The 144,179-nt window shown below is 46.0% G+C and overlaps 1 long non-coding RNA gene across 2 annotated transcripts; it reads left to right on the top strand.

The window, feature by feature from the left end:
• Nucleotides 1–102,562: 102,562 nt before the first annotated feature.
• On the top strand, nucleotides 102,563–104,216 carry LOC120916557. Of its 2 annotated transcripts, XR_005744007.1 has the most exons (4): nucleotides 102,563–103,381; nucleotides 103,538–103,636; nucleotides 103,925–103,993; nucleotides 104,119–104,216. It is a non-coding gene; the product is annotated as an uncharacterized LOC120916557 (long non-coding RNA). The 2 variants fall into 2 exon arrangements; XR_005744006.1 differs by having other exon boundaries at nucleotides 103,538–103,993.
• Nucleotides 104,217–144,179: the final 39,963 nt, after the last annotated feature.

Genomic DNA, 144,179 nt, shown 5'->3' with positions numbered 1-144,179 from the left:
AAATAGCAAGGAAAGTGCCTAAATACACATTTACCAACCAGGGTGTCTGCAGCTGTCCAGGCATGCTGGGAGTTGTAGTTTTGCAAGAGCTGGAGACACACTGTTTGGGAAATACTAATATCTGATCTCATATCCTAACTTTTAAACTAGTCTAAAATGCAGTTAAAGATAATGAAAAAACAGTGGTGAAATTACTCCCCACCATCTTCGCTTCGCAGTGCAGCACAAAATCGCGATCCGAAATTCGACTGGCAAAGATCCATGAAATGATCTCCGTTTTCGCGTGTTGTTCGCGCGCCTGCGCATGCGCGGACGAGAATTTCGCAATCATTTTCGCATTCGCATTAGCGAAATTTTGCAATATTGTTTATTCGATAAAATATCACGAATATTCGATTTTAGCGAATATTTCTCGAATATTCGTCTATATATTCGTGATATATCGCGAAATCGAATATGGCGTATTCCGCTCAACACTAATCATCAGTCAGTTGAAAGGGAGTTTGGGATTAGATTTCGTAAAGGGGTCTTAATGTGGATGAGATGTTAGGGACCCAGTCTCTACAGTAATTGATAAGACCGAGAATGGCTCTGATTTGTCGTGCATTTCGGGGTTTCGGGAAGTCTTTTAGTGCCTGAATTCTCTGAATTGTCAGGTGTCGAGTACCCTGAGATATACAATGTTCTAAAAAGGTGACCTTCTCCTTGCAAAACATAAATTTCTCCTTGCTAGCTTTATTCCCCGTGGACGCCAGATGGTTTAGCAATGAGACAGTATACTGATAACAGACATCCTTTTTAGGAGCAACAAAGCAGCAAGTCATCAACATACTGTAGATACCTCTGGATTCGTTGGGGTCCATTGATCCAACACTGTTTTAAGTTTGCAACTGTACTCCGATGGACTAGTCACAGACCCCTGAACGAGACGTGTCCAAGTCAGTTGTCAGCCCTGGAATAAAAAAGCAAAAAGGTACTGGCACTGGGGGGCCAGTGGCACCGAATAAAATGTATCGTATTTGCCGGTGTATAAGGCGACCGAGCGTATAAGACGACCCCCTAATTTTAAATTTTTTTAAGATTGTTTGCCTGTACTCACCGTATAAGACGACCCCCCTTCCGACGCTTTATATTTCTTCCTTCTGGAGCCAATCACAGCGAGCAATGTATTTTATTAATGAATACAAAGCCTGCTTGGATTGGCAGAGGCTGTAACATCATCAGCCCACGCCTCTCTGACTCTCAAAGCCAATCCGAGCAGGCTACTGTATGTAGCCTGCTCGGATTGGCAGAGGTTGTTACTCCAATCCGAGCAGGCTCTGTATTCATTTGAATACATCGCTCACCGGGATTGGCTAAGCGGTATATACTGTATGTAAGCCGAAGCTACATACAGTATTACTGTACAGTAATACTGTATGTAGCTTCGGCTTCAGCTGTTCGGATGCCTGCTGGATGTGCCCTGATTTTTGGCCAGTTTTTTTAAGTGTAAAAGGTAGTCTTATACGCCAGCAAATACAGTAATAGTTAGATAAATGACACTGAAGAAAATTGCGTTAGGTGGTATAGAGGCCAACAAGGTGTGTGGGTTGGGTACCAAAGGGGCATTGCTGATAATGTTTTTTTTGATAGTCCTTAAATCATGTACTAAACAGAAAGTTGCTTCCTCACCTTTGACAGACTTCATAGCCACTGGAAACAAAGGGGTGTTACAGGGGAATTTGGTTGGAGTGAGAACCTTTATCAGCAGGTACCGGTCTATTTGGATTTTAAGACTATCCATCTGAGCTACACTCAAAGGGTATTGTGGTAATTGGGGTAAGATGCTCCCTGGTCTGATGTTTACTGTGGTTGGCGGAACAGGCAGAAGACCCACGTCATACTTGTCAATCGCCCAAAGTTTGGGATCAACCTCCACCAACACATCCAACCCCAAAATACAACCAGGCTTTGTCATGTATGGTAGAGCCACCATTTCACATAGTCGCTCATCCGACAGTGCACTACTAACCACAATACCTGTTGGAGTATACTCAATAATTGCCTGTATCTCTGACAATATATCAGCCCCTAATAGATTGATGGGAACATCATCCGATACTAGCACAGGCTTAATGGCCTCTGTGTTTTGCCCCAACCTGAAATGGAGAGGTTTTGTTGTTTTTAAAGACACTGTCTGACCTGTGAGACCTATGGTCGGGGTGATTTCTCCCAAAAAGGGAACTTTGCTTTTAATTTCTTTAGCTCTTAAAACTTTGCAGGCAGCGCCGGTATCTAGAAGACATGGTAGAAGTTATTTAAGTACAGGTTGATATGGGCAGATACCAGTTTGCCAACGTCCTATGGTGAGTCATAGTAGTTTCCTGTTATTGCCACAACCTGAGGAGTTTGATCCTCTGGGATAAACTGCCACTTACACCGAGGATTTTGCAGATTTGTCTTACAATTTCTTTTAAAATGGCCTTCCTTTCCACAGTTATAACAAATTATAGGTCTCTTCTGCTCTGTCGTATCTCTAGCCTTTTTGTTTGTTTGCTCTGTGAGTGCTTGCGAGTCAAAAACCTTAGATGTCTTGTCCTGCATTTTCCGATCCACATCCCTTTCTATAGCAGAGAGAGTGGATAGTAGGGATGAGCCGAACATACCCAGGTTCGGTTCGCACCAGAACGTTCGAACAGACCGTCCGTTCGCACGAACATTTAGAACCCCATTGAAGTCTATGGGACTCGAACGTTCGAATTCAAAAGTGCTAATTTTAAAGTCCAATATGCAAGTTATTGATGGAAAACGTCTTTGAGAACCCGGGTCTTGTCCCAGGGAACATGTATCAATGGAATAAAAAGGTTTAAAAACTGTAGTTTTTTCTTGAGCAGCGATTTTAATGATGCTTAAAGTGAAAAAAAAAATTCCTTTTAAATATGGTACCTGCTGGGTGTCTATAGTAGTGGCACGTGTTTAGAAATGTCCCTGCACAACATGAGATTACTTTCAGAAAAACGTAATTTAATACTGCTTGCGGCTTTAATGTAATGGTTGGTCCCTGCAATATGGATAAAAATCATTGAAAAAAATAGCATGAGTTTCCCCGCCACCACTCCCCCCAGGTCATTACAAGACCCAGTGCCGATCCTGACCTCCCTGGGGCCCTAAGCAAAATGACATGTCACATTAAAAATTAGAATCGGGGGGGGGGGGCGCTGACGACAGTGACATCTCACATTAAAGAAAGAAGTATGGGGGGTAATATTGCAGAGTATGGGGGGTAATATTGCAGAGTATGGGGGGTAATATTGCAGAGTATTGCGTAGGGAGGGATGGCTGGATCTGTGACTGCATTTGTCACAGATCCAGCCCACAGTGCTGCTGCCACCCGCTCCCCCCCTCTCCTCTCGCACTGTACCGATCGGTACAGAGAGGAGAGGGAGGAACCGGCGTCATTACATGATGCCGGTTTGTTTACAAGTGATCGCTCCGTCATTTGACGGAGCGATCACGTGGTAAACGGCCGCTATCAGCGGCAATTTACCGCGATCCGTGATGCGCCAGGTCTTCTAGACCCAGCGCTCACGGATGATTCCCGGGAGCGCGCCCCAGGGGGCGCGCAAGTGAAGGATTCTGGGAGGACGTCCCAGGGATGTCCACCCAGAATAACTCCACCGCGCTGTAGCAGTATTTTCTCTATGGCGCGGTGGGAAAGTGGTTAATGTAATGCTTGGTCCCTGCAACATTGAAAAAAATAGCATGAGTTTCCCCGCCACCACTCCCCCCAAGTCATTACACAAGACCCAGTGCCGATCCTGACCTCCCTGGGGCCCTAAGCAAAATGACATGGCACATTAAAAATGAGAAGCGGGGGGGGGCGCTGACGACAGTGACAGGTCACATTAAAGAAAGTTGAGAAGCGGGGGGAGGGGGTGTTCTGCTGTCGGAAATGACTCAGCCAGCGAGTTTAGAAGCGGGATGAGGGGGCGAAAATGCCCTTTGCAGCTTTGCGGGCCCCTAAGCGACTTGCATAGTGAGCCTATAGCGAGGATCGGCCCTGACAAGACCGTTTGGCCCTATATACTTTGAACAGCAGTATACAGGCATTGCAAACAAGATAAGGACTGTAGGTTTCTTAAGTAGAATCAGAACCATGTCATACTTTGCTCTTGAATATTGCACAATTTCCTAAAGAGACCCTCAACAAACTACATGACACTTGTGCCTGATGAAGCCACTGATGTTCCAGTGGTGGTGGCCCGTGAGACTGTCCATACAGGCTTGGCCCCCCAAAGTGCACGTTCTGTGTGGCAACAATATGTCAATTATTTTAGGGGTGGGGGGGGGGCATTACAATGCCAGATCTTGGCTCAATAAATTATTTTTTGGGGAAAGTAAAATTCTAGAAAAAAGAGGGGTTGCCATCCGGGGCCCCCTTCGAACAAATTCTGTGAAGAACTCCTGTTCTCTGAAGGCCTCCATTATTTCTGCAAGTCAAAATTTTGCAAAAAAAAACTAATGTCAGTCAAGCCTTAGCTTTCTCCCCATATCTAACCCACAAACTCATCCACTGATCATAAAGTCCAAAAATCAAGTTTCGTTTCGTCGTATTGAAAAATAGTTTTTCCGACGGTTTCTACTGACTGTGAATGACGTTCTCATTCACGCAATATCCCTTTATACACTGCGCATGTGAGAAGCTCCGCACGTTGCCACGCCCATGACGATCGTTCAAGTGATTGACACGCCCCTTTTCAGTCGTTCAATGCAAGAGTCAGAAGAAATGATGGAGGGAAGATAGCAAGCTGCAACCAGGCAGGAGAGAGGCCAGGCACACACCAGGAGGAGCAGGAGTTACAAAGCCACCAACATGAGCTTCGAAGAGATGGTAGAGATGGTGGCTGTTCTTAAAAAGGAGGACTACGACGGCAAAAAAGGGCCTTACAAGAACCCCAATAAAATGAAGGCCCAGATCATGGAGAAGGTGCGGAGGACTCTCCATGCAAAATTCGGGGTGCAGAGGTCCAGGGAGCAGCTGCGGAAGCGATGGTCTGATTTGAAAATCAGAGAGCAGGACCAGATGGGGAGAATTAGAAGAGTTCTCAGAAGACGTAAGTAAATTTCATGTGTACTCTGAATATTTGTTTTAATTCTTTTGCGTCATTTGGTTTTCTTTCAGGTTGTGTATATAGACAGTCCATGAATAGATGTTTCAAGGTTCCTGTTTGTGGGCATAATACTTGGTTGTTTTTTTTTCTTTTAAAGTGTATTTTGTGCGTGTACTCGAGAGAGGAGCCGGACTGCAGGAGTTGGGAGTAGGCAGGCCTCCCCCAGAGGCAATCTGCCACCTTTCTCCATGCCCCGGGTGGCAATGGTGGGTGTGTGAGGGGGTCCTCCCACACAGCCCACCCTACCTGCTCCGCTTTGAAGCCCAACGGGGCAGAGGGACTCCCTATAAGGGAGTGAGAGGATCTTGCCCGCTCAACCAGCCCCGTTAGTCCTTTGCCTCTCTTTTTAGAGACCGCGTGGTCAAAGTGCATGCATGTTAACCCAATTTTGAGTGTGTGTAAGTGTGGTGGTTTTTGTGGGAGGGGGGTGGGCGTACTAAGCGCAAGCTTACCTCGCATAGCACACCCACCGGGAGCCGGGCTGAGACCACCAAACTCAATTCACATGTAGCTGAGCACGGGATCCGAACCTCTAGCTGCAGAGGTGAATGGCTTGTCAGCGCAGTGCCAATCGCGTCGAGCCACCGCAGCTCCCCAATACTTAGTTGTTCATTGTATTTAATATCTTATTATGTGAGACCAATTTTTTATTGAATGTAGATGTGTTATTAACTAGATTTAAATAATCCGACTTAAGTCATTATACAGTAAAAGGAGAGTATGCTCAGCGCAGAAGTTGATTACACATATGGACTCAGTAGCACAATGGTTGGCATGGCCGATCCGCCCTATAGGCTCGCTATGCAAGCCGCTTAGGGCCCCGCAAAGCTTGCGAAGGGCCCCCCAAATAACTAGAGGCCCCGCCTAGTAAGAAGTCATTTTCGCCCCCTCACCCTGCTTCTCAACTCACTGACTGCATGGGAGAAGAGGCAATAAGTCAGCACCCCTTGCTTCTCAATGTAATGTAAGATGTCATTTACGACAGCACAACACCCCCTCCCCCCACTTCTCAACTTTCTTTAATGTGACATGTCACTGTTGTCGGCGCCCCCCGCTTCTCATTTTTAATGTGCCATGTCATTTAGCTTCGAGCCCCAGGGAGGTCATGATCGTCACTGAGTGTTGGTCACAAGAACAACCTAGTTAGCGTGTCACACAGAGGTGATCCAGTCAGGGCCGTTTGAAGGAATTTGGGGGCCCCAAGCAAAATGGACATAGAGGCCCCCCAACCCCCCCTGCACGCACACAAAGCCTACAGGAACCGGTGGGCGGCCTCCTACTGGCGGCTCTGGACTGTGAGGAAGGGAGGAGGAGGGGAGAGGGAGGAGGAGGGGAGAGGGAGCCAGGCAGGACACACTCGTGTATTTAGGTTTTGTGCTGCCCTAGGCCTGGTGAAACTCACGCACCCCTTACTTTTTAAGACTCGTCCTGTCATTTTCATGGGATGAGGACAGAGGGACAGGGTGGGAGGGGGACAAGGTGGGATGAGCACAGGGGGACAGGGTGGGATGAGCATAGGGGGACAGGGTGGGGTGAGCACAGGGGGACAGGGTGGGATGGGGACAGGGTGGGATGAGCACAGGGTGGGATGGGGACAGGGTGGGATGAGCACAGGGTGGGATGAGCACAGGGTGGGATGGGGACAGGGTGGGATGGGGACAGGGTGGGATGAGCACAGGGGGACAGGGAGGGGTGAGCACAGGGGGACAGGGTGGGGTGAGCACAGGGTGGGATGGGGACAGGGTGGGATGAGCACAGGGTGGGATGGGGACAGGGTGGGATGAGCATAGAGTGGGATGGGGACAGGGTGGGATGAGCACAGAGTGGGATGGGGACAGGGTGGTATGGGGACAGGGTGGGATGGGGACAGGGTGGGATGAGCACAGGGTGGGATAGGGACAGGGTGGGATAGGGACAGGGTGGGATGGGGACAGGGTGGGATGGGGACAGGGTGGGATGAGCACAGGGTGGGATGGGGACAGGGTGGTATGGGGACATGGTGGGATGAGCATAGGGTGGGATGGGGACAGGGTGGGATGAGCACAGGGTGGGATGGGGACAGGGTGGGATGAGGACAGGGTGGGATGGGGACAGGGTGGGATGGGGACAGGGTGGGATGAGGACAGGGTGGGATGGGACAGGGTGGGATGGAACAGGGTGGGATGAGGACAGGGTGGGATGGGACAGGGTGGGATGAGGACAGGGTGGGATGGGGACAGGGTGGGATGAGGACAGGGTGGGATGGGGACAGGGTGGGATGGGACAGGGTGGGATGAGGACAGGGTGGGATGGGGACAGGGTGGGATGAGGACAGGGTGGGATGGGGACAGGGTGGGATGGGGACATGGTGGGATGAGGACAGGGTGGGATGGGGACAGGGTGGGATGGGACAGGGTGGGATGAGGACAGGGTGGGATGGTGACAGGGTGGGATGGGGACATGGTGGGATGAGGACAGGGTGGGATGGGCACAGGGTGGGATGGGCACAGGGGAACAGAGCATCTTAATTTGTGAGGGGGTGTTCTGCTGTCGTAAATGTCGTAAATGACTCAGCCAGCGAGTTTAGAAGCGGGGTGAGGGGGCCAAAATGACTTCTTACCAGGCGGGGACTCTAGTACTTTGGGGGCCCTTCACGTCTTTGTGGGGCCCCCTAAGCGGCTTGCATAGTGAGCCTATAGTGAGGATTGGCCCTGAAAAGACCCTTTTTCCCTATATACTTTGAACAGCAGTATACAGGCAGTGCAAACAAGATAGGGACTGTAGGTTTCTTAAGTAGAATCAGAACCATGTCATACTTTGCTCCTGCATATTGCACAATTTCCTAAAGAGACCCTCAACAAACTACATGACACTTGTGCCTGATGAGGCCACTGATGTTCCAGTTGTGGTGGCCCATGAGACTGTCCATATGGGCTTTGCCCCCCAAAGTGCACGTGCTGTGTGGCAACAATATGTCGATTATTTTAGGGGTGTGGGGGGCCATTACAATGCCAGATCTTGCCACAATAAATTATTTTTTTGGGAAAGTAAAATTATAGAGAAAAGGGGGGTTGCCATCCGTGGCCTCCTTTTAACAAATACTGTGAAGAACTCCTGTTCTATGAAGGCCTCCATTATTTCTGCAAGTCAAAATTTTGCCAAAAAAAATAATGTCAGTCAAGCCTTAGCTTTCTACCCATATCTAACCCACAAACTCATCCACTGATCATAAAGTACAAAAATCAAGTTTCGTATCGTCGTACTGCACGATCGTTTGCCCGACATATTCTACCGACTGCGAACGACGTTCTAACACGCAATATCCCTTTATACACTGCGCATGCGGGAGGCTCCGCATGTATCCCCACCTATGACGATCGTTCTAGTAATTGGCACGCCCCTTTTCGGTCGGTCAATGCACTTCACTGAAGACATGATGGAGGAGACTCAGAGCCAGGAAGCTGCAACCTCAAGTGAGGAGAGAGGCCAGGCAGACAACAGCAGAAGGAGCAGTAAACCAGCCACCAGACTGAACTTTGAGGAGATGGTGGAGATGAATTCTTGAGGAGTATGACTATGATGGCCAACTAGGGCCTTACAGCAAACCTAAGAAGGTCAAGGGCCAGATCATGGAGAAGGTGCGGAGGACTCTCCATGAGAAATTCGGGGTGCAGAGGTCAAGGGATCAGTTAAGAAAGAAGTGGTGTGACATGAAAAGGAGAAATCCAGAGCAGCTGGAGAGAATTCAAAAAGTCCTCATAAGACAGAAGTAATTTTCATGTGTACTCTGAGTATTTATTTTTATTATTTTGCGGCATTTGTGGTTTTTATTTCAGGTTGTGTATATATACGGTTCAAAAATAGATGTTTCAAGGTTCATGTTTGTGGGCATAATATTTGGTTGGTCATTCCATTTAAGTTCTTTTTATGTGACAACAATTTTTTATTGAATGTACAGTAGATGTGTTATTAACTAGATTTAAATAATCCAACTCACGTCAATATACAGTAAAAGGAGAGTATGCTGAGCGCAGAAGTTGATTACACATATGGACTCAGTAGCACAATGGTTGGCATGGCTGATCCGCCCTATAGGCTCACTAAGCGAGCCGCTTAGGGCCCCTCAAAGCTGTGAAGGGCCCCCCAAATAACTAGAGGCCCAACCTGGTAAGAAGTCATTTTCGCCCCCTCACCCCGCTTCTCAACTCGCTGGCTGCATGGGAGAAGAGGCAATAAGTCAGCAACCCTTCCTTCTCAATTTAATGTAAGATGTCATTTCCGACAGCAGAACACCCCCTCCCCCCACATCTCAACTTTCTTTAATGTGACATGTCACTGTCGTCAGCGGCCCCCGCTTCTCTTTTTTCATGTGCTATGTCATTTTGCTTCTGGCCCCAGGGAAGTTATGATCGGCACTGAGTGTTGGCCACAAGAACAACCCAGTTAGGGTGGCACACAGAGGTGATTCAGTGTATACTTGTTTTTTCATGTAGGAAACTTGGCCAAAGATAGAGAAATGCAGCAGCTTTGGTAATGGATAAAATCCTGTGTTAAGCTTAGAAGGATTGTAAAAACAGACAATTGTACCACACTTTTTAAAAAGAATGATTGATATTCCTCTTTTAGGCCTCTAATCTTTTTGATTTATGTATCCCTTTTTTTACAATCTCATAGGTCGCAATGAAGCTCCTACAGTCGACCCGCCGAAGCCAACACACAGACAAGCCCCACCCTCGACGAATGTGCAGCAATTGTAAAATCCCACCACACAGTTCAGTGTCATACAGCACAGCTTCAGGTAATACATGTAGGCCTGCATAATTTTAATACATGTTTTTTTTTTCCAAATTTCAGTAGGTGTCGGAGCTGTTGGGGGCACAGTGGACACCAACAGTGCCAATGTCCTAATTGGGGAGATAAGCTCATGCATGTCCGAATTAGAGGAAACAAACATCATCCTCGATAATGTTCTAAAGAAAAAGCGAAATTTGGAACAACAATTGAAGAGTCTTGTAGATGAGCTGGGGAGGGATTTAAATAAAAAAAAATACATGTATAAAAATCTTTCAAATCAAAAAAATATGTCTTGACCCCCAAAAAAATAAATAAATAGATTACGATATTTTTTGAAAAAAAAAAAAAAAATAACTTTTTAAGTGTGAGACAATAAATATTTTTGGATACTGAACAATGTCTGGCTTCTTATTATATCTGTTATATCCTCTGTGTTGTGAGGGACACAAGACTCTGGTCTGGAACAATGGATGTTTATTTCAGTACAGGCTGTACACTGTAACATGCATCTCAGGACAGTACAGGTTATCTGTAGGGTTGTCCCGATACCGATACTAGTATCGGTATCGGGACCGATTCCGAGTTTTTTCGGCGGTACTCAGACGCCGATACCCCGCCCCAATACACAAATAGAATACTTGCCCCCCCCCCCCCGCTGCCGCCGCTGCCGCCCGCCGCAACCGAAGCCGCAAATCGACACCGCGATCCGCCGCCGTTACGCCGCATCCCCGCTACCGCCGACTGTGTAATACGGGCGGGAACATTACAGCTTTGAATCACTGTAATGATTTGCGCATAGACACTCCCCCTTGCTCAGGTGAACTGTCCAATCCCGAGCAAGGGGGAGTGTCTATACGCAGCGCGGGGCCAATCATTACAGCGATTCAAAGCTGTAACGTTCCCGGCGTATTACACAGTCGGCGGCAGCGGGGATGCAGGTAAGTGGAACATGGCTGGATGGGGGCAGACGATGGCTGGATGGGGGCAGACGATGGCTGGATGGGGGCAGACGATGGCTGCATGGGGGGAGACGATGGCTGCATGGGGGGAGACGATGGCTGCATGGGGGGATACGATGGCTGCATGGGGGGAGACGATGGCTGCATGGGGGGAGACGATGGCTGCATGGGGGGAGACAATGGCTGCATGGGGGGATACATGGCTGAATGGGGGGAGACGATGGCTGCATGGGGGGAGACATGGCTGGATGGGGGGAGACGATGGCTGCATGGGGGGAGACGATGGCTGGATGGGGGGAGACAATGGCTGCATGGGGGGATACATGGCTGGATGGGGGGAGACGATGGCTGCATGGGGGTAGACATGGCTGGATGGGGGGAGACGATGGCTGCATGGGGGGAGATGATGGCTGGATGGGGGGAGACGATGGCTGCATGGGGGGAGACATGGCTGCATGGGGGGAGACATGGCTGGATGGGGGGAGACATGGCTGGATGGGGGGGAGACATGGCTGGATGGGGGGATACATGGCTGCATGGGGGGAGACATGGCTGCATGGGGGAGACATGGCTGCATGGGGGGAGACATGGCTGCATGGGGGGAGACATGGCTGCATGGGGGGGAGACATGGCTGGATGGGGGGGAGACATGGCTGGATGGGGGGGATACATGGCTGCATGGGGGGATACATGACTGCATGGGGGGATACATGGCTGCATGGGGGGATACATGGCTGCATGGGGGGAGACATGGCTGCATGGGGGGAGACATGGCTGGATGGGGGGAGACATGGCTGGATGGGGGGGATACATGGCTGCATGGGGGATACATGACTGCATGGGGGGATACATGGCTGCATGGGGGGAGACATGGCTGCATGGGGGGAGACATGGCTGGATGGGGGGAGACATGGCTGGATGGGGGGGAGACATGGCTGCATCTGTGGGGGGGAGACATGGCTGCATCTGTGGGGGGGAGACATGGCTGCATCTGTGGGGGGACATGGCTGCATCTGTGGGGGGACATGGCTGCATCTGTGGGGGGACATGGCTGCAATATGTGGGGGGACATGGCTGCAATTGGGGACACATTTAAAAAAAGTATCGGTATTCGGTATCGGCGACTACTTGAAAAAAAGTATCGGTACTTGTACTCGGTCCTAAAAAAGTGGTATCTGGACAACTCTAGTTATCTGCTTCCTACATGTGCTCTCTCTAAGATGGCTACTATGCCCCTTGACCCTTGTCATCACTGCTGGGCGGAGCCAGCCTTAAAGTGCCAGTACATGTGGAACCCTTCAGGTATAACAATATCAATGCTGTCTAAAATAAGAAATCTATATTTGTGGTGTTTACATTGACAATGATGAGTATTTAGTAAAGGGAAATAAACATGACACTATGATAACGTAGGAGAAAGCTAGAATGAACTCAAATGATAAAAGAATCAAACCAAGAAAATTACTGGAACAGGGCCATACAATTTGGGCCTTAGGCACTGGTGGCGGTGTCACAACACTGCAACCCCGCACAGATACTGTAATTGGACCGCAGAAAAGAGCCACATGTAAAGTATTGCATTAAAAATTGTTATTAGATGCCCCTGTTACACAGGGGCAGAAAAATTAGGCCTTAGGCACAACACAACACTGCAACCCCTCCCAATATCTTTAATTGGAGCACAACAAGGAGCCACATGCAAAGTATTGCTTCAAAAATTGGTATCAGACGCCCCTGCTACACAGGGGCAGAAACATTAGGCCTTAGGCACAACACAACACTGCAACCCCTCTCAATATCTTTAATTGGAGCGCAACAAGGAGCCACGTGCAAAGTATTGCATCAAAAATTGTTATTAGGCACCCCTGTTAAACAGGGGCAGAAAAATTAGGCCTTAGGCACAACACAACACTGCAACCCCACCCAATATCTTTAATTGGAGCACAACAAGGAGCCACGTGCAAAGTATTGCATCAAAAATTGGTATTAGGTGCCCCTGTTAAACAGGGGCAGAAAAATTAGGCCTTAGGCACAACACAACACTGCAACCCCTCCCGATATCTTTAATTGGAGCACAACAAGGAGCCACGTGCAAAGTATTGCATCAAAAATTGGTATTAGGCGCCCCTGTTAAACAGGGGCAGAAAAATTAGGCCTTAGGCACTGGTGGCGGAGCCCAGAAATACAAAATTTCTTACTAGCTATCAGCAAGAAAAGTGAGGAGGAGAAGGATATTCCATCAGCAGCATAACAGGACAGTCACTCAGCATCAACATACGCAGTCTCCAAGGTATCTGACATTTCAACAAAAAATTATTATTCAGTAACATCAGAATCAGGTGCTTGTTAGCTGGTGTTGATCCAAGCCTGATTCATTTTGATGAAGGTCAGTCGATCAACAGAGTCGGTGGAGAGGCGCACCCTGTGATCGGTCACAAAGCCTCCAGCAGCACTGAATGTGCGTTCTGAAAGAACACTGGATGCAGGTCAAGCCAGTAGCTCAATTGCGTACTGTGCAAGCTCTGGCCAGTGATCCATCCTCAAGACCCAGTAAGCCAGAGGATTTTCGGTGGGGAAGGTGTCCAACTCGGATCTTGCCGCTAGGTATTCCCGGACCATGTAAACCAGACGCTGGCGATGGTTGCTGGAACCGGTCAGACCTTGGGGCTGCGGACTAAAAAATTGTTTGAACGCATCGGTCAGACGGCCACCTTCTCCACCGCTCCTTCTCTGACTCACCGAAGCCTCAGCAAGACGTTGTCCAGGGCCAGGTTTTGTTAATCCCCCCAGTTCTGGAAACGCATTGCACAGAGCCTTCTGCAAGGCCTCCCGCAGAAGTTTCATCTTCTGCTCCCTCTGCGATGGCAACATAAGGTCTGCTACCTTACTCTTGTAACGTGGATCAAGGAGAGTTGCCAGCCAGTAATGATCCCTCTCCTTGATAGCACGTACACAAGGATCCTTATGCAGGCTTAGCAGGATCAGGGAGGCCATGCAGCGTAGGTTTGCAGAGGCATTCGGGGCACAGTCCTCTGGGTCACTGAGGACGACAGGATCGGCAGCCACCTCATCCCAGCCACAAAAAAGTCCACGTGTTACTTGGGACTGTAAATGATCCCTTGAAGACTGCTGCTGTTGATGCTGAGTGCTAGGCTCCACCTCCACCTGCTGATACAATCCTCCTCCTCCTCCTCCTCTTCCTGTGTTCTAGGTGGGCAAGCAGGAACAGTGTCTGGATAAAGGGGGCCTTGAGAGGTAAGGAAGTCCTCCTCTTCCTCCCTCTGTTCTGCCTCAAGGGCCCTGTCCATTATTCCACGTAGGGTGTGCTCCAACATGTGAATAAGCGGGACAGTCTCACTGATGCATGCACTGTCACTGCTCACCATCCTCGTGGCCTCCTCAAATGGTGACAGGACAGTGCATGCATCCCTGATCAAGGCCCACTGGCGTGGTGAAAAAAAACCAAGCTCCCCTGAGCCAGTTCTGCTGCCATATTGGCACAGGTACTCATTGATGGCCCTCTGCTGCGTGTGCAGCCGCTGCAGCATGGCCAACGTAGAGTTCCATCTGGTGGGCATGTCACAGATTAGGCGGTTCTTGGGCAGGTTGTATTCCCTTTGGAGGTCTCTCAGTCGAGCAGTGGCATTATATGACCTCCGGAAATGCACACAGACTTCCTGTAAGCCCGGGTACCTGCCCAAGAACCGCTGCACCACCAAATTGAGAACATGCGCAAAACAGGGAACATGGGTGTGTTTTCCCTGTCGCAGGGCAGAGAGGAGGTTGGTGCCATTATCGCTGACCACCATTCCAGGCTTCAGGTGGCGTGGCGTCAACCACCTCTGAGCCTGCCCCTGCAGAGCTGAAAGAACCTCTTCCCCAGTGTGGCTCCTGTCTCCCAAGCACACCAGCTCTAGCACCGCATGGCATCTCTTGGCCTGCATTCCTGCGTAGCCCCTCGTACGCCTACGGAGAACTGCTGGTTCTGAGCAAACATCACCACAGGAAGAGGCCACAGAGGAAGAAGAAGAGGAGAGAGGTGTGTCACAAGCAGTAGTAGTGTTTTGGAGGCGTGGTGGCGGAACTACCTCCAAAACTACTGTACCTTGCCCTGCGTCCCTGTTCATGCCTGCTGGACCATGAGTCAGCGGTAATATGCACCTTACCACTGACTGCCCTGTCCAGCGAGGCATGGACATTGCCTTCCACATGCTGGTAGAGAGCCGGAATCGCCTTCCGGGAGAAAAAGTGGCGTTTGGGTACTTGCCACTGAGGTACTGCACATTCCACAAACTCACGGAAGGGGGCAGAATCTACCAACTGAAAAGGTAGCAGTTGAAGTGCTAGCAATTTTGCTAAGCTAGCATTCAACCGCTGGGCATGTGGATGGCTGGGAGCGTACTTCTTTCGGCGCTGCAGCAGCTGGGGCAGGTAAATTTGTCTGTTACTATCATTAGATTGCCCGCATGTACTACCACTACTACGTTGTGACACACCTATTTCTACACCTTCGGTGCAGGCTTCAGAGAGGACTGGGGGTCTAGTGGGGTTGGAGGTCACAGAAGGGCAAGGGGAGGTCCGCTTCGGTCTTTGGTGTGGGTCTTTCTGGTATGCTTGCCATCGAGCTGCATGGCAGCTCGACATATGTCTGGACAAACATGTGGTGCCCAAGCGGGTGATGTTTTGGCCACGCGAGATACGCTTGAGACATATGTTGCAAACAGCAAAGGTACGATCTGATGGACATGTTTTAAAAAAGGCCCACACCAAAGAACTTTTGCTGTACCGTTGAGACACAGCAGCGCCACGTAATGCAGTTGGTGTGTTGCCCTTAAGCTGACCCCTGGAAGGCATCCTGCCTCTTTGGAGATGTGACTGTGCCTCGTCGTCGTCCTCCTCCTCCTCTTCCTCCTCCTCTCTCCTATCAGGCACCCAGGTAGATTCAATTACCTCATCATCCCCTCCCTTCTCATCATCACTGTCGAAAACCTGTCAGTATGCTCCAGCTGGGGGAACATCACTCCCAGATTGTTGTCCCTCTCGGCCACCCCTCTCCCTGGGCTCACATCAATGCCTTCCGCTATCTGTGTTCCGTCATCGGAGTCTTCAAAACGCTGCGCATCTTCATGTAGCATGTACCCAACACTGTGTTGAAACAGTTGGGGGACTCCTCAGGAGGACACGGTGGGACTAGGGAAGGATTGTGTGATGCCATTGTGCAGAGGGTAGAGGACGCCTTGGCAGCTGCTTTGCCAGACAAACTATGATCAGTCTGTGTGAGAGAGGATGAGGAGGATGAGGACAGCTTGGTCATCCACTCCACTAATTTCTCTGCATGTTGAGGCTCAACACGGCCAGCTCCCGAAAAGAAGGACGACCGGGCCACTGCCACGTGCTGAAGAGGATGCACCACATCCACCACCAGCATTACCTCTAGATGCAGAGCCTGCTTGCCCTCGTGACTCTCTGCCTCTCTTTGTCCTTCCAGCCATATTTATGCGTTCAGGTGGTATTAAACAGCAACCGCACAGTAAGAGCGACTGCGTTCAGGTGCTATGTAACAAACTAGTCGTAGTCACACCACCTGCGTTCAGGTGGTATTAAACAGCAACCACACAGTAAGAACGACTGCGCTCAAGTGTTATGTAACAAAAAAGTCACAGTCACACCAACTGCGTTCAGGTGGTATTAAACAGCAACCGCACAGTAAGAGCGACTGCGCTCAAGTGCTATGTAACAAAATAGTCGCAGTCACACCAACTGCGTTCAGGTGGTATTAAACAGCAACCGCACAGTAAGAGCGACTGCGCTCAAGTGTTATGTAACAAAATAGTCGCAGTCACACCAACTGCGTTCAGGTGGTATTAAACAGCAACCGCACAGTAAGAGCGACTGCGCTCAAGTGCTATGTAACAAAATAGTCGCAGTCACACCAACTGCGTTCAGGTGGTATTAAACAGCACCCGCACAGTAAGAGCGACTGCGCTCAAGTGCTATGTAACAAAATAGTCGCAGTCACACCAACTGCGTTCAGGTGGTATTAAACAGCAACCGCACAGTAAGAGCGACTGCGCTCAAGTGCTATGTAACAAAATAGTCGCAGTCACACCAACTGCGTTCAGGTGGTATTAAACAGCACCCGCACAGTAAGAGCGACTGCGCTCAAGTGCTATGTAACAAAATAGTCGCAGTCACACCAACAGTAAGAGCGACTGCGCTCAACTGCTTTCAGGTGGTATTAAACAGCACCCGCACAGTAAGAGCGACTACGCTCAAGTGCTATGTAACAAAATAGTCGCAGTCACACCAACTGCGTTCAGGTGGTATTAAACAGCAACCGCACATTAAGAGCGACTGCGCTCAAGCGCTATGTAACAAAACAGGCGCAATCACACCGACTGTGTTCAGGTGTTAGTAAACTGCACACACGCAGGAAGAGCGACTGCGCTCAAGTGCTATGTAATAAAATAGTCGCAGTCACACCAACTGCATTCAGGTGGTATTTAACAGCACCCACACAGTAAGAGCGACTGCGCTCAAGTGCTATGTAACAAAATAGTCGCAGTCACACCAACTGCATTCAGGTGGTATTAAACAGCACCCGCACAGTAAGAGCGACTGCGCTCAAGTGCTATGTAACAAAATAGTCGCAGTCACACCAACTTTGTTCAGGTGGTATTAAACAGCAACCGCACAGTAAGAGCGACTGTGCTCAAGTGCTATGTAACAAAATAGTCGCAGTCACACCAACTGCGTTGAAGTGGTATTAAACAGCACCCGCACAGTAAGAGCGACTGCGCTCAAGTGCTATGTAACAAAATAGTCGCAGTCACACCAACTGCGTTCAGGTGGTATTAAACAGCACCCGCACAGTAAGAGCGACTGCGCTCAAGTGCTATGTAACAAATAGTCGCAGTCACACCAACTGCGTTCAGGTGGTATTAAACAGCAACCGCACAGTAAGAGCGACTGCGCTCAAGTGCTATGTAACTAAATAGTCGCAGTCACACCAACTGCGTTCAGGTGGTATTAAACAGCAACCGCACAGTAAGAACAACTGCGCTCAAGTGTTATGTAACAAAATAGTCGCAGTCACACCGACTGCTTTCAGGTGATATTAAACAGCACCCGCACAGTAAGAGCGACTACGCTCAAGTGCTATGTAACAAAATAGTCGCAGTCACACCAACTGCGTTCAGGTGGTATTAAACAGCAACCGCACAGTAAGAGCGACTGCGCTCAAGTGTTATGTAACAAAATAGTCGCAGTCACACCAACTGCGTTCAGGTGGTATTAAACAGCACCCGTGCAGTAAGAGCGACTGCGCTCAAGTGCTATGTAACAAAATAGTCGCAGTCACACCAACTGCGTTCAGGTGGTATTAAACAGCAACCGCACAGTAAGAGCGACTGCGCTCAAGTGCTATGTAACAAAATAGTCGCAGTCACACCAACTGCATTCAGGTGCTATTAAACAGCAACAGCACAGTAAGAACGACTGCGATCAAGTGTTATGTAACAAAATAGTCGCAGTCACACCAACTGCGTTCAGGTGGTATTAAACAGCAACCGCACAGTAAGAGCGACTGCGCTCAAGTGTTATGTAACAAAATAGTCGCAGTCACACCAACTGCGTTCAGGTGGTATTAAACAGCACCCGCACAGTAAGAGCGACTGCGCTCAAGTGCTATGTAACAAAATAGTCGCAGTCACACCAACTGCGTTCAGGTGGTATTAAACAGCACCCGCACAGTAAGAGCGACTGCGCTCAAGTGCTATGTAACAAAACAGGCGCAATCACACCGACTGCGTTCAGGTGTTAGTAAACTGCACACACGCAGTAAGAGCGACTCGCTTAAGTGCTATGTAACAAAATAGTCGCAGTCACACCAACTGCGTTCAGGTGGTATTAAACAGCACCCACACAGTAAGAGCGACTGCGCTCAAGTGCTATGTAACAAAATAGTCGCAGTCACACCAACTGCGTTCAGGTGGTATTAAACAGCACCCGCACAGTAAGAGCGACTGCGCTCAAGTGCTATGTAACAAAATAGTCGCAGTCACACCAACTGCGTTCAGGTGGTATTAAACAGCAACCGCACAGTAAGAGCGACTGCGCTCAAGTGATATGTAACAAAATAGTCGCAGTCACACCAACTGCGTTCAGGTGGTATTAAACAGCACCCACACAGTAAGAGCGACTGCGCTCAAGTGCTATGTAACAAAATAGTCGCAGTCACACCAACTGTTTTCAGGTGGTATTAAACAGCACCCGCACAGTAAGAGCGACTGCGCTCAAGTGCTATGTAACAAAATAGTCGCAGTCACACCAACTGCGTTCAGGTGGTATTAAACAGCAACCGCACAGTAAGAGCGACTGTGCTCAAGTGCTATGTAACAAAACAGGCGCAATCACACCGACTGCGTTCAGGTGTTAGTAAACTGCACACACGCAGTAAGAGCGACTGCGTTCAGGTGCTATGTAACAAAATAGTCGCAGTCACACCAACTGCGTTCAGGTGGTATTAAACAGCACCCGCACAGTAAGAGCGACTGCGTTCAGGTGCTATGTAACAAAATAGTCGCAGTCACACCAACTGCGTTCAGGTGGTAATAAACAGCAACCACACAGTAAGAACGACTGCGCTCAAGTGTTATGTAACAAAATAGTCGCAGTCACACCAACCGCGTTCAGGTGGTATTAAACAGCACCCACACAGTAAGAGCGACTGCGCTCAAGTGCTATGTAACAAAATAGTCGCAGTCATACCAACTGCGTTCAGGTGGTATTAAACAGCACCCGCACAGTAAGAGCGACTGCGCTCAAGTGCTATGAACCAAAACAGGCGCAATCACACCGACTGCGTTCAGGTGTTAGTAAACTGCACACACGCAGTAAGAGCGACTGCGCTCAAGTGCTATGTAACAAAATAGTCGCAGTCACACTAACTGCGTTCAGGTGGTATTAAACAGCAACCGCACAGTAAGAGCGACTGCGCTCAAGTGCTATGTAACAAAATAGTCGCAGTCACACCAACTGCATTCAGGTGGTATTAAACAGCAACCACACAGTAAGAACAACTGCGCTCAAGTGTTATGTAACAAAATAGTCGCAGTCACACCAACTGCTTTCACGTGGTATTAAACAGCAACCGCACAGTAAGAGCGACTGCGCTCAAGTGCTATGTAACAAAACAGGCGCAATCACACCGACTGCGTTCAGGTGTTAGTAAACTGCACACACACAGTAAGAGCGACTCCGTTCAGGTGCTATGTAACAAAATAGTCGCAGTCACACCAACTGCGTTCAGGTGGTATTAAACAGCAACCGCACAGTAAGAGCGACTGCGCTCAAGTGTTATGTAACAAAATAGTCGCAGTCACACCAACTGCGTTCAGGTGGTATTAAACAGCACCCGCAGAGTAGGAGCGACTGCGCTCAAGTGCTATGTAACAAAATAGTCGCAGTCACACCAACTGCGTTCAGGTGGTATTAAACAGCAACCACACAGTAAGAGCGACTGTGCTCAAGTGCTATGTAACAAAACAGGCGCAATCACACCGACTGCTTTCAGGTGTTAGTAAACTGCACACACGCAGTAAGAGCAACTGCGTTCAGGTGCTATGTAACAAAATAGTCGCAGTCACACCAACTGCGTTCAGGTGGTATTAAACAGCACCCGCACAGTAAGAGCGACTGCGTTCAGGTGTTATGTAACAAAAAAGTCGCAGTCACACCAACTGCGTTCAGGTGGTAATAAACAGCAACCACACAGTAAGAACGTCTGCGCTCAAGTGTTATGTAACAAAATAGTCGCAGTCACACCAACTGCGTTCAGGTGGTATTAAACAGCACCCACACAGTAAGAGCGACTGCGCTCAAGTGCTATGTAACAAAACAGGCGCAATCACACCGACTGCGTTCAGGTGTTAGTAAACTGCACACACGCAGTAAGAGAGATTGCGCTCAAGTGCTATGTAACAAAATAGTCGCAGTCACACCAACTGCGTTCAGGTGGTATTAAACAGCAACCGCACAGTAAGAGCGACTGCGCTCAAGTGCTATGTAACAAAATAGTCGCAGTCACACCAACTGCATTCAGGTGGTATTAAACAGCAACCGCACAGTAAGAACAACTGCGCTCAAGTGTTATGTAACAAAATAGTCGCAGTCACACCAACTGCTTTCAGGTGATATTAAACAGCACCCGCACAGTAAGAGCGACTGCGCTCAAGTGCTATGTAACAAAATAGTCGCAGTCACACCAACTGCGTTCAGGTGGTATTAAACAGCAACCGCACAGTAAGAACGACTGCGCTCAAGTGTTATGTAACAAAATACTCGCAGTCACACCAACTGCGTTCAGGTGGTATTAAACAGCACCCGCACAGTAAGAGCGTATGCGCTCAAGTGCTATGTAACAAAATAGTCGCAGTCACACCAACAGTAAGAGCGACTGCGCTCAACTGCTTTCAGGTGGTATTAAACAGCACCCGCACAGTAAGAGCGACTACGCTCAAGTGCTATGTAACAAAATAGTCGCAGTCACACCAACTGCGTTCAGGTGGTATTAAACAGCACCCGCACAGTAAAAGCGACTGCGCTCAAGTGCTATGTAACAAAATAGTCGCATTCACACCAACTGCGTTCAGGTGGTATTAAACAGCAACCGCACAGTAAGAGCGACTGCGCTCAAGTGCTATGCAACAAAACAGGCGCAATCACACCGACTGCGTTCAGGTGTTAGTAAACAGCACCCGCACACTAAGAGCGACTGCGCTCAAGTGCTATGTAACAAAATAGTCGCAGTCACACCAACTGCGTTCAGGTGGTATTAAACAGCAACCGCACAGTAAGAACGACTGCGCTCAAGTGTTATGCAACAAAATAGTCGCAGTCACACCGACTGCGTTCAGGTGGTAATAAACAGCAACCACACAGTAAGAACGACTGCGCTCAAGTGTTATGTAACAAAATAGTCGCAGTCACACCAACCGCGTTCAGGTGGTATTAAACAGCACCCGCACAGTAAGAGCGACTGCGCTCAAGTGCTATGTAACAAAATAGTCGCAGTCACACCAACTGCGTTCAGGTGGTATTAAACAGCACCCGCACAGTAAGAGCGACTGCGCTCAAGTGCTATGTAACAAAATAGTCGCAGTCACACCAACTGCGTTCAGGTGGTATTAAACAGCAACCGCACAGTAAGAGCGACTGTGCTCAAGTGCTATGTAACAAAATAGTCGCAGTCACACCAACTGCGTTCAGGTGGTATTAAACAGCACCCGCACAGTAAGAGCGACTGCGTTCAGGTGTTATGTAACAAAAAAGTCGCAGTCACACCAACTGCGTTCAGGTGGTAATAAACAGCAACCACACAGTAAGAACGACTGCGCTCAAGTGTTATGTAACAAAATAGTCGCAGTCACACCAACCGCGTTCAGGTGGTATTAAACAGCACCCGCACAGTAAGAGCGACTGCGCTCAAGTGCTATGTAACAAAATAGTCGCAGTCACACCAACTGCGTTCAGGTGGTATTAAACCGCACCCGCACAGTAAGAGCGACTGCGCTCAAGTGCTATGTAACAAAACAGGCGCAATCACACCGACTGCGTTCAGGTGTTAGTAAACTGCACACACGCAGTAAGAGAGATTGCGCTCAAGTGCTATGTAACAAAATAGTCGCAGTCACACCAACTGCGTTCAGGTGGTATTAAACAGCAACCGCACAGTAAGAGCGACTGCGCTCAAGTGCTATGTAACAAAATAGTCGCAGTCACACCAACTAGATTCAGGTGGTATTAAACAGCAACCGCACAGTAAGAACGACTGCGCTCAAGTGTTATGTAACAAAATAGTCGCAGTCACACCGACTGCGTTCAGGTGGTAATAAACAGCAACCACACAGTAAGAACGACTGCGCTCAAGTGTTATGTAACAAAATAGTCGCAGTCACACAAACCGCGTTCAGGTGGTATTAAACAGCACCCGCACAGAAAGAGCGACTGCGCTCAAGTGCTATGTAACAAAATAGTCGCAGTCACACCAACTGCGTTCAGGTGGTATTAAACAGCACCCGCACAGTAAGAGCGACTGCGCTCAAGTGCTATGTAACAAAATAGTCGCAGTCACACCAACTGCGTTCAGGTGGTATTAAACAGCACCCGCACAGTAAGAGCGACTGCGCTCAAGTGCTATGTAACAAAATAGTCGCAGTCACACCAACTGCGTTCAGGTGGTATTAAACAGCAACCGCACAGTAAGAGCGACTGCGCGCAAGTGATATGTAACAAAATAGTCGCAGTCACACCAACTGCGTTCAGGTGGTATTAAACAGCACCCACACAGTAAGAGCGACTGCGCTCAAGTGCTATGTAACAAAATAGTCGCAGTCACACCAACTGTTTTCAGGTGGTATTAAACAGCACCCGCACAGTAAGAGCGACTGCGCTCAAGTGCTATGTAACAAAATAGTCGCAGTCACACCAACTGCGTTCAGGTGGTATTAAACAGCAACCGCACAGTAAGAGCGACTGTGCTCAAGTGCTATGTAACAAAACAGGCGCAATCACACCGACTGCGTTCAGGTGTTAGTAAACGGCACACACGCAGTAAGAGCGACTGCGTTCAGGTGCTATGTAACAAAATAGTCGCAGTCACACCAACTGCGTTCAGGTGGTATTAAACAGCACCCGCACAGTAAGAGCGACTGCGTTCAGGTGCTATGTAACAAAAAAGTCGCAGTCACACCAACTGCGTTCAGGTGGTAATAAACAGCAACCACACAGTAAGAACGACTGCGCTCAAGTGTTATGTAACAAAATAGTCGCAGTCACACCAACCGCGTTCAGGTGGTATTAAACAGCACCCACACAGTAAGAGCGACTGCGCTCAAGTGCTATGTAACAAAATAGTCGCAGTCATACCAACTGCGTTCAGGTGGTATTAAACAGCACCCGCACAGTAAGAGCGACTGCGCTCAAGTGCTATGTAACAAAACAGGCGCAATCACACCGACTGCGTTCAGGTGTTAGTAAACTGCACACACGCAGTAAGAGCGACTGCGCTCAAGTGCTATGTAACAAAATAGTCGCAGTCACACCAACTGCGTTCAGGTGGTATTAAACAGCAACCGCACAGTAAGAGCGACTGCGCTCAAGTGCTATGTAACAAAATAGTCGCAGTCACACCAACTGCATTCAGGTGGTATTAAACAGCAAACACACAGTAAGAACAACTGCGCTCAAGTGTTATGTAACAAAATAGTCGCAGTCACACCAACTGCTTTCACGTGGTATTAAACAGCAACCGCACAGTAAGAGCGACTGCGCTCAAGTGCTATGTAACAAAACAGGCGCAATCACACCGACTGCATTCAGGTGTTAGTAAACTGCACACACACAGTAAGAGCGACTGCGTTCAGGTGCTATGTAACAAAATAGTCGCAGTCACACCAACTGCGTTCAGGTGGTATTAAACAGCAACCGCACAGTAAGAGCGACTGCGCTCAAGTGTTATGTAACAAAATAGTCGCAGTCACACCAACTGCGTTCAGGTGGTATTAAACAGCACCCGCACAGTAAGAGCGACTGCGCTCAAGTGATATGTAACAAAATAGTCGCAGTCACACCAACTGCTTTCAGGTGGTATTAAACAGCACCCGCACAGTAAGAGCGACTGCGCTCAAGTGCTATGTAACAAAATAGTCGCAGTCACACCAACTGCGTTCAGATGGTATTAAACAGCAACCACACAGTAAGAGCGACTGTGCTCAAGTGCTATGTAACAAAACAGGCGCAATCACACCGACTGCTTTCAGGTGTTAGTAAACTGCACACACGCAGTAAGAGCAACTGCGTTCAGGTGCTATGTAACAAAATAATCGCAGTCACACCAACTGCGTTCAGGTGGTATTAAACAGCACCCGCACAGTAAGAGCGACTGCGTTCAGGTGTTATGTAACAAAAAAGTCGCAGTCACACCAACTGCGTTCAGGTGGTAATAAACAGCAACCACACAGTAAGAACGACTGCGCTCAAGTGTTATGTAACAAAATAGTCGCAGTCACACCAACTGCGTTCAGGTGGTATTAAACAGCACCCACACAGTAAGAGCGACTGCGCTCAAGTGCTATGTAACAAAACAGGCGCAATCACACCGACTGCGTTCAGGTGTTAGTAAACTGCACACACGCAGTAAGAGAGATTGCGCTCAAGTGCTATGTAACAAAATAGTCGCAGTCACACCAACTGCGTTCAGGTGGTATTAAACAGCAACCGCACAGTAAGAGCGACTGCGCTCAAGTGCTATGTAACAAAATAGTCGCAGTCACACCAACTGCATTCAGGTGGTATTAAACAGCAACCGCACAGTAAGAACAACTGCGCTCAAGTGTTATGTAACAAAATAGTCGCAGTCACACCAACTGCTTTCAGGTGATATTAAACAGCACCCGCACAGTAAGAGCGACTGCGCTCAAGTGCTATGTAACAAAATAGTCGCAGTCACACCAACTGCGTTCAGGTGGTATTAAACAGCAACCGCACAGTAAGAACGACTGCGCTCAAGTGCTATGTAACAAAATAGTCGCAGTCACACCAACTGCATTCAGGTGGTATTAAACAGCAAACACACAGTAAGAACAACTGCGCTCAAGTGTTATGTAACAAAATAGTCGCAGTCACACCAACTGCTTTCACGTGGTATTAAACAGCAACCGCACAGTAAGAGCGACTGCGCTCAAGTGCTATGTAACAAAACAGGCGCAATCACACCGACTGCGTTCAGGTGTTAGTAAACTGCACACACACAGTAAGAGCGACTGCGTTCAGGTGCTATGTAACAAAATAGTCGCAGTCACACCAACTGCGTTCAGGTGGTATTAAACAGCAACCGCACAGTAAGAGCGACTGCGCTCAAGTGTTATGTAACAAAATAGTCGCAGTCACACCAACTGCGTTCAGGTGGTATTAAACAGCACCCGCACAGTAAGAGCGACTGCGCTCAAGTGATATGTAACAAAATAGTCGCAGTCACACCAACTGCTTTCAGGTGGTATTAAACAGCACCCGCACAGTAAGAGCGACTGCGCTCAAGTGCTATGTAACAAAATAGTCGCAGTCACACCAACTGCGTTCAGATGGTATTAAACAGCAACCACACAGTAAGAGCGACTGTGCTCAAGTGCTATGTAACAAAACAGGCGCAATCACACCGACTGCTTTCAGGTGTTAGTAAACTGCACACACGCAGTAAGAGCAACTGCGTTCAGGTGCTATGTAACAAAATAATCGCAGTCACACCAACTGCGTTCAGGTGGTATTAAACAGCACCCGCACAGTAAGAGCGACTGCGTTCAGGTGTTATGTAACAAAAAAGTCGCAGTCACACCAACTGCGTTCAGGTGGTAATAAACAGCAACCACACAGTAAGAACGACTGCGCTCAAGTGTTATGTAACAAAATAGTCGCAGTCACACCAACTGCGTTCAGGTGGTATTGAACAGCACCCACACAGTAAGAGCGACTGCGCTCAAGTGCTATGTAACAAAACAGGCGCAATCACACCGACTGCGTTCAGGTGTTAGTAAACTGCACACACGCAGTAAGAGAGATTGCGCTCAAGTGCTATGTAACAAAATAGTCGCAGTCACACCAACTGCGTTCAGGTGGTATTAAACAGCAACCGCACAGTAAGAGCGACTGCGCTCAAGTGCTATGTAACAAAATAGTCGCAGTCACACCAACTACATTCAGGTGGTATTAAACAGCAACCGCACAGTAAGAACAACTGCGCTCAAGTGTTATGTAACAAAATAGTCGCAGTCACACCAACTGCTTTCAGGTGATATTAAACAGCACCCGCACAGTAAGAGCGACTGCGCTCAAGTGCTATGTAACAAAATAGTCGCAGTCACACCAACTGCGTTCAGGTGGTATTAAACAGCAACCGCACAGTAAGAACGACTGCGCTCAAGTGCTATGTAACAAAATAGTCGCAGTCACACCAACTGCATTCAGGTGGTATTAAACAGCAAACACACAGTAAGAACAACTGCGCTTAAGTGTTATGTAACAAAATAGTCGCAGTCACACCAACTGCTTTCACGTGGTATTAAACAGCAACCGCACAGTAAGAGCGACTGCGCTCAAGTGCTATGTAACAAAACAGGCGCAATCACACCGACTGCGTTCAGGTGTTAGTAAACTGCACACACACAGTAAGAGCGACTGCGTTCAGGTGCTATGTAACAAAATAGTCGCAGTCACACCAACTGCGTTCAGGTGGTATTAAACAGCAACCGCACAGTAAGAGCGACTGCGCTCAAGTGTTATGTAACAAAATAGTCGCAGTCACACCAACTGCGTTCAGGTGGTATTAAACAGCACCCGCACAGTAAGAGCGACTGCGCTCAAGTGATATGTAACAAAATAGTCGCAGTCACACCAACTGCTTTCAGGTGGTATTAAACAGCACCCGCACAGTAAGAGCGACTGCGCTCAAGTGCTATGTAACAAAATAGTCGCAGTCACACCAACTGCGTTCAGATGGTATTAAACAGCAACCACACAGTAAGAGCGACTGTGCTCAAGTGCTATGTAACAAAACAGGCGCAATCACACCGACTGCTTTCAGGTGTTAGTAAACTGCACACACGCAGTAAGAGCAACTGCGTTCAGGTGCTATGTAACAAAATAATCGCAGTCACACCAACTGCGTTCAGGTGGTATTAAACAGCACCCGCACAGTAAGAGCGACTGCGTTCAGGTGTTATGTAACAAAAAAGTCGCAGTCACACCAACTGCGTTCAGGTGGTAATAAACAGCAACCACACAGTAAGAACGACTGCGCTCAAGTGTTATGTAACAAAATAGTCGCAGTCACACCAACTGCGTTCAGGTGGTATTGAACAGCACCCACACAGTAAGAGCGACTGCGCTCAAGTGCTATGTAACAAAACAGGCGCAATCACACCGACTGCGTTCAGGTGTTAGTAAACTGCACACACGCAGTAAGAGAGATTGCGCTCAAGTGCTATGTAACAAAATAGTCGCAGTCACACCAACTGCGTTCAGGTGGTATTAAACAGCAACCGCACAGTAAGAGCGACTGCGCTCAAGTGCTATGTAACAAAATAGTCGCAGTCACACCAACTGCATTCAGGTGGTATTAAACAGCAACCGCACAGTAAGAACAACTGCGCTCAAGTGTTATGTAACAAAATAGTCGCAGTCACACCAACTGCTTTCAGGTGATATTAAACAGCACCCGCACAGTAAGAGCGACTGCGCTCAAGTGCTATGTAACAAAATAGTCGCAGTCACACCAACTGCGTTCAGGTGGTATTAAACAGCAACCGCACAGTAAGAACGACTGCGCTCAAGTGTTATGTAACAAAATACTCGCAGTCACACCAACTGCGTTCAGGTGGTATTAAACAGCACCCGCACAGTAAGAGCGACTGCGCTCAAGTGCTATGTAACAAAATAGTCGCAGTCACACCAACTGCGTTCAGGTGGTATTAAACAACAACCGCACAGTAAGAGCGACTGCGCTCAAGTGCTATGTAACAAAACAGACGCAATCACACCGACTGCGTTCAGGTGTTAGTAAACTGCACACACGCAGTAAGAGCGACTGCGCTCAAGTGCTATATAACAAAATAGTCGCAGTCACACCAACTGCGTTCAGGTGGTATTAAACAGCACCCACACAGTAAGAGCGACTGCGCTCAAGTGCTATGTAACAAAATAGTCGCAGTCACACCAAATGCGTTCAGGTGGTATTACACAGCACCCGCACAGTAAGAGCGACTGCGCTCAAGTGCTATGTAACAAAATAGTCGCAGTCTCACCAACTGCCTTCAGGTGGTATTAAACAGCAACCGCACAGTAAGAGCGACTGCGCTCAAGTGCTATGTAACAAAATAGTCGCAGTCACACCAACTGCGTTTAGGTGGTATTAAACAGCACCCGCACAGTAAGAGCGACTGCGTTCAGGTGCTATGTAACAGCACACACGCAGTGACACCAACTGCGTTTAGTTGCTATTAAACAGCACACACACAGTAAGAATGACTGCATTTCTGTGCAATTCAATAGCCCAGTTGCATTAACAGTGACTGCCTTAAAATAAATAAATAAATTGCACACGTGCAGTAACAGGTAATGCGTGTATGTGCAATTAACTAGCACACGTTGAATAACACCGACTAATATTTTAAAGCTAATCCCTAATGCAGGCAATACCACACGTTAGAGCGCTGCATGTAGAACAATCTCCTGCCTGACAGATACTAATAGCAGATCTAGCTGAGCTATACAGTTTATAAATATATTGACAACTCCTAGGGATGTGAATATATTCTCTACAAACTGTAGATTTAACTATACTGACTAGCCTTCCTGCTCTATCTATCTATCTATCTTTCTATCTATCTATCTATCTATCTATCTATCTGGTAGAAAAGACACAGTGGGCCAGATTCATGAAGCACTTACACCGTTTTTTCGGTAGATGCACGGCGTAAGTGCAAATTTGCACCGGCGGATCCCTGCGCCTTACCCAGAGAACCAGATTACGCCTCCAAATAGACTTCATCGCCTCGGTGTAACCTTTCCACGCCGGCGCGGCGTTGGCGCAGATTTACGCTGGTCGGATCTGGCGCAGCCATGGTTTTTGTGTTTTAAATATGCAAATGAGGTTTTTGGGCCGATTCATCAACTTAAGCTTGACCGGCGCAGGCTACTCCCGGTGAGCGGAGCTGAAATTTCCGGTGCAAAGTTACACCTCATAAAAGCAGGGGTAACTTTGCACCAAACTTGCAGAGGTCAGCTGGAGAGCAGCTAAAGCAGCAGCGTTACAAACGAACTGAGCAACAACACTTGCTGGACAACACATAGAGGCGGTCCCCATGTTGGGAGAGGCCCTCAATAATTACAGCCCTCTCCTCTGGGCTGAAATTGGTCATCCGCCCACCTGAGGATTCCTCATCAGCCATAACTGCCCCACCACAATGCAAACGACCTAGCTTAGAAAAAAAAAGCTTCAGTACATTTGCACCTGCAGGGCGGAAGTCTGGGCTGATTCATGGACTGGGCTTTGGTAGTGGGTCGGCGTAGCTCAGGGATCACGCCGGGGCGCAGTTCTGAGCATGTGCAGATTGGGGCATTTACCCCTGGATGTCACTGAGCATGTGCGGTCTAAGATGCGCCCCGGCGTGACCCATGCGCCACGGTCGGCACTTCATTAGCATAGGGTGACTCCCAGTTGGCCTTACCCAGTGGGCCAGATTCATGTACAATGGTGCAGATTTGCACCGGCGTGGTGCATCATTTTTAGACTACACCGGTCCAGCGCGGAGCGGCAGTTAGGTGATTCAAGAAACTTTTTTTGTCTACGATGCCCCAGCGGGGCGGATTTTAGATGGCGTAAGGCGGGGTAAGGCCAAATGGGAGTCACCCTATGCTAATGAAGTGCCGACCGTGGCGCAGGGGTCACGCCGGGGCGCATCTTAGACCGCACATGCTCAGTGACATCCAGGGGTAAATGCCCCAATCTGCACATGCTCAGAACTGCGCCCTGGCGTGACCCCTGAGCTACGCCGGCCCACTACCAACGCCCAGTCCATAAATCAGCCCAGACTTCCGCCCTGCAGGTGCAAATGTACTGAAGCTTTTTTTTTCCAAGCTAGGTTGTTTGCATTGTGGTGGGGCAGTTATGGCTGATGAGGAATCCTCAGGTGGGCGGATGACCAATTTCAGCCCAGAGGAGAGGGCTGTAATTATTGAGGGCCTCTCCCAACATGGGGACCGCCTCTATGGGCCACAGAGTGGCTGCCCCTGGCATGTTGGCACACAGATGTGTTGTCCAGCAAGTGTTGTTGCTCAGTTTGTTTGTAACGCTGCTTTAGCTGTTCTCCAGCTGACCTCTGCAAGTTTGGTGCAAAGTTACCCCTGCTTTTATGAGGTGTAACTTGGCGCCGGAAATTTCAGCTCCGCGCACCAGGAGTAGCCTGCGCCGGTCAAGCTTAAGTTGATGAATCGGCCCAAAAACCTCGGGCCAGATTCATGAAGCACTTACACCGTTTTTTTGGTAGATGCGCGGCGTAAGTGCAGATTTGCGCCGGCGGATCGCTGCGCTGTACCCAGAGAACCAGATTACGCCTCCAAATAGAGTTCATCGCCTCGGCGTAACCTTTCCACGCCGGCGCGGCGTTGGCGCAGATTTACGCTGGTCGGATCTGGCGCGGCCATGGTTTTTGTGTTTTAAATATGCAAATGAGGTTTTTGGGCCGATTCATCAACTTAAGCTTGACCGGCGCAGGCTACTCCTGGTGCGCGGAGCTGAAATTTCCGGCGCCAAGTTACACCTCATAAAAGCAGGGGTAACTTTGCACCAAACTTGCAGAGGTCAGCTGGAGAGCAGCTAAAGCAGCAGCGTTACAAACAAACTGAGCAACAACACTTGCTGGACAACACATCTGTGTGCCAACATGCCAGGGGCAGCCACTCTGTGGCCCATGTTGGGAGAGGCCCTCAATAATTATAGCCCTCTCCTCTGGGCTGAAATTGGTCATCTGCCCACCTGAGGATTCCTCATTAGCCATAACTGCCCCACCACAATGCAAACGACCTATGGGTAAATAGTGATTCTGCGCAACATATCACGCTAATGAAATTGTGGTATCACATAAACACAATGAATGTAAGAGCTGACAATTATCAGCATATAATGTTCAAAATGCAAGAAAAAAGTGTATATATAAATAAATAGTGAGTCCAAAAATATATATATATGCTCAAATCATAAATAATGAGTCCAAAATAAATAATACTCAAAAAGTGAATGTGCCAGAATATATGAGCAGCTATATGCAGAGAAATGGAATAAAGTTCAATCCCAATAGTAAACACAAATCAGCTGTCAGGACAGATATTCTGAATGCACTGGATGGAGGTAAGCACCAGCTCTATGGTGTGAGTGCACGGCCGTGCGATGGAAGAAAAACCAGATCCCTGGCTGAGCTCCCGGGACTCTTACCTCTCAGCCCTCCTTAATGGGCAATGATGTACAGGTCACTCGCAGCCTTCTATGGGTGGTCCCTGATGTTTCCTCTCTTGATCTAATGAATCCTTCCTTTGTTGGGACAAAAGCTCCTCAAAACCGGATGGGTGATGTGGGTTAGAAGAGAGAGAGAGAGGGGACTCCCATAGTGAGGTAACGTTTGGTGCAGGTGAAAATATTTTATTAAGGAAAAAACCTGCGCTTACATTAAAAGAAAAAATAAAGTGCAACGAGGAAACAAACAAGCGGCGTTTGAATCGCCAGCTTACGTCACTCCGGGTGTACGGCCTCCAATCCCTACGCGTTACGACACCACGTGTCTTCGTCTGGGGATTCCCCAGACGAAGACACGTGGTGTCGTAACGCGTAGGGATTGGAGGACGTACACCCGGAGTGACGTAAGCTGGCGATTCAAACGCCGCTTGTTTGTTTCCTCGTTGCACTTTATTTTTTCTTTTAATGTAAGCGCAGGTTTTTCCTTAATAAAATATTTTCACCTGCACCAAACGTTACCTCACTATGGGAGACCCCTCTCTCTCTCTCTTCTAACCCACATCACCCATCCGGTTTTGAGGAGCTTTTGTCCCAACAAAGGAAGGATTCATTAGATCAAGAGAGGAAACATCAGGGACCACCCATAGAAGGCTGCGAGTGACCTGTACATCATTGCCCATTAAGGAGGGCTGAGAGGTAAGAGTCCCGGGAGCTCAGCCAGGGATCTTGTTTTTTTTCCATCGCACGGCCGTGCACTCACACCATAGAGCTGGTGCTTACCTCCATCCAGTGCATTCAGAATATCTGTCCTGACAGCTGATTTGTGTTTACTATTGGGATTGAACTTTATTCCATTTCTCTGCATATAGCTGCTCATATATTCTGGCACATTCACTTTTTGAGTATTATTTATTTTGGACTCATTATTTATGATTTGAGCATATATATATATTTTTGGACTCACTATTTATTTATATATACACTTTTTTCTTGCATTTTGAACATTATATGCTGATAATTGTCAGCTCTTACATTCATTGTGTTTATGTGATACCACAATTTCATTAGCGTGATATGTTGCGCAGAATCACTATTTACCCATATTCCTGTTTTATGTCATGTAAACATAACTAGGTTTTGCTGCACTATATAATTTTTGGTGGATTCATTCATTTAGGATCTATCTTAGCGCAAAAGCACTTGTCACTTTAATGCAAACGACCTAGCCTGGAAAAAAAAGCTTCAGTACATTTGCACCTGCAGGGCGGAAGTCTGGGCTGATTTATGGACTGGGCGTTGGTAGTGGGCCGGCGTAGCTCAGGGGTCACGCCAGGGCGCAGTTCTGAGCATGTGCAGATTGGGGCATTTACCCCTGGATGTCACTGAGCATGTGCGGTCTAAGATGCGCCCCGGCGTGACCCCTGCGCCACGGTCGGCACTTCATTAGCATAGGGTGACTCCCATTTGGCCTTACCCCGCCTTACGCCGTCTAAAATCCGCCCCGCTGGGGCATCGTAGACAAAAAAAGTTTCTTGAATCACCTAACTGCCGCTCCGCGCTGGACCTGTGTAGTCTAAAAATGATGCACCACGCCGGTGCAAATCTGCACCATTGTACATGAATCTGGCCCCTCATTTGCATATTTAAAACACAAAAACCATGGCCGCGCCAGATCCGACCAGCGTAAATCTGCGCCAACGCCGCGCCGGCGTGGAAAGGTTACACCGAGGCGATGAACTCTATTTGGAGGTGTAATCTGGTTCTCTGGGTACAGCGCAGCGATCCGCCGGCGCAAATCTGCACTTACGCCGCGCATCTACCAAAAAAATGGTGTAAGTGCTTCATGAATCTGGCCCAGTGTCTCTATCTATCTCTCTCTCTCTAACTGTCTGTCTGACTTGTCTTTAACAAAGCCGGAACACACTACACAAGGCCGCTGTGCAGGCTGCCTTTTATAGTGTGGGGCGTGTACTAATCCCCCTGAGCCATAATTGGCCAAAGCCAGCCTGGCTTTGGCCAATTATGGCTCTTCGTTTTTTGCGCGCTGTGATTGGCCAAGCATGCGGGACATACAGCATGCTTGGCCAATCATCAGCGCTCAACGCCGCAGTGAAATATGGGACGTTTTGCATCACTTGAATTTAGCGCGAACGTCCAGTTTTGTTCGAGTTTCGTCGAACGATCGAACGACCGATGTTCGAGTCGAACATACGTTCGTATCGAACGCGAAGCTCATCCCTAGTGCATAGGATGGCAGGCATAGACATTTCATTAACTTCGGGTCTGGCTAATAATAACTGGTCCCACATTTTTGTATGAATTCCCTCTCAAAATGTAGCTCTTAACATGAAGTGAATGGCGGTAAGCCTTTGTCCCTCAGGTGGTGCATCAGGACTAACCTCCAGATCTGCATCTATTGCGGCTTGTTTCAGGCGACGCCAGAAACAAACGCATTCCTCTCCAGAATTCTGGCTTAATTTCATTACATCCGCAGTAGAGGTTGCACCATACAGTCCTGGAAGCTTTCCTAGAAAGGCCTTACAAAACTCTTTATCTACTTCAGCTGTTTCATCTCCTATTTTAGCCCTTAGAATTCTGGCACAGTCCGTCCCGCTCATTCCGTATCTAAATTGGTTCTGACCAAACATTCTTGCGAACCCCCGTGGATTCGTCCTATAGTCTGGTAGGTCTGTTAGAATGCTCCTGATCTCTGAGGAGGTAAAAGGGACATGCCATACTAAAGACACACTGAACCCAGCATAAATCAACATATATATATATATATATATATATATATATATATATATATATATATATATATATATATATATATATATATATTTTTAATATCTATTTATTTATATATATTACAAGCTTACAGATTTCTAAGCCAGCCCATGTTATCCCAATAAAAGTATCTAAAAATGTATTAAAAAAGTTTGAGGTGACAGGAAGCCGATGACAAACATGGCTATTTTTTTTTCCTCTGTGAGAGTTCAATATCCATAAAGGTATAAAGTGATGTATTACGCAACAAGCAGAAAGGCAATCCTGGACTCATATATTGTCATATGCCTCAATATTTCTTGCAGAAACTTTTAAATTAACTCCTGCGTTGACACTATACACATGTACCCGGAGGTGACATATGATACAAATAGTACTTTTCAAGTGAAAGGTAGTGTCAAGGACAGCAAAGTCAAAGCGCTTTCTGTTTGAAAAGCTGATACTATTCACTTTAAAAATAAATCACAAATAGTAGACAGCATTCCATTAGTTCCCCTATATTAATTCTTTTGATACATGGTGGATCTGTTGATGAAAAAATACAGCTCCACACTATCATTCACTATCATTCACTTGCTATCCTTAACAAATAAGACACTGCTTGTATACTATCATTCCAAGTCATTTGTATGACCTGTTGCTTTAGTTAACATATTTTTTTTTGTTTAAGAACAGATCTAGGCTTATACAGTATAGTATATGTAAATGCACATAGCAATTGATTCACGGAAACATCTTAAGATAATTTTTCAATTTAGGCAGTGTAAGTATCTCAAACTAAAATCTACAAATGTATAAAAGTTCCCTTTTTTTCATTGAGTTATGTATTTAGAAACATTTAATAAACATAACTTTAGATAAAGCTAATATGTATACCCAACTCTACTTACAGTATATTAGTGGCTTCAAATTAAAAAATGCGAAAATTTAAAAATTTTACAATTTTCGAACTTCGATTTTTTCAATTTTTTTTTTAATTTTCGAAATTTCGAATCTTCGAGATTCGTAAATACGAAAATTCGAAATTTGAAAAATTCGAAATTTGAAAATTGAAAAAATCGAAGTTCGAAATTTCGAAAAATTCGAAATTTCGAAAAATTCGAAATTTCGAAAATTGAAAAATTCGAAATTTCGAAAATTGAAAAATTCGAAATTTCGAAAATTGGAAAATTAGAAATTGAAAAATTGAAAAATTAGAAAACTGAAAAATTCGAAAATTAGAAAACTGAAAAATTCGAAATATGAAATTACGAAAATATGACATTTCGAAATTTCTCCATTTTCGAATTTTAACAATCACTTTTCCAATTTCGAATTTTTCAGATCTTTCGAAATTTGGAATTTTTCAAATTTCGAAAATTCGAAATTCGAAATTTCGAAAATTCGAAATTCGAAATTTCGAAAATTGAAAAATTCGAAATGTCAAAAATCGAAATTTCGAAAATTGAAAAATTCGAAAATCGAAATTTCGAAAATTGAAAAATTCGAAATTTCGAAAATTGAAAAATTCGAAAATTGAAAAATTCGAAATGTGAAAAATTCGAAATTCAAAAATTGAAAAATTCGAAAACTGAAAAATTAGAAAATACGAAAACTGAAAAAGTCGAAATACGAAATTTCGGAAATACAAAATTTCGATATTTCGAAAATTGAAAAATTCGAAATTTGAAATTGGAAAAATTCGAAATTCGAAATTTCGAAAATTGAAAAATTCGAAATTCAAAAATTGAAAAATTCGAAAACTGAAAAATTAGAAAATTAGAAAACTGAAAAATTCGAAATATGAAATTACGAAAATACGAAATTTCGAAAATACAAAATTTCGAAATTACGAAAATTGAAAAAATTCGAAATTTTAAAATGGAAAAATTCGAAATTTTAAAATGGAAAAATTCGAAATTCGAAATTTCGAAAATTCGTAAATTTCCGAATTTCAGAAAATTCTTATTTTTTTTCGTTTCATTCGTTTTTTTCGTTTCATTCGTTTTTTTCGTTTTTTTGCTTTTTCGGAAATCCGAAAATTTCCCGAATTTACGAATTTACGAAAAAAGCAAAAAAAACTAAAAAAAAATATTTTTTTCAAAATTTACGAATTTCCGAAAAAATACAAAAAACGAATGAAACAAAAACGGAAAAAAATAATTTTTCGAATTTCCCGAATTTACGAAAAAATAAAAATAAAGAAAATAACATAAACGAAAAAAACGTTTTTTTTGGCAGTGCACATGTCTACATACTACCCTCTTCCCTGGGGTCCTTTCTCCCTGTGCATTGGGGGAACCCTCAAATTGTTGTACCCGGACTGGATAAGCCCCTGGGTGCAGAGCGGGTGTATAGAGGGGGGGCTGGTTTTAATAGAGAATTCCCCAGGGAAGGATAAAGAGTAGGAACGGCTAAATCGTACTCCTTCAGAGCTTTTATACAGTTTCCCCTTTTCCTGTCCCTAATAGGGATTCTTCTAGATTCACATAACATGTTTAAATCTGTAGTGGAAAACAGATCATAGTTAGCTTTAGGCTGGAGAGTCAAGGATTCAGTGGTTATAGAAGATAGTTGAGGGAGAGAGACAGGGAGAGAGTTTGAGCTGCAGGGTGGAGAGATTGGAGAGGAAGAGAGACAGAGAGAAGAGTCAGTGACACAACAGCAGTTACAGATCCTGCTTGTCTTAACAGGGTTAGCCCAGCATGGGCTTCCTCCGTTTCCTTTATTGGATCACTAGTTTTATCAATCTCCTCTGGCCAGGTATACATAATGCGTTTCTTCCGGACTCAAACTGCCTTCTGTATACCCTGCCGGTTCACCATTATAGACTTCTGAAGCCACAACTCAGCTATTTCTAAAGTCTTTGTAGCCTGGAGTCTGGTTCTAAACTCAGTGATGAGTTTCTCCCACCTCCAGGTTTCAAAGGCACCTTCCAAAGGAATACGCCATTTTGTACCCTCTGACCATTCTATGCCAAGCTTTAAGGGGTCTCACGGCCCGAGCCCCAAACCCAGACTTCATATACTGTGCAGCTGTCTGACTGGAGGGGAGCCTAATTTGTTTCCTCCCAAACATGGATGACCAATTACCCATGACAACTCAAATCGCTTATGATGAGTACCTGCGTCCAGGTCACCCTTGCACTAGTTTTCGGGAACAGTACTTCTTAGTGACTATTTTTACAGTACTGGCCCCCGGCGTATTCCGATTAATTTGCACGGCCTCCCGTTATGCTAGAATACTACTCCTCACAATTTACATGTTCTTCAACCGATTATCGGCAGCCCTGTAAACGTATGAATAAAGAGTGATGAGCGCAAACTGAAAATCTAACAGTGAATAACAAGACAGTCCAAAAGGACTGATAACAATCTATTTATAAACTAAATCAATGGGCTGTGCATTAAAGTAAAAAACTCCCAAAAAAAGGACTAGATTCAATACTAGAGTAGTGTTGAGCAGAATATGCCATATTCGATTTTGCGATATATCTCGAATATATTCGAATATTCGAGATATATTCGCTAAATTCGAATATTCGTGATATTTTATCGAAATTAAATGATTGCGATTTTTCGCTATTGCGAATGCGAAAATAATTGCGAATTTTTAATAACTGCGGTAGGAGCACTCTAATTGGCTCACAATATTCTTGATATTTTGTCGAAATTTCGCAAAATGCGAATGCGATATTGATGGCGAAATTTCGACAACAGCGCTAGGAGCACTCTGATTGGCTCAGAATATTCGTGATATTTTATCGAAATTTCGCAAAATGCGAATGCGATATTTATTGCGCAATTTCGACAAATGCTGGAGGAGCGCTCTGATTGGCTCAGAATATTCGTGATATTTTATCGAAATATCGCAACATGCGAATGCGATATTTATTGCGCAATTTCGAGAAATGCTGTAGGAGCACTCTGATTGGCTCAGAATATTCGTTATATTTTATCGAAATATCGCAACATGCGAATGCGATATTTATTGCGCAATTTCGAGAAATGCTGTAGGAGCGCTCTGATTGGCTCACTCTGAAATCGAATATTCGAGATATTTTAACGCAATTTCACAAAATGCGAATGCGAAATTGATTTCAGATATTTCGAAAACTGCTGTAGGAGCACTCTGAAATCGAATATTTATGATATTTTAGCCAAAAAATATTGCGAATTTTTCGATCGCGCATGCGCAATCGCGCGAACAACACGCGACCATTTCCTGGACCCTTGCCAGTTTCCAACTTTATGATCGCAACGCAATCGCAGAGCAAGATGGTTGGAAGTAATTTCACTGTATCTGAGGAAAAGATGCTGATTTGTGTAAGTATTTTGACCACTGTTATTTCATTATCTTCAACTGCATTTTAGTCTAGTTTAAAAGTTAGTATATATGATCAGATATTAGTATTTCACAAACAATGTGTCTCCTGCTTTTACAAAACTACAAGTCCCAGCATGCCTGGACAGCTGCAGACACCCTGGTTGGTAAATGTGTATTTAGGCACTTTTCCTTGTTATTTAGCATAATGAATTTAACATTTTTTTGGACATAGGACGTATGCGAACGTCCTGACTTCAGGGTCCTCAAGGCCCAAGGACGTTCGAATACATATTGCCCTTTAGATGTTGCAGAACTACAACTTCCAGCATGCCTGGGAATGCTGGCATTTCTAGTATTGTAAGTTCTGCAGGCCCACATTTTTCAGGCCTTTATGCACGGGTCTCTAAACTGTGGCACCCTAGATGCAGCAAAAGTAAAATTCTTAGCATGCACTGACAGACCGTGGCTGATGGGAGTAGTAGTTTTGCAACAGCTGGAGGTGGACTGGTCTTGAAACCCTGAGTTAGGTAACAAACCCGTAGTGTTTTGCAACCATTCTGCCTCCAGCTGTTTTTTTTCTGTTGAAAAGCCTGTGGCGTGCAAAACACAACCCAAAAACTCCACCCAGTGCAGGGAAAAATGTGCACAAACCTAAAGAGTGACATCACAAAAAACTGCGACGGTTGCATACGTCAGTGGTCCTCCGAAAAGGTCCCGTCTCAGATCCCCCCGGGCGTTAGGCTCCTGACAGGGAAAAGAGTTACTGTGGTCCATACAGCCGAAGCCATATGGACCCATCTCGGTCCAAGCAGCCGAAGCCACAAGGACCCAACATCCTCGGAGGGACTGCCGAAACAGAACCCTCCTCGGTGAGGCTCCCCCGAAGGGAGACCCCATGAGAGCCGGTGAACCTAACCAGAAGGCCGAGTCTACCAACTCCCAAGACTTTCAGAGACCGGCCCGAGGACCAGCACCCTACTCGCCACACATAAAGTGCAAGCACCAAAACAAAAAGAGTGACAAACAAAACAGAACACGGGGAAAAATAATAAAAGAAAGTGGGGAAAAGGAAGATGGGAGAGTGAGGAAAGTGACCAATGTGAAATAATTCTGCCTCCAGCTGTTGCAAAACTAAAACTCCCTGCATGCAACTGGCTGCAATTACCCCCCCCCTCTCCCCCAATGTGAATGTACAGGGTATATTCACATGGGCTGTGGCTTACAGTGTGCTTCTAGCTGAAGCAAATTCGGCGCTGCAGCTCAAACCCTCAGCGGGAAACTACTGTGAACCCCATGCCCCTCTGACTGTACCTTAAAAACACTACACCACACTAAATATAAATGAAAAAACATAACATATACACATACCCCTACATAACCACCCTCACCTCCACATTAAAAGAAAACATCTTGTACGGCACTGTTTCCTAAACGGAGCCTACAGCTGTTGCAAAACAACTCCCCGTTATTACTGGACAGCCATTAACTGTCCAGGCATGCTGGGAGTTAAAGTATAATTGTTGTACAGCTGGTGACGGTGAGCTACATGGTGTATCAGAGCATGCTGGTAGTTGTAGTTGTTAAAAAACATCAACTCCATTATTTATTCAAAATTAATTCATCAAAAAGTCAAAATAAACAAACATATTATTGTTCCTATATAAAGATAGGGATGAAAAAAATAATCTATTGTACAGGCCCATTATCAGTGTCCAAAAATAATTATAGCGGTCAGATGAATAGCAACGCATATCTCCCCTATACGTGTATCCTGTGTTGTTAATAATATATGCATAATTATGCAAATGATAATGGCTGCTATATTTATGCAAAAAAGGTGGCGACCGAAATGGCAGGATATAAAATCTGTCATGTTACCCCTGTAATTGATTAATAAGGCGAGAATGCTTCCAATTGTTGAATACCATACATTTACGTCATATATCCATAAGGCTGTCAACAAAAGTATTACAATATACTTTGTTCTTCATCTTGCAGAAGTTCCTGGAAACAGGGTACGACCAGCTCCGCAGGCAGCCAGAGAAAAAGGCTGTGGTCAGCGCCCTAATGACCGACTTCGGCCAACACAATCAGCTGGCGATTGTGAAGAAGTGGTCTGACCTGAAGAGGCGCCACATGGAACAGGTCAGACGTCTTCGGGATAGATATAATCCAGGTAAGTTATTGTTGACAGTTATGTTTTTTTTTTCCAAAGTGTATTTTGTGCGTGAACTCGAGAGAGAGAGGAGCCGGCCTGCAGGAGTTGGGAGGCCTCCCCCAGAGGCAATCTGCCACCTTTCTCCATGCCCCGGGTGGCAATGGCGGGTGTGAGGGGGTCCTCCCAACCCCACCTCGCATAGCACACCCACCGGGGGCGGGGCTGAGACCACCAAACTCAATTCACATGTAGCCGAGAGCGGGATCCGAACCCCTAGCTGCAGAGGTGAATCGCTTGTCAGCGCAGTGGCAATCGCGTTGAGCCACCGCAGCTCCTTTGGTGACAGTTATGTAAGGTCATATGTAATTCATGTAAGGTCAGATGTTGTTAACCAAGATGCCATGTTGTGCTAACATATATCACCACCAGCCAAGGTATTCATAGTACTGTCGAAAAAAGACATGGGACAGCAGACAGGAACACAGAAGTTATGTGGGAACATACTTTTCCCATTGCTTTGCATGGGACTTTAAACAAAAACCCAGACCCTCACCAATGTGGGTAGTTAAGGGATAAATTAACGATCCTATACTTTAAGTGGACGTATAGGTAACATGTGACCAAGTGTTATTGAAATATCTACAGCTGTTATGAAGTAACATGTATTTCCCATATAGTTGAATGGGACTTTAAAGAAAAACCCCGACCATGGCAAATCGGGGTGGGTAAGGGTTAAACCACCTATCCTATGTTTGTGGCTGACATATAAGTAACCTGTGTGCCAAGTTTCATGTAAATATCTTTAGCCGTTTGTACGTGATGCTGGAACATACATACATACATACATGCACACACACGTTGAGTTTTATATATATAGATTCCCACTAAATTCTTGTGTTAGGCGTGGGGTTGTTATAGTAATCCCGTGTGCTCCATCAGGCCCTTTTTTTAACATGAGATCGTCTGAACAAAACAAAGGAGACAAAAACAGCTCATTTTAACATGGTGGCATCCCAGCTCACGCTCAGTCCCCTGTAGTGCCCACAAGACCCTTTAATATAACATTGTCCCATTGGTTAACTGTCTATATAAATCAATTTGTATTCATATACAATACAGCAGAGTACACAGAATTTGCATACGTCATTAGAAAACATTTTTATAATATATGAACATTGTGTTATTATAGGAGCTCCGCTACCGGTTGTGCGCGCCAAGCGCAGAAGGCGCCAGGCCGATGAGGAGGAGGAGGATGCGGCAGAGGAGGATGCGGCAGAGGAGGAGATGGATGCGGAGGAGCAGCCAGGGCCCTCCCACTCGCAAACCCCAGCTCCTGTTGAGGAGCTTCCCCCCCCACCCCAACTTCTCAAGCAGACGAGCAGGAGGAAGACAGCGGTCCTGTGAGCCTCGCTCAGGAAGGTAAATATGTGCACAATGATTAATAACATTTCAACAATAAAATGTAGATATCAAAATGGACAACATATAAAGCGCACCTGTCAGATTGTAGAACCATAATATGGTATTTATGATAGAAGTATACAGGTAGTGCAGAATTATTAGGCAAGTTGTATTTTTGAGGATTCATTTTATTATTGAACAACAACCATGTTCTCAATGAACCCCAAAAACTCATTAATATCAAAGCTGAATATTTTTGGAAGTAGTTTTTAGTTTGTTTTTAATGTTAGCTATTTTAGGGGGATATCTGTGTGTGCAGGTGACTACTATTACTGTGCAGAATTATTAGGCAACTTAACAAAAAAAAAAATATATACCCATTTCAATGATTTATTTTTAACAGTGAAACCAATATAACATCTCAACATTCACAAATACACATTTCTGACATTCAAAAACAAAACACAAACAAATCAGTGACCAATATAGCCACCTTTCTTTGCAAGGACACTCAAAAGCCTGACATCCATGGATTCTGTCAGTGTTTTGATCTGTTCACCATCAACATTGCGTGCAGCAGCAACCACAGCCTCCCAGACACTGTTCAGAGAGGTGTACTGTTTTCCCTCCTTGTAAATCTCGCATTTGATGATGGACCACAGGTTCTCAATGGGGTTCAGATCAGGTGAACAAGGAGGCCATGTCATTAGTTTTTTTTATTTAATACCCTTTCTTGCCAGCCACGCTGTGGAGTACTTTGACACGTGTGATGGAGCATTGTCCTGCATGAAAATCATGTTTTTCTTGAAGGATGCAGACTTCTTCCTGTACCACTGCTTGAAGAAGGTCTCTTCCATAATCTGGCAGTAGGACTGGGAGTTGAGCTTGACTCCATCCTCAATCCGAAAAGGCCCCACAAGCTCATCTTTGATTATACCAGCCCAAACCAGTACTCCACCACCACCTTGCTGGCGTCTGAGTCGGACTGGAGCTCTCTGCCCTTTACCAATCCAGCCACGGGCTCTTCCATCTGGCCCATCAAGACTCACTCTCATTTCAGCAGTCCATAAAACCTTAGAAAAATCTTTCTTGAGATATTTATTGGCACAGTCTTGACGTTGCAGCTTGTGTGTCTTGTTCAGTGGTCGTCGTCTTTCAGCCTTTCTTACCTTGGCCATGTCTCTGGGTATTGCACACCTTGTGCTTTTGGGCACCCCAGTGATGTTGCAGCTCTGAAATATGGCCAATCTGGTGGCAAGTGGCATCTTGGCAGCTGCACGCTTGACTTTTCTCAGTTCATGGTCAGTTATTTTGCGCCTTGTTTTTTCCACACACTTCTTTTGACCCTGTTGACTATTTTGAATGAAACGCTTGATTTTTCGATGATCAGGCTTCAGAAGATTTGCAATTTTAAGATTGCTGCATCCCTCTGCTAGATATCTCTCTATTTTGGACTTTTCAGAGTCTCTTAAGTCCTTCTTTTGGACCATTTTGCCAAAGGAAAGGAAGTTGACTAATAATTATGCACACCTTATATAGGGTGTTGATGTCATTAGACCACACACCTTCTCATTACAGAGATGTACATTACCTAATATGCCTAATTGGTAGTAGGCTTTCGAGCCTATACAGCTTGGAGTGAGACAACATGCATAAAGAGCATGATGTGGTCCAATTACTCATTTGCCTAATAATTCTGCACTCTCTGTATGTGTTAGACACACAACAAATGTATAGACATGATAATGATTGATTGATTAATAAGCAAAAAAAATATTTTATGTATTTGTTAACAGTCTTTGTAATCAAATTGTTTTTTCTTATATCATAACAGCTGTAAAAGAGATTATGCAGAGACAAGCAGCAATAACGAAAAGGCAAGAATTAATTATTGCTAACCAGAGGAAAATGTGCTATTTAGCCAATCAAAACAAGCAACTGGAGGAGCAACAAATGAGAGAAATGCGTGAATTAGAAAAATTGCAGAAGCGCATGAGCCATTCAGTTTGATTTTTTTTTATAATAAAAAGTGTTATTTTTTGGAAATGTTTCCTTTCTTTTTGAGATATATTTTTTGGTTTTTCAAGACATCTAACTTCACATCTAACACATCAACATCAACACATCTAACTTCATAATAAGCAAAATCATTTTATACTATTATTTTATTTAACACAAACCTAGGACAAACTAAAGTACACAGACACAGTCACGACGAACACAAACTAAACTGTTGAAAAATGAACATAACAAAAGCAACAATATATATATATATATATAGATATAGAGAGAGAGAGCAAGAAAGAGAGAGAGAGTGCAGATTTGCTCTTGAAGACAGGCTAATGGTTGCAGTATAAAGGCCGCAAACCAGGGTTTAACATAAAGTTCATTGTTTTAGTTACACTTGCTGTTACGATCCGGTCTGGTAGCTTGTAGCGGAGGCTGTTGGTGGATCCGCTGTGCCAGAGAGGTCATGAAGCATTACTCAGCATGGAGGCAGCAGCAGTAGTATTAAAATGTAATGATACTAGAAAAGATACAATTTCACGGTAAATTGTGCTGCGTGGTCTTGCCTCCACCGATACTACTGACTGGAGACGGTGCCCCTGGAGATGTAAATGTGATCCAACCGTGTGTGGATCCAGTTCGGTCCATTGCCCCATCAAAAACTGCTCCATCCAAAACTAGCCCATCAAAACTGCACCATCAAAACTAGTGCTGCGCATCTTCACCCGTCTCACGATTCGATGCGATTACGATTATCAAGTCCACGATTCGATTCGATTCGATTCCGCGATGCATCACGATGCATAACGATTGCAGCGCAAGTACGCATGGCTCTCCCCCAAAATAATAAAGGAGATTATCAGAGACTGCAGACATAGTACAGGAGATGGTCAGAGACTGCAGACATAGTACAGGAGATGGTCAGAGACTGCAGACATAGTACAGGAGATGGTCAGAGACTGCAGACATAGTACAGGAGATGGTCAGAGACTGCAGACATAGTACAAGAGATGGTCAGAGACTGCAGACATAGTACAGGGGATGGTCAGAGACTGCAGACATAGTACAGGAGATGGTCAGAGACTGCGGACATAGTACAGGGGATGGTCAGAGACTGGGGACATGCTACACGAGATAAGAGACTGCGTGCATGCTACAGGAAATGGGCAGAGACTGCGGAAATTATACAGAAGATCAGTAGGTAAGTATGATTTTTTTTTTTTTTTTTTATTTTAAAGAAGAAAATAAAACCCTTTAGTATGACTTTAACAAAGCCATTGAGTCTTTTGGCAGCAACTTGCATAGTAAACAGGTCAACATCACTGCACAAATAAAAAAAGGGAGACATTCCAATCATCAAGAAATATACTGCTTGCAGATCAGTAGATGGTTCCAGAGGGGAGAGATGATAGGGAAATCACAGCAAGAAATTAGACAGTAAAAGAGTTTGCCTTACAAATTGGGGGCTGCACAAACAGTACACACACACAGAGGATAGCTGCAGCATGGAAGGGGGGGGGGTGCTGCCACCTCTCTACACTCACCCATATATCAAGCATGACAGGCTTATCTCTCACCTCCGGAACACTTCCATCCCCCCCTCCTCTCAGCTCGTTTGTAGTTTGCAGAAGCCAAATTTATGGCTCATGGCACGGATGTTACAACAGCTCCGTGCAGTCATGATCTGTATGCCTCTGTCTCTCAGCTCCTCGTGCGGCTCGGCAACGCCCATCGGGGAGATGTTGCAAAACTACAAGTCCAATGAGGCATTGCAAGAATGACAGTTACCAGCATGACTCCCACAGGCAGAGGCATGATGGTAACTGTAGTTTTACAACAGCTGGAGGGCCACCAGTTTGAGACCCTTGCTTAACAGAGGAAAGTTCCCTCAGCCTTGTGTGGGAGGAACCAACTCACCTCATAACTTTATGTGAGGTGTTATTAAACTCCTCAGCTTTTCCTAGGAAACCAATTTTTGGGTTTGCAGGCTCTCTGTAAACACAGCAGAAATTGAGGAATGTTTTTTGAATACTTGTCCTTCAAATTCTTAGATCTTAAAAACTATAAATCTCACAGTGAATATCTTTATAGTTTACGAATCACAAGACCCAGACCTACATTTTGATGTATAGTATGTCTCTGAAATAATAAAATTGAAGGCACAGTCGAAGTTTACAAATTCAACAGCAGATTTTAGTTTTATAAACTTTGACTTCCATTAAAATAATGGATGTCGTTGGTTGCAAACAAATTATCATATTGTGAAAACCGTTTGATCATTCGCTTAACCGTAAACACGTGTGATGGCAGCAGGGAGAGCTGAACTTTTTGATATAAGATTTGTGTAGGTCGGCTTGAAAATGAGGGAGGGAGTGGTCGCAGTTTACAAATCATGTGCTGATTTTTCCGGTTTTCACATTTCACACTCTAGCTCTCCTCATTCACTCCTAAGGTAAAATTTCGCCGCAAAAATGACGATATTTCATGAATGATTAAGCGAAACGTTCCACAAAGTAATAGCACACCATTCTGGAACAATCCACACGTTTCGATATATTACTTGTCTATGTAGTGTAAAAACTGTGGGAGGAGATACCGTTTAAAAGTTGGCTATAATAAGAATAATATATATGTGAGATAACAATAAGTGCTCTTGCTATGCAAGACCACTTAACTCTCACACAGGCATCATTTACAAGGAGTATTGGTAATATTACTAGATAGCATCTAAACACGTGGGCAGGACTTTACAGCATCAGTAATGACCATAGTAGTCAATAGTGTCAAATAACTTGTGACATAGGTGTCATGAGCAGCAGCAGTATTAGTAACAGTAGACAATATAGTGTCAAATCACTCGGGAAAGAGGTGCCATGAACAGCAGCAGCAGCAGTGGTAATCGTAGTATAGAGTGGCAATTAACTTGTGACATAGGTGTCTTGACTGAGCAGCAGTAGTAGTAGTAGACAGTGACAATACAGAGTCAAATCACTTGGGCAGGAGGTGCCATGATGAACAGCAGTGAAAATAGTAGTATAGAGTGGGAAATAACTTCTAACATAGGTGTCTTGACTGAGCAGCAGCAGCAGCAGTAGTAGTAGTAGATACAGAGTCATATAACTTGGGCAGGAGGTGCCATGATGAACAGCAGTGGTAATAGGAGTATATAGAGTGGGAAATTACTTTTGACATAGTTGTCTTGACTGAGCAGCAGCAGTAGTAGTATTAGCAGTAGTAGTTGATACAGAGTCATATCACTTGGGCAGGAGGTGCCATGATGAACAGCAGTGGTAATAGGAGTATATAGAGTGTGAAATAACTGCTGACATAGGTGTCTTGACTGAGCAGCAGCAGTAGTAGTATTAGCAGTAGTAGTTGATACAGAGTCATATCACTTGGGCAGGAGGTGCCATGATGAACAGCAGTGGTAATAGGAGTATATAGAGTGGGAAATTACTTTTGACATAGGTGTCTTGACTGAGCAGCAGCAGTAGTAGTATTAGCAGTAGTAGTTGATACAGAGTCATATCACTTGGGCAGGAGGTGCCATGATGAACAGCAGTGGTAATAGGAGTATATAGAGTGTGAAATAACTGCTGACATAGGTGTCTTGACTGAGCAGCAGCAGTAGTAGTATTAGCAGTAGTAGTTGATACAGAGTCATATCACTTGGGCAGGAGGTGCCATGATGAACAGCAGTGGTAATAGGAGTATATAGAGTGTGAAATAACTGCTGACATAGGTGTCTTGACTGAGCAGCAGCAGTAGTAGTATTAGCAGTAGTAGTTGATACAGAGTCATATCACTTGGGCAGGAGGTGCCATGATGAACAGCAGTGGTAATAGGAGTATATAGAGTGGGAAATTACTTTTGACATAGGTGTCTTGACTGAGCAGCAGCAGTAGTAGTATTAGCAGTAGTAGTTGATACATAGTCATATCACTTGGGCAGGAGGTGCCATGATGAACAGCAGTGGTAATAGGAGTATATAGAGTGTGAAATAACTGCTGACATAGGTGTCTTGACTGAGCAGCAGCAGTAGTAGTATTAGCAGTAGTAGTTGATACAGAGTCATATCACTTGGGCAGGAGGTGCCATGATGAACAGCAGTGGTAATAGGAGTATATAGAGTGGGAAATTACTTTTGACATAGTTGTCTTGACTGATCCAGAGGAGTCATGGGAGAAAGTCATGTGGTCAGATGAGACCATAATATAACTTTTTGGTCATAATTTCACTAACCGTGTTCGGAGGAAGAATAATGATGAGTACCATGCCAAGAACGCCATCCCTACTGTGAAGCATGGGGGTGGTAGCATCATGCTTTGGGGGTGTTTTTCTGCACATGGGACAGGGTGTCTGAACTGTATTAAGGAGAGGATGACCGGGGCCATGTATTGCGAGATTTTGGGCAACAACCTCCTTCCCTGAGTTAGAGCTTTGAAGATGGGTCGAGGCTGGGTCTTCCAACATGACAATGACCCAAAGCACACAGCCAGGATAACCAAGGGGTGGCTCTGTAAGGAGCATATCAAGGTTCTGGCGTGGCCTAGCCAGTCTCCAGACCTAAACCCAATAGAGAATCTTTGGAGGGAGCTCAAACTCCGTGTTTCTCAGCGAGAGCCCAGAAACCTGACTGATGTAGAGAAGATCTTTGTGGAGGAGTGGGCCAAAATCCCTCCTCCAGTGTGTGCAAAGCTGGTGTAAAACTACAAGAAAGGTTTGACCGCTGTAATTGCAAAGAAAGCCTACTGTACCAAATATTAACATTGATTTTCTCAGGTGTTAAAATAGTTATATTCAGCACTGTAAATACATCAGGTCCGGGGCTCCATCAGGGAATGCATGACAAGGGACCCTTCAGCACCCTGAACCGACGACGGGTGCCAGAAAGTCACCGCCGATCCAGGACTCATTCATCTTTATGAATGTGAGTCTGTCCACGGAGTCTGTGGACAGACGGGTCCTCTTGTCCGTGACCACCCCACCTGCCGCGCTGAATGTCCGCTCAGATAGTACGCTGGAGGGGGGCAAGACAATAACTCCAGCGCATACTGAGCGAGCTCGCGGCAGGTGTCCAATCTGGCAACCCAGTACTCCATGGGGTCGTCGGTGCTCATACTGTCAGAAGCACCGACGGACGCCATGTAGTCTGCCACCATGTGGGCCAGCCGCTGGTGGTGACTGCTGCTGCTGGTGCTGGTACTGGGTCGCTCCGATTGGAAGAACATCCTCATCTCATCCATTAGGTCCCCTGCTCGGCTGCTGCTGGGTGCAGCCACCTGCTGGGTGAGATGAGGGGGGACAACTGGAGGCCGGGGAGTTGCCTGCTCCAACCGGCTGACAATGCCTGCCTGCAGTTCCTCCATCCGGTGCTGTCTCCGGCTGGCTGGGATGAACTGCTCCAGTTTCCCCTTGCACCTGGGATCCAAAAGGGTGGCCATCCAGAAATCATCCCTCGCCTTGATGGTCTTAACCCGGGGGTCCCTCCTGAGGCATCTCAGCATGTGGGCAGCCATGGGGAAGAGCACAGCCCGCTGTGACTCCTCACTGCTGCCCAGGTCAATGAGGTCCGACTCTTCATTCCTGAGGCGCTGCTGGTCACGCTCAGAGATGCCCAACCCCCGGACTATCGGTGCCCCCAACACCGGCTCTCCCTCCTGACCAGGCCCTGACTCCGGGATGACACCAGCAACCACCTCCTCCTCATCATCATCATCCTCCTCCTCCTCCTCGTCCTGGCCCTGGTCTCGGTGGAGCATTGCTGACTCCTCCTGCTCCACCAAGGCACTCTCCCCAGCTTCGAGCAGGCGATCTAGTGTCCTCTCCAGCATGAACACTATTGGCAGCACGTTATTGAGGCCGACATGCTCACTGCTGACCATCTTGGTCGCCTGCTCGAAGGAGGACAACACTTGGCAGACCTGGTGTATCTGCCCCCACTCCGCACAGGCGATGAAAGGGAGTTGTGGTGAAGCCCTCTCAGTGCGTAGGTCCATCAGGTACTCCCTCATCGCCCTTCGCTGCTCCCACAACCTCTTCAGCATGTGGAGGGTGGAGTTCCACCGCGTCACACTGTCCACAATCAGCCTGTGAAGGGGCAGACTGTAGTTCCGCTGCAACTCGGACAGGGACGCGGTAGCGGTTGGGGAGCGCCTGAAGTGGCTGGCAATCCTACGCGCCTTTGCCACAATGTCACTCAACCCGGGATAAGTGCGCAGGAACTTCTGCACCACCAGGTTGAGGACATGTGCCAGACAGGGCACGTGGGTCAGACTGCCAGCACTGAGGGCGGCGAGTAGGTTGCTGCCGTTATCGCAGACAACCATACCTGCCTGGAGCCTTCGGGGTGTCAGCCACTTCTGGACCTGAGCCTGAAGTGCTTTCAGCACTTCTTCTCCAGTGTGTCTCCGGTCCCCTAAACTAACAAGCTGGAGCACGGCCTGACAGCGCACGTGCCCCACACTTGAGTAGCTACGGGGGCGCTTGCTGGGAGGCTCAGCAGCTGCGGAGACAGTGGCTTGAGGGAGACCAGCAGTTCTCCCCTGGACACCCCGGGGCGGCACCACAAGATCGGTTGCCACCGATCCCTCACCGACGCCTCGGAGGGAAACCCAATGGGCCGTGAAGCTGATGTAGGGCCCCTGCCCATGCCTGCTGGTCCAGCCATCCATTGTCAGATGAACCCTGTCGCTGACAGCGTGATCCAGCGACAGGGTTACATTCTGCACAATGTGCTGGTGTAGGGCAGGGACACCAGTCCTGGCAAAGAAATGGCGGCTGGGGACACGCCATTGGGGTTGGGCCTGCTCCAACATCTGCCTGAAGGGGTTGCTGTCAACTATGTTGAAGGGCAGCAGATGTTGGGCAATAACCCTTGCCAGGAGCCCATTGAGGGAACGCACACGTCGGTCTCCAGGGGGGAAGGGAGTGGTGCCGTCAAAGGCGTCTGAAATTGACGCCTGGCGCCGGACGCCAGTGCGGGACACAGACGCGGAGGGTGCTGTGGAAGTAGAGGTCTGGCTGCCGGTACCAGTACCTCTACTAGAGGGAGCGGGGGGGCATGACCTGCTGGAAAGAGATGAAGATGTGGCAGGGGCTGCTGTACCCTGCTCACTTGTGGTGGTGGCGCTGCTACCACCACCACGCTTCATCTCGTCAAACACCGCCCAGTGGTTTATCCTCAGGTGCTGGTTCAGGGCTGTGGTACCCACCCGAGCCAAACACTTCCCTCTCTTCACCCTCACTTTACAGATCCGGCAGATGGCCACGGTAGGGTTGTCTGCCACCAGGGTAAAGTAGTTCCAGACAGGTGACTTCAGCACCGCCCTCCTGTCAGATGGGGTGACGCTTACTTGCACCTGCTGGGACTCGGTGCGCACAGGTGGAGCTGCCTGCTGCTGCTGCTGCTGCTGCTGCTCCTCCTGACACCTCCTGCTGCCATCACCAGTGGAGACCCTGACGATGGTCTCCCTGGTGGTGACCTGGCGCACCGTTTCACCAGGGTGCCTACCTTCCCCGTCGTCACTGACGCAGTGAGCCGACGCGTCAGATGGCAACCATGATGGGTCACCCTCTTCGCCCCCAGAGATGTCAGACCAAGGGCTGAGATGTGTTGGTCTGAGGGAACCAACTGACATGGAGCCTCTAGCCTGGCTCCGCTGTCCCCTCACCCACGCCTGGGTCTGACTAGGTGCTGCTGTTTCCTGCACCAAAACAGCAGCACCAGTTTGAAGGGATGTCTCTGGGATACTGCCAGCAGGTATCCCATCCTCCTCATCCATCCCTATAAAAAGGTCCTGACCATCAGGACAGAGCTGGAGGTCTGCCTCATGCATGGCCTCCCCCAAGATATCCCTCTCACTGTCGCTGTCGAACAGTAAGATGCTGGACTCTTGGGGGCTGGGGGGGGGGTACTACAGGCACCGGTGTAATGGTGGTACTACTGTGAGTCGGGACTGACGACTCAGTGGCACTGCTGTGCCCCATGTAGTCCACCACTACTTCAGCCTGAGATGGCAATATCGGGCGGCTGCCCGATGGGAAGAACTCCCGGATCAGGCGGACTCCCCTTGCACCCGATCCTCTACCACTAGTAGGGGCACGAGAGGTACCCCGTGCTGGCAGCGACCCAGCACTGGGAGTAACTCCCCTACCCCTGCTGCCACGGCCACGGATGCCGCTCATGATTGCTGATGTGTGTGGGGGGGGGTAAACTTTATTGGGGGGGGGAAATGTGAGGAAAATGTGTTTTTATGTGTTTTTTTTTACAAGACAGGCACGCAGACAAAGACGTACAAAGACAGCTACTAAACTATAAGAAAAGTAGTACACCAAAGACAAGGACTACAAAATTAAAAAAAAAAAAAAGCACTAAACAAACACTAACTTTTTTTTTTTTTAACACAAAACACAGACACTAAACACACACTAAGCTAAGCTAGATGAAATAAATGTACACTAACAGTGTGTACACTTACTACACAAAATTTAACTAAACTGAACAACACAAAACTTAGCTTTTAGAAAAGCTCTTTAGGAAAAACTAAGCAAAATGTGCACTGAAATCACTAGCAAATATCACTGAACAGCGAAGCTGCAAGATCAAACAGTAACACAAGATGAACAAAACTTAGCTTTGAAAAAAGCTCTTTTAGAAAGCTCAGCAAAATGTGCACTGAAATCACTAGCAAATATCACTGAACAGCGAAGATGCAAGATCAAACAGTAACACAAGATGAACAAAACAGCACAAAACGTAGCTTTGAAAAAAGCTCTTGGGTCTATTGCTTTGAAAAAAGCAGTTGATATACTGGAAAAGATGCACTGGAATCACTAAATAGCAATGCAGCACTATGCTGATGATGATATAAATCAATCAGGAACAGACACAGGAACACAGAAACAGCCTCCACACTCTCTAGCCAGCTTCTGAATCTGCAATGAAATGGTGCTGGGAGTGACCTTATATAATGTCCGTGCAGGCAGGTTCCTATTGGTTGCTAACCTCTGACGAGTGTGGAAGGAGAACTCTGATTGGCTCTGATGCAAAAGGGCGGAGAAAATAATCGCGCAATATTCCTATTGCCGAATATTCGCATTGCGAATATTCGGCAATATAAAATGATCGCTTCAGCTACTCGGCCCAAGGTCTCTAATCATACCAGCAAGGCTTTTAGACGTCTATGGAGATCACTAGGATGTGATCTGTTTTAAAAATGAAACTGTAAAAATCGCTCTGATGCGGAAGATAGGGGCGAAGAAAATAATCGCGCGATATTGCGATTGCCAAATAATCGCATTGCGATTTTTCGGCAAAATTCAATGAACGCTTCAGCTACTCGGCCCAGGGTCTCTAATCATACCAGCAATGCTTTTAGACGTCGATGGAGATATCTAGGATGTGATCTGTTTTAAAAAAAAAATTGTAAAAAATCGAATATTCGGAATTGCGAATATTCACCGCGAAATTCGAAATATAGCGCGATTTCTCGAATATGCTATATTCGAGTCGAATATTCGCAATGCGAATATTCGTGAGCAACACTATACTAGAGTCCGAAATTTAGGTGAATAAAAGTGCTGTGTCAATGATGGACAAGTCTTCTGTCCTTGGAACATCAATGTGAAGAATCTGGATACACTTCGCTAAGCCTGGGCTCACAGAGCGCTTACCTCCAGTCACTGGGTAATGTGGATCAACGAAATACTCCAAGGCCTGGGGCGGGATCCAAACAGTGGGTAACTCGTATTCCACAGAATCCTCCAAGTGCTGAGGTGGAGTCGAGGGACGTTCTCTGTGTCTAATGTCAGTACAGGTCCAGGCAGAAGCGAAGTCAACTCAGCAGGATAGCCACATCATATATCAGGAGCAAATATGAAAATAAAAAGCTCTCATAGTGAAGTATGTAAGCACTTTTGGGTTTAATAAAGGTAAAAAATGTGCTTACATCAAGAAAACGGGTAAAAAACACCAAACAGCGGTACTTCCGGTGGACGGTCAGGGTATCGCGTCTCTTCCGGTCACGTCTAACCTTACGTGACGTGACGTAACGCGTGACTTCATCAGAGGTTGCTGTAAACTGTAAACGTGTTTTGTCAGACGAACTACAAAGCACAATGAAATGCTCCGCTATTCAATACAATATTATGGCTTCTATCTGTATTTAGATGTTACAACAATAATGGTTTACTCTCTAACCAAAACTGAATCACAAAACAACTAGAATTTAATTGAAAAAAAAAACAAAATGATTCTTCTGGAAATGGAATTCAGTACAAAAAAATACAGACAATGGGCCAGATCCAGAGAGAATTGGATCCGCGCAGCGTATCAGAGATACGCTACGCCGCCGTACCTTACCTGGCGGAATTTGGAATCCTCAACGATTTTGCGCCATAAGTTACGGCGGCGTAGTGTATTTCTGGCGGCGAAATTCAAATCGGCGATCAGGGGGCGGGTTTCATTTAAATAAAGCGCTGTCCCCGCGTCGAATAAACTGCGCATGGGTCATCCAGAAATTTCCCGCCGTGCTTTGCGCGAAATGACGTCGCAACAACGTCATTTTTTGAACTTAGACGTGAGTTACATCCATCCCTATTCACGTATGACTTACGCAAAAAAAAAAAATTAAAATTTTGTCACGGGAACGACGGCCATACTTAACATGGCAAGTCTATCTATACGCCGCAAAATACCAGCTTTAACTATACGCCGGAAAAAGCCGACTACAGACGACGTTAGAAAATGCGATGGCCGCGCGTGCGTTCGTGGATCGTCGTAAATCGCTAATTTGCATACCCGACGCGGAAAATGATGCAAACTCCACCCAGCGGGCGCCAAAGTATTGCATCTAAGATTCGAAGCCGTACGCCTGTCGGATCTTACCCAGATGCCGTCGTATCTTGGTTTGAGGATTCAAACTAAAGATACGACGCTCTGTGGATCTGCCCCTATATTTCACTTGAGATAACTGAGGACGCGGCGTCATCGGGTGACCCCGCCCCCCTCTGACGCCACGGGGAAAGCCATAGGGAAGTCCCTGTGTAGTACATGTGCGTCAGAGGGGGCAGGGTCACCGGATGAAGCTGTGTCCTCAGCGATAAAAGAACTGGCATAAGAACAGGAGCGTCACAGCAGGAACTTCAATTGGAAGCGAATCGTCCGGAGAACTGAGAAGAAGAACCCGGTGCAAGATGTGGACGAGAAGACCGAAGGAAGAAACAGAGGAAGAACAAGATGGAGGAAGAAACCCGAATGCACAAAAGAAGAAGCCGGTGCAAGATGCGGACGAGAAGACCGAAGAAGCAGAGGAAGAACAAGATGGAGGAAGAAACCCAAATGCACAAAAGAAGAAGATGGGAGAAGCGCGGAAAGAAGACATTAATAAAGGGGTTGTCAAAAACCGGCTATTGTGTTTTTTTACATGTGACACTTTTTTTTTGGTGAAATGGTAGAGGTACAATGTACCCCATTACCATTTCACACAGGGGGGGCGGGATCCCCTTTGTTAAAGGGGTCTTCCAGATTCCGATAAGCCCCCCGCCCACAGACCCCCAAAACCACCGGCCAGGGCTGTGAGGATGAGGCTCTTGTCCCCATCAACATGGGAACAAGGTGCTTTGGGGGGGCGCTCTCTCATCCCCCCTCTTTTCCTGCAGCCGGCAAGGTTGCGTGCTCGGATAAGGGGTTTGGTGTGGATTTTTGGGGGAACGCCACTCCATTTTTTTTTAATTTGGGGTGGAGTTCCCCTTAAAATCCATACCAGACCTGAAGGGCCTAGTAATTAAATTTGGGGGGGACCCCCACACTTTTTTTTTGTTTTGAGCAAATTCCTTATAGCCACGAGTACTTTTAAATTACTTTTTTTCCCTTCAGAAACGACATCTTGTACAGGGTCAGTTCTAACTACGGGAAACATGCACTACTTCACAGGCCTACTATACCCCCCCCCCCCCCCCCGATACGAAATTTAAAGGAATATTTCACTTTTAATGTTTCACTTTAACCACTTCCTATTCTGGCACTTCTCTCCTTCATGTAAAAATTATATTTTGTTTCTGGAAAATTACTCAGAACCCCCAAATATTATATATATTTTTTTAGCAGACAACCTAGGGAATAAAGTGGCGGTCATTAAAACTTTTTATTTCCAACGGTATTTGCGCAATCATTTTTCAAACGCCTTTTTTCTTCCAAGAAAACGGTTTTATGAATTAAAAAATAACAAAGCAGTAAAGTTAGCCCAATTTTTTGGGATAATGTGAAAGATGATGTTACACTGAGTAAATAGATACTTAAAGGAGTTGTAAATGTTTTAGGCGATAGCACTTTCACCTAGCAGCAAAAAGGGTCGCTGGTTCGAATCCCGCCCGTGACACCATCTGCCTGGAGTTTGCATGTTCTCCCTGTGCCTGCGTGGGTTTCCTCCCACAATCTAAAAACATGCTGTAAATCAGATCCTGTCTAAATAAGCCCTAATTTGCAGTAGTATATTTAGGTTTTGTGCTACCCTAGGCCTGACTAAACTTCTGACGGAGCATGCGCTGTTCGCTCGGCGCGGGAGCGCGCCTAATTTAAATGATTCCCGCCCCCGGCGGGATCATTTACATTAGGCGCCCTTACGCAGGGCTAATTAGCATAGCGCCCGCGCAATTTACGGAGCTACTGCTCCTTGAATCGCGGGCAAATCGAAATATTTGCGTGGGCGCAGAGAAAAATCTTTGCTCTTTGCCCACGCAAATATTGTGCGGATCTACCTGAATCTGGGCCACTATGTTTGTATAGAATATTTTGTATATGATGATTCATATACTACTGCGCTGATATATTAAAATTTTAAATCTTAGAATATGTGTACCCTTATATAGATATAACACACCAATATTTCAAATACAATGTGACAAATAATAAAAAATATTTAGAATTATTCCATAACACCACTGTGCTCAAAAAATCCCTTGCACCACCAAGTGCAAAAAACAGCACAAAACCTGCACAAAAAAAGAATCCAAAAATATTTTCTCAAAAGTCCCAAATAATCTCAAGACATTTGAAAGTTCCAAACTTCCAGTGTGTTTTTCAAAAATGTATATGCATGTGCAGTGCCCAAAAAACTTGACTGAAGATCAGTGACTTAATCACCCTTTAACGTGATTCCTCCACCACTATTTATACTAAACGCTCACCAGATGGCGGTATATAGATAGCCTGTAATTGATATCCCAGGTAAGTATCCTCAGTTTTGTGTCCAATGCTGCCGTCCTTCCTTTGCTAGATTCACATATGGTAAAAACTCTCTGCCTCCACACCAATCGTTTAGGTCCTTTCCTTGCTCCAAAACAAAAGACTCCACATGGTGTAGTATGTACAGACTATGCAGGTTTATTTTACAAATGTTTAGAAAAAGTTAAAAAGCTCACTCACATTCTCCAGTGTCCTAACCGGCACTAGTCTGTTCCGCGTGCTCTGCTATGTACCTCCGGCGTGCGCTCCGTGTATCAGTTGGTGTTTTACTCTGTTCGATACGCCGTCGGGATGGAACATGACGTGTTTCCGGTTTCAGCAAAAAATTCCCATAGGCCTCTACGCGTTTCACATGTGAGCATGCGTCGTCAGGAAGCTATGGGTGTTCGTATACTGTTGTTCTTTTTTAATAGGTTCCATCCAATTATGTTTTACCGGAAGTTGGTGTGCCGCCATTTACGCTGTGGTATCGAATGTGTGCTAATCGCCATATTTCTTGTGGGTAACTGATATTGGAATATACGCTGCCCGCCATGTACATGTTCCTATGTACACTGACCATATATATGGATTCTTATTAGGGTACCTGAGCATTCACCCTGAACGGACAATTACAATCTTAATCATATAAAATACATATAATCCCTATCTAAAACTAGACATTCAAAACGTATCCGCATATGCTTTGACATTAAAATCTATTTAAAATATGTCATTGGACCATTTCTTTATTTGAACCACTTTCCTCTTGGCTGAATAGTTTAACATTAAAATAAAAATAAAAATAAAAAAATATAATAAAATAAAAATAAAAATAAAAGTGAAAATAAAGGTTAAATGAAAATAAAATAAAAATGAAAATAAAATAAAAATAAAAATAAAAAAATATAAAAATAAAAATAAAATGTTAAATGTAAATATTAATATAAGTCTTTCAATAATTTTCCAGAAAACAATTTATATCCAGCTCAATGTTCATACCTCTAGGTTTAAGGGTATCTAATTTAAATATCCAATATGTCTCATTTTTCGATATTTCCCTTGTCATATTGATGTTCCTCCAATTTCTCTCTACCTTGTCTATAGCATATATTTTCATTTTAGTGGGGGTCCCGGTTATGTACTTTCCTAAAGTGCATTGACACACTATGGTATTTGAAGCCCCTTTTTATATTTCTAATATGTTCTCCCACTCTCGTGGAGAGCTTTCTGGTGATTCTGCCCACATATTGTAGCCCGCATTCACATTCTAATACATAGGTTACGTGAGTGCTGCTACAAGTTATTAGTTTACTTATCTCAAACTCCTCTTTGTTTACTTTAGACTGGAATTTCGTGATTTTCCTAGGGCCTTTGACTGTATGGCAAGTGTGACGAACGCGAGTGTCAGATCCCCGCCCTCCGCGCCAACTTGCGACGAAGGACAGGCCGACCTCACACCACGCTGTCACTTACGTAACAATGCCACTCTCAGCTGCGCCCAGCACAAAGATTTCCCTGCTTGCGGGACCACAATCTAAGCGCTAGTAGCCTGAGAGCGATTGTCACTGGGCTAATGACACAATTAACCCTTTAACTGCCACCACCAACATTGATAAGGAAGCGTTGGTACTCCCGTCAATTAGCAATACCAATTAGGATTTTAGAATAAGCGTCTGCAGCACACACTGTCACCACAGGCAGGTCTGCTCAGAGGCCTTACTCTACACCAGTAGCGCTCTTCAAAAGGCAGAGGTTCGTTCATAGCTTGCATTAAGAGTTTTAGAGACAAGGTTAACACTTTTCAACATAAAAGGTTTATTACGAAAAGGGCAAACTTGGTGCAATAAAGTGTTACAGAAAAATATGTTTTAAAGAGATAACGACAATATACAGCGACAAAGTAATAGGGTAGAATTGAAGAAGAAGGATACTTGCAATTAATGTCCAAGGTTGATCAGAGTTCGATCGATGAACTGGGTAATCGGTTCTCAAACTTGGCAGATGCTCTTGCTTGGATGGTAAAAGGAGAACTGCCCTTGACTTCGCATCTCCTCTTTTCTGTCCGATCAAAAAGGGGTGTTGACAGGACCAGTAACCAATCTGATTTAGGGGCTGGTTACTGGGAGGGTCCACATTCACGCCCATAACCCAGGTACACTTTGTGATACATATTCATATCTCTGCAGTTCTAACAGTTACAGACTACCAACATCCGTGTTATTGTACAGCGTGATATTTTCTTTAAGAAAAGTCCAAACGTGACAAGTCTACCATGGTTATTCTACCTAGGACGAATAAATGGGGCCAGGGGCCTTCCGTATGATTGATCATATTCATGTCTGGGCTCGAAACGTTACAAATTATCTGAGGAAACTAAATATGTCTGTTGTTTGGCTGTGCTATGAGTTAGCTGGAAGTTATGAAACATGTGTAATGTTCATACTTATTCCTCAGTCTTCAGCGTTTATGAGTCTAAGGCATTTACGACCGGGGTCTGCAGACTCTCCGAGGTGAGAGGACGACAGTTTTACGACAGGCCAGGAACCCTGCCAGGAGACATTAAGAAACCTAGATTGCTCTGTTCCTCGGAGGGGATAACAGATCTTTTGAAGTAGAATGCCTATGAATTCCTGAGAATAAGGGAGGGAGGGAGTGAGTTTCTTTCCACTGCTTATACTGTTTTTAAACAACATGGCTGCTGTATGGTTCTTACACAACAGCTAGTCGCGTGTCCAGCACGCAATATCGTTCCATCTCCCCCTTAGGTGGTTGCATGGGAGGGAACTACAATTTCCCTCCTGACGCAACCGACTCCGGCGGGCTCGGCTTGTCGTGACAGCCCATCAGCATTTCCATGGGCACTGCCTTTCTTATGCTGGATGGTGAAATCGTATTGCTGCAGAATTAAGCTCCACCGAAGTAGCTTGCCATTCTCCCCAGCAACACGATTTAGCCAGCTCAAGGGATTGTGATCGGTGATCACAGTGAAATGCCGTCCATAAAGATACGTTTGTAACTTCTGGAGAGACCACACGATTGCAAGACACTCCTTTTCGATCGTGGCATAAGCTACTTCCCTGGGAAGCAGCTTCCGGCTCAGGTAGCGATGCTCCTCTCCGGCATCGTCCACCTGGCTCAGGACTGCACCCAATCCATAGGCAGAGGCATCCGTCTGCACTAGAAAACGGCTGGTGAAGTCGGGAGCCTGTAGCACAGGGGCGCTGGCCAGCGCCTCCTTCAAGGTCTGAAATGCCTGCTCACATTCTGGTGTCCAAGACACCACCTTGGGCAGTTTCTTTTTGGTTAGGTCAGTCAGAGGTTTGGCCAGGCTGCTATAATTACCTACAAACTTCCTATAGTAGCCAGCGGTCCCCAAGAAAGACATAACCTGTTTTTTGGTTTGGGGGATAGGCTAGGCCAGGATGGCCTCAATCTTTCCTGTCTCGGGTTTCAGGGTGCCTCCTCCTACCTGGTGTCCCAGGTAATGCACATCATTCATGCCAATCTGACACTTACTGGGTTTGACAGTCAGGTTGGCATCGGTCAATCGGTCCAGGACCTGTGACAGGTGCATCAGGTGTTCTTCCCAGGTAGGGCTGAACACAGCGATGTCATCCAGGTAGGCTACGGAAAAGGGTTCCAGCCCCTCCAGTAAATCATTCATGACTCTCTGGAAGGTAGCTGGGGCATTCTTCATCCCAAACGGCATGACGGTAAATTCGAACAAGCCGAATGGGGTGATGAAAGCCGACTTTTCCCGAGCCTCAGGGGCCAGAGGAATTTGCCAGTACCCCCTGCTCAGATGCATGATTGTTATATAGTGGGCGGCCGCCAGCCTATCTAATAACTCAACAATCCGGGGCATGGGGTAGGCATCTGCAGTGGTGATGGCATTCAGCTTCCGGTAGTCCACACAGAATCTGGTCGTCCGATCCTTTTTGGGGACCAGGACTACTGGGGATGCCCAGGCACTGTGGGACTTCTGAATCACCCCCAGCTGCAGCATTTCCTCCACCTCCCTTTTCATGTCAGCCAGCACCTCCAAGGAGACGCGATAGGCCGACTGTTTAATGGGCGGATGTGTCCCGGTGTCCACCTGGTGGATAGCGAGGTGCGTCCTCCCAGGTTTCCCTGTAAACCTGCTACCATGTACTGCCAGCACTCTTTTCAGCCCAGGTACCTGGGTGGGGGTCAGTTTGGAGTTAATCAGGAGTTCTGAGTCTACCTCCCTGCTGTCAGCTAGCAGGTCTAAAAGTGGATCAGCTTCCTCAGGCTCCGGCCTGCTGCAGACTGGCATGACATAGGCCGTGCGCTCATGATGGGCTTTGAGCATGTTCACATGAATGGCCCTCTGCCGTCTACTCCCTTCCCCCAACCTGACCAAGTAGGTGACATCATTCAGACGCTGGGTGATGGTGTACGGGCCTTCCCATGCGGCTTGGAGTTTGTTCTTCCACAGGGGAAGCAGAGCATACACCTGCTGACCAACGTTGAAGGTCCGCTCTCTAGCATTACGGTCATACCACTGTTTCTGGTTGGTCTGGGCCTTGGTCATGTTTTCCCGTACAATTCCCACCAGCGTCTCCATTTTATCTCTGAATTTTAGAACGTAATCCACAACTGAGACCTCTGGGTCGGCAATCTTGCCCTCCCAGGTCTCACGGATTAGGTCCAGGGGCCCTCTTACCCTCCGTCCATACAGAAGTTCGAATGGCGAAAAGCCTGTGGACTCCTGAGTCACCTCTCTGTAAGCAAACAGCAGATGAGGCAGATATCATTCCCAGTCCTTGCCCTGGGAGTGCACAAAGGTGCACAACATTTGTTTCAGGGTGCCATTGAAACGCTCACACAAGCCGTTGGTTTGTGGATGATAAGCACTGGCCACGATATGCGTCATCTGTATTTTCAGACAGAGAGCTTGCATCAAGTCAGACATAAACTGAGGTCCTTGATTGCTAATGAGTTCGGCTGGGAACCCCACTCTTGTGAAGATTCCCAGCAGAGCATCAGCAACCTTGTCTGTCCGGAGGCAGGAGAGAGCCACTGCCTCTGGATACCGTGTGGCATAGTCGACAACTGTCAGGATAAAACGTTTGCCTGAACTGCTAGGGATGGCCAAAGGCCCAATGATATCCACCGCCACCCTCTTAAAAGGTTCGTCAATCACAGGCAAAGGTTTTAGCGGAGCCCGCTATACATCCCCTACCTTGCCAACTCGCTGGCAGGTAACACAGGACCGACAGTAGTCAGCTATGTCAGTGCGCATCGTAGGCCAATAAAAGTTATGCATCAACCGCCCTCGGGTCTTAGTAATTCCCAAATGCCCTGCTAGGGGAATCTCATGAGCCACTTTTAGCAGCTGTCCCCTAAATTGACTGGGTACAACTAGCTGCCTGCTACTTGTGTCAGTCTCATTCCCCTCTGCAGGCAAACCTTCTCTGTACAGTTTCCCTTTCTCCCAGAAGACCTTTTGTTTGCAATTCTCTGCAGGGGGGCGATCAGCTGAACTCCTGAGCTGTGCTAGTGTTTGGTCTGTCTGCAGTGCTGTTTCAAAAGCGGAACCACAAGTCCCAGCCAGCAGTCCTGTGGCAAACAAGGACGGCTGCTGAGGCTCAACAGAGGTGGAGTCTGCTGGGTCAGAACAGGGAGAGGGCCCAGAGACCTCCTCCTGCTGTTCTGCGATCAGGGCCTGCACCTCGGCCGCCTTGGCAGCACTGCGAGTGACCACTAAAACGGGCAATGCATTATCATCAACATCAGCATCAACATCAACATCCGCATCATCACATTTAACATTTATCATTGCAGCATCATTGGAACCTGTATCAGTTACCTTCCCAAGCAAGGGGGTCTCCTCTCCTGTTCCTGAATAAGGAGGACCTTGCACTTCAACTTCACCCTCCCCCTCCCTCTGTCCATCCACAGGTTGCCCAGATATTACCCCAACATCTGTACACAGTACCTTGGTAGGTCCAGAGAGTTCCGTGGGAGCATCCTGGGTGCTCTTAGCAGGGACGTAGTAAGAAACAAGGGTACCTAAATCAGCACCCAACAACACAGCAGTAGGGATCTCCTCTGAGACGCCCACCTCTCTCATCCCACTCCCGGCACCCCAATCGATGAAAACATAGGCACGGGGCACACAGGAAAGGGTTCCCCCCACTCCAGTGAGGGTAAGAAACTTCTCTGGGATGATGTCTGTTTCTTCTATCACCTCTGGTCTGACCAACGTAACTTCTGCTCCAGTGTCACGCAACCCTATTACAGTCCGGTGGCCTACGGTGACAGGCTGCAAGTTGGCATTGGTTCCTGGAGGTTTCCCACTGACGAACAGTACAGCAGAAGGGTTGCTGGCCGGATGGCCAGGTGATGTCAGATTCTTCTGCTCAGGGCATTGTGCCTTGAGATGTCCGGCTTTGCCGCAGGTGTAGCATGTGCGATTATTAGTCAGGAATGCCTTGGCACCAGGAACTGCAGGTTCCATCCGCTGAGGGACTTGGTTGGCAGGTGGAGGAGGGGTTGCCATGTGCGATTTCCCTCCTTTCCAGCCGTTCGGAGGAGCCTTGCGATGGTCAGATACCCGAGAGTGGATATAGGTATCTGCCAGTTCTGCTGCTACTTTAGCCGAGGTTGGCTTTCGCTCCAGCACAAACTGTCTGACGTCTGTAGGACAGATGTGCAAAAGTTGATCTTCAATCATAAGATCTTCCAGGGACTCAAAAGAATAAGCTTTCAAGTCTTTAGTCCACTGCCGGAATGTGGTGCGTAAGCGACTTTCCACATCCAGGTATGAGTCCCCAGGCCCTTTTTGCAAGGACCTAAAACGCTTCCGGTACACTTCCGGGGTTAGCTGAAACTTTTGGATGATCGCAGCCTTTAGGGCCTCATAATCATTGCCCTGCTCTTCAGACAGTTCAACATAAGCATTCAGGGCCTTGCCTCGTAGCCCTGGCGTCAGGTACCGGGCCCATTGTGCTGGGGGCAGATGGTACTGACGGCAAGTTTTTTCAAACGACAGTAGATACACGTCAATGTCACTGTCCTTTTCCATAACAGGAGTTTTGGCTGCCGGAGCTACTGGCAGAGCGGCATCCCTGTGCTCTAGGGATCCGGGGTTCTGAACCTGTCGCTGCTGCTGGAGCCTAGTCATCTCCAGTTCGTGTCGACGATCAGCTTCCCTCTGCGCAGCCTCCCTCTCAGCCTGGCGTTCCTCTCGCTCAGCCGCAGCCCTGCGCTCCTCTCTCTCAGCCTGACGCTCGAGAAACTGCAGGTACACCACAGGATCCGTTTCCCTGAGGTTTTGTAGTGTTTCCTGCATTTGAGGAGAGTCCATGCTGGTTGCAAGCAATGGGGTGTTGGCCTGCTCATGCAGTGGCTTGGGGGTAACAATCCGTGGTATTCCAGTGTCAGTCTCTGCTGGCCTATCTGGTGAGGCCGCCTCTGAACCACTGGGCTCTGGAGTAGCGGAACCCCTTTCTGGTCCGGTTCCCTCCAGGTTCTGGTTTGCCTGGATATCAAACTCCTGTAGGGCATGTATCAAGCCTTCACGATTTTTGCCATTAATGTCAATTCCTCTTCCTGCGCACTCAGCAGTTAGGTCATTTTTGTTCATCTTTTTATATGCTGATAACCCAGACATGTTGCAAGCAGAAAAGATAGAACAGAAAGCAGAGGTAGGAAAAAGGGGTAGGAAGGAGCTGTTGCTGTATGTCTCTCTTTAACATAAAAAAAAATATATGCACCAGCTTGTCTCTAAGGACTGTTTCCAAAAAGGTTACAATCCTTCAGTGCAGAGCTAATTCCTAACAATGCACTGAAAGCTCTTAATGCAAAGCTATCCCGCTACGCTGCCAGCCAATATGTGACGAACGCGAGTGTCAGATCCCCGCCCTCCGCGCCAACTTGCGACGAAGGACAGGCCGACCTCACACCACGCTGTCACTTACGTAACAATGCCACTCTCAGCTGTGCCCAGCACAAAGATTTCCCTGCTTGCGGGACCACAATCTAAGTGCTAGTAGCCTGAGAGCGATTGTCACTGGGCTAATGACACAATTAACCCTTTAACTGCCACCACCAACATTGATAAGGAAGCGTTGGAACTCCCGTCAATTAGCAATACCAATTAGGATTTTAGAATAAGCGTCTGCAGCACACACTGTCACCACAGGCAGGTCTGCTCAGAGGCCTTACTCTACACCAGTAGCGCTCTTCAAAAGGCAGAGGTTCGTTCATAGCTTGCATTTAGAGTTTTAGAGACAAGGTTAACACTTTTCAACATAAAAGGTTTATTACGAAAAGGGCAAACTTGGTGCAATAAAGTGTTACAGAAAAATATGTTTTAAAGAAATAACGACAATATACAGCGACAAAGTAATAGGGTAGAATTGAAGAAGAAGGATACTTGCAATTAATGTCCAAGGTTGATCAGAGTTCGATCGATGAACTGGGTAATCGGTTCTCAAACTTGGCAGATGCTCTTGCTTGGATGGTAAAAGGAGAACTGCCCTTGACTTCGCATCTCCTCTTTTCTGTCCGATCAAAAAGGGGTGTTGACACGACCAGTAACCAATTGTCTGGTCATCTGATTTAGGGGCTGGTTACTGGGAGGGTCCACATTCACGCCCATAACCCAGGTACACTTTGTGATACATATTCATATCTCTGCAGTTCTAATAGTTACAGACTACCAACATCCGTGTTATTGTACAGCGTGATATTTGCTTTAAGAAAAGTCCAAACGTGACAAGTCTACCATGGTTATTCTACCTAGGACGAATAAATGGGGCCAGGGGCCTTCCGTATGATTGATCATATTCATGTCTGGGCTCGAAACGTTACAAATTATCTGAGGAAACTAAATATGTCTGTTGTTTGGCTGTGCTATGAGTTAGCTGGAAGTTATGAAACATGTGTAACGTTCATACTTATTCCTCAGTCTTCAGCGTTTATGAGTCTAAGGCATTTACGACCGGGGTCTGCAGACTCTCCGAGGTGAGAGGACGACAGTTTTACGACAGGCCAGGAACCCTGCCAGGAGACATTAAGAAACCTAGATTGCTCTGTTTCTCGGAGGGGATAACAGATCTTTTGAAGTAGAATGCCTATGAATTCCTGAGAATAAGGGAGGGAGGGAGTGAGTTTCTTTCCACTGCTTATACTGTTTTTAAACAACATGGCTGCTGTATGGTTCTTACACAACAGCTAGTCGCGTGTCCAGCGCGCAATATCGTTACAGCAAGGTTTACACCTTCCACACCTGTAAAACCCCTTTTGATCCAGGAAAGACGTTATTTTCTTAGGGGGGTCCGGGACATTTTTTACAATGGTGTCCCGTATTCTTTTTGCCCTCCTGTATAAAAACGTGGGTTTTCGTGGTACAATGTCTCTCAATTGTGGGTCTTCCAAAATGATCGGCCAATATTTCTTAACAATGCTTTCGAATTTTTTATACTCCATGTTGAATCCTCTTATGAAGCTCAGATCGTTGTTTTTATTTCCTCTTCTTTCTTTTACTTCTAAAATCTTGTCCCTGTTCATTAGTCCAACTTTGTCCCTAGTACACTCCAATTTGTTTTTTTCATATCCCTTATCCTCAAATCTTTCCATAAGGATGTTGGTTTGTGTGATATAATCCTTCATGGAGTTGCAATTTCTTCTTATGCGTATGAACTGTCCCTTTGGTATTGCTTGTTTCCACTGGGGGTGGTGGCAGCTACTGTAAGGGATATACCGGTTCCTGTCGGTTTCCTTAAAGTGCGTTTTGGTGTGCAGTTTTTTTCCCACCTTGAATATCTCCAAGTCCAGGAATTGGGTGCTTTCTCTTTGTATGTTTACAGTGAACCTGATGTCATATCTGTTGTTGTTTATGTGTTTTACAAATTCACTGAGTTCCACTTCATCTCCCTTCCAAACAATAAAGATGTCATCAATAAATCTGTTATATATTAGGAGGTATGGCCAGCATTTTCCAAAAATGTCCTCCTTCTCCCATTTATTGAGAAAAATGTTGGCCACACTTGGGGCGTATTTATTCCCCATTCCCACTCCTTTAATTTGGCTGTAGTAGCCATGGTTATGCCAAAAGAAGTTGTTGCCCATGGCCATTTTTAATCCTTCTATGATGAACTTTCTCTGTTTGAGTTTTAATTCAGTTTGTTGCTTTAGCGCCCATGCAACTGCTGCAAGTGCGTCCACCTGTTTGATATTGGTATAGAGCAGGGGTCTCAAACTCAAATTACCTGAAGGACGCAAGACACATTTTCATATCCCATGGGGGGCCACATGCAAACTTTCAAACTTCAAAAACAGTACTGGTGTCAGCGAACGTATTATTAACCCCCAGCACCGGTGTCAGCAGATGCATTATTAACCCCTAGTATTGGTGTCAGCAAACGCATTATTATCCCTGACCACTGCACTGTACACGGACCAATACACTCGGACCACTGCACACTGACCACTACAATGCACACTGCCGACAGACCACTACACTGCCGACAGACCACTACACTCTGACCACTCACCATCATGGCACAGCACATCAAGGCTCAGAGCCCAGCACATCAGGGCACAGCACATCAGGGTACAGCACATCAAGGCACAGAGCCCAGCAAATCAGGGCACATGGCACAGCACATCAGGGCACAGGGCACAGCACATCAGGGCACAGGTCACAGAACATCAGGGCACAACACATCAGAGCACAACAGGGTACAGGGCACCTCAGAGCACAGCACATAGGGGTACAGCACAACAGGCCACATCAGGGTACAGGGCACGGCACATCAGGACAGGACATATCAGGACAAGGCACATGGCACATCAGGGTACAGCACAACAGGCCACATCAGGGCACATCACATCAGGACAGGGCACATGGCACATCAGGGTACAGGGCACATGAAACAGCACATCAGGGTACAAAGCCCAGCAAATCAGGGTACATGGCACACATCAGGGTACATGGGCCACAATCAGAGCACAATCAGGGCACATGGGGCATATCAGGGCACAATCAGGGCACATGAGAGCACATCAGGCACAGCACATCAGTACAGGGCACATGACACATCAGGGTACAGGGTACCCTGATGTACAGAGCCCAGCACATCAGGGTACATGAGGCACATCAGGGTACATGGGGCACATGGCACATCAGGGTACATGGGGCACATGGCACATCAGGGCACATGAGGGTACATGGGGCACAATCAGAGCACATCAGGGCACAATCAGAGCACATCAGGGCACATGAGAGCACATCAGGGCACATGAGAGCACATCAGGGCACAAGGTCAGCGTTTACTTGTTGTTTTCTTCAGATGCAGAGCAGTGCAGGAAGCGTCTGTCAGAGGTTCACTTGTCTCTCATGTCACGCTGCTACTCCCCGGCGGCCCCGCCCTCTCTTCTCGTTTATCCCAGATGATGTCACAAGCAAATAGGGATGGACGAGAAGAGAGGAGGGGCCGCCGGGGAGTAGCAGCGTGACATGAGAGACAAGTGAACCTCTGACAGATGCTTCCTGCGCTACTCTTCATGCACCTCGATCTACACTTCCGCGGCACCCGCCCTGCCTGCGGGCCATTTATTACCGGTCCGTGGGCCGTAAATGGCCCGCGGGCCGGTACTTTGAGACCCCTGGTATAGAGTGACTCCACATCTATGGTCACCAACAGTGTGGAGTCATCCACCTCTATCTTAGGGAGTAAATTGATCACGTCTTTGCTATCTAAAGGAATGCTTCTCCTTTAGTTGCTATGGGTTGGAGGAACACGTCCAAAACAGAATATGGTTTATGCAATGGAAATTAACAGGAGACAAAGGGACTGCACCCACAGACATCTATTAAGGATTGAAACATTAGCCACAACATCTTGAGAAATATTTAGCAAAATAATGCAGCATAGACAATTACATCAAAGTGAACACCTTAAAAACAACATACCGTATTTATCGGCGTATACCGCGCACTTTTTTGCCCTGAAAATCAGGGCAAAATCGTGGGTGCGCGGTATACGCCGATACCCGATTTCCCACGCCGAGTTTGAATACTGCGCCGACATATACCGAGCGCAGTACACTTGGGTATAGTCGGGCAGTCTCGGCTCCTTCTGCGCGCACGTCCTGGACGTACAGGATGTCAGCGCGAGAGTTGCCGAGCCTGCCCGACAATACACAAGTGTACTGCGCTCTGTATATGTCGGCGCAGTATTCAAACTCCGCACGGGAAACGAGCAGGGAGGACACGAGGACGCCGCAGAAGGACGCCGGACCCGACAAAGAGGACACCCGAAGCCGCAGAAGGACGCCGGACCGGACGAAGAGGACACCCGAAGCCGCAGACGGACGCCGGACCCGACAAAGCCGCCGATGGATGCCGCGCAAGACAACAAAACAAAACTTTTTTTCCACAGGATTCGGGGCAACTTTAGGGGTGCACGGTATACGCGGGAGCGTGTTATACCGCGAAAAAATACGGTACATTGACAACCTCACAAATATTTCAGGCGAAGATAGCCCCCCACCCAAAATAAATAAATAAACCAGTCAAAAAACCCTTGATCAAAAACATATCTGTTTTGCAAAGACATAAAAAAAAATAGACATTCAATAAGGACACCCAAATATACTCTGGCCGGCCCCCCTACACACACAATCTTGCCTCTTTTTAGGGCAAGGGAAAGACTGCTCTATGCAAGCTTTATATAACATAGGCTTGTGTGCTAATGAGGCAATTGAAAACACATGCACAGCCCATGAAACACACAAAACGCAAGTTCACCCAATGTAGAGACTGAACTTTAAAGTGGGGACACCTGTTAAAGGAACACTAAAGGTTGCTGTAAGCTAGAGCATTTAAATATCACTAACCTCGTTTTTCCTTTTGACCTCCAAAATACAGTAATCCAGGTTTGAAAATGCCATTTCCAGTCTCTCCTCTTCTTGCTTTCCACGAGCATTGAGCTGTTTTGCATGGTGGAAAGCAGAATGTGCTCGCCCCCTCCCTATGACTACAGCATTGTGTGAAGATGCTCTCTTATCCCTCACAGGCATGGAGGGTAAGTCTAATGGGAACTGTAGTTCCCATTAGGCCGTGATGTAGCAAGAATGAATACGCACCGCAAACCAGGAAGTCAGTGAGAATAACGATTCAGGAGTGCTGGAGGTGAATAAAACAGCTAAATTTCAACAGGTATCAAACTAGTTATAATGCAAAACATTAGTTTTTACTTTATCAGCTACTGTCAGACTTTAATTTAAGAGGAAAATATTTTTGTCTTTACAACCCCTTTAAGGGTGCCCTTCAATTAGTGAACCAAAAAACACGCTCTATGAGCATGCCCAGAAACATCCAAGTGCTGTTCACACACAAAAAGCAACATCAAAGAAATCTAAGTCCCTGGGCATGCTCAGATCAACAGAAATGCAGCTAGCAGAAAATAAGGCAAAGCCCTGTCCAAAATGAATCACATCATCCAGCATGCTACAAAATTAGAGATGGGACAAACACCCCCTGGTCCGGGTGGGTAAACAAAGATGGGCAAAAGTTATACCATAAATACCATTGCAGTCCATGGGAATTAACTTGTTAATTTTGCTAGTCCCCACTTGGCTGCCTTATCTTCTAGTTCAGGGATCTTCAAACTACGGCCCTCCAGCTGTTGTAGAACTACACATCCCATGAGGCATTGTAAAACTCTGACATTCACAGACATGACTAGGCATGATGGGAATTGTAGTTCCTGAACACCTGGAGGGCCATAGTTTGAGGACCCCTGTTCTAGTTATTGGCCTTAAAATGGGTATGGGGGCCCAGGTCCCACCCTAAGGGACATACAGTACCTGCCGCCGTTATTGTACTCTCATCACTCTGGTTCTTGGCGACAGGGTACTGTACATCTCGTGCTGGCTGCCGCAATAGGAAAAACACAGGAAAGTGAGCGGCCTCCATGATAGAGGGGGGGGGGACATGCAACGTATGGGCACAAGCAGCACTGGGCAGAAAGGCAGAGGCTCAGAGGCAGAGCTGGCTGGCTGTAGCGGAGGCGGAGCGGTACATCAGAGGCAGACTGGTGATGGACGGTAACGATGTGACCGTAGGTACACAGACAGGTCACACTCACTGCCAGTGGCACTGTGATGATCAGGGGTGAGCAGGGGATGTTTTCTTTCCTTCCTCCATTCCTCCACCGCTGCTGTGCCAGCGCCTCCAACACTGTACGGAGGGACTCTAGAGTGGAGCGACTGCCTGTTGAGTTAGTTGCTAAGAGGGAGTAGGATCACCGGTGGCCTGGCGCCCTGGGTGGTAGTGCCCCCGCCTCTCTCCAGTGCACCCTAGGCGGCTGCCTAGTGGTAGCACCGGCCCTGACTCCAAGGCAAATTTTAACCACTTCCGTACCGTAGGATGTCATATGACGTCCTGGACTTCAGTGGGGGATATCTGAATGATAGGTACAGCTACAGACATCATTCAGATATCCTTTTTTACAGGCAACGATTGTTCGCACCATAAGAACGATCATAGCGGCAGTTCCGCCACTTGATCGTCCCCACCTCCATTCCGGACCGGCTCGGATAAGGGTTTGGTATGGATTTTGGGGGAAACCCCATGCCGTTTTTTCGGCGTAGGTGTTCCCCCTTACAATCCATACCAAACCTAAGGGCCTGGTATGCTCCTGAAGAGGAACCCACGCTGTTTTTTTTTTAATTTGGCGCAGAGTTTCTCTTCATGGTCATTGTAACTTAAAAAGATTCGGACATTCAGGTGCGCCTCTTCAAGCCACACAAAGGCAGCTACGCCACTTGATATTTACCAATATTTTGTCGGCGTAGTGAAGAGACACACCTGAATGGCCGAAAATGACGCTCGCGCATGTGCAGTACACAAATAAACCTCCCACAGGTTTAAATGTACTAGCAGGCGCAGCAGCATTTTTTTTTAAAAAGTCACTTTCACTTTCTATTCAGGCCGTATAAGTTACACAACACATGTCACTACACTTCCCCACATCCCCACATCATCTACACACCCCCACCCCCCCATAATATACTCACTCCCAAACACATTTTATTTACATTTCTAGACTCCGTGCGCCAGGTCTATAGTGGGCCCCCTTCTGGGCGCATTCGGCATTATAGTAAATATGGAATCGCGCTGCATTTTCCTTTAGTAAATACTATAACGGCCGTTGCGCACGCCAATGCGCCAGAAACATTCATGGCGCAAACCTTTAGTAAATCAGCCCCACAGTGTTAGCCTGTTCAGTCATACACATACACATTCACTTTAGGTTTGCATTAAATGGGGCCTATTGAGGATTCAGATATAGGTACCGCCCCCCAATTAATAGACCTAAAATATAACCTACAATTAAAATCCGGCATTATACAGAAAGCGACAAAAAAAAACCCCATAAGGTTCTTTAGTTTCTGGCAGATCTTACCCCATCCAGCGGTTAGAAAATCAAGATCCTGATCACAGAACAGCAAAAAATTTCAAAAAACTTGAAGTATGGTTTTCTTACCATAGGCCAGCCTTTGTTGGTTCTGGTTCTGGATGTCTCTTCCCACTGGAGGCAGGGCCGTCTTTACCACAGGGCAAATGGGGCAGCTGCCCAGGGCCCTGTCACTGTTGGGGGCCCAAAGCAACCCCCTTTAAGAAAAAAAAAAAAAAACTTTATTTTTTTATTTTTTTAGGGGTCCAGATGTCCCCAGGGGCCCGGAGGCCCCCAGGGCCCCAGATGGCAACCCCCCTTTTTTTATTTATTTTTAAATAAAAAAAATATATTTTTTTTATATATTTTATTTTTTATTAAAGGGACAATTTTTTTTAGAGGTTTTTTTTCAAAGGGACAATTTTTTTTAGGGGTTCCCAGGGGCCCGGAGGTCCCCAGGGCCCCAGATGGCAACCCCCCTTTTTTTATTTATTTTTAAATAAAAAAAATATATTTTTTTAATATATTTTATTTTTTATTAAAGGGCCAATTTTTTTTAGAGGTTTTTTTTCAAAGGGACAATTTTTTTTAGGGGTTCCCAGGGGCCCAGAGGCCCCCAGGGCCCCAGATGGCAACCCCCTTTTTTTATTTATTTTTAAATAAAAAAAATATATTTTTTTAATATATTTTTATTTTATTTTTTATTAAAGAACCAATTTTTTTTAGAGGTTTGGGGGTCCCCAGAGGCCCGTAGTTCCCCAGGGCCCTGGATGACAACCCCCCTTTTTTTATAAAAAAAAATATTTTTTATATATTTCTTTATTTCTTTTATTTTTTATATATATATATATATATATATATATATATATATATATATATATATATATATATATATATATATATATATATATATATATATATAATATATTATTATTATTATTATTATTATTATTAAAGGTTTCAGAGGTCCCCAGGGCCCCGGATGGCAACCCCCCTTTTTGTATAATTTTTTTTCATATTATTTTATTTCTTTTTTATATATTTTATTAAAGGGCTCAGAGGGCCCCATGTGGCAAACACCCTTTTTTATTTTTTTTATAAATGTTTATTTTTTTATTTTTGTTTATATATATATATTTTTTTTTATTATTAAAGGGCCCAGAGGTCCCCAGGGCCCTGGATGGCAACCCCCCCTTTTTTTTTATAAATGTTTATTTTTTATATATTTTTTTTTATTTTTTATTAAAGGGCCCAGAGGTCCCGGATGGCAACCCCCTTTTTTTGTAATTTATTTTTATAAAAAAAAAATATTAAAGGGCTCAGAGGTCCCCAGGGCCCCAGATGGCAACCCCCTTTTTAAAAAAAAAAATATATATATATATTTTTTATTTCTTTTTTTCTTTTTATTAAAGGGCTACCAGGGCCCCGGATGGCTACACCCCTTTTTTTATATATATTTTACTTTATTTTTATTTTTTTTGTAAAGGGCCCCCCGCTTCGAAATTCGCAGCACCCCCCCCCCTGCTTCTCAATTTCAGGCGGCAGCACCCCCCGGTTCTCTGCTCCAGGGGGCCCATGCCTGAAGCTGTGTAAGTGACCCCATAATTCCTGATCCCTGCCGCCCGTTAAGCCCCTGTGCTGCCCACAAATCAGGTTGAAATTCATCAGCGGCACGCAGCCAGTGACAGTACTGCTTCCCTTCTCAGTGTTTTAAAATGTACAGCACCCCTGGCTTTCCTTTAGAATGTGATTTTATAACATCCCCAGTTTGCTTTTCCCGAGGCTGACTTCTTCATGTCCTGCTCCTCAAGGTATGTCACTGTTTGCTAATCTATATTGTAAATAGAAGTTTTCTGTAGAGTGTGCCCAAAGTCAAATAATATTTGATGATTCACTGCAGGTCTGGTCAGTGTTTTAAAAAGTTCCTCTATTTTACACATGGCATGGCATGGGGGTTACAGCACCGCCTGTCCATTCTGCTTTAGCACCATGGGACCCCATGCCATGCCATGTGTAAAATTGAGGAACTCTTTAAATCACAGACCAGACCTGCAGTCCAGGCTGAGTAAGGCCTCAGAGCACATGACATTACTGTCTGTATTTAACTGCTTGATGGGCTTATTTTGGGCCTGGCTGGTTCACATGTATGTGTTTTGGCGGCCCACATTTGCACAGGCACAGCAGCCCATTCATTTGAATGGGCCGCCATGCCTGCGTTTCCTGCAAAGAAAAGCGCATGCCTCATGTAATAGGCTGCGCACACGGCATGCCTATGCCCATCAAGCACTGAAACACAGCACTGTCTGTCCATTATGCTGTCTGCTGTGACTTATCTGCAGTTCCCGCACTGTCAAACTTGCTGCATTTTTACACGTTTAGGTCACGCTTTTAAAAACACAGTGCATTTGTGTGTGTGCAAGAACTGCAGGTAAGTAGCATGGTGCAAAAGCAGAATGGATTTCAAGGCAACTGTATTTTTAAAATGCTGAATGTACCTTCTGCAGGAAACAAAAGCATGGCAGCCCATTCAAATCAATGGGCTGCTGTACCTTCACAAATGAGGACCGCCAAAACATACATGTGAACCAGCCAGGCCCAAAATAAGCTGGAGGGGGGCCCCAAAAAAATGTTTGCCCAGGGCCCAAACCATATTAAAGACGGCCCTGACTGGAGGTCCACTGAATTAGGAAGATTTGTGCTACTGTCGTAGCAATATTAATCTTCTCCTCTAGTAAATAATTTCCTTGCGCTTAAAAGCACAAATATAGCTCTCTTGTATAATGCCGGGTTCAGCGCTGGAGAATCTCTTAGTAACACAGACACAAATGCTGGTATTACATTGAGCTTAGCAGAGTCCTGTCTAGGATAGCCAGCTCCCTTTATTTATAGTGCTAACATGAGTAACAAAAGAAGGTGTTGGCTTCACAAAACAGCCAATCAGACATTTTGTATACTTTCAAAAGAACCAACCACAGACATGCATATATTCGAATAGAATGCTAGCAGTGATGTGTGCCAACGGCTCGGTACAGGGGCCAGGCTCTCTGTGAGACAAAAGAACACTAGAAAGCATGGCTCTGTACAAAGCCGTGTGCAAACCAACTCACTGCTACTATTGCCGCAAACCATACTTAATCATAGATCAGATAACCATAATTTTCATATAGTTATGCCATATTTCCCATGTACGCAGATCTGTTTCCTCGGAGTCATTTAATGCAGTCCACAAGAAGTGGCCAGTCCCTTGCTGAGGCATAAATTAACATCCCTAACTCAGTCATACAACAATGTGCCCATCTGAAATTTTTGTCCTTTTTTTCCCCACAAATAGAGCTTTCTTTTGGTGGCATTTGATCACCTCTGGGTTTTTTATTTTTTGCTCAATAAAAGAAAAAACACTGAAAATTCTGTAAAAAAAAAAAAAAATATCTTGTTTCTGTCATATTAGCAGGTATTGGGGGTATTGCAGAGTATTGGGGGTATTGCAGAGTATGGGGGGTATTGCAGAGTATGGGTGGTATTGCAGAGTATGGGGGGTATTGCAGAGTATGGGGGGGTATTGCAGAGTATGGGGGGTATTGCAGAGTATGGGGGGTATTGCAGAGTATGGGGGGTATTGCAGAGTATGGGGGGGTTATTGCAGAGTATGGGGGGGTTATTGCAGAGTATGGGGGGGGTTATTGCAGAGTATGGGGGTTATTGCAGGGTATTGGTATTATTGCACAGGGGGCGCGCGAGTGAAGGATTCTGGGTGGACGTCCCTGGGACGTCCTCCCAGAATAACTCCACCGTGCTGTAGACGTCTTTTGTCTATGGCGCGGTGGGGAAGTGGTTAATACTCCTAGTAATGATAATGATAATTACTCTAACGTATGGGTTAATGAATCCAGGAATAGGAGTGAAAATATATCCAATGGCATTAGTATTTCTTCAAGTTCAGCAATTAACACTAATAGCAGTAGTATTTTTCCAGCAGAAATTAATATTACTAATTCTTCAGTCCCTGAATCATGTCTAAAAGAGATTTTACCATGTGAAATGTCACCACTCGAGTATCACCTGTCTGCTCAGGTAAAAGATAAAATATGGAAAGGGCAGTTTATCGACATTTTGTCTTTACTGCCCTCAGCTAAGGAGTTTATTAATAGGTCTGACAAAAAAATCCGAGGATAAACATGAGGAAGACAGGTGTAGACCCATGGCAAGGTCATTTCATAATTGGTTACAGGCATTTAGCATTTATGCCAGTGTCCTAGGAGAAACACACCCGGAATACTGTAGATGTCTTTTTCAACACCTTGAGCATGTGCTTGAAGCATATAAGAACTGGATGGATTAGGCTGGTACCAGTATGACGAGTCTTTTTGATAAAAATTATCCATATATACATCTTTGAAATGGGGTAATAAGGATATATGGCTAAATGTTATAGCACCTCAAAAACTAGTATACCCTAGACAACAGCCCTCTGCCTTAGTGTCCCGTGTTACTGTTTTGCATTTAACGAGAATCCGTGCAAACGGTGGGTTATTTGCAAGTACACGCATGAGTGCTCACACTTCTCAGGCCCCTACCCAGTACTCAAATGTTTTCAAAGGAATACCAACATACACGTCAGAGAACCATTCAAAAAGCTTGCACACCAGTGAACCTACAAAGCATGCAGCAATGGTTGGAAATGTATCCAGACCAGGAGACAGCCAAGTTTTTCATTGAAGGTTTCTCTAGAGGTTTTCCTTTGCCAGTTTTTAAAGGTAGAGGATGCAAATTGGTTAATAATTTAAAGTGAGTATTACAATTTCCACATATTGTCAATGAAAAGTTATATAAAGAAATTAGGGAGGGTAGAATAGCTGGACCATTTAACCACTTAAGACCCAGACCATTATGCAGGTTAAGGACCTTGCCCCTTATTGCGATTCGGCACTGCGCCGCTTTATCTGACAATTGCGCAGTCATGCGACGTGGCTCCAAACAAAATTGGCGTCTTTTTTTCCCACAAATAGAGCTTTCTTTTGGTGGCATTTGATCACCTCTGCGGTTTTTATTTTTTGCGCTGTAAACAAAAATAGAGCGACAATTTTGAAAAAAAATCAATATTTTTTACTTTTTGCTATAATAAATATCCCCAAAAAAGATATAAAAAAAAATGTTTTCCCCAGTTTAGGCCGATACGTATTCTTCTACTTATTTTTGGTAAAGAAAATCACAATAAGTGTTTATCAATTGGTTTGCGCAAAATTTATAGCGTTTACAAAATAGGGTATAGTTTTATGGCATTTTTATTAATATTTTTTTTACTACTAATGGCGGCGATCAGCATTTTTTTTTTGTGACTGCGACATTATCAGACATTTTTGGGACCATTGTCATTTTCACAGCGAAAAAGTGACAGGTTTTCAGCAGCTGTTTGAGCCAAAACGCGTTGGGTTTGCATTATAGCACTAACAAAAGAAAGTATTCAGCGCTAAAAAAATGATAATAACATTTAAATAAAAAATGCAAAATAATGCTAGCCAGCACTTAGCATAAATTCAAATAAACTTCCCAAAAGCAACATATATAGTGAAACAGTGCAGCGCAAAAATATTACATACATGTTTAATATATACAAAGTGAAAAAAGTCCATATGTGAATGTGTATAGGAGAAATCCAAATGAATTTCATTAAATGGTGCAGGTTCATAGCAGGTGACCAGAAAGAGATCCTCCACCAAGAAGTAAAGATGGCCTCTCACCTCATTCATTCGACCTTCAAAAGGTCACAAAGCATGGTATACAATCTCAGGTCCTGATAATTATCGGTCAGAAGGTCGCTTGGCAACTCCGGATGACAATGAAGGGCCCATGGATGACAGCAATGATGGACATATGAAAAAAAGAGGAGAGATCTAATGCTCTCAGTAGCAAAAAGGCATTTTTTTAAAACGAATAAAAGTACACTCACATGTATCAGCACTCTCAACCGAGTGCAGGTTCACAAGCGGAAAGTAATAACAAGTGTGTACAGCATACAGCATGAAGCGACGATCGCAGGTGATGTCACACGCAACTCCTTCCCCTCATATGCGTTACGTCCCGTGGGCAGGACTTCCTCAGCGTAGGGCAAAGAGATAACACAGACGTCCCGCTGTCAAAGTAATATATAGCGGAGGCGATGTCATGACAACCGCCATAATCAATCAGGCCATCCGACGCACGCAGCCCATATTAGCTCACGTCTTAAACCGGAGCTGCTAAAAAACACTAGCAACAAACAGGCACTGATTGATAGCCGCTCATATAAAAAATAAAAAAAAGATCAAAAAGCAATACCACCAATCTGGCCACTGACTAGATGGAAAAGATCGACCCATATTTAATTAGAACATAAAAAATATATATATAAAAAATTATATATAAAAAGGTAAAATCTATTACAATGGAAAAGATAGTAATATATGCAAAATGTGAAAACAGGGGAAAGGGAGAACCCTGTCTCCACGACATACAAAAATTTCATGTCCGATGTAAAAAATGCAATTAACCCCTTTGTAAAATTATTCGCAAAAAATTATCTCACGAACATATAATTACACGTTAACCACTTAAGGACCGCCTCATGCACATATACATCGGCAGAATGGCACGGCAGGGCACATCCACGTACAGGTACGTCCTGTACTAGTACCCAGCCGTGGGTCGCGGGGGCGGGCCCGCGGCGCGCTCCGGGACTCGCGGACCCCGATCGCCGCTGGAGTCCCACGATCGGTCCCCGGAGCTGAAGAATGCCGCCACAGTTCTTCATTGTGGCGGCAGCATCGATCGTGTCATCCCTTTTATAGGGGGACACAATCGATGATGTCACACCTACAGCCACACCCCCATACAGTTGTAAACACACTTCAGGTCACACATAACCCCATCAGCGCCCCTGTGGTTAACTCCCAAACTGCAATTGTAATTTTCACAATAAACAATGCATTTTAAATGCATGTTTAGCTGTGAAAATGACAATGGTCTCAAAAATGTGTCAAAATTGTCCGAAGTGTCCGCCATAATGTCGCAGTCACGGAAAAAATCGCTGATCGCCGCCATTAGTAGTAAAAAAAAAATTAATAAAAATGCAATAAAACTATTCCCTATTTTGTAAACGCTATACATTTTGCGCAAACCAACCGATAAACGCTTATTGCAATTTTTTTTACCAAAAATAGGTAGAAGAATACGTATCGGCCTAAACTGAGGATTTTTTTTTATATATATATATTTTTGGGGGATTTTTATTATAGCAAAAGTAAAAAATATTGCATTTTTTTCAAAATTGGCGCTCTATTTTTGTTTATAGCGCAAAAAAAAAACGCAGCGGTGATTAAATACCACCAAAAGAAAGCTCTATTTGTGGAAAAAAAGTTGCCAATTTTGTTTGGGAGCCACGTCGCACGACCGCGCAATTGTCAGTTAAAGCGACGCAGTGCCGAATCGCAAAAAGGGGCAAAGTGCTTTAGCTGCATTTTGGTCCGGGTCTTAAGTGGTTAAAAACACACATATATATAAAATATATATGAAAAATGACGTCATCCGCGATCACCTTTTACAAAACACAAAAAATGTAATATATAACTTCATTAAATAAACCTTAAAATCTAACAGGTACACAAAATTATGCTAACACTACCATAAATGTAAAAATTTGATTGCTTTGCCCTTGGATGGCAATCAACATCCTTGAAAATAATAGTGCCACATCCTAAGTAAATTGAAGTTGAAGAGAAAAGGAAAATGGACTTTGTAGGCACTTTTGTGTAAAAATACAAAAAAATTTAATAATGGAAAATCACAAAACAATATGTTGACATATCAATAAATACAAAATATTAAAACATGTATAGGATATATAGAACCAGGTGAGTGGACCATAGAGGGTGATTTGTGTTGTCATTAATCACTGGGGAACTTCAGTTCGCACATGGTCCACACTTGTTCAATCCTTAGCATGTAAAGAGTTCCACGATTGGCTCAACTAGTTTCGCGGAGCTTATCCGCTTCATCGGGAGCTTAGGAACTAAAATATAAAGAGTGTATGTATCAAAAACAGGTAATGCAAGGTAATATAGGAAGCCAGAACCTGACTTTGGATCAGTCCGGTATAGGGATTCCTGTAAAGTATACTCACCACTTGGATGGTATTTGTATGAAGTAGAATGCTATAGCAAAAGGGCGTCACCCAAAACGAGAGCCTCCTCCTGACCAACCCAGCCGGGTCAGACAAAAATACACATCACTTCACCAGCAGACACCAACAGGGCCGTGTTGGGTCGTTCCACAACCCAGGGGGTGCCACTGGTACTGGAAAAATAATAATGGTATATACCATGGTTTATCTCTCATTTTGGGTGACGCCCTTTTGCTATAGCATTCTACATCATACAAATACCATCCAAGTGGTGAGTATACTTTACAGGAATCCCTATACCGGATTGATCCAAAGTCAGGTTCTGGCTTCCTATATTACCTTACATTACCTGTTTTTGATACATACACTCTTTATATTTTAGTTCCTAAGCTCCCGATGAAGCGGATAAGCTCCGCGAAACTAGTTGAGCCAATCGTGGAACTCTTTACATGCAAAGGATTGAACAAGTGTGAACCAAGTGCGAACTGAAGTTCCCCAGTGATTAATGATAACACAAATCACCCTCTATGGTCCACTCACCTGGTTCTATATATCCTATACATGTTTTAATATTTTGTATTTATTGATATGTCAACATATTGTTTTGTGATTTTCCATTATAAAAAAAAATTGTATTTTTACACAAAAGTGCCTACAAAGTCTATTTTCCTTTTCTCTTCAACTTCAACACTACCATAAAATTACCTATTCGAAATGAAACAATTTAAGTCAAACTCAATATTTAAGCCTGCTGGTGAGGAGACCTTGGTCTCATAAATCCAATAGGATTCTCTGCGGCTCAATTGACGGATATAATGTCCGCCTCGCTAGTGCTTGAAAATTTCTCGATCCCCAAAATTTCAGGCCTTTAGGATCTCGTTGGTGGTGATTCCTGAAATGTTTGGAGACACTATGGCACAGATCCATAAAAGAATTACGCCGGCGTATCTCTTGATACGCTGCGTAATTTCAAATTTTGCGCGTCGTATCTTTGTTTTGTATCTACAAAACAAGATACAACGGCATCTCGGATCGATCCTCGTACGTCTTAGTCGGATCTTAGATGCAATTTTTCGGCGGCCGCTAGGTGGCGTTTCCATCGAATTCCGCGTCAAGTATGCAAATTAGCTAGTTACGGCGATCCACGAACGTACGTCCGGCCGGCGCATTTTTTTACGTCGTTTGCGTTTGGCTTTTTCCGGCGTATAGTTAAAGCTACTATATGGTGGCGTACTCAATGTAGTATGGCTGTCGTTCCTGCCTCGCATTTTAAATTTTTGACGTTGTTTGCGTAAGTCGTTCGCGAATAGGGATTTGCGTAGAATGACATCACCGTCGTGAGCATTGGCTTGTTCTGGGTTAATTTTGAGCATGCGCACTGGAATACCCCCACGGACGGCGCATGCGCAGTTAAAAAAAACATCATTTACGTCGGGTCACAACGTATTTACATAAAACACGCCCCCATCACAGAGATTTGAATGCCGCGCCAGTTCTGACTCCTCTCTTTATATTGCTAATGTGCTCTCCTACCCTTACATGAAGTGCGCCCCACATATTGGAGGCCACATTCGCATTCAAGCATGTAAACTACACCTACTGTAGTACACGATCAACTGTTTGATAGGATATTCAGTCTGTGTGACTGCGGAACAAAATGATTTACGCTTTTTAATGTTGGCTTTAACCACTTAAGGACCGCCGCCTGTAGATATACGTCCACAGAATGGCACGGCTGGGCAGATGGACGTACCGGAACGTCCTGTACATCTACCCAGCCGTGGGTCGCGGGCGCACGCCTGCGACCCGGTCCGAAGCTCCGGGGACCGTGGCACCCGCGGACCCAATCGCCGCTGGGGTCCCGCGATCGGTCCCCGGAGCTGAAGAACGGCTTCCCCGTGCTTCACTGTGGCGGCTGCATCAATCGTGTCATCCCCTTTATAGGGAGACACAATCGATGACGTCACTCATACAGCCACACCCCCCTACAGTTGTAAACACACACTAGGTGAAACATAACCCCTTCAGCGCCCCCTGTGGTTAACTTCCAAACTGCAACTGTCCTTTCCACAATAAAGAATGAATTTTAAATGCATTTTTTGCTGTGAAAATTACAATGGTCCCAAAAATGTGTCAAAATTGTGCGAAGTGTCCGCCATAATGTCGCAGTCATGAAAAAAATCGCTGATCGCCACCATTTGTAGTAAAAAAAAAAAATTATAAAAATGCAATAAAACTATCCCCTATATTGTAAACGCTATAAATTTTGCGCAAACCAACCGATAAATGCTTATTGCGATTTTTTTTACCAAAAATATGTAGAAGAATACGTATCGGCCTAAACTGAGGAAAACATTTTTTTATATATATATTTTTGGGGGATATTTATTATAGCAAAAAGTTAAAAATATTGAATTTTTTTCAAAATTGTTGCTCTATTTTTGTTTATAGCACAAAAAATAAAAACCGCAGAGGTGATCAAATACCACCAAAAGAAAGCTCTATTTGTGGGAAAAAAAGGACGCTAATTTTGTTTGGGAGTCACGTCGCACGACCGCACAATTGTCAGTTAAAACGACGCAGTCCCGAATCGCAAAAAGGGGCCTGGTCCTTTACCTGCATTTTGGTCCGGGGCTTAAGTGGTTAACATGCTTGCAAGTCGCACAGCAACCACAGGCATAGAAGCCTGACAAAAAACGAAAACGTTTAGGCTGAACTATGATCGGTGGATCAACCACTCCAGGGGCTAAACAGTCCCTAAGGGAAGGGGCCTTCCTGTAAATGAACTGTAGGTGGTCAGGAAGGGCCGGACCCAAGATTCCATCACCTTTGAGAATTGGCCAATGTTTAGCCACAATTCTCTCAAATTTTTTATGTTGGATATTAAAATCCAACAACATTTTGTAGTTGCTGACTACTTCCTTGTCAGGATTCTGAGGTTTATCTGCTATAATGGTACTCCTCTCAATTGCCCTTACTTTCTCGATCTCCTGTTGAATTGAATATTGAGAATACCCCTTAGAAGTGAACCTGGTCGCCAACTCTTGCGACTGTAGCAAATAATCCGACTCAAGTGTGCAATTTCTGCTGAGCCTGACAAACTGTCCTCTCGGGATATTGCACAGCCATAACTTATGATGGCAACTGGTGGGGGGAATATATCCATTCCGATCTGTTGTTTTAAAATGATTTCTGGTATGCAATTTGGATTCTTTTTTGCATATCTCTAAATCCAAAAATGTGACTTGATCATGGGAAACCGTCCAAGTAAGGACTATTAGGTAGATTCACAAAGAGTTAGGCCGGCTTATCAGTAGATAAGCCGACCTAACTCAGAATCTACGCCGCCGTATGTTTAAGCGTATGCTCAAACAGAGATACGCTTAAACATATCTAAGATAGGACGGCTTGCGCCGTCCTATCTTAGATTGCAATTTTTCGGATGACCGCTAGGTGGCGCTTCCATTGCGACCGGCGTAGAATATCTAAATGAGTTTCTACGTCGATTCCCGAACGTACGTCCGGCCGCCGAAGTCGATTTACGCCATTTCCTTAAGGCCTTAGGCGGCCTAAAGTTATTCCACCTATGAGGTGGAATAACAATGTTAAAGTATGGCCGCCGTTCCCGCCGCGAGGTTCGAATTTTTTATGTCGTTTGCGTAAGTCGTCCGCGAATCGGGATTTACGTCATTTACGTCCACGTCGAAATTAATAGGCCTGTACGGCATACTTAGCCGCAATGCGCACTGGGAAATGTAGGCGCATGCGCAGTAACAAAAAACGTCTAAAACGTGAGGTCAAGCCTCATTACCATACAACACGCCCCCTCCAACCCATTTGAATTAGGCGCCCTTACGCCCGCCGCATTTACACTACGCCGCCCTAAGTAAGGAGGGAAGTGGCTTGAGAATCATGTACTTGCCTCTCTTACTTAAGGCGGCGTAGTGTAAACACGCTAGGCTACGCCGACCTAGTTTTGCGCGCCCCTACCTGAATCTACTCATATGTTCCTAATGTTATTGTTGAGTCTATCCATAAACAACTGGAGAGTGGGCATGTCGCCCTCCCATATCATTACCAAGTCGATGTATCTCCTGTAACAGAGAAGCTGTGGTGGCCTATCATGGAAAACCGCATGCTGCTCCCAATGGACCATAAACAAATTGGCCACACTGGGAGCAAAACGGGCGCCCATTGCAACACCACACCGCTGCAAGTAGAAATCCCTATCAAACCAGAAGTCGTTTTTTAAGAGGCAAAATCTAAGGCCGGGTACACACGGACAAACATGTATGGTGAAAGCGGTCCGTCGGACCGTTTTCACCATACATGTCTGCCAGAGGGCTTCTGTACGATGGTTGTACACACCATCGTACAGAAGTCCGCGCGTAAACAATACGCGGGGCGTGTCCGCGGTGTCGCCGCGTCGATGACGCGGTGTCGCCGCGACAATGACGCGGCGACGTGGGCGGCCCGCCTTTAAAATGCTTCCACGCATGCGTCAAAGTCATTCGACGCATGCGAGGGACGGCGGGCGCCTGGACATGTACGGTAGGTCTGTACTGACGACCGTACATGTCCGAGCGGGCTGAATTCCAGCGGACTGTTTTAAAACAAGTCCAGGAATATTTGTCTGCTGGGAAAAGGCCCGGCGGGCAAATGTTTGCTGGAATTCGGCCCGCTCGCGCCCACACACGACCAAACATGTCTGCTGAAACTGGCCTGCGGGCCAGTTTCAGCAGACATGTTTGGTCGTGAGTATGGGGCCTAAGGCTCTCCAACAGAAAATGTACATGGTCGTCACTAAGATCAGTAGCTTCTAATGCCCAAAGGACTGAAGCCAACGCCGCTTCGTGACCAATGATCGTATAGATGGACCCAACATCTACTGTAACCAAAATAGTGTTTGGTGTACAGGGAAGGGAATCCAGTATCTGGCAATTTGCACACCAAAGGTTGCAAAAAAAAACATCCAAATACTGACCCAGACGTGATGTAACTGAGTCTATTCCGTTAACGATCGGACGATCGGTTCTACATCTTTATGCAACTTCGGTAAAAAATAGATAATCGGGGTACGACAGTAAAAAGGGACCAGATAAGCCGCCTCCTTACCATTGAGGACCCCCCTGCCTTTACCCTCTTCTATCAGAGAATGTAACTCGTTTTTAAACTTAATCATGGGATCACCAGGCAGTAAAAGGTAGGTATTGTGGTCACTCAGAAGTCTATCCATCTCCTCATGGTAATAGACCTTACTAAGGACCACTAAGCCACCCCCCTTATCCGCAGGGCGTATGACTATATCATTACGCCTTTCCAACGACAAAATCCCAAGTCGGATATGTTGTGAGTCTCTAACTTTTTTAATGCGTAGACCCTCCAGGTCACTGCATACCATGGGGCAGATCCACAAAAGAATTACGCTGGCGTATCTATTAATAGGCCGGCGTAATTTTAAATGTCCCGCGTCGTATCTTTGTTTTGTATCTACAAAACAAGATACGACGGCATCTGGGATCGATCCGACAGGCGTACGTCTTAGTACGCCGTCGGATCTTAGATGTAATTTTTCGGCGGCCGCTAGGTGGCGTTTCCGTTGAATTCCGCGTCGAGTATGTAAATTAGCTAGTAACGGCGATCCACAAACGTACGTCCGGCCGGCGCATTTTTTTACATCGTTTGCGTTCGGCTTTTTCTGGCGTATAGTTAAAGCTGCTGTTATGAGGCGTACTCAATGTTAAGTATGGCCGGCGTTCCCGCGAACAATTTTGAATTTTTTACGTCGTTTGCGTAAGTCGTTCGCGAATAGGGATTTGCGTAGAATGACGTCACTGTCGTGAGCATTGGCTTGTTCCGGGTTAATTTCGAGCATGCGCACTGGGATACCACCACGAACGGCGCATGCGCAGTTAAAAAAAAACGTTGTTTACGTCGGGTCACGACGTATTAACATTAAACACGCCCCCATTATATCCATTTGAATTCCACACCCTTACGCCGCCAAAGATACACTACGCCACCGTAACTTACAGCGCAAATTCTTTGTGTATTCAAAAAAAAAATTGCGGCGGCATAGTGTATCTTACATACGCTGCGCCCAGCGGAAGATTACGCGCAGGTACGTGGATCTGCCCCTAAATTTTTAAAAACATCCAAATGCCTAGTGTCATTATATTGAGGATTAAAAATTGATTTGTTCCTTAAATTAGAATTTTTAGAGGGATTTGTATGGGATTTGAGAGAAAATATGTTTTTCATATTCAAACCCCGAATTTTTGTTTCAATAATTTTTATTGAGTTTTACAAGTAAAACAGAGATTTGCAGTACAGTGTTCCATAAAGGAGCACTGTACTTAGGAGTAGACCCCGTAACTAGTAATTTACTACAACAACAATTCCCCTTTGCCTGGGCAGAGTCGAGTATTCCATACCTGGGCATCAACCTCACTAAATCTACTAAATCACTTTTTACTCACAACTACATTCCCCTGAAGAACCAACTACAGAAGGACCTCCACAAAACCGAAACTTTAGAACTGTCTTGGTGGGGCAGGCTAGCAGCGTTCAAAATGATCCAATTACCCCAAATTATATATCTTTTCAGGAATCTCACAATCCCCATCCCTTCCACCTACTTTAGATCCCTACAATGCATGCTGGCCAAATTTATCTGGAGGGGGAAAAAATCTAGGTGCGCGCATTCTAAATTGATAAAGCATAAATTATCCGGGGGAGTAGGATACGTGGACTTCCGAGATTATTTTTCCGCCGCGGTCTTGACCCAACTGCGGGAATGGTTCCTTCCAGCGCCTTCTACTAGGTGGGGAGAGATTGAATCTTCTTATGGTACATTCAGCCAATCGAACTTGTGGCTGTTTAGTGCCCAATTGGGAAGTAGGACCCCGGCCCATTTACCACCCTCGATGACAATCTCCATCCGTACGTGGCTCATCCTGTTAGCACACAAACACCCAACCGAACCATCCGTCACTATAGACATTCCGATTGAGGTACTAAAACAGACAATTGACCACCTGTCTCTTTCCCCCTATTGGGTGCCGGCCTCCAAGGTGGACTCATGATAGGTAGATGTTTGGGAATGAGGTTCCTTCACAGCTTGGTAATTACCCCTCCCTCTACCTCTTCCTTTACCCCTGACCCTCTACTTTTAGGAGTGGTTGATCTAATAGGTGTGGTGTCAGAAACACCTACATTTGTCCAAGAACCCTGAGGATCCTGAATAGAGGATACAGGACCTGGTTCAGTAGTGTCCATTGACAATGACTGGACCTGAACAGTAGACACAGTATTCAGAGATTAGCATTTGTACACATTATGCACTCCAAAGTCATTCACATCCCGCAAAAACTTTTTGCGTTTTGTATCCTGGCTTTCCTTATCCCATTTGATAAGTTTGGTTTTTAATTCTCCAGAAAGGCGAATAAATTCAGGAGTGTCTTTGTACTGTTCAATACGATCAGAAATAACTTTGATCTGACTTTCTAACCACTTATTTTTCCACTGTTTGCGGGACAGCAGTAATCTAAATAAATCAAAACCTTTGTCAGTAAAAAAATCACACCATTCTTTATTAGACTCATCATCAGATAAGCCATCATTAGGTGGAAGATCCCACCTCAGGGCGTCTAGGGATAATTTGAGCCGCTAAATATTGCTCAAATGAAACAATATCCCACCAAGCTTTGATTTTTTTTGTCAAACAAATGCCCCAACTTTTTAAAAGATCGGAGGTGGTGGCAGTTTTTGAAAGTAAGAGTAACCTCTCGATTCTCAAGATATGTAAAAACATCCATTCCTGCAGCTGAATATAAATAAATTAATAGATGCAATAACAAAAGAAAGTATTCAGCGCTGAAAAAATTATAATAAAATTAAAATAAAAAAATGCAAAATAATGCTAGCCAGCACTTAGGATAAATTCAAATAAACTTCCCAAAAGCAACATATATAGTGAAACAGTGCAGCGCAAAAATATTAAAATACAAAGTGAAAAAAGTCCATATGTGAATGTGTATAGGAGAAATCCAAATGAATTTCAATAAATGGTGCAGGTTCAGAGCAGGTGACCACAAAGCGATCCTCCACCAAGAAGTAAAGATGGCCTCTCACCTCATTCATTCGACCTTCAAAGGTCACAAAGCATGGTATACAATCTCAGGTCCTGATAATTATCGGTCAGAAGGTCGCTTGGGAACTCCGGATGACAATGAAGGGCCCATGGATGACAGCAATGATGGACATACGAAAAAAGGGGAGAGATCTAATGCTCTCAGTAGCAAAAAGGCATTTATTTAAAACAAATTAAAGTACACTTACATATATCATCACTCTCCACCGAGTGCAGGCTAACAAGTGGAAAATACTGACAAGTGTGTACAGCATACAGCATGAAACGGTTATCCAAGAGGGAGAGGTGGATTTCCTCCTGGAGCACCTACAATTATTATGCCCCTTTACAAAATGATTGGGAGGAACCTCCCTCCAATAATCAGCATTTTTAGGACAGGGGAGGACCCCTTCACTGGGCCCTCCACTACATTTACCATCATGGACAAACGATTGGAGAGAACCTCCCCTCCTCCCAGCTCCGGTTGCAACCCAGTTTAAAAAGAAAAAAACAAGAGGAACCGGGGGGGGGGGGGGTGACAAGTCCAAAAGGCAAAGGCCTTAATTGGCACAGGGATTTTCAATCTGAGTGGTGTCCCTCTGTCTGATGATAAGACACGTCTAAAATTTGCCCCTATTCGTAATCTTAACAAATTTCAGACATATGTTAATGTTCAAAAGTATGTTCGGGGTTTGAATATGAAAAAATATTTTCTCTCAAATCCCATACATACAGATTTTTTTTAATCCTCAATATAAATGACACTAGGCATTTGGATGTTTTAAAAAACATGGGGCCAGATCCACAAACAGTGGCGCAAATTAAGTTACTCAAAACTTATGTCATTTAAGTCAAGGCGCCCTAATTTTGTGTCGTAAGTGCTGTATCCACAGCGCATTTGCGTCCAAAATTGCGCAAGTGTAACTTAAATTCCGAGACGTAAGGCGGGGTTATTGCAAGTGGGAAGGAAGTGGGCGTGCTTCATTGTAATGAGCCGTGACCCCATGCAAATGAAGGGCCGGCCGTACTGCTCGGCGCAATCAGTGAGATAGGGAAAAGGCCAAGTGTACTTAGTTTGAGGATCGCCCTGTGTATAAATAGCCCCAGACAAACACACTTCCCTTGCAAAAGTATATCCCTGTGTTCCCCTTTCCTAGAGCAAGTTGCTTCTGCTCTGTCGTTTGTTGGTGTGTGTTGGTGAGTTGTGTGTGAGATAAAAGTTTTGGAGGAGTAGTAGAATGTAGTTGGTGTTTTTTTCCCCTAAGTGTATTTTCTGATTGTTTTTTTTCTGAGTGTATTTTCTGTTTGTTTTTTGCGTGTTTGTTTTTGAATTTGTAGTAGCTGTCTGCTTGTGTGTTTAGATTTGTGTGTGTGTTTCTTCTGTGAGTTTTTTTGTTTGTTTGTTGTGTGAGTATTTTTGTTTGTTTGTTGTGTTTGTTTTTTGTTGGTGCTGAGTGGTGGCTGTGATGGTACCCAAGCGCAGAAAGTAAAAATTTTCTGTGGTAGAGAAGCAAATACTTGCTCGGGCCATCGTCCAATATGGGCGTTATTTACATGGCCCTGAGAGCCGGAACACCTCCCCGTCCAAGAGGAAGGAGATCATTAAAAAAATAATGGATCAGATCAATGCGGCGGGGGGGGGGAGACGAGGACCACCAGTGGCATACAAAAGAAGATCAACGATCTTAGGAGCCTGTTCCGTGACAAGATGGCCCGGATCAATGCCCATGCCATGGGCACTGGAGGAGGCGGACCCTGCCCCATCAGGCTGACTGAGGAGGAATGGGCAGTGGCCCGGTGTTTCCACCCACAGCAGGTGGTGGGCCTGCGTGGCTATCAATCAGATGTTCCTGTGAGGACAGGTACGTTTTTGTGTTTTTCTATCTGGTGATTAGCATGTGTGGGTGGGGGAAGGGAAGATGTGCCAAGTGTGTGGATCCTCAAACCTGTGATTGTTCGGAACCCAGACCAGACTAACCCTCGTGATGTGTTATGTAGGATACACTTTTATAGAGAAAAAGAAGAAATTCTCAGGGAAGCGTGGAAAGAAGGAACGGTGATTTGAGAGGGGACGAATATACAGATATTCCCGGATTTGTGCTGGCAAACTAAAGCCCGACGGCGTTTGTTAAGACCCCTATTAGAACATATACGCGGTCAAGGAGCCATATACAGATGGGGGTTTCCGCTGGCCGTTAATGTGAAGAAGGAAGGAAGGAATTTCAATCTAAGAGAGCCTTCCCAGCTCCCAGCGCTCTTTGAATTTTTGGGGTCGGTACCAATAGTAGTCCCTAACTGGCTGGATTTGCCAGCTGCAGTTGAAAGAGATACTAGATAAATTGGTGTGAGGGAAGGACAAAAAGGGTAAGACTGTAGAGGACATGGAGGATTCCCTCCCCCCCCAATCCTGAAGAGAAAGTGGAGAAGGAGAAACTTATGGAAGATGGGCCCTCCCAGGAGAACGTTTATTTATTTATTTTTCTTTCTTTCTTTTTTTTTTTTTTTTTCTCCCAACCCAGTTGGGTTGATGCCTTTTTTTGGTGTTTTTTGTGGTTTTTGGGGTCCATATCCGTCTGTTTTTCTTTTTGGAGGCCTCTTTGTTTTGAAAGAAATTGGAGAGCACTCGGACTAGGGGTGATGGTACTATCACCCCCTGGTGAAGGTTATAATTCAAGATAGCAACGTTCTGGTTGGCTGGGCTTGGCCTCCCCTCTCACATGTGTATAGATTTACAGATGTTCCCTTTGTTCCTCTTTCCTGGGGCTGGTTTATTATGGCCCTATTAGGGTCTTAGGAAAATGACAGAGGAAAGATCCAAAAACATAGGTGGGCTAGTAGGCCAGCATTCCCAGCCCCGTTCATTTGGTGGGAGGGATAGGGGTGGGAGAGGGTTTTTTTTTTTTTTTTTTTTAAGGGGGTATGTTATGGGGGGGGGCGGGGTTTCACTAAGTCACTATGACACTAGATCCTTTAGATCCGTTTGATTCAAGGATCAGGGAAGGTATAAGATAAGACACCTTAAAATTTATACTAGGGAGGGGGATGGATGGACGGGGTAAAGGAATAAAGGGTTCACTATTAAGGGGAATTAGGGGTATGTGTAAGCTGTGAATTTAAAGAAGGGAAAAGGGTGGTGAGGATTTCCCTTCTTTTTTTTTTTTTTTTTTGGGAAAATACTTGGTGGTATTGTTATTTATTACTTAGTAATATTTTTGGGGATACAGATAAGAGGGTTAGGGGGGGTTAGTGGGGTCACAATAAACTGCTGATACACTGACACATTGACACACTGAGAAACACTAAAGGTCAAATAGGCCATGACACCTATCTAGAAGTGGGACACAGGGGAGGGGGGGAGGGGTAAGGGGTAAGGGAAGATGGTATAGGGGGAGGCAGGGAGGGTAAGAGCGGGGTTTGGGGGCAACGGGGATCTAATAAGAAGACCTAATAGGAAAAACGAAAGAAGAAGGAACAAGGAAGGGCTGGGATATGAAAATAAGGGGGGAGGGGGGAGTAAATATAATGAGTAAAGATGTTAATAGATTAAAGAGGTTAGAAGAGAGAGAGTGGGGAGGGGGAAAGTCAGAAGGACGCCTGCTATAATTTGATCACTGGGGTTAAAAAAAAAAAATTAGACCGTTAATTGGTTAGACAGTTAGACAGAGATTTATATGTCTAAATATGTTTATGTATGTTTATATATTTATATGTTTGAATATGTTTAAGTTTTAAGGTCTATATGGAGGGGGGGGGGTATCTCACTTCTTGTGCGTATTCTATATTTGACAAGAATTGGGGGAGGAAGGGAAAGGGATTTAAAAGGTTAACTCAGGGAGGCGCACCCGGACTTATATTAAGGCGTGACTCTCCTCGGTGCTCACACACCTTAGCCCACTAAAGCGCCTCTCCTCCGTGTGGAGGGAAGTCGGAGACACTTAATTTTTTTTATTTTTTTTGTCCTCTCTGGGATCCTAGGGGATCAACCGGATTGGAGGACTAAAGAGACTTTTTTTTTTATTTTTTTTTATTTTTCCTCTTCCTCCTTTTTCGCCCCTTTTGCCTCCTTCTTTTTTCCCTCTTTGTGGGGGGACTCCCCTACCCTCCGCCCTCTGTCTCCTCATTAGGTACCTCTACCAGTTTCCCAAGGAGTCACGTGATTGAGATCCTAAAATGGCAAGGATTAATTTGATTTCTTATAATGTGAAAGGGTTAAACAACCCTGAGAAAAGATCTAAATTGTTAGCAGAATTATGGAGACTAAAGACACATGTCGTTTTTCTCCAAGAGACCCATTTTAAGAAAAATAAAAGTCCAAAACTGGGTAATCATAGATTTCCAACGGTGTACCAGAGTTCCTCATCGACAACAAAGACAAAGGGGGTTGCAATCATGTTATCAAAGACGATTTCATGGAAAGAATCAAAGGTAATCCAGGACGAGGAAGGGCGTCTACTTATAGTAAAAGGCTATTTAAATGACCAGAAAGTAACTCTGGTTAACGTTTATATGCCTAATGAGGGACAGATTGCAGCGTTGGAGAAAAACATTAATTTGGTCCAGCTGAACGCAGAAGGTAGAATCATACTGGCAGGGGATTTGAATATGGCCCTAGATCCTATCCTAGATACATCCAAGGGAGCATCGCATATATCATATAGCAAATTAAGTACAGTAAAGAGTTTGCTACAGGAGATACAGGTGGTAGATAGCTGGAGGACCAGGCATACCCATGAGAGAGATTACACTTTTTTTTCAGCCAAACATAAAACATACTCCCGAATAGACTATATATTTGTATCGCAAAATATTTTACAGAATATAGTGGAGGCCTCCATTGGATCATTTACAATCTCTGATCACTCACCGACAAACTGCATACTGGAATGGGGAGAACCCGTAGTTCGCGAATGGCACTGGAAAATAAACAAATCCCTCCTGAAAGACCCAGAATATGAGGGAAAGATAGTTCAGGAAATGGAGGGGTTCTTTTCTGATAATGAGGTAGGAGAGGTTTCCCCAAGCTGCATTTGGGAAACACATAAATGTTTCATGAGAGGGATTTTAATCTCAATGGGAACACGAAGGAAACGTAGGATAGGGATACAGATGGAAACATTACTGGGAGAAATTCGTAAATTGGAAAAGGTACATAAAAAATCGATGGCGGGGCGTGGCCTGGCGCGCGAGAGAGATGGCAGCTTAGCTCGAGAGCTCCGTCGGCATCGCGGTCCTAACCCGTCTCTCTGCACGGAAATCACCCGAGGATGAACAAGCAAGGCCGTCATTCTCACCACACCCGTTCCAGGCGATCATCGGCTGCTAATTCAGGACGGAACATCTCAGACTTGTTCCGAAATCAGGCTGAGGCATTGAAGCTTACAGCGGGAAGCAAGATGGCGCCGGTCCACGCGGACGAGGATTACAGCGAGGATTCCCAGTCAGCCGCCGAAGACACTGGCAGAAAAAGCACAAGGGCCGACCACCCGCTCACATACTCAGACATGTCCGGCTTCGCTGCGGATATTAAGGCGTCCTTTTCGGCTGCAATCACAGACCTGAAAACTAGCCTCATTGTACTGCAGGAGAAGATGGCTACCGCAGAAACGGAGGGGAGGCACAGGGACAGAGCGATTCAAAGGCTCGACAGGGTAGTTACCACGCAATCACTACACTTTATCGAGGTAAGCAGACACCTGGAAGACCTTGATAACAGGGGGAGGAGGAATAATATTCGGGTACGCGGCATACCGGAATCGGTGGACACAGACCAAATAGTGCCTGTCCTCCAGAGGGTCTTTAATAGCTTACTTGAACGGCCTGAGGACACGGCAATAGACTTTGTGAGAGCGCACAGGGCTCTCAGAGCCAGAGGCCCAGACATGCAGCCGCCTCGAGATATCATTTGCTGTATGCAGCACTTTGGATTAAAGGAGGAGATCATGCTGAAAGCCCGCAGAAACGAGCACATTGTATTCAATGGGGAGAACATTAAATTGTTTCAAGATCTCTCCCAGATAACTCTAAAAAACCGCAGGGCCCTGCGACCTTTATTGGATAAGTTAAGGGAGAGGGATCTGCGTTACACATGGCGCTTCCCCTTCGCCCTGCTCGTCACTCATGGAGGCAGACAGCATACGCTCCGTACCCCCATCGATCTCCCTGAATTCTGTGATGCGCTGCAGCTTGGCCGGGTCGATTTGCCGGAGTGGTACCAAGAATATGCTGTCCCACCCAGAGACAGGAGCCCGACGAGATCCCCTCTGACAACGCCAGAGAAACAACTACCCAAGAGGCAGAAACCAGCCCGTCATGAAGGTCAACATCTGGGATCCCCAGGCATCCGAGCCCACCCCTCCAGGAACCTGATGGAAGCTTGAAGCCCCTGCTTGTATATCATCTCGCTCCCCGTCGCAGATCGCTCCTGTTAGATGCTGGCGCATCATTAGTTCACTGCACAGCGGGCTTTTTGCCCTTTTCCCCACGTTAACTCCACCGGACACCTGGCCCACACCACCGGAGACTGCCGAGGGGTCACGCAGCTGTAGAGCGCGCCATGACCGTTTGCCCTACGACCAGCCGTGCGGGACAGACATGCCAGTTGCTGGAGCCTCGCAGCCAGCTCTTTGGGTAATTACTTTTCTTCATATGCTTAAAACTGTAACCCTCCTCTCATGCATTCTCCATTCACAACGCCCGCTCTACCTGGGACCAGGTGAGCTGATATGTGGAGCCCAATGATCGGCTGAGTAGTTATGTCAGTTTGTTTCACACTCAGCTGTTGTGCCTCGCACTAACTTTACAACTTGATATGTTTTTCAGCCCACTGACTATGGGCATGTTGGGAGGAGAGAGATTGGCGGGTCTCTGACCTGGCGGAGCAGGTTGCTGGGCATATGATCAAGCACCCTTGTTTTACATGTAGCTGCCCCTAGGCATGGTCTATAGGAGGGGGCGTTAGTAGCTTACGGGGAAGGTGCAGTTTGTTAATAGAATAACTTACCATTAACCTATAGTTTATATGCTTATACTTAGATGTTTCACTTATTATTTCCTGTTGATATGCTGCCAGCTATTACAATTATCATATGTTATTTACGGGGATCGATGGACGGGTCCAAGACACCTTTGGCGGGTGACTCGACCACTCGGTCACTCCCCCTTGGTGAACATGCCTCCTCATGCCTAAATGTTTGCTGAACCTGCGATCATTGCTCAAACTGATCTTTCCGTTGCAGAGTAGACCCTTTAGCTTACATTTAGCCTTTTGATAGGGCCGTTGCCCGACCGTTCTGAATTTATATAACTAACTTCACCTCCCGTGACGATCACATCTACGGGATTGGGTTACGTTAGCCGTCTGTTCTGGCGCGCATTCCGCGTCCCCCCATAGGGTACGGGAGTGGGCCTCAGGGCCTGGCTCGGTACTCTAATTAGAGTTCCCCGGGACGTTATATACGTCTGGGAGAAGTTATCCTCACACCTCTCTTCTTATCTCACACTCTGTTGTTTCCGCTCTACCCTCTCTATCCATTACTCCACTTAGGATCTATTGATCCTTCCCTCCCCCTCCTTCAGTGCCCCTCCCCCCCTCCCTCCTAGAAGCTAGTTGGTGAACGTAGCACTCAGTGCACAGACAGGCCACCTGGGACCTCCTTTATAGTGTGGGAGCCCCCCCTCTCTCTGTGACTTAATATGGCTTACTCTGGTCTTGGACGCAACCCTTCAGTGATATCCCACAATGTCAGGGGTCTGAACATTCCTGAGAGACGCTCGGCATTGCTGAGGGAACTCAGGAAAAGCAGGCCTGACTTCGTTTTCTTACAGGAAACACACCTTAAGACAGGTCAGATCCCGAAACTCACTGACTCATATTTTATAGAGGCCCACCACGCCACTAGTGATGTCTCTAAGACTAAAGGGACGACCATATTGGTCAGCAGGTCCGCCTCCTTCAAGCTAACTGACAAATTGGTAGATCCTGGGGGCAGGTACATTTTCATTAAAGGGAAGTGTGGAGGAACCCCGGTCACACTAGCTAACGCATATTTCCCCAACACATCACACCTAACCTTCTGTCAGAGGCTAGTAGGAGAGCTGAAGGCATTCAGCTCTGGCCTTTTGATCCTTGGCGGAGATTTCAATGTCCCCCTAGACCCCCTAACGGACACTTCAGCCGGTAAGACCTGTATCAGATACAGGATCTTGAAGAAGATTAAAGCACTATTACACTCCCTAAATTTGGTAGACACATGGCGCTTCCTCCACCCAGACGACAAAGACTTCACCTTCTATTCGAACCCGCATAATCGATACTCCAGGATCGATTACTTATTTATATCACAACAAGATCTACAGGCAGTGACGGAGGCACACATAGGGACTCAGAGCCTCTCAGATCATGCCCCAATCTCCCTCACTTTAAACCCAGCAACGCCTCAGACTAGACCCTCAATGTGGAGACTGAATGCCTCTCTATTGACTGACCCGACCTTACTTCCTGAGTTGAACTCGGCCATCCTTGAATACTTCAAGCACAATGTCACCCCGGAAGCAGACCCCTTAATGGTATGGGAAGCCCATAAGTGTGCAATCAGGGGGGAGTTAATCAGGATGGGTTCGAAGAAAAAGAGGGAGAGAGAGGGGGAAATCTTGAAGCTGATACACCAGATTCGTCTTCTAGAAGCCCAACACAAACAATCCTTGTCTATCCAATCAGCGACTTCGCTATTGGAGTCAAGGAAAGCCCTGAGACAGATTATCGACGCTAGGACCAAGAGATTCTTTTTCTTCCGGAGAAAGTTATACTACGAACATGGGGATAAGCCCGGCAACTTGCTGGCCAGGGCCTTAAAGGGCCCGATTTCACGTTGCACTATAGCGGGCATCCAAAACAAAAGTGGTAAAATTGATAGGGAAACAAACAAGATAGCGCAACATTTCCAAGAATTCTACACCAAATGATATAACTTGCCAACACACCATACAACATATGAGTCCAGGGAGTCAAGAGCGCAGGCAATTAAGGACTATCTGACAGAATCCGCTTTACCCTCACTTTCCTTGGAGGATGCCTCCCTTCTGGAGAAAGACGTAGATACCTCTGAGTTAAAAGCCGCAATAAAAGACCTGAAGACGGGCAAAAGCCCTGGACCTGACGGGTTTAGCGCCATATACTACAAGACATTCTTAGACATAGATAAAGTTTTTTCCAATGGGAAAGGGAAGGGGATAATTTGCGGTGCGTACTTTAGCAAATAGATAGTGATGAGAAAGCACAATTCTTGTTAGAAAATTACAAAAATGCTTTATTTATGAATACAAAACATACAATACAATAGTTTAAAAGAAAAGTGGACAACCAGTTTGTTGATTTGATTCAGTGGATAACACAGCATCAGTCAGTTGTAAATATGGATGCAACTGGAAAAGGAAATCGCATAGACCCTACATGTTTCGCGGACTTCCGCTTCTTCAGGGGAGGGAGCGATATCCAGTCAAAATATGCAACTGAAAGGTATATATACACACAAGCATTAACCAGTAAAATATGATACACATTCCAATTGCTTAAATCAGGTACAACATATAATGGTAAAAAATGGTTCCAAAGTTTAAAGACCACACTATCTTACCCACGAGTTGCCCACAACTAGCGACAAACACAGAAAACCGCCGAGGTGAAAATGGTCATGTGCATGATCCTGCAAATGAGCAGGAAAATGGCCTGAACAATGAATCAGGCATCGGTAATTCCCTAGATAACTATGATGATGGCTCGGCCCTATCCATCATTAATCTGTCCTCAGCTATCTTGACTGAAGATGAACTTCAGGTCCTAAAATTAGGACTTACTTTTTGTCCTGACTCTAAACTAGACAAATTTGACTTCATTAAAGATGTACACCTCTTTGCTCGCAGACTCATGTACAAAGTATTATTTGATAAACCCACACACTCGATAGATCTATCTGTATCTATTCCCATGGAAAGAATTGCTGAACAGCAAGCCCTAATGCAATTACAGGAACTATGGGAGGAGGGTCACACCTCTGATGATGAAATGTTACTAGACACACCCCCCACCTTATCCATCGGAGGTGTTACCTTCCCTCCAATTCAGTCATTCAAACCCAAATCTAGGAATTTTCCTCCTCTAAACACCAATCCAAATATTTGGGCTTTTGTACAACAGGTAACTCACAAGATCGAAACTCGTAAACTTCAGTGTTCTAACATATCAAATCTCACCCCTACTCAAATTGAGGCGATTAATTCTTTACAAAATAACAAAAGTATTATTATTAAGCCAGCAGACAAAGGGGGAAACCTGGTGATTATGAACACTGAACAATACGAACGTATGTGTACCAAAATTTTGGCAAATGCAGACTGGTACCGACCAATTTCAAGGACGGTACTAGAAAACTTTAGTAATAAATTTCGAACTATTATCTCTAGAGCCCTATTTCAGGGAACTATAGATAAAGACACTTGGAAGTTCCTAAACACAAAAGACCCTAGAGTTCCAACATTTTATGCTCTACCCAAAACCCATAAATCGCTCATTGATCCACCGGGCCGACCCATAATTTCGGGTTGTGCTGGTCTCACTGAAAATGCTAGTTCCCTTGTTGATTGCTACCTCTCCCCACATGTCGTATCGTTAAGTTCTTACATCAAAGACACTATTGATCTGTTAAGAACCCTAGAGGGCATTACTCTTCCCAGGGGCACCATTCTGGTGGCCTTGGATATTGAGAGTCTTTACAACTCTATACCGCACCAGAAAGGTCTGGAAGTTGTAAACAGCTTTATAGCTGAAAGAGGTCCACTAACTTCCAGATATAATACCTTTATCTTGGAGTTGTTGGGCTATATTTTAAAACATAATGTTTTTGTCTTTGGTTCTTCCCACTACCTCCAGGTACAGGGGGTTGCGATGGGGACTAAATGTGCCCCATCGTATGCCAACCTGTACCTGGGGGGGTGGGAAAGAAGCCTCTTTTCAAGAGACGACCTTGCCCCATTTCTGGACAAGGTCGTCTCTTGGTATCGATATATCGATGACGTTCTCCTTTTCTGGACAGGAACAGAATCGGAATTGCGAGATTTTGTCACCGCGATATCTGACAACGAATTTAACCTTAGGTTCACTATGGACCACAGCAGCACGGAGATTCATTTTCTCGATCTGACGGTGTCCATTGATGAACAGGGCATGATCTTTTCTTCCCTCTATAGGAAACCCACTGCAGGAAACACGATCCTGCACGCAGGAAGCGCTCACCCTGAATCACTGGTGAATAGCATCCCCTACAGCCAGTATTTACGTATAAGACGTAACTGCTGTAGGGATGAGGATTTTCGGATCCATTCAACCAATCTGTATCACAGATTGAAGCAACGAGGGTATAGCCATAGATGCCTTAAAAGAGCTTACAATAGAGTGAAACCACAACAAAGGAGTTCTCTCATTTTCTCTAAAGGACCCAAAAAAACTAAGTATAACAACCAAAAACCGGACACTGTGCGCATTATCACCCGCTATTCCAGCCAGCACAGAGATATAAAAAATATCCTCAAACAATTTTGGCCCTTACTCTGCGCTGACCCTAATATAAGCAAATTTGTGCAGAACTACCCAGAAGTCACTTATCGCAGGGCTCCCTCACTCAGGGACCGGCTTGTTCGAAGTCATTTTTTCCCGACTCCTGACATTTCAAAAGAGATCTCCCGCAGAGGAGGCACTGCACCCTGTGGTGGTTGTGATATGTGTCCCTATGTAGCTAACTACACAAAATTTAAACTGCCTAATGGTCAATGGCATACAACCAAAACATTAGTGACATGTCAAACATTGGGAGTGATTTATCTTGCCCAATGTATATGTGGTTGTTTCTATGTGGGAAAGACCAAAAGATGTTTCTGCATAAGAATTGGTGACCACATTAAACCCATCTTTAGAAAGAAAATAGTTACTGCTATTGGTTCACATATCGCCACCTCTCACAACTTTGATTCAAAGGTGTTTACCTTTATGGCTCTGGATCACATCCCCCCCGATCTTAGGGGTGGCAGTGTGGATTCAGCGTTATTACAATCAGAAGCTTGATGGATTTATAGTCTCCAAGCTACACGATACCCTGGCTTGAATGAGAATTTGAGCTTTAAATCCTTCCTGTAAAGATATTGGTCCTTATATGCTCTTGTTTTTTGTCGCCCCCCCCTTACCAACTTTGGTCGGTGCTTTTTGTTTCCATTCATCGGATCAATATGTATGCATACCCCTTTTCTTCACCCCCTCTCTCCTTCATGAATTTCCCCATTTTCCTTTTTTTTTTTTTTTCTCCTTATTTTATATAATTTTTGTTTTTTTTTTTTTTTTTTTTTCCAATCTACTCTTTCCCTCTTTTCAATGCATAATTAACTGGGGCATTTCTTAGGATACAGGATAACATCTTGTTCCTTTAACATTGTTGAATTATATTGTTGAATTATGAATTTATAGTAGGTACACTGTAACCATACTATATGAACTATTTGTTTTTATTTTCAACCAAAAATCAGCTCTATAGTCATATGTTTTTTACATATATAATATCTATAACATCTACACAAACTACTTCAATCAAATGTACTAATTTTATGCTTCCACAGTTTTCTGGCCACATCCAATATTTTGAGGCCCTCAGCCTGATAGTGGATATCGGGCTGGGCTTTTTTTTTTTTTTTTTCCAATCTACTCTTTCCCTCTTTTCAATGCATAATTAACTGGGGCATTTCTTAGGATACAGGATAACATCTTGTTCCTTTAACATTGTTGAATTATATTGTTGAATTATGAATTTATAGTAGGTACACTGTAACCATACTATATGAACTATTTGTTTTTATTTTCAACCAAAAATCAGCTCTATAGTCATATGTTTTTTACATATATAATATCTATAACATCTACACAAACTACTTCAATCAAATGTACTAATTTTATGCTTCCACAGTTTTCTGGCCACATCCAATATTTTGAGGCCCTCAGCCTGATAGTGGATATCGGGCTGGGCTTCAACTTTCTTTCCACTGTTTTGGGCACATTTGGCGATGTGTCGCAGTTTCCTCCTTGGTATGGCCAATTGTGCAGTTTGTTTATTGGCCACAAGGGCGCTCGGGGAGTTTAGTGTTAGCCTCCACACTCACTCCCCTTACCACAGCTGATTTTCCCCTATGCAATGTCGTTAGCAATCTTCCTTTTTTGTCGGTAATACTGACAACACAGCCCCTGTCCATCTGTGATCAGCTTGTCTTGTTTGCTGTGTGCATTGTCACACATACTTTCTTGAGCCCACTTGTCCACTGATGGGGTTAAATTTTCTCCCCACCGTTTGACATAGTGAGCTCTCTGCTTGATCCATTCCACCTGTCATCCCATCAAGCCTCCTCACGCTGCAGGTGTATTGCACGCATTGCTTTGGGACTTGTTTCAGCTGTGATTGGCCCACCCGATATCATGTGATGCTTACACGTCACACATCGGGTTAGGACAGCCTATTTAAACGGCATTTTGCTGCACACTCAGTGCAGAATGCCGCAGGGTCATATGTTCAGTGAGCACTCTTGTCCTTAATGCTTTGCAGGTATGTTAAACTCCTTTTGTGTTATCTCTCTACAACTACACTGCTAGATTTCACTCCATCTAATTGCAACTATGCTTGCTGTGTATGCTCTTTAGTTCCCCTTCTGGATCAAGCAGCTGATTTCTTCTGGCTTTATACACACTAAGCTTATTGTGACTTTGCAACACTGCCTGCGATCCTTATATAGATCTTATACAGGTATGTGTATTTTTTTGCAATTTCTAAATAATCTCGGCTCCGTTTTGATAATGTTTATACAATTTATTTATTTTATTTTTATCTTTTTCTATGGTTGCCCCGTTTGGAGGCAGGGACACCTTTGTAATTTGTAGCCAATTGTTATCGTTTAAACAGATATTTTGGGAAATCTACATGATTCCTTCCTTGAATTAACACTGCAGCTGGATTGCTCATTGATGTCCCTGGTCTTTAACCCCATAAACCGTTATATATGTAAGTCATTTATGCTTTATGGTCTCACAGTCATTACTGCTAAACTAAGTTAACCAATATTTTGGTCATTATGTCTTAAATACATATATATCTCACAGATAATAATATGTTAACCCCTAGCCATCCCTTTTGCTTTGGCTATGGTGTGTTTTTTTTTTTTTTTTTTTTTTTTTTTTTTGTTTTTTTTTTTTTTTTTTTTTTTTTTTCTCCCTCTGTCTCACTTACATGTTAACCCTTATATGACTGTCCTTTTGTGACCATTTTCAAACTTTTCCTGCTCATTTGCAGGATCATGCACATGACCATTTTCACCTCGGCGGTTTTCTGTGTTTGTCGCTAGTTGTGGGCAACTCGTGGGTAAGATAGTGTGGTCTTTAAACTTTGGAACCATTTTTTACCATTATATGTTGTACCTGATTTAAGCAATTGGAATGTGTATCATATTTTACTGGTTAATGCTTGTGTGTATATATACCTTTCAGTTGCATATTTTGACTGGATATCGCTCCCTCCCCTGAAGAAGCGGAAGTCCGCGAAACATGTAGGGTCTATGCGATTTCCTTTTCCAGTTGCATCCATATTTACAACTGACTGATGCTGTGTTATCCACTGAATCAAATCAACAAACTGGTTGTCCACTTTTCTTTTAAACTATTGTATTGTATGTTTTGTATTCATAAATAAAGCATTTTTGTAATTTTCTAACAAGAATTGTGCTTTCTCATCACTATCAATTTGCTAAAGTACGCACCGCAAATTATCCCCTTCCCTTTCCCATTGGAAAAAACTTTATCTATCTAATTGGGATTAGGTGCCTTATTTTTGGGTGAATCTACACATCTTGGACCATATTTCCAAAATTCTTAGACATACTTGTTACCCCCCTCAAAGATGCCCTAAACTCGTTATCCACTCATAGGGAAATACCCCCTGATTTTTTGTCAGCTTACATCACTGTGTTGCCCAAACCGGGCAAAGACCCACTACATTGCACAAGTTACAGGCCGATATCCCTGCTAAATCTGGATGTCAAGCTGATGGCGAAGATAGTCGCCAACAGGTTGAGGCCTCTGCTACACAAATTGATAGGCCCATGCCAGGCTGGCTTCATGCCTGGTAGGGAGGCCAGGGATAATGTGACTAAGTCACTGAACCTCATTTATGCGGCCCGGGTACGAAAGATCGAGGGCTTTCTCCTATCGACGGATGCGGAGAAGGCCTTCGATCGAGTAGACTGGGACTTCATGTTGGGGACTTGTCGTCACGTGGGCCTTGGCCCACACATGATGGCTTGGATCTCAGCGTTATATAGGAACCCCTCGGCTAAACTTAAAGTTAACGGCTCACTCTCCGACAGGGTTAACATTAAAAATGGGACCAGGCAAGGGTGCCCCCTGTCACCTCTACTTTTCATAATCTCACTGGAACCCTTCATCAGACGGGTCCTGGCAAATACTGACATCAAGGGTTTTCAATTGGAGGGGAAGGAGTTTAAGGTTGCGGCCTATGCCGACGACCTCCTGTTTTTTCTGTCGGCTCCGCACACTACCTTACCGTCCCTTCTGAGGGAATTCTCGCTGTACGGTCAACTAGCAAACCTTAAAATTAATTATTCCAAGTCTGAAGCAATGAACATCACATTACCAGATGCAGCTCTGAAACTGGCTCAAAGCAATAATCCTTTCACGTGGCAATCCTCTGCCATAAAATACCTTGGTGTCTGGTTAACCCCTAGGCCCCAGTCGATTTTTGAACGGAACTTTCCCCCCCTTTTCAAAAACATCGAACGCGACCTGAAGACATGGCACCCCTGTCATTTTTCATGGTTTGGTAGGGCCGCCGTCTGTAAGATGACGGTCCTCCCTAGGGTCCTCTACCTTATCAGGGTGTTGCCGGTCAAGATCCCCACCAGCTTTTTCAAAAACCTACACTCCATCCAGATGAAATTCATCTGGGCACACAAGCCCCCTCGCATAAAATCGAACCTATTGACTAAACCCAAGGCACAGGGGGGACTGGGTATTCCTGACTTCAAGGCTTACTATCACGCTTCCCATATTGGCAGGATTATCGATTGGCATTGCCATTCTAACAGCAAAGATTGGGTTGGGATTGAGTCCCTCCTCGTATCTATCCCCTTGAAGTATTCACCCTGGATGTCCAGGACCTCTTACCCTCAGGCAGTTCAGGCTCATCCACTGGTTAGTACCACACTTAATATTTTCCACCAGCTGACTAAACACGCCAGACTCTCATCCCCTCTGAGCCCACTCACCCCTTTGACGAATAACCCAGGATTTTTACCGGGATTAGAGAGAGGTTTCTTGGGTCCCGGTGCTGCTGACTCCCCCCTGCTTGCACGACACTGCTTCAACAACCAAGCAATGAAAGACCTGACACAATTCAGGAAGGACAATAATATGCCCCTAATGCCCTGGTGGTCATACCTTCAAATCCGTAGCTTTGTAACCAACCACGCCCACGAATCACACCTAACCAGAGACCTTACTGATTTCGAAAGGGTCTGCGACAAGGGGGAACAGGTCCCTAGAACGACTTCTGTGGCCTATTCGTGGTTACAGGATGTGACAGATTCCGGCTCAAACAAGTATAAGGAGAGGTGGTCAGAGAACTTGGGCATTCAGATCACGGAGGCACAGTGGACCAGAGCTTGTATCCTGTCCCACAAGTGTTCTATCAGCACTAGATTACAGGAGACGGCATACAAACTCTTAACACAGTGGTATGCCACACCGGAAAGGGTCAATAAGTGGTTCCCACAGGCTTCGGATAAGTGCTGGAGGTGTCATAGAGAGAAAGGAACTTTATTGCACATATGGTGGCAGTGTGAGATGATAACACCTTATTGGTCGGAGGTCAGAGAGGTTGTGAGGTGGATCACGGAGACTAAACTTCCCCTTGATGCGGCTTGTTGTTTAATACACGTCTCTCATCTCTCCCTTGGGTCTTATAAAAAGTCCCTGTCTAGACACTTACTAAATGCGGCCAAATCGCTGGTCCCATTACACTGGAAGTCCACAAAGGTCCCCACTGTGTCTGATTGGCTACGCAAGGTTGCTGATGTCTGCGAAATGGAAGACACCACGGCTCAATCCGCCGAAAGTGTGGATAGATACCACAAGACCTGGTCTCCCTGGTTCGCCTTCAGGTTTTCGAAAGACTATGAACTCCTGTTACAGAAATAAAGTTGATTGGACAGGACCGTATGTCCAACTTTGCATATGTATTATTATTTGCATTTATTTGACCCCATTCTGGGTTACCTTAAATGTCCTTTCATATTGCTTAATGTTCCACCCTCCAATGCGACCCCAATGACCTCTAAAGATGCATAATTGTTAGATCAATTGCCAGCCGCCTCTTTATGATTACAATCATGATCATTGATGTGCGTATATATCCTCCCCTTAATATGCAACGTTGACTTAATGAACAGTACTTCACCACTCTTCATACACTCCTCCCTCTCCCCCTTCCTCCCCCCCCTCTCTCCCTCCCTTCTACTATTTCTCCACCCACTATTCCTTTCCTATATCATTACCACATGGAAGACCCCTTAGATCATATAAGGGGGAAACTTCTCATTTCACCGGATCCCAGGACCTAGTCCCGTACCGGTATTGCACCAGTTAAGCCTAACCCCCTTACGGTGATATATATGCTTTATGTTTATATAGAGTTATATGATTAACGTCTATGTATTTCACTAATGTTTGATTGCTCTACAATTTCAAACTTTGTTGGAATGTGACTTCCATATGTACTTGTACATCTATTTCTTTCTCTCAATAAACTTTGATGTGAAAAAAAAATCGATGGCAATTCAGATTGAGGAGAAGCTGAGGCAGGCGCGGGATGAACTGAACTTGTTACTAACAGACAATGCAAAAGCCTCATTAAGAAGATGTAAACGAGCCTTCTATGAATATGGTAATAAGCCTAGTAGGATGTTAGCGAGGGCATTAAGAGAAACGAGGACCCAAAATCATATAGAAGGCATCAAAACAACAGGGGATAGGATAGTGAAATCCTCACAAGAAATTGCAAAAGTATTTAAAAACTATTATACAAACCTATACCAATTAAAAGAAGAGCGGGACACAGGAAAGACTAGTGGGCAGGAGGAGAAGATAAAGGAATACATAGAGAAGTCAGGAATGCCGAAATTAGCAGAGGAAATTGGGAGAAGCATGGAAGGGCCGATTACAGCTGAGGAATTTATAAATACCCTTAAATTGCTAAAACCAGGTAAAGCTCCCGGTCCTGACGGGTTTACCCTTTTTTATTATAAGACCTATGCAGAAAAACTGATGCCAAGATTTTTAAAGGCATATAACGCGATAAGAGAAGGACACCGGAGGAAGCCCTTATGGCACATATAGCGGTTATACCTAAGGAGGGAAAGGATTTAACACTATGCTCGAATTATCGCCCTATATCGCTACTAAACGTTGACTTGAAGATCTTTACAAAAATTCTAGCAAATAGAATACTACCACATATCCCTGATTTGATACACCAAGATCAGGTGGGATTTACCCCAGGAAGGGAAGGTAGGGAAAATACGCAGCGGGTGATTAATGCGATCCATCTCTCCCAGGTATTTAAGAAAGCTTTAGTTTTGGTATCTACTGACGCTGAAAAAGCGTTTGATAGGGTGGACTGGAAGTTTCTAAAAACAATCATAAAATATATTGGTTTGGGGGAGGGGATGCAAAGATGGGTTATGAGCCTATACTCACAGCCGAAAGCTAGAATAAAGATAAACGAGATTATGTCGGAACCTTTTGAGATACGGAATGGGACGCGGCAAGGTTGCCCTCTGTCACCAATTATTTTTATTCTGACACTTGAACCCTTTTTAAGGACAATAAGGTTGAATACCGACATCAGAGGTATTTGTGTAAAGGGAGGAATATACAAACTGGCAGCTTTTGCTGATGATCTGATGTTTTCTCTTACGGAACCTATTTTATCTCTTCCCCCATTGTTGGCCGAGATTGCTAAATATGGCGTGCTTTCAAATTTTAAAGTAAACTATGACAAGTCGGAGGCAATGGGGGTGGAGATGAACATGGCACAACAACGACAATTAGCCTCTTTTTTCCCATTTAAATGGACAAATTCACATATCGGATATCTGGGGACTAAAATCCCGAAGAAATTAAACAGAATCTTAGAGCTAAATTTAGCACCGTTGGTGAGGCAAATAAAACGTGACCTACAGAAATGGGATAAAGAGGTTTTTACCTGGTTCGGCAGGGTCAATATCATAAAGATGAATGCAATGCAGAGGTTATTATATCTATTACAGACACTCCCTACCAGTATACCTCAAGGTTTTTTGAAAGAGATCAGAGCGAAGTTTGCGGGATTTATTTGGGCAGGGAAACCAGCCAGAGTCAGGAGAGATATTTTAACCTTACCAAAGGAAAAAGGGGGCGTAGGTTTTCCAGACCCACTCGCATACTACGAGGCTGTGCATTTGTCAAGAGCTCTGGATTGGTGCGTTACCCCGAAGGTTAAACCATGGATCCTCTTAGAACAGGCAATGATAGAATTACCATTGGAAGGACTAATTTGGCTTTCTAGAACTATCTTACCACAATCAGTTAAAAAGCATCCAACGATAGGGACGACAATCAGGGTGGTGAAAAAAGTATTTAGAAAATCAAATGATGAAACAGAAGCAAACCCTCTGACTCCAGTCCTGGGAAACCCAGCATTTATGCCAGGTCTGAATGACCCAGGGTTTGGGAATTTAAAAAGACAAGGCAAAACTAGACTGATTCACTTCCAGAAGGAAAACCGGGTAATGACATGGGAGGAAATAGAAAGCGAACTAGCAGAGGACTTAGAGCCATATAGGAGAAGACAGTTAAGGGGTTTCCTGCGATCAATGCAAGGTCAGACAACGGTGAGGGTAAGACTGACGGAATTTGAGAAACTGTGTCTCAAGGGAGAAGCGGTGAGACATTCGTTATCACTGTTTTATTCCCTGGTTAACGAACTTAAAGCTCCACAAGAAATAGGCTTTATACATACCTGGGAGAGAGACCTAGGGGTAACTTTTACAGAGAACCAGAGGAAATTTTTTTTTGAATTTAATCATAAAGCCTCCCTAGCATCCAAGTACCAGGAGGGAAGATACAAGATTCTGAGCAGGTGGTATAGGACTCCAGAAGTTTTAAATCAAATCTTTCCACAAACGTCAAATCTTTGTTGGCGATGTCTAAAAGAAGAGGGAACTCTGATACATATTTTTTGGAATTGTGAAGGAGTGAAAGATTTCTGGAAGATGGTGTCAGAGGAAATAGAAGAGATAACTGAAATGTCTCTTGGAGAGAACCCAGCGGTCTACCTGCTGTTGGATATTCCGATATCAGTAGTAAATTATAAAAAATCTTTGGTAAGACATCTGCTAATAACAGCTAGAGCATGCATTCCAGCCCTATGGAAGAGCACGTGCTCACCAAGTAGACCACAATGGCATGAAAAAATTAGGGAAATCCAATGTATGGAGAATCTCACGATGGCTCTGAGGGAACAGGAGGAGATGTTTAGAGAGATATGGGCTCCCTATAATAGCTATAGGGAGCGAGGGGAGTAGGTGAGAGGAGGGGGGATGGAGGGGGGGAGAGGCAGAGGAGGAGGAATGGATTTTGAATTTATTTGTTTTTTCTTTTCTTTTTATTTTTTTTATTTTATTTTTATATTTTTTTATTTTTTTTGGCTGTTTGTTTTTTTACGGGTTCGGGAAGGTTTTGGATAAAGGGTCCGGATGTTGGGGTGGGTGGGGGGAGATGGGAATTTTCACTACCTCGAACAGGGAGAGGACATGTCAAAAGTTCTGGGGGAATAAGAAATAAGAAGAGCGGGTAATTAGTTGTGGATCTATATGGTAGTGTATGTAGTTAGAGGCAACTAGGGTCAGAGATAGGCCAGGAACAAGTATAAATGTATAGATGCTTGACCGTTGGCTTTTATTTTCTGATATGTTAATATCCCTGTTTTTGTGGAATTGTGAAATAAGGAAAAATGGAAAAATAAAGAATTTAAAACCTGTGATTGTTTTGTGTCCTCCACAGATGGCCAGGAGATTGCAGGCCCATCAGGCCAGGAGGTTGCTGGCCCATCAGGCCAGGCTGCTGCACCATCCCCAGGACAAGAGGCTGCTGAGGAGTCCCAAGAAGGGCAGGATTCCCCAGGGGAGGGGAGGGGCCACACCTCCCCTCATGAGGAGGTTGAGGGGGAGGAGGATGAGGAGGTGGAGGCTGAGGAAGAAGATGTGCAGATTGGCAGGGAAGTCCTTTTGGCCTCTGATTTGTTTACCCCTGAGGCTAACCCTGAGGCTGGCAGCAGTCAGGCCACCATCAGGGGTAGCCCCTCCCACTCCTCCCCCAACAGGCCTCAACCCACAAGGGTCTCTCTCCCCTCCTCCAGGGCCACAAGCCTCAGCGGCAGGCAGGATGACGACCCAGGAGACCAGGGGAGTGGCCGAGCGTCTGCCGGCCAGTCTGCAGAGGGACAATGCCCGGCAGACCCGCAATCTGGCTCAGATAAAAGAGACTCTGAGCCAGATGGAGGTCAGCCTGGGTGCAATGAGGGAGGCAATCACTGATGGGGCCACAAACTCCTTGGCGGTCATCACATGCTTGTGTGACTTGCAGACCGCCACAATAGGCATGGCCCAGGAGGTGACTGCCCTGACCCAGGCTGTCCAGGACAATACCCGGGCTGGCCAGGCCAATACGGCTGCCCTCACAAACTGTCTGACTAGGATAGCAGTGGCCTTGGAGGGCAGGCCAGCAAGAGGACAGTCACCAGGGGAGGCTCCTCCTTCCCGTGCTCACCCACCCCCCCAGGATGATCCTCCTTCCCCTGCTCACACCCCCCCAGGATGATCCTCCTTTCCCTGCTCACACCCCCCCATGAAGATCCTCCTTCCCCTGCTCACACCCCCCCCCAGGAGGCTCCTCTGGTTGGCCGTGGCCGTGCTCATGGGCGGCCCAGGCGTAGCAAGCGCTGCTGCCATTAATTTTGCAGGGTACTTTTTATTTTTTATTTTTATGATTTTGTTTGGTATACTGTACTTATGATTTGTTTAATGTGTGTGAATGATGTGTGAATGTGGGGGGTGACATTCCTGATGAAATAAGGGTGTCACCCTCAGTTTTGGTGGAGTAGGGATCCCCAGGACCCCTATCCCCAGTATACACCATTCATACACCTGAATGGTGTATGAATGCACAGTGACATAATTGGAGCCGTGGCGGGGCGTTACTGCTCCCAAGTACCATTGGGGGGGTACTTGGATCTAATCCAATTAGATGTGCATGTGATGTGTCTGTGCTAGGGACCACAGTGGGTGTGAATTCATGCATTCTCATTGTGACATAATTAATGTGTGTGTTTACTGTGCAAAGATGCCTTCTGCGAGGTCATCACATATGTCAATCTCCAGGCCCCTTCTCACTGCGAAGTTGTGCAGAATACAACATGCACCGATGATCTGGCACACAAAGTCTGGGGAATACAACAGGGTGCCCCCAGACTTATCCAGGCATCGGAAACGGAACTTCAGGAGGCCAAATGTGCGTTCCACCACTGCACGGGTGCGTATGTGTGCAGCATTGTAGTTTTCCTCTCCTGGGGTTTGGGGGTTCCGGTATGGAGTCATAAGATGGGGTCCCAGTGCATATGCAGAGTCACCTGGAAGGGAAAAGACAGGAGGATGTTAGTCATGCATGTGCCCCTCGTGATGTCTGCATCATGGGGGGGGACAGTCATACCTGACACCCATGTCACTCACCAACCAGCCAGCTGTCCCCATACACGTTCTGTTCCAATTCTCTGGAGATGTTGCTGTGACGGTATATGTAGCTGTCATGGCTGGATCCTGGGAATTTGGCACAGACGTGCCATATGAGGTATTTGGCATCCACTATCACCTGTACATTGATTGAATGCCAGTGCTTCCTATTCCGGTACATGTGCTCTGTCTCATGGGGGGGCTGTAGTGCCACATGTGTGCAATCAATTTCCCCACTGGAGCGTGGGAATCCAGCAATTTGGAAAAAATCCATAATTTCCTAAATGTACAGAATATAACTACTAGTACTAAGATTTGTAGGTAAAGTTGATCCAGGGTAAATCCGATTGCCTCTCGGGGGATCAGGAAGGAATTTTTTCCCCTGCTGTAGCAAATTGGATCATGCTCTGCTGGGTTTTTTTGCCTTCCTCTGGATCAACTGTGGGTATGGAGTTGGGTGTATAGGATTGTACTGTGTTTTTTATTTTTATTTTTTTTATTTTTTGTGGTTGAACTGGATGGACTTGTGTCTTTTTTCAACCTGACTAACTATGTAACTATGTGTCCATTCGCTGGACCTCCTGGGAGGGTTTGATGAATTGATTGGCCATGCGTCTGAGGATTGCAGCGACAACCTGGTGCACACATCTGCTCATGGAGGATTGTGCCATCCCAGCCACACGTCCACTTGTGCGCTGAAAAGAGCCAGTGGCCAGGAAATGCAGTGTTGCCATTACCTTGATCAGTGGCTGCACTGCATGTGAGCATTGTGTTGGGCTGGTGAGGTCATCCTGCAGGATTGTGGTTAATTCCAGCATGGCTTCACGGTTGAATCTGAAGGTGCGATACACCTCAGAAGCAGTCATGCCAAACACATCTAGGCGTCTGCGGTATACCCTCTCCTGTGCCCTCCTCCTCCTCTGTTCCCTCCTCCTTCTTAGCGCCTCTAAAGTCACTAGTGCAGTTATGATCATGGATGGCCCTGGCATGTTGGCAGACAGATTGTAGTCCGGCAAGTGTGTGTGCTCAGCTCTTCCTTAATGGTGTTGCTTTAGCAGACCTTTACATGGCAGGTGTAAAATTAGGGCTGCTTTTATAAAGTGTAACTTCCCGCCGGGAAACTAACAGAAGCGCACAGGGCGTAATCTACGGCGCACACACTTAATTTTGTGGATCGCCCTATCTCCCTCATTTGCATCTTTGCCTATCAAAACAGCGGCGTGTCTAGCGTATTTTGCGCGCAAAGAAGCGCCGGTGTAATTCTTTTAGGTAGGGCGGAAATACCGGAATTTCAGGCGTATCTCGTTTTGAGGATCAGGCGCAAATATACGCACGACGCAAATTTCAATTACGCCGCGTATCTCGAGTTAAGTCGGCGCATCTGCTTTGTGGATCTGGCCCATGGTATGCAGTGACCTGGAGGGTCTACGCATTAAAAAAGTTAGAGACTCACAACATATCCGACGTGGGATTTTGTCATTGGAAAGGCGTAATGATATAGTCATCCGCCCTTTCGGATAAGGGGGGTGGCTTAGTGGTCCTTAGTAAGGTCTATTACCATGAGGAGATGGATAGACTTCTGAGTGACCACAATACCTACCTTTTTCTGCCTGGTGATCCCATGGTTAAGTTTAAAAACGAGTTACATTCTCTGATAGAGTTGGGTAAAGGCAGGGGGTCCTCAATGGTAAGGAGGCGGCTTATCTGGACCCTTTTTACTGTCGTACCCCGATTATCTATTTTTTACCGTAGCTGCATAAAGATGTAGAACGGCCACCTGGTCGTCTGATTGTTAACGGAATAGACTCAGTTACATCACGTCTGGGTCAGTATTTGGATGTTTTTTTGCAACCTTTGGTGTGCAAATTGCCAGCATACCTTCGGGACACAAAGCAGATCATCCAGATACTGGATTCCCTTCCCTGTACACCAAACACTATTTTGGTTACAGCAGATGTTGGGTCCCTCTATACGATCATTGGTCACGAAGCGCCGTTGGCTTCAGTCCTTTGGGCATTAGAAGCTACTGATTTTAGTGACGACCATGTACATTTTTTGTTGGAGAGCCTTAGATTTTGCCTCTTAAAAAACGACTTCTGGTTTGATAGGGATTTCTACTTGCAGCGGTGTGGTGTTGCAATGGGCGCCCGTTTTGCTCCCAGTGTGACCAATTTGTTTATGGCCCACTGGGAGGAGAATGCGGTTTTCCATGATAGGCCACCACAGCTTCTCTGTTATAGGAGATACATCGATGACGTGGTAATGATATGGGAGGGTGACATGCCCACTCTCCAGTTGTTTATGGATAGACTCAACAATAACAATAAGAACATAGTCCTTACTTGGACGGTTTCCCATGATCAAGTCACATTTTTGGATTTAGAGATATACAAAAAAGAATCCAAATTGCATACCAGAAATCATTTTAAAACAACAGATCGGAGTGGATATATTCCCCTCACCAGTTGCCATCATAAGTTATGGCTGTGCAATATCCCGAGAGGACAGTTTGTCAGGCTCCGCAGAAATTGCACACTTGAGTCGGATTATTTGCTGAAGTCGCAAGAGTTGGCGACCAGGTTCACTTCTAAGGGGTATTCTCGATCTTCAATTCAACAGGAGATCGAGAAAGTAATTGCCATTGAGAGGAGTAACATTATAGCAGATAAACCTCAGAATCCTGACAAGGAAGTAGTCAGTAACTACAAAATGTTGTAGGATTTTAATATCCAACATAAAAAATTCGAGAGAATTGTGGCAAAACATTGGCCAATTCTCAAAGGTGATGGAATCTTGGGTCCGACCCTTCCTGACCGCCCCCAGGTTAATTTACAGGAAGGCCCCTTCCCTTAGGGACTGTTTAGCCCCTGGAGTGGTTGATCCACTGATCATAGTTCAGCCTAAACTTTTTAGTTTTTTGTCAGGCTTCTATGCCTGTGTCGCTGTGCGACTTGTAAGCATGTTAAAGCCAACATTAAAAAACGGAAATCATTTTGTTCCGCAGTCACGCAGACTGAATATCCTATCAAACAGTTGATCACGTGTACTACAGCAGGTGTAGTTTACATGCTTGAATGCGAATGTGGCCTCCAATATGTGGGGCGCACTTCTCGTGCACTTCATGTAAGGGTAGGAGAGCACATTAACAATATAAAGAGAGGAGTCAGAACTCATAGGCCCGGATTCACGTAGAGCGGCGCATCTTTAGACCGGCGTAGCACATTTCACACTTGTCAGTACTTTCCGCTTGTGAGCCTGCACTCGGTTGAGAGTGTTGATACATGTGAGTGTACTTTTATTCATTTTACATAAATGCCTTTTTGCTACTGAGAGCATTTGATCTCTCCCCTTTTTTTCGTCTGTCCATCATTGCTGTCATCCATGGGCCCTTCATTGTCATCCAGATTTGCCAAGCGACCTTCTGACCGATAATTATCAGGACCTGTATACCATGCTTTGTGACCTTTTGAAGGTCGAATGAATGAGGTGAGAGGCCATCTTTACTTCTTGGTGGAGGATCTCTTTCTGGTCACCTGCTCTGAACCTGCACCATTTAATGAAATTAATTTGGATTTCTCCTATACACATTCACATATGGACTTTTTTCACTTTGTATTTTAATATTTTTGCGCTGCACTGTTTCACTATATATGTTGCATTATAGCACCCCATACTGCTTTTATTCTTGTGATCACCTATTTATTGTAACATTTTGTAATTTCTCATGACTTTTTAATAAAACCTGTCATGGTTTGTTTTTGACCTGCACCATTTGGAGCACTCTCTCCTTTTTCTTTTTCGAGTTTGCTGGAACTATTAGTTCCCTCTTGTCCTGCATCTGAAGGCCCATTTGTTTGGTTCCTGTCGTTTTTGCTGTTCCTGGTTTTCATTTCACCCGAAGGATCAAGAAACGCACCAACATCCGGAGAGTCATTGTTGCAGTGACCCAGGTCCTTAGAGGCCACTAAGCGTTTTAGACTCACTGTTGTAAAGCAGTTAGAGTCCACAACTCATGGTAAGAGTACCCTATTATTTACATTTGATGTCTGTATGATCCCTGCAGTCAACTAGAGCAGTGGTCATCAACCTTGTCCTGCAGGGCCCACTAACAGGCCAGGTTTGCAAGATAACTGAAATACATCACAGCTGATATCATTTGCTCCTCAGTGATTGCAGTATTCTAGACTGCATCTCCCCATGGTAATACATAAAACCTGGCCTGTTAGTGGGCCCTGCAGGACAGGGTTGATGACCACTGAACTAGAGTATCATCAGTCCATGCCAGCGATTGGAGAGTGACACATTTGTTTGTTCATGGATAGAGTTGAGCGGACACCTGGATGTTCGGGTTCGGACCCGAACCCGGACTTTGAAAAAAATGTTCGGGTTCGGGACTTTTGACTACAAAAATTTCTAAGGGAAAGAGCTGGAGGGCTGCAAATGGCAGCAAAATGTCGGGAAGAGCATGGCAAGTACTCTGGAAAAAAAAGTGGATAGGGAAATAATTTAAAATACCATAAAAAAATAAAAATAAAAAATATAAAGATTTTGACCTTGGAGGACGAGGTCCATACAGTTTTGTTCAAAATTATTCAACCCCCCAATGCTGTAAAGGGTTTTAGGGAATTTTGGCCCAGATTCTCAAAGGCGTTACGACGGCGCAACACCATTTGCGCCGTCGTAACTCCTCATCTGGCCCCGGGTATCTATGCGACTGATTCTTAGAATCAGTTACGCATAGAAACCCATTAGATCTGACAGGCGTAAGGCTCTTACGCTGTCAGATCTAAAATGCAATTTTGTTTCCCGCCGCTAGGTGTCGCGGACGTCGTTTTCCCTGTCGCTTATGTAAATTAGCAAATTACAGCGATTCCCGAACGTACGTGCGCTCGACGCAGAGAATTTACGTCGTTTCCGTAGCCATTCCGACGCGTAAAGTTGCCCCTGCTATTATGAGGGGCAACCAATGTTAAGTATGGGCGTCGTTCCCACGTCGAAATTTTAAAAAATTACGTTGTTTGCGTAAGACGTCCGTGAATGGCGCTGGACGCCATTTACGTTAACGTCTAAGCAAATGACGTCGGTGCAACGTCATTTAGCGCAATGCACGTCGGGTAATTTACCCAACGGAGCATGCGCAGTACGCTCGGCGCGGGAGCGCGCCTAATTTAAATGGTGCCCGCCCCATTTGAATTGGGCGGGCTTGCACCGAGCGATTTAACGATACACCGCCGCAAGTTTACAGGTAAGTGTTCTGAGAATCAGGCTGTAAACCTGTAAACCTGTGGCGGTGTAACGTAAATCACATACGTTACGCTGCCCAGGAGCAACGTAAATGTATGAGAATCTGGCCCTTAGTGTACATTTGTAATTGTATTCAGAATGAAATCCAACAAGGACTTCTTAAAGAACCATATGCAACTAATATGACATCAATTGGTTTTGTAATACAGTAGTAAATGCAAAATTTAAGGCAAAGGGCACTATTGAAACGCTACCTGGTCGTGGCAGAAAGAAGATGCTGACTTCGACTGCTGTGCGCTACCTGAAGCGTAGAGTGGAGAAAAGTCCCCGCCGTGTGACTGCTGAGCAACTGAGAAAAGATTTGACAGATGTGGGTACTGAAGTTTCTGCTCAGACAATATGGCGCACACTGCGTAATGAAGGCCTCCATGCCAGAACTCCCAGGCGCACCCCCTTGCTGTCTCCAAAGAATAAGAAGAGTCGACTGAAGTATGCCAAAAGTCATGTGGGCAAACCACACAAGTTTTGGGATTGTGGTCTGTGGACTGATGAAACAAAATTAGAACTGTTTGGGCCCATGGATCAACGCTATGTTTGGAGGAGGAAGAACAAGGCCTATGATGAAAAGAACACCTTGCCTACTGTGAAGCATGGCGGGGGTCAATCATGCTTTGGGCCTTTTTTGCTTCTGCAGGTACAGGGAAGCTTCAGCGTGTGCAAGGTACCATGAATTCTCTTCAGTACCAGGAGATATTGGATGACAATGTGGTGCAGTCGGTCACAAACCTGAGGCTTGGGAGACGTTGGACCTTTCAACAGGACAATGATCCTAAGCATACCTCCAAGTCCACTAGAGCATGGTTGCAGATTAAAGGCTGGAACATTTTGGAGTGGCCATCGCAGTCACCAGACTTAAATCGATTGAGAACCTCTGGTGGGACTTAAAGAAAGCAGTTGCAGTGCGCAAGCCTAAGAATGTGACTGAAGGTGGAAGCGGCGGTGGAGGAGTAGGAGGAGGATGAGGAGGTAGCCAACACAGCAGGTTTTGGTTTTTAATTGATTTATTTTTTAAATTAGGGTAAACCCCAAAATAGTGAGACAGATCTAGGGTTGCTACCTCATCCCTTTAAACCTGAACACAGAGTAATTACACAGGTTCTGGGGCTAATTTAATGTCGATAAGGCACCAAGTGAGTTTAATTAGCAGCACCTTAATCAGCCAGAGAACATGTGTAATTAATATGTTTTTGCTTTGAAAGGGATTAGATGGCAACCCTAGAAAGATCAGAAAAAAAACAATGGCTGGGTAAGGCCGGCCCGGTGTCTATTCTGCACAAGGTACGGACAAGTCCTGTGGGATCCATGCCTGGTTCATTTTAATGAACGTGAGCTTGTCCACATTGGCTCTGGACAGGCAGCTGCGCTTGTCTGTGATAACGCCCCCTGCCGTGCTAAATACACGTTCAGACAATACACTGGCCACAGGGCAGGCCAGCACCTCCAAGGCGTAAAGGGCAAGCTCAGGCCATGTGCCGAATTTGGAGACCCAGAAGTTTAAGGGGGCATAGCCGTCATTCAGTACGTGTAGGCGTGTGCACACATACTGCTCCACCATGTTGCTGAAATGCTGCCTCCTGCTAAAACGTTCCATATCAGCTGGTGGTGCTGTTTGTTGTGGCGTGCTGACAAAGCTTTCCACATTTCGGCCATGCTAACCCTGCCTTCTGAGGTGCTGGCAGTGCCCCTGCTGCGTTGGCAACCTCTTCCTCCTCCTCTGCCTTCGCCTTCTGCTTCCACTGTGCCCCCGCTGCCAGGTGGGAATTGCACCAGCAGCGCGTCTACCAGCGTGCGCTTGTACTCGCGCATCTTGCGTTCACGCTCCAGTGAGGGGATTAAGGATGGTACATTGTCCTTGTAACGGGGATCCAGCAGCGTGGCCAACCAGTAATCAGCACCAGTTATAATGTGCGAAACACGCCGGTCGTTGCGGAGACACTGCAGCATGTAATTGCTCATGTGTGCCAGGCTGTCCAGAGTCAACGAACAGCTGTCCTCTGTGGGAGGTGTATCATCTGTGTCCTCTGTATCCCCACAGCCACGCACCAGTAATGGCCATGAGCTGGTCTGGATGCCATCCTGCTGTGAACATGGTTCCTCCTCCTCCTCCACGTCTTCCTCCTCCTAATCCTCCACCGCGTCATCCTCCAGAACTCTGCCCTTGCTGGACAATTGTGTACGGTTTTGTTGGTGCACAAACCCACCCTCAGAGCCACTTGTGAATGACTGCCCTGAAAGCCTTAGAAATGATCCCGATTCCTCCTCCTCCTGTGCCACATCCTCTTCCATCATCGCCCGTAGCGTTTTTTGAAGGAGGCATAGAACTGGGATAGTCACGCTGAGAGCGGCGTCATTGGCACTGGCCATGTTGGTGGAGTACTCAAAACAGCGCAACAAGGCACACAGGTCTCGCATGGAGGCCCAGTTATTGGTGGTAAAGTGGTTCTGTTCCGCAGAGCGACTCACGCGTGCGTGCTGCAGCTGGAACTCCACTATCGCCTGCTGCTGCTGCTCGCACAGTCTGGCCAGCATGTGCAAGGTGGAGTTCCACCTTGTGGGCACATCACATATGAGGCGGTGAGCGGGAAGGCCGAAGTTACGCTGCAGCGCTGCCAGGTGAGCAGCAGCAGGGTGAGAACGCCGAAAGTGCGCACAGACGGCCCGCACTTTCTGCAGCAGCTGTGGCATATCAGGGTAAGTTTTCAGGAAACTCTGCACCACCAAATTCAGCACATGCGCCAGGCAAGGGATGTGCGTCAAACCGGCTAGGCCCAGAGCTGCTATGAGATTTTGCCCGTTATCGCACACCACCAGGCCCGGCTTGAGGCTCACTGACGCCAACCACTCATCGGTCTGTTGTTCCATGTCCCTCCACAACTCCTGCGCGGTGTGTGGTTTTTCCCCCAAACAGGAAAGTTTTAAAACTGCCTGCTGGCGTTTACCCATGGCTGTGCTGAAGTTGGTGGTGAATTTGTTACGCTGACTGGATGAGGAGGCGGTAGAGGATGAGGAAGCGGAGTAGAAGGAGTTAGGAACGGGAGGCAAACTGAAGCACCCTGCAATCCTCGGTGGTGGAAGGACATGCGCCAAACTGCTATCCGCCTCAAGCCCAGCCGCCACTACATTTACCCAGTGCGCTGTTAGGGAGATATAACGTCCCTGACCGTGCTTACTGGTCCACGTATCCGTAGTTAGGTGGACCTTGGCACAGATGGCGTTGCGCAGTGCACACCTTTTTTTTCTCCCCCACTTGGTTGTGCAGGGAAGGGATGGCTCGCCTGGAAAAGTAGTGGCGGCTGGGCACGACGTACTGTGGGACAGCCAGTGCCATCAGGCTTTTAAAACTCTGCGTCTCCACCAGACGGAATGACAGCATTTCAAAGGCCAGTAATTTTGAAATGCTGGCATTCAGGGCCAGGGATCGCGGGTGGGTAAAGGGGTACTTCCTCTTACGCTCCAGTGTTTGGGAGATGGAGAGCTGAATGCTTCCTTGGGACATTGTGGAGATGTTTGGTGACCCAGGTGGTAGTGTTGCTTGCCGGTCCTCTAATTGAGGGGTGGCAGGTGGCACTGTCACTACGGAGGTGGATGAAGAGGCAGAGAGGCCCGAGACTGATGCAGAAGAGGAAGCAGGAGGAGCCAGAGACCTTTCTTGGTTTTTGAGGTGCCTACTCCACTGCAGCTCGTGCTTTGCACTTAGATGCCTGGTCATGCAGGTTGTGCTCAGGTTGAGAACGTTTATGCCTCGCTTAAGGCTCTGATTGCACAACGTGCAAACCATGCGTGTCTTGTCATCAGCACATTGTGTGAAGAACTGCCACGCTAGGGAACTCCTTGGACCTGGCTTTGGTGTGCTCGGTCCCTTGCTGCATTGGGCAGTAGCAGGCATACTGTCTAGGGGACAGACACTCTGCTTTGGCACCCTGCTCCCTCTTTTGCTGTGCTGGTGGCTCTGTGCGACCACCGCCTCTTCCTCCGAACTACACGGGTCACCTACATGAGGTTGATTCCATGTCGGGTCGAGGACCTCATCGTCCTGCACATCATCTTCCACCCAGTCTTCACCACTGCCCTCCTTGTCGGTCTGCACAATTGCAAAAGCACCAGCAGTTGGCAACTGTGTTTCATCATCATCCAAGACGTGCTGTGATGGTCCCCCCATGTACTCATCTTGAAATATAAGTGGTTGGGCATCGGTGCACTCAATCTCTTCCCCTTCTGGGGCTGGGCTAGGTGGATGGCCCTGGGAACACATGCTAACAGACTCATCAAAAAGAAGAAGAGACTGCTGCATGCTTTGGGGCTCAGACTGCTTGGCTGATTTGCAAGGGGGTGAGGTGAAAGACTGATGGTGGACATCGGCTGCAGGCACCAACTCTGAACTTTCCGCACAAGACTGGTTGGAAAACAATGTGAAGGAACTGGAGGCACTGTCAGCAACCCAATCTACTACCGCCTGTTCTGCTCCTGGCCTCAACATTCGTAGAGCTGGATTAGGCCCGACCAAATACCGCTGCAGGCTCTGTCGGCTACTCGCACCTGAGAAAGGTGTTTCACTTGTGCATGTAGCTGGCACAGATTGACCACATCCTCTCCCTGTAACAGGAGCTCCACCAGCAGCACCACGACCTCGGCCACGTCCCTTATTTGATGTTTTCCTCATATTGCCCTAATTTTGAGAAATTTTAAATACAAAAATAGTGTAATATGGTGAAATAGGCAGAGATTCACCTATATATTTCTATACCTATAGCAAGAAGCAGGAACCCAGCCCTAAACAATGTACTGGTGGAGTGCTGGTGAAATGGGCAGAGATTCACCTATATATTTCTCAAATTTAGGGTCTTGCCCTAATTTTGAGAAATTTTAAATACAAAAATAGTGTAAGCTGGTTAAATATGCAGAGATTCACCTATATATTTCTCTACCTATAGCAAGAAGCAGGAACCCAGCCCTAAACAATGTACTGCACAGACAGTATATCACAGGGGACAGGTGGAGTGCTGGTGAAATGGGAAGAGATTCACCTATATATTTCTCTACCTATAGCAATAAGCAGGAAGTCAGCCCTAAACAATGTACTGGTGGAGTTCTGGTGAAATGGGCAGAGATTCACCTATATATTTCAAATTTAGGGTCTTGCCCTAATTTTGAGAAACTTTAAATACAAAAATAGTGTAAGCTGGTGAAATAGGCAGGGATTCACCTATATATTTATCTACCTATAGCAATAAGCAGGAAGCCAGCCCTAAACAATGTACTGGTGGAGTGCTGGTGAAATGGGCAGAGATTCACCTATATATTTCTCTACCTATAGCAATAAGCAGGAAGTCAGCCCTAAACAATGTACTGGTGGAGTTCTGGTGAAATGGGCAGAGATTCACCTATATATTTCAAATTTAGGGTCTTGCCCTAATTTTGAGAAATTTTAAATACAAAAATAGTGTAAGCTGGTGAAATAGGCAGAGATCCACCTATATATTTCTCTACCTATAGCAATAAGCAGGAAGCCAGCCCTAAACAATGTACTGCACAGACAGTATATCACAGGGGACAGGTAGAGTGCTGGTGAAATAGGCAGAGATTCACCTATATATTTCTCTAACTATAGCAAGAAGCAGGTAACCCAGCCCTAAACAATTATACTGCACAGACAGTATATGACAGGGGACAGGTAGAGTGTGCTGGTGAAATGGGCAGAGATTCACCTATATATTTCTCTAACTAAAGCAAGAAGCAGGTAACCCAGCCCTAAACAATTGTACTGCACAGACAGTATATGACAGGGGACAGGTAGAGTGCTGGTGAAATGGGCAGAGATTCACCTATATATTTCTCTACGTATAGCAAGAAGCAGGTAACCCAGCCCTAAACAATTGTACTGCACAGACAGTATATGACAGGGGACAGGTAGAGTGTGCTGGTGAAATGGGCAGAGATTCACCTATATATTTCTCTAACTATAGCAAGAAGCAGGTAACCCATCCCTAAACAATTGTACTGCACAGACAGTATATGACAGGGGACAGGTAGAGTGTGCTGGGGAAATGGGCAGAGATTCACCTATATATTTCTCTAACTATAGCAATAAGCAGGTAACCCAGCCCTAAACAATGTACTATATGAAGCAGATGTCACAGAAATCAAAAGTGCTGGTTTAGATTTCTGAAGCAGCATACACCTCACTGACACTGTCCCTCAAAATCCAGAGCCTGTCCCTACCATAGCTACACCAGACTGACGAGCAGCCCATAAACCAGAAGATGATAATGATGTCAAAGAAATAAATAGTGCTTGGTTAGATTTCTGAAGCAGGATCAAACCTCACTGACACTGTTCCTAAGAATCGGTCAGCAGCCTTTCCCTATCATAACTAGAGCAGAGTTCAATGAATAAAGAATGCTTGTTTAGATGTATGAAGCCGGATAAACCTCACTGACACTGTCCCTAAGCAGCAGCAGCAGCCTTTCCCTATCATAACTGAAGCAGAGTGACGATCTGTGCTGTGTGCCTCTATCTAATATAGAGGCTGGTCACATGCTGGGTCACATGCTGCACTGGCCAATCACAGCCATGCCATAAGTAGGCATGACTGTGATCAGTTCCCAGTCACAGTAGTAAAACGAATGGCGATTGGCTGTCGTGCAGCGCGCCAAAACATACCCGAACTCCGAACCCGGACTTTTTCCAATTATTCGGGTTCGGGAGCAAAAAAAACCCAAGGTCCGTACCGAACCCGAACTTTACAGTTCGGGTTCGCTCAACCCTATTCATGGACTATTTCACATTCAGTGTTTTTTCTAAGTGTAAAATGCTCGGGCCTATTTTTTGCCCCAGTCCGGCCTGATTTCTAAGCATAAAAATAGACACAGGGGGCCAGATTCACAAAGTACTTACGCTGGCGTATCTAGAGATGCGCGGCGTACTTGTAAAAATGCGCCGTGCGTATCTCTGCGCCGTATCCTCAAAACGAGATACGCCTGAAAAACAGTTTTTTTCCGACCGACATAAAACGATTACACCGGCGCATCTTGGGGCGCAAAATACGCTAGACGCACCATTGTTTTGCTATTCAAATATGCAAATGAGGGAATTACGGCGATCCACAAAAGTTCGTTGACATCACCAGCCCAACACACCGCTCACATGCACTGGAGCCACTGGTCAAGGTCATAGCAACACTCCATTTCCTTGCCACTGACTCTTTTCAGCGCACAAGTGGAGTGGTGGCAGGGATGGCACAATCCTCCATTAGCAGATGTGTGCACCAGGTTGTCCCTGCAATCCTCAGACGCATGGCCAACCAAATCATCAAACCCACCCAGGAGGACCTGCGGATGAAGACAATGACAGATTTCTACAGAATTGCCAGATTCCCACACACCGTGGGGGCCATTGATTGCACACATGTGCAACACAAGCAGGTGATAGCCGATGCCCAATACCTCATATGGCACGTCCGTGCCAAACACCCAGGGTCCAGCCATGACAGCTACATATACCGTCAAAGCCACATCCCAAGAGAATTTAAACAGAACGTGTATGGGGACAGCTGGCTGGTTGGTGAGTAACATGGGTGTCAGGCATGACTGTCCCCTCCCATGATGCAGACATCACAAGGGGCACATGCATGACTAACATCCTCCTGTCTTTTCCCTTCCAGGTGACTCTGCATATGCACTTGGACCCCATCTCATGACTCCATTCCGGAACCCCCAAACCCCAGGAGAGGAAAGATACAATAAAGCACACATATGTACCCGTGGAGTGGTGGAACGCACCTTTGGCCTCCTGAAGTCCCGTTTCCGATGCCTGGATAAGTCTGGGGGTACCCTGTTGTATTCCCCAAACTTTGTGTGCCAGATCATCGGTGCATGTTGCATTCTGCACAACTTTGCCATGAGAAGGGGCCTGGAGATTGACCTGACCCCCGAACCAGACATTCCCCCCCAACCGAGGGTACCCCGTCTTCTGAGGGAAGAGCAGCCAGGAGATGCCTCGCAGAAGGCATCTTTGCACAGTAAACACACACATTAATCATGGCACAATGAGAATGCATGCATGCACACCACTGTTGTCCCTAGCACACACACCCCACATCCACATCGAATTGGATTAGACCGAAGTACACCGCACGGTACTAGGGAGCAGCAACGCCCTGCCAAGGCTCCAATTATGTCACTGTACATTCATACACCATTCACATAGACCTGGGATCACTTCTCCCTGGTCCTGGGGATCCCTACTCCACCACAAATGAGGGCGACACCCCTTTTTCAGCAGGAATGTCACCCCCACATTCATACATCATTCACAAACATAAAACAAATCATAAACACAGTAAAAACAAAAACAAAAAAAGCACTGAAAAAAAAATACACAAAAAATTAACGACGGCATGACCCACGCCTGGGCCGGCCACGGGCCCCGGCCCCTCAGGGGAGACTCATGGGGGGGGAATCAGGGGAAGGAAGAGCCTCCCCTGGGCTCGGCCCACCTGCTGGCCTGCCCTCCAAGGCCACGGCTATCCTGTTCAGGCCCACAGTGAGGGCTGCCGTATTGGCCTGGACAGCCTGGGTATTGTCCTGGACAGCCTGGGTCAGGGCATGCACCTCCTGACCCACGCCTGCTGTTGCAGTCTGCAGTTCATTAAAACAGTTGATGAACGCCAAGGAGTTGCAGCTCATTTCAGTCACTGAGTCCTTAATATAGGACAGGCTGTCCTCCATCTGTGCCAAAGTCTGGCTGACCTCACCCAGATGGCGGGTCTGAAGGGCCTGGTCCCTCTGCAGATTGGCCGGCAGAAAGTCGGCCACCCCCCTGGTCTTCTGGGTGGCCTTCCTGCCTCCAGTTGAGGCTTGTGGCCTGGGAGGAGGGGAGCCCTGTTGGGGGAGGAGTGGGAGGGGCTACCCCTGATGGTGGCCTGACTGCCTCCAGTTGAGGCTTGTGGCCTGGGAGGAGGGGAGCCCCCTGGGAGGGGAGCCCTGTTGGGGGAGGAGTGGGAGGGGCTATCCCTGATGGTAGCCTGACTGCTGCCAGCCCCAGGGGGAGACTCCTCCAAAAGGAGAAGGATCTCACTGGCTATGTCAACCTGATCCTCCTCAAACTCCTCCCCCTCATCCTCCTCATGAGGTGAGTTGTGGCCACTCTCCTCCCCTGAGGACTCCAGCCTTGCTTGGGGAAGTTCAGCAGCCTGATGTCCGGGGGTTGGTGCAGACTGGCCTGATGGCCCAGCACCCTCCTGGCCATCTGTGGATGACACAAAACATACACAGGTTGGAGGATCCACACACTTGGCACATATTCCCTCCCCCCCCCCACACATGCTACTCGCCAGATGAAAAAAAAAGTACCTGTCCTCACGGCCTCCTCGGAGTCAAAGCCAGGCAGGCCCACCACTTGCTGCCTGTTGCAGCACCGGGCCACTGCCCACTCCTCCTCAGTCAGCCTGATGGTGCAAGGTGGTCCCCCTCCAGTGCCCCTGGAATGGCCTGTAAGCTTGGCTAGCTTATCACGGACCACGCGGCGGAGGTCATTGGTTTTTTTTTTAGATCCCACTGACGGTCCTCGTCTCCCCCCCCAACGCATTGATCTCATCAGTAATCTCCTGGAGGATCTGCTTCTTCCTGGCCGGGGTGATGTCCCGGCTCTCAGGGCCATGCAAATATCGCCCATGTCGGGTGATGGCCCTAGCAAGGGTTTGCTTCTCCCAGACAGAGAAGTTTAGCTTTCTCTTTTTTGGTCCCATATCACCACCAAACAGTCAGCACCAAACAGACACAAAAACAAACAGCACACACAGACACAAAAACACACAGCACACACAGACACAAAAACAAACAGCACACACAGACACAAAAACACACAGCAAAAAACAAACACCAAAATCAAACAGAACAAACAGACAGCTAATACAATCTCCTATCTCACTCTCCAAAAAATCTTTGCTACAACACTCCTACACAAACCAACAAACAGCCACAGACAACAGAACAAAAGCACCTCTCAGGAGGGGAAACACAGGGATGTACTTTTGCAATGGAAGGGCGTTTGACTGGGCCTATTTAAGCACAGGGCATATCTCACTAAGTATGCTTGGCCTAGTTCCCATCTCACTGATTGCGCCGGGCCGAGTTCTGCGCATGTGCAGAGAGGCTATGAACAGAGTCAGCACCATTGCGCATGCGCATGCCAGCCGGCCCATCATTTGCATGGGGTCACGGCTCATTTCAATGAAGCACGCCCACTTCCTTCCCACTTTCAATTACCCCGCCTTACGCCTCGGAACTTACGTTACGCTGGCGCAAATTTGGGCGCAAATACTCTGTGGATACGGTACTTACGTCACAAAATTGAGCCGGCGTAACGTAACAGAGATGCGTTACGCCGATCTAAATATGCGCCGCTCTACGTGAATCTGGCCCAGAATTATTAGAATTCCATCTGACATTAAATAAAATGATCCAAATTTAAACTACTATTTATTGGATGTTAAGAAGAAAGAACATTTTATTAACCACTTAAGGACCCCCTACCGACGATATACGTCGGCAGAATGGCACGGCTGGGCACAAGCACGTACCTGTATGTCCTCTTCAAGTGCCCAACTGTGGGGTCGCAAGCACGCCACCGGCGGCATGCTCCATGCTCGCGACCCGGTCCGAAGCTCTCTGACCGTGCCCGCGGGACCCGTTTCCCCCGATCACCTCCGGTGTCCCGCGATCGGTCACTGGAGCTGAAGAACGGGGAGAGGTGTGTGTAAACACACCTTCCCCGTTCTTCATTGTGGCAGTGTCAGTGATTGTCTGTTCCCTGATATAGGGAAAGACGATCACTGACGTCACACGTCCAGCCCCGCCCCCCTACAGTTAGAAACACATATGAGGTCACACTTAACCCCTACAGTGCCCCCTAGTGGTTAACTCCTAAACTGCAATTGTCACAGTAATCAGTGCATTTTTATAGCACTTTTTGCTGTATAAATGACAAAGGTCCCAAAAATGTATCAAAATTGTCCGATGTGTCCGCCATAATGTCTCAGTCACGAAAAAAATCGCTGATCGCCGCCATTAGTAGTAAAAACTAAATTATTAATACAAATGCAATAAAACTATCCCCTATTTTGTAAACGCTATAAATTTTGCGCAAACCAATCGATAAAAGCTTATTGCGATTTTTTTTTTACCAAAAATAGGTAGAAGAATACATATCGGCCTAAACTGAGGAAAAAAATATATTTTTTTATATATTTTTGGGGGATATTTATTATAGCAAAAAGTAAAAAATATTGATTTTTTTTCAAAATTGTCGCTCTATTTTTGTTTATAGCGCAAAAAATAAAAACCGCAGAGGTGATCAAATACCACCAAAAGAAAGCTCTATTTGTGGGAAAAAAAGGACGCCAATTTTGTTTGGGAGTCACGTCGCACGACCTGGCAATTGTCAGTTAAAGCGATGCAGTGCCGAATCGCAAAAAGGAGCAAGGTCCTTAACCTGCATAATGGTCCGGGTCTTAAGTGGTTAAAAGAGCTTCAATCTCTATTATAGAAATTAGCATTTGCAACAAGAGTTATGACGGTGGGCAGGATATTCTCGCGAAGGATATATACAGTGGGGATCTAAAGTTTGGGCACCCCAGGTAAAAATTTGTATTAATGTGCATAACGAAGCCAAGGAAAGATGGAAAAATCTCCAAAAGGCATCAAATTACAGACTAGACATTCTTATAATATGTCAAGAAAAGTTAGATTTTATTTCCATCATTTACACTTTCAAAATTACAGAAAACAAAAAAATGGCGTCTGCAAATGTTTGGGCACCCTGCAGAATTTATAGCATGCACTGCCCCCTTTGCAAAGCTGAGACCTGACAGTGTCATGGATTGTTCTCAATCGTCGTCTGGGAAGACCAAGTTATGTCAATCTCAAAGGTTTTAAATGCCCAGACTCATCTGACCTTGCCACAACAATCAGCACCATGGGTTCTTCTAAGCAGTTGTCTAGAAAACTAAAACTGAAAAAAATAGTTGACGCTCACAAAACTGGAGAAGGCTATAAGAAGATAGCAAAGCGTATTCAGATGTCAATATCCTCTGTTCGGAATGTAATTAAGAAATGGCAGTCATCAGGAAAAATGGAAGTTAAAGCAAGATCTGGAAGACCAAGAAAAATATCAGACAGAACAGCTCGCAGGATTGTGAGAAAAGCAATTCAAAACCCACGTTTGACTGCACGATCCCTCCAGAAAGATCTGGCAGACACTGGAGTTGTGGTACACTATTCCACTATAAAGAGATACTTGTACAAATATGGTCTTCATGGAAGAGTCATCAGAAGAAAACCTCTTCTACGTCCTCACCACAAAAATCAGCGTTTAAACTTTGCAAATAAACATATAGACAAGCCTGATGCATTTTGGAAACAAGTTCTGTGGACCGATGAGGTTAAAATATAACTTTTTGGCCGGAATGATCAAAGGTACGTTTGGAGAAGAAAGGGCACAAAATTTAATGAAAGGAACCTCTGCCCAACTGTTAAGCATGGGGGTGGATCAATCATGCTTTGGGGTTGTATTGCAGCCAGTGGCACAGGGAACATTTCACGAGTAGAAGAAAAAATGGATTCAATAAAATTTCAGCACATTTTGGATGGTGACTTGATGCCATCTGTGAAAAAGCTGAAGTTAAAGAGAGGATGGCTTCTACAAATGGATAATGATCCTAAACACGCCTCAAAATCCACAGGGGATTACATCAAGAGGCGTAAACTGAAGGTTTTGCCATGGCATTCACAATCTCCTGACATCAACATAATTGAAAATCTATGGATAGACCTTAAAAGAGCAGTGCGTGACAGACAGCCCAGAAATCTCAAAGAAGACTTTTGTAAGGAAGAATGGGCAAAGATACCTCAGGCCCCATACACACGAGAGGATTTATCCGCAGATACGGTCCAGCGGACCGTATCCGCGGATAAATCCTCTCGAGGATTTCAGAAGATTTCTATGCGATGGCGTGTACACACCATCGCATTGAAATCCCCGCTGAAATCCTCTGCCGATGATGTGTCGCGCCGTCGCCGCTATTATGACGCGGCGACGGGCGCGACGCTGTCATATAAGGAATTCCACGCATGCGTCAAATCATTACGACGCGTGCGGGGAATCCCTTTGGACGGATGGATCCGGTAAGTCTGTACAGACGAGCGGATCCATCCGTTGGAAAAGATTCCAGCAGATGGATTTGTTGAGCATGTCAGCAAATATCCATCTGCTGGAAATCCATCCCAGGGGAGATTTATCTGCGGATAAATATCCCACGGAGTGTACACACCATAGAATCTATCCGCAGAAACCCATTTGATGGGATTTATCTGCGGATAGATTCTATGGTGTGTATGGGGCCTCAAACAAGAATTGAAAGACTCTTGGCTGGCTACAAAAAGCGTTTACAAGCTGTGATACTTGCCAAAGGGGGCAGTACAAGATATTAACTCTGCAGGGTGCCCAAACCTTTGCAGACACCATTTTTTTGTTTTCTGTCATTTTGAAAGTGTAAATGATGGAAATAAAATCTAACTTTTTTTGACATATTATAAGAATGTCTTATCTGTAATTTGATGCCTTTTGGAGATTTTTCCATCTTTCCTTGGCTTCGTTATGCACATTAATACAAATTTATACCTGGAGTGCCCAAACTTTCCATCCCCACTGTATATACTGTAGCTATGTCGGGGCTTAAATCCCCGTTTTCACACATTAGATTGACATCAGATCTTAAAGAGGACCTCACTGTATGGATAAAAAAATTTGACTTACCGTATTTGTCGGCGTATACCGCACACTTTTTTGCCCTGAAAATCAGGGCAAAATCGTGGGTGCGCGGTATACGCTGATACCCGCTTTCCCGCGCTGAGTTTGAATACTGCGCCGACATATACAGAGCGCAGTACACTCGTGTATTGTCAGGCAGTCTCGGGTTCTCTCACGCTGACGTCCTGGACGTACAGGAAGTCATCGCGAGAGTAGCCGAGCCTGCCCGACAATACACGAGTGTACTGCGCTCTGTATATGTCGGCGCAGTATTCAAACTCGGCGCGCGAAACGAGCGGGGAGGACGCGAGGACGCCACAGAAGGACGCCGGACCCGACGAAGAGGACACCCGAAGCCGCAGACGGACGCCGGACCTGACAAGGCCGCCGATGGACGCCGCGCTAGACACCAAAACTGTAAGTACAAAAAAAGTTTTTTCCACAGGAATTCGGGGCAACTTTAGGGGTGCGCGCTATACGCGGGAGCGCGCTATACCCTGATAAATACGGTGTATAACGTCCATTAATTTTTTCAAACACAATTTGTATTCTTATCAAACATGGAACTATACACGGATGCAGCTGGATCTTTCGGTTTTGCTGCAATAAGGGGCAGTCACTGGTGCTGTAGTAGATGGCCAGAAAGATGGAAACAAATAAAATCCACTAAGAGCATAGTTTTACTCAAATTATTCCCATTTGTTGTAGCATTGGAAATATGGTGTGATAAATTTGCCATTAAAAGAATATTAATTAATTCAGATAATAAAGGAGTTATCTATGCTGTAAATTGTCTATCACCAAAATCCCTTCTGGCAGTAAAATTACTTAGGTATCTGGTATTTTTACGTTTACGCTTTAACATCTGGGTAAAGGCAAGACACGTTCCAGATAAATAAAGATAATCAAATTGCGGATGCATTATCTCGATTGTAGAAACACAAATTCCGGCAGCTTCTGCCTAATGCGGACAAAGAAGGACAGGAATGTCCCAAACATCTTTGGAACCTTGAGAAAAGATATCTTGCGCCAAAAAAAAAATTGAAAATAGAATTTCTTTTAAATTAAATAATATTATAAAGCTGCACCCCAAAATATCAGTGGTTAGCTGAAATAAGTGACAAAAATAGGAGGGTGGGGGCGCTAAAGACTTGAACTTTCTCAGGATTCATTGACAGATTAGGTCAATGGATCTGTCAATACGTCCTGAGAAAGTTCAAGTGTTATGGAGAGGAATTTGTGGTCTAAAATGGTTAAATTTGTCTTTTTATCTCTCTAGGTTATTGGAAGTGTGGCCAGTCCCAGATATCCTAATCATCCAAACGATGTGGGTAGAGCAAAAATCATAATTTGATGTTTGCAATGAAGCGTGATCTTTATACATTCAAATTGTCCTCCCTGAATACAACTATTATATTCTAAGAAATACAGTTGTATGCAAAAGTTTAGGAACCCCTGACAATTTTTATGATTGTCATTTATAAATATTTGGGTGTTTGGATCAGCAATTTCATTTTGATCTAACAAATAACTTAAGGACACAGTAATATTTCAGTAGTGAAATTAGGTTTATTGGATTAACAGAAAATGCGCAATATGCATCAAAACGAAATTAGACAGGTGCATAAATTTGGGCACCCAACAGAAAAATCACATCAATATTTAGTAGAGCCTTCTTTAGCAGAAATAACAGCCTCTAGACGCTTCCTATAGCATGTAATCAGGGTCTGGATTCTGGATGAATGTATTTTGGACCATTCCTCCAGTTCAGTTAGGTTTGATGGTTGCTGAGCATTGATAGCCCGCTTCAAATCCCCCCACAGATGTTCAATGATATTCAGGTCTGGGGACTGGGATGGCCATTCCAGAACTATGGGCCAGATCCACAAAAACCTGACGTAACTTAAAAAATCCAATTTAAGTTACACTGGCTTAAAGTTTCTACCTAAGTGCCTGATCCACAAAGCACTTATCTAGAAATTTCAGGCTGTGTAACTAAAATTCCGCCGGGGCAAGGCGTTCCTATTCAAATGGGGCGAGTCCCATTTAAATGAGGCGCGCTCCCGCGCCGGCCGTACTGCGCATGCGCGTCGGCCGTACTGCGCATGCGCGAAGTTACGTTACGCCGAGTTTTGAGGATCGCGACGGCTTAAAGTTGAGTCGGGGAAAAAAAAAATGACAGCGGCATGCATTCCTGAGGGAGAACTCCATGCCAATTTTCAAAGAAAAAACCGGCATGGGTTCCCCCCCCAGGAGCATACCAGGTCCTTAGGTCTGGCATGGGTTGTAAGGAGACCCCCCCACGCCGAAAAATTGACGTAGGGGGTCCCCCTACAATCCATACCAGACCCGTATCCAAAGCACGGTACCCGGCCGGCCAGGAAGGGAGTGGGGACGAGCGAGCGCCCCCCCCCCCTCCTGAGCCGTGCCAGGCCGCGTGCCCTCAACATGGGGGGGTTGGGTGCTCTGGGGCAGGGGGGCGCACTGCGGGCCCCCCCACCCCAGAGCACCCTGTCCCCATGTTGATGAGGACAGGACCTCTTCCCGACAACCCTTGCCATTGGTTGTCGGGGTCTGCGGGCGGGGGCTTATCGGAATCTGGGAGTCCCCTTTAATAAGGGGGCCCCCAGATACCGGCCCCCCACCCTAAGTGAATGGATATGGGGTACATCGTACCCCTACCCATTCACCTGGAGGCAAAAAGTAAAAGTTAATAAACACACAACACAAGGCTTTTTAAAATATTTTATTATTCTGCTCCGGACGCCCCCCCTGTCTTCGTTATTAGCTCAATTACCAGGGGGGGCTTCTTCTTCCGCTCTCCGGGGGTCTTCTTCCACTCTCCGGGGGTCTTCCGCTCTCCGGGGGGGGCTTCTCCGGACTCCGGGGGGGCTTCTCCGGACTCCGGGGGGCTTCTTCCATCTTCTCCCCTCTTCCGCTCTTGACTCGGCGAACCCCGGTTCTTCTGCAGCTCTCCGGTGCCTTCTTCTTCAGCGCTGGCTGCCTGCTATGTTTGTGTGTTAGCTCGATTTCAAACAGGCAGCCGGCGCGGTCTTCTGTGGCGTCAGGGTCTTCTGGTCTTCTGTTCTTCCGATGTTGTCTCGTCGCCTGTTGTCGCTGTAATGATGGAAGCGCGCCTTGCATCCCATTTATATAGGCATCACCGTCCCATCATGCTCCGGTAGGTACCCACGTGGTGGGTGCCTACCCACGTGCACCCACCACGTGGGTACCTACCGGAGCATGATGGGACGGTGATGCCTATATAAATGTGATGCAAGGCGCGCTTCCATCATTACAGCGACAACAGGCGACGAGGCAACATCGGAAGAAAGGAAGAGAAGACCCTGACGCCACAGAAGACCGCGCTGGCTGCCTGTTTGAAATCGAGCTAACACACAAACATAGCAGGCAGCCAGCGCTGAAGAAGAAGGCACCGGAGAGCTGCAGAAGAACCGGGGTTCGCCGAGTCAAGAGCGGAAGAGGGGAGAAGATGGAAGAAGCCCCCCCGGAGTCCGGAGAAGCCCCCCCGGAGTCCGGAGAAGCCCCCCCCGGAGAGCGGAAGACCCCCGGAGAGCGGAGAAGACCCCCGGAGAGTGGAAGAAGAAGCCCCCCCTGGTAATTGAGCTAATAAAGAAGACAGGGGGGGCGTCCGGAGCAGAATAATAAAATATTTTAAAAAGCCTTGTGTTGTGTGTTTATTAACTTTTACTTTTTGCCTCCAGGTGAATGGATAGGGGTACGATGTACCCCATATCCATTCACTTAGGGTGGGGGGCCGGTATCTGGGGGCCCCCTTATTAAAGGGGACTCCCAGATTCCGATAAGCCTCCGCCCGCAGACCCCGACAACCAATGGCAAGGGTTGTCGGGAAGAGGTCCTGTCCTCATCAACATGGGGACAGGGTGCTCTGGGGTGGGGGGGCCCGCAGTGCGCCCCCCTGCCCCAGAGCACCCAACCCCCCCATGTTGAGGGCACGCGGCCTGGCACGGCTCAGGAGGGGGGGGCGCTCGCTCGTCCCCACTCCCTTCCTGGCCGGCCGGGTAGCGTGCTTTGGATACGGGTCTGGTATGGATTGTAGGGGGACCCCCTACGTCAATTTTTCGGCGTAGGGGGGGTCCCCTTACAACCCATACCAGACCTAAGGGCCTGGTATGCTCCTGGGGGGGAACCCATGCCGGTTTTGTTTTTTACAAATTGACGTGGAGTTCTCCCTCGGGAAAGCATACCAAATGCCGTCGCTGCAATGGGCCTTTACAAGGTGTGACTAACTTTACACTTTGTAAAACGAGCCCTAATTTTACACTTGCAAAATAACACTTACGGCGCAAAAAAGAAGCTAGAAAGCTTTGTGGATCGCCTTAAGTGCTAATTTGCATACTAGCAACGGCATTTCGACTCGAAATGCCCCCAGCGGCGGATGCGGTACTGCATCCTAAAATTAGGCAGTGTAAATCAATTACACATGCCGGATCTTCTGTGTAACTTTGGAAAAAGCCTTTTGAGGATCGTTTCCAAAGTTACACACAGACTGAACAGCACTTAAGTCGGAGTATCTCTTTTGAGGATCTGGCCCATTGTACTTGTTCCTCTGCATAAATGCCCGAGTAGATTTTGAGCAGTGTTTTGGGTCATTGTCTTGTTGAAATATCCAGCCCCGGCGTAACTTCAACTTTGTGACTGATTCCTCAACATTATTCTCAAGAATCTGCAGATATTGAGTGAAATCCATGTGACCCTCAACTTTAACCAGATTCCCAGTACTGGCACTGGCCACACAGCCCTACAGCATGATGAAACCTCCACCAAATTTTACTGTGGGTAGCAAGTGTTTTTCTTGGAATGCTGTGTTCTTTGCCGCCATGCATAACGCCCCTTGTTATGACCAAATAACTCAATCTTTGTTATATCAGTCCACAGCACCCTATTCCAAAATGAAGCTGGCTTGTCCAAATGTGTGTTTGCATACCTCAAGCGACTTTGTTTGTGACGTGTGTGCTTCTTTTGCATCACTCTCCCATACAGCTTCTCCCTGTGCAAAGTGCGCTGAATTGTTGAAGGATGCACAGTGACAGCATCCACAGCAAGTTGATGTTGTAGGTCTTTGGAGGTGATCCGTGGGCTGTTTTGACCCTTCTCACCATCCTTCGCCTTTGTGTCTCCAATATTTTATGTGGCCTGCCACTTCTGGCCTTAACAAGAACTGTGCCTGTGGTCTTCCGTTTCCTCACTATGTTCCTCACAGTGGACACCGACAGCTTATATCTCTGCGATAACTTTTTGTAGCCTTCCCCTAAGCCACAATGTAGAACAATCTGTTCTGTTGTTTTCAGGTCATTTGAGAGTTGTTTTGAGGCCCCCATGTTGCCACACTTCAGAGGAGAGTCAGAGAATAACAACTTGCAATTGGCCACCTTAAATACCTTTTCTCATGATTGGATGCACATGTCTATGAAGTTCAAGGCTTAATGAGCTCACCAAACCAATCGTGTGTTCCAAATAATGAGTGCTAAGTAGTTACAGGTATTCAAATCAACAAAATGGCTAGGGTGTCCAAATTTATGCACCTGTCTAATTTCGTTTTGATGCATATTGTGCATTTTCTGTTCATCCAATAAACCTCATTTCACTACTGAAATATTACTGTGCCCTTCAGTTATTTGATAGATCAAAATTAAATTGCTGATCCAAACACCCAAATATTTATAAATGACAATCATGGAAATTGTCAGAGGTTCCTAAACGTTTGCATACAACTGTAGTTCCAAGGCTAATATGTCTTCAAAATGCTCAATTAAAAAATATGGAAAAGATCAGGTGTCGCGTAAATAGATACATGGATAAATTCATGCTCCTTATCTGTGTTTTTTCCTATAGACATAGGAATTTAGAGGGAGGTTTCAAAGGTTTATACAGGGCAGATGGAGTCCATCTGTCTGATACAGGTTTAGACATTTTCAATGTTTGATTGCAGAATAGCATCGAATTGGCCTTGGTTGTGGGGTAGGCCGGCCTTGATAATTCAAGCCCGGCTTGTGGGGACTTGTTTTATTGATATGCGGTATTGCTTGAGTCCCGAAGACAGAGCCGTTTATATTTATTATTTACAAGTGAGAATTTTATGTATTAATAAAATGTTTGAATGAATTTAAGTTATTTACAGTTTACACCAATAAACATGCCGCAGCCAATTATATTATTTTTTTATATTCTTTATTCACCTTTATCATGAATTTCAGACATATTACTCCATTGTATTTCCAAAATATAAAAATATTGAATATTAGCTAGATTCAAAAAGAGTTAAGCCAGCGTATCAGTAGATACGCCGTCGTAACTCTGAATCTAAGCCGTCGTATCTTTAAGTGTATTCTCAAAATGAGATACACTTAAATCTAGCTAAGATACGACGGCCTGCGCCGTCGTATCTTAGCTTTCTACTTAGGCCGGCCGCTAGGGGCGTGAACGCTGATTTATGCCTGCAATGCATAAATCAGTGAGATATGCCTATTCACGAATGTACGCTTGCCCGTCGCAGTAAAGATACGCCGTTTACGTAAGGCGTTTTCAGGCGTAAAGTTAGTCCAACAAAAAGCTGGCCTAGCCAATGTTAAGTATGGACAACGGTCCCGCGTCAAATTTTTAAATGTTTACGTCGTTTGCGTAAGTCGTCCGTGAATGGGGCTGGACGTAATTTACGTTCACGTCAAAACCAATAGGTCCTTGCGGTGTAATTTGGAGCATGCGCACTGGGATACGTCCACGGACAGCGCATGCGCCGTTCGTTCAAAACGTCATTTACGTGGGGTCATGGTTTATTTACATAAACACGCCCACCTCTTCACAATTTGAATTAGGCGTGCTTACGCCGGCCCATTTACGCTACACCGCCGTAACTTAGGAGGCAAGTGCTTTGTGAATACAGCACTTGCCTCTCTGACTTACAGCTGCGTAGCGTAAATACGATACGCTACGCCGGCTGAAACATACGCCGCCCTACGTGAATCCAGCTATATATTTCCATTTACAAACATTAGAAAATCCCCCTTCAACCCTCAGTGCAAACAAGACAGGGACTGTAGGTTTGTTGTTAAGTAGAATCTGTTTGTAATTTTCAACTGGTACTTTTTTAAAGTGTAGCTCCAGCCAAAAATCTATGTTTAAGCTTTTTGGAAAACATTGAGAAGGGTTATCACCCCTGTAACATTTGTTTTGCTGTCTGTGCGCATCTGTTCAGAAGATTGCACCTCACTTTCTGTCCCAATGACAAATGATTTTTTGAAAATTTGGGTTTTTTAGTGAAACAAGGATTAGTGATAAAGCATCAGTGGACAGGAGACACCTCTTACAGAAGAGAATTTCCCTTCCTATGGGTAGATTTCCTCTCACTTCCTGTTGTCTCCTTCCGTTTGCAAGTAGGAGTCGTTTGTAAGTTGGATGTTTGAAAGTAGGGGCCTGCCGTATATACTCTGCAGAAATTTGGGCCCTAGGTGTTGGTGTTGCCACAACACTGTAAGTCCTCACAGTTAGTCTTGGTGGGCGCTGGAACGCCCTGCTGTTAACTATTATATCAAGAATTGTAATTACATGTCATTGTTGAACAGTGGTAGAAAAATTGGGCCTTTGGTGCTGGCACTGAGGCCACAACACTGTAAGTCCTGACAGTTACTCTTGGTGGGAGCTGGAATGCCCTGCTCTGAACTATTTTATCAAGAATTGTAATCACATGCCATTGTTAAACAGTGGTAGAAAAATTGGGCCTTTGGTGCTGGTGCCACAACACTGTAAGTCCTCACAGTTACTCTTGGTGGGTGCTGGAACGCCCTGCTGTAAACTATTATATCAAGAATTGTAATTACATGGCATTGTTGAACAGTGGTAGGAAAATTGGGCCTTTGGTGGTGGTGGTGGTGCTGGTGCCACAAAACTGTAAGCCCTCACATTTACTCTTGGTGGACGCAGGAATGGGCCCTGCTGTGAAATATTAGATCAAGAATTGTAATTACATGCCCCTGTTGAACAGGGGCAGAAAAATTGGGCCTTTGTTGGTGGTGGTGGTGGTGCCACAACACTGTAAGCCCTCACAGTTACTCTTGGTGGACGCAGGAATGGGCCCTGCTGTGAAATATTAGATCAAGAATTGTAATTACATGCCCCTGGGGCAGAAAAATTAAGCCTTAGGCACTGGTGCTGGTGCCACAACACTGCAACCCTTCACAGATACTGTAGTTGGAGCGCAGGAATGAGCCCGTTGCAAAGTATTGCATCAAAAATTGTAATTACACGCCCCTGTTAAACAGGGGCAGAAAAATTGGGCCACTGGTGGAGGTGCCCAGAACCAAAAATGTTCTTACAAGCTATCAGCATGATCATTGAGGAGGAAAAGGATAGTCACTCAGCATAACAGGATAGTCACTCAGCATCAGCATAGGCAGTCTTGAAGGGACCTGACAATTCAAAAAACAATATTCAGTTACATCAGCATTTGGTAGCTGGTGGTGATCCAAGCATGATTCAGTTTTATGAAGGTCAGTCGATCGACCGAGTCGGTGGAGAGGCGCACCCTGTGATCGGATACAAAGCCTCCAGCAGCACTGAATGTGCGTTCCGAAAGAACACTGGATGCAGGACAGGCCAGTAGCTCAATTGCATACTGTGCAAGCTCTGGCCAGTGATCCATCCTCAAGACTAGGGATGAGCTTCGCGTTCGATACGAACGTATGTTCGACTCGAACATCGGTCGTTCGATTGTTCGTCGAAACTCGAACAAAACGGGTCGTTCGCACCAAATTTGAATGACGCCCCATAATTCACTGCGGCGTTGAGCGCTGATGATTGGCCAAGCATGCTGTATGTCCCGCATGCTTGGCCAATCACAGCGCGCAAAAAACGAAGAGCCATAATTGGCCAAAGCCAGGCTGGCTTTGGCCAATTATGGCTCAGGGGGGTTTAGTACACGCCCCACACTATAAAAGGCAGCCTGCAAGGCGGCCTCGTGTAATGTGTTCCGGCTTTGTGAAAGAGAGGAGCAGTCAGACAGTTAGAAAGAGAGAGATAGATAGAGACACAGTGGGCCAGATTCATCAAGAGATATGACGGCGGATCTCCTAATCCGCCGTCGTATCTGTGAGAGCCGACGGTCGGATCTGTGAGATCCCACGGTTGGATCTATGCGACTGATTCATAAGAATCAGTTCCGCATAGATCTCCCTTAGATCCGACTGGTGTAAGTGACTTACACCAGTCAAATCTTAGGCTGCAATCTCCCGCCGGCCGCTAGGTGTCGTCGCTTTTTTTTATGCGTCGCATATGCAAATGAGGAGAACCGCCGATTCAAGTCCGTACGCCCGCCCGTCGCTTTTTTTTAACGTCGTTTGCGTTCGGCTTTTTCCGGCGGATAGCTACCCCTGCTATATGAGGGGTAGCTAATGTTAAGTATGGCCGTCGCTCCCGCGCCGAGATTCAAATTTTTACGTCATTTGCGTAGGTCGATCGGGAATACCGATGGCCGCAATTGACGTACCCGCCGCTAACAATGACGTCCTAGCGACGTCATTTGGAGCATGCGCACTGGGATATTTAGCCGGCGGCGCATGCGCAGTTAAATCGGCACGGGAACGAGCCTGATTTCAATTGTACACTCCCCCTAGCCGCGGAATTTGCATTCCGCTGGGGGGAGTTACGATCCGACGGTGCAATTTGCGAGGTAAGTGCTTTGTGAATACTGCACTAGCCTCGCTAAATAGCACCGGCGGATCGTAAAACACGTAGATCGAGCGGATCTAAAGATCCGCTGATCTACATGAATCTGGCCCAGTGTCTTTTCTACCAGATAGATAGATAGAGCAGGAAGGCTAGTCAGTATAGTTAAATCTACAGTTTGTAGAGAATATGGCCCATATTCTCAAACAAGTTCCGCCGGCGTATATAGAGATGGGCGGCGTAAGTGTAAAGATGCGCCGTACTATCTATGCGCCGCAGTCACAGAACCAGATCCGCCAGAAACAAGGCTGCTCTCGTCCGTCCTAACTCGTTTAAGTGTACGCGGCGTAGGCGCATATTTCCGCTGAAGGCATCCTACGCGGCCATAGAATTAGTATTCAAATATGCAAATGATGTACATAAGCAGATTCCCGAACCTACGCGCGATCGGCGTAGGCTACGCGCTGTGCGCGTAAGACGAATGGCTGGCTGAAAGTTACTCCTCATAAAGCTCGGTTAACTTTGCTCCAGACCTGAGTAAGTCAGCTTGAAAGCAAATACAGCAGCACCATCCCGGACGAGCTGAGCAACCACACTTAGGACAACACATTCGTATGCCAACATGCCAGGGGCAGGCGAGGTCTTAGCACTACTAGTGTGTGCAGAGGCAGAGGAAGAGGAAGAGGCCGAGGCACATAGAAGGAGGAGGGCACGTAGGAGGGCACGTGAGAGGGTATACCCACAGCGCATTAGCCTCTTTGGCATGGCTGATGTGGATGTGTATCGCCGTTTCAGATTCACCCCTCATGCCATCCTGGAAATTACCAGAGCCCTGCAGGATGACATTACCAGCCCAACACAACGCTCACATGCAGTGCAGCCACTGGTGAAGGTCCTGACAACATTGCATTTCCTGGCCACTGGTTCTTTTCAAAGAACAAGTGGAGACGTGGTTGGGATATCACAAACCAGCATGAGCAGATATGTGCACCAGGTTGTCCCCGCAATCCTAAGACGCATGTCCCACCACATCATCAGACCCACCCAGGAGGACCAGCGGCTGAAGGTAATGCGTGAGTTCTGCCAAATTGCAGGATTCCCAAGCACCATCGGGGCCATTGATTGCACCCATGTGGCAATACAGCCCCCCCATGAGACACAGCACATTTATGTGAATAGGAAGCACTGGCATTCCATCAATGTCCAGGTGATCGTGGATGCTCAAGGCCTCATATGGCACGTCCGTGCCAAACACCCAGGTTCCAGCCATGACAGCTTCATCTACCGTCAAAGCGACATCCCAAGACAATTTGAAGCAAACGTGTATGGGGACAGCTGGCTGGTTGGTGAGTGACATGGGTGCCAGGTATGACTGCCCCCCCCCATGATGCAGACATCACGAGGGGCACATGCATGACTAACATCCTCCTGTCTTTTCCCTTTCAGGTGACTCTGCATATGCCCTGGGACCTCACATGATGACCCCATTCCGGAACCCACAAACCCCAGGAGAGGAAAACTACAATGCTGCACACATACGCACCCGTGCAGTGGTGGAGCGCACATTTGGCATCCTGAAGTCCCGTTTCCGATGCCTGGATAAGACTGGGGGTACCCTGCTGTATTCCCCAAACTTCGTGTGCCAGATCATCGCTGCATGTTGCGTGTTGCACAACTTTGCAGTGAGAAAGGGCATAGAGATTGAGCTACGTGATGACCTGACCCCCCAACCAGACATTACCCCCCTAACCGAGGGTACCCCGTCTTCTGAGGGATCAGCAATCAGGAGATGTCTAGTGGAACGATTTTTTGAACGTTAAAAATACACATAAAACATTGAACAATGAGAATGCACGCATGCACACCACTGTGGTCCCTAGCACACACACCCCATATGCACATCCCATTGGATTAGACCGAAGTACACCGCACGGTACTAAGGAGCAGCAACGCCGCGTCAAGGCTCCAATGATGTTGCTGTCCATTCATACACCTTTCACATGGACCTGGGGAGAACTTATCCCCAGCGACCGAGGGTGACACCCCTTACTGGCAGGAGTGTCACCCCCCCCCACATTCACACAGCATTCACACTGTGCTATGCACTACTTTGTGCAGCACACCAAAAAAAAGCTCTAACTTAGAGCATAAATAAAATAAAAAAGCTCTAACTTAGAGCATAAATAAAATAAAATAAAAAAGCTCTAACTTAGAGCATAAATAAAATAAAATAAAAAAGCTCTTACTTAGAGCATAAATAAAATCAAATAAAAAAGCTCTTACTTAGAGCATAAAGAAGACATAAAAAATCACTGGCCCTGGCGCGGACTGCGCCTGGTGCCCAGGTTCCTGGCCCTCACTTGCCTGGGGGGAGCCTCATTTGGGGGGGGTGGGGCATCAGGTGGAGGAGCATCCCCAGGTGCCTCCCTGGCTGGCTGTCTGCCCTCTAGAGCCACTGCTAAACATGTGAGCAGGGCCTCCTGGCATGCAGTCTGGGCCTGCACAGCCATCCGCAGGCCCCTGACCTCCCCCACAAGTTCGGCTGTGGTGGTTTGCAGCTCACCCAGGCTTGTAATGGTGGCTGCCGAAGTTTCCTGCCACCTCCTGCAGAGCATCGGGCACTGCTCCAGAGGAGGACAGGCTATTATTGAGCCGCCTCAACTCCTCCAAAATGTCCCCCATATGGCGGCTCTGCTGGTCCTGCTTTTCCTGCAGGACTCCTGCCACACCCCTGGTCTTATGGGTGGCCTTCCTGGGGACAGGAGTGCCTGGGGCCCTTGAATAGGGGGAGGGCCGTGAGGGGCTGGTGGTGAGGGGCATGGGACGGGAGGGGCTGGAGAGGGTGATGGAAGACCCTGAGGGGCTGGAGATACAGTGGTGGTGTGATGGTCCGGGCAC

This window comes from Rana temporaria, chromosome 10, assembly GCF_905171775.1.
Source record: "Rana temporaria chromosome 10, aRanTem1.1, whole genome shotgun sequence".
Taxonomy (NCBI): Eukaryota; Metazoa; Chordata; class Amphibia; order Anura; family Ranidae; genus Rana; species Rana temporaria.
This window is presented reverse-complemented; position numbering and strand designations above follow the sequence as displayed.